The sequence below is a fragment of the Salmo salar genome, chromosome 01 (genome assembly GCF_965601325.2).
Source record: "Salmo salar chromosome 01, fSalSal1, whole genome shotgun sequence".
In the NCBI taxonomy this organism is placed as follows: Eukaryota; Metazoa; Chordata; class Actinopteri; order Salmoniformes; family Salmonidae; genus Salmo; species Salmo salar.
In genome coordinates, this window is record NC_138291.1 from 107,885,520 (window position 1) to 108,029,698 (window position 144,179).

The 144,179-nt window shown below is 45.8% G+C and overlaps 2 protein-coding genes across 3 annotated transcripts; one reads left to right on the forward strand and one right to left on the reverse strand.

Moving 5' to 3' along the window:
* The first annotated feature begins 2,463 nt into the window (after nucleotides 1-2,463).
* LOC106613810 (actin-related protein 2-A) lies at nucleotides 2,464-32,489 on the forward strand. The gene is made up of 9 exons (XM_045714161.2): nucleotides 2,464-2,618; nucleotides 4,042-4,152; nucleotides 7,986-8,201; nucleotides 9,348-9,420; nucleotides 13,569-13,705; nucleotides 15,133-15,282; nucleotides 28,734-28,879; nucleotides 29,692-29,824; nucleotides 30,222-32,489. Exons 1-9 carry the CDS (start codon nucleotides 2,571-2,573, stop codon nucleotides 30,390-30,392), a joined length of 1,185 nt encoding a protein of 394 aa, XP_045570117.1. The 5' UTR covers nucleotides 2,464-2,570; the 3' UTR covers nucleotides 30,393-32,489.
* A 5,060-nt stretch (nucleotides 32,490-37,549) lies between these two features.
* Nucleotides 37,550-104,283, reverse strand: LOC106594327 (sprouty-related, EVH1 domain-containing protein 2). 2 transcript variants are annotated; one of them, XM_082978751.1, is made up of 6 exons: nucleotides 103,731-104,270; nucleotides 57,222-57,417; nucleotides 56,618-56,786; nucleotides 55,953-56,017; nucleotides 46,356-46,523; nucleotides 37,550-42,278 (listed from the first exon to the last, which is right to left on the reverse strand). In XM_082978751.1, the coding sequence occupies exons 1-6, from the start codon at nucleotides 103,754-103,756 to the stop codon at nucleotides 41,451-41,453; spliced, it is 1,452 nt and encodes a 483-aa protein (XP_082834877.1). In that variant the 5' UTR covers nucleotides 103,757-104,270; the 3' UTR covers nucleotides 37,550-41,450. The 2 variants fall into 2 exon arrangements, with proteins under 2 accessions (XP_082834877.1, XP_082834878.1); XM_082978752.1 differs by lacking the exon at nucleotides 46,356-46,523 and having other exon boundaries at nucleotides 103,731-104,283.
* Between the last annotated feature and the right edge of the window lie 39,896 nt (nucleotides 104,284-144,179).

The window sequence follows — 144,179 nt, forward strand, 5'->3', positions numbered from 1 at the left end:
TAGGTTGCATCTAGTGGTAGCAATGGGATCACGTCCAGTGGTCTTACATGGTGTTGGGGAAACATTCTCACTGCACTTGGGGCTATGTGCGCAAGGATATTTCTTAAGAGAGGGAATACTGTAAAATGTATGTAAGTGGTTAGACCGTTGGGCCAGTAACCAAAAGGTTGCTAGATCAAATCCCAGAGCTAACAAGGTAAAAATCTGTAGTTCTGAACAAGGCAGTTAACCCACTGTGCCTAGGCCGTCATTGTCAATAAGAATTTGTTCTTAACTGACTTGTCTAGTTAAATATTCTCCTTTCTTTTTTAAATTCTCCAGCTACATGATCATTTAGTGGGGTTCAACCACAAGGCCTCACAGACACCTTCCCTCTTCTGACAGAGCAATTCACATCTTCTGCACATTTATCACTCCAGTGTTTAATTGCTAAATTGTAATTACTTCGCCACTACGGCCTATTTATTGCCTTACCTCCCTAATCTTACCTCATTTGCACACACATATAGATTTATTTTCCTATTGTATTATTGACTGTACGTTTGTTTATTCCATGTGTAACTCTGCGTTGTTGTTTGTGTCGCACTGCTTTGCTTTATCTTGGCCAAGTCGCAGTTGTAAATGAGAACTTGTTCTCAACTGGCCTACCTGGTTAAATAAAGGTGAAATAAATAATATAAAATAAATACAAGTTCTCAAGCCCACCTGTACAGTACATTGAATGGTATTTTTTTAAAGTAATAATTGTAGGGTCTATGTCAGAGATCAGTGTTTATGTTATTGTTTAGGATTGTGCATTGGCACCAATGTTCCCTCTAAACTGCGCACATGCGCGGACGTGCAGTAGCCCCGAGACTGCCTTGCATCTTCCCAGGACTGGCATGCAGAGTGCAGAGGAAATATCAGCCCACAGAGAGAAGCGCCTGATTGAAGTTCACTCAACTTTCTAGAGTTTTCCCTGTTAACACTATCAACGTTTCCCTTTACTGTGGCAATTGTGATTGAATCAACACAATATTAGCCACTTTCAATGCAACATACTAAAATAAAACAAACTATGGAAGAGATTCTGTTGGAGGCAGAACACATCAGAGTACATGCACATGACAGAGCCGTAATCTACACAGACCATTGTGGCATAGCTAATCACATCTGCAGTAGGCCTATATGCAAATAGACTATTGTCATATATGGATCTGTGCCATTTACTTTGAACTGGACTGTGTTAACAGCTGTCGTCCTGAGTAGATGCGCTTGTTTTGAGATCAAAGAAGGAACTGCATGTAGCCACTTGTGCACGTTTTGTTCATATCCTTTGCTAGTTTGTTAGTTATTAACCCAGATATAGATCATTAGTAGTCAACAATAGGGGAGTGATTACTAGTTAGTGAGTTATTAACCCAGTTATAGATCATTAGTAGTCAACAATAGGGAAGTGATTACTAGTTAGTTAGTGAGTTATTAGTCCAGTTAAAGATCATTAGTAGTCAACAATAGGGGAGTGATTACTAGTTAGTTAGTGAGTTATTAGTCCAGTTAAAGATCATTAGTAGTCAACAATAGGGGAGTGATTACTAGTTAGTTAGTGAGTTATTAGTCCAGTTAAAGATCATTAGTAGTCAACAATAGGGGAGTGATTACTAGTTAGTGAGTTATTAGTCCAGTTATAGATCATTAGTAGTCAACAATAGGGGAGTGATTACTAGTTAGTGAGTTATTAGTCCAGTTATAGATCATTAGTAGTCAACAATAGGGGAGTGATTACTAGTTAGTGAGTTATTAGTCCGGTTATAGATCATTAGTTGTCAACAATAGGAGAGTGATTACTAATTAGTTAGTTATTAGTCCAGTTATAGATCATTAGTAGTCAACAATAGGGGAGTGATTACTAGTTAGTGATTTATTAGTCCAGTTATAGATAATTTGTAGTCAACAATAGGGGAGTGGTTGTTTCCTAAAAGAGCACAAAACATGTACATTTCTAGACATCTCTGAAAAGCAAGTCAAGTAAAGAGCTTTTTTTGTCTTAAAGGGGCAGTGTTGTATTTTGAGACAGGCTTGAATGGGCAGAGGGTAGCATAATTTGTTTGATTCATTCAATAATGGTATGGGAATAATAATGCATTTTATTTTGTTTTGTGGTTTCTTACGTTAAACAACACAACATTTTCAGTTACCTTGTCTGAAGGTCAAGCCCTGCATTTTTTTTCTCAAACGTCTCATGGAATGTAGGCGTTGAACTCGACACATTGGCTGCTGCTGTAGGCTGAATGATAGAATAGCTATTAAAATGTTATGGGATGCATTTTCTCCATCGTTTTTTTTATGGTAGGCCACTCTGGTAGGTCTACATTATGATCAAATAGCCACAGGAGCCTACTTGGCCCCTGGATTTTATACTTATTTTGTTCTGTGGCATTTCTAGGAAGGAAAGAAGGATGAATGCCATCGGAAAGTATTCGAACACCCCGCCCCACCTCCGGAAGATGCCAAGACAGCCAGGGTGGTGACTTCCGTCTTGCTGAAGAAAGTTGTGCTGGGGAGGTTTGCTGGCTCCTGGGTTTTGCAAAATGGATAGCCAGGGAAGGAAAGTGGTGGTTTGTGACAATGGAACCGGGGTAAGTTTATGAGTTGAAAGCTGCATATGCCAGAGTTATATTAATGCTGTATTTTTCCAAGGCAGAATGGCAGGAGAACATTTTTCTCTGAAACAGGAAGTGGATGATGTGTTGCTAGCGCTCTAACGTTAGCTAGTTAAGTCGGTGGGTAACGCTAGGCAGGAATGTCTGTCCGTTTTTACAATTATCTACCGCTGGCTAGCTATGTTGTCATCTTCCAATACATTCAATGAAAATCAATTTCACGGTGCAAAAATGAAATCGGCATGTTAGTTGGGTCAAACGATTTAATAGGTTTGAGTTTTCGTGTTAGCTGGCTAGCTAGTCTAGTTAGGTCGGCTAACTAGCGTTAACTAACTACATTTTCACTCAATGTTGATAGGTTTTGAATGTTTTGTAAATTCACATTTGTTTCTACTTGTCCCTATGCCTCACGTTCTAAAGACAGAATTAGTTAAGCTAGTTAACGTTAACCATAACCCATGCCTGTGTGTTAATAACTAGCTGGCAATACCCGGTAGGATATCTAATATGTTTTTATGGAACGCTATAAAATAGTTGCATCTGGAAAATATCGTCAGGGCTGCGCTCCTCCTGATAACTGTTTCTAGGGATTCTGAGGTCCCTCCGTCATTTAGGACCTAGGTAGTAAAAATTGCTTACAGTAAGTACTCAGATCCTTCAAATCTGGACACACCAAAGGGGTCTCTTAGTGGTTGTTTTTGGACTGGACTTCTGACTCTCAGCAGTTTGAAGCGATGCTGGCATAGTGTGTGTGCAGCTAAAAAGTGCTCACTGTGAAGGGCTGAAGAAATTAGTCAAGCGGAAGTGAGACTAGTTTCTTAACCACAGCTATGATTCCAAGATGCACACACCGCACACATTCACTGTTAGGCTTGAGCTTGTGACCCTTACTCAAGCCTACTGAAGCGAATGTCACAAATGTTATCAGTAATTGCTTTCTGATGCCCGAAGAAGTGTGGACTATTATTTTGCCATAACTTAATCTCTCGTTACTTCTGGGTAACTGAGAGTAGTCATAATAACTAGGCTATTTTGCTTTGGGGAGTCTTTGTCTTTCACGTTTGCCTCATCTCTCCACATCCTCTGCACCCGTGCTCACTCTCTCTTCCTCCTTTTTTAATATTCAAACCAGTCCAATACAAACAATATTTATTGACATGGAAGGAACAGACCAGTGTTCCCTGGCAATATACAGTGTTAATATATATATTTCTGAATATATTATCTCTTTCTTGCTCTCTCTGTATCTTTATTTTTAATCCCCTTCCCCGCAGCAGGCCTTTTGGTAGGCCGACATTGTATATAAGAATTTGTTCTTAACTGACTTGCCTAGTAAAATATTTTAACTCAAGAAAATATATACATATCTTTCACATATCTCTCTCTGTCTCTCTCTCAGTTTGTGAAGTGTGGCTATGCAGGCTCCAACTTCCCAGAGCACATCTTCCCTGCCTTGGTGGGCAGGCCAATCATTCGCTCCACAGCCAAAGTGGGCAACATTGAGATTAAGGTAATACTACTACGCTCCCCTCTCCTGTGCAACACTCCAACGTTGGTTCAAAAGTTACCCCGACACAACAACCCTATTCCTGGACCAAGAAGCATGGACTAGGCTTAATCTAATCTGTCTGTCATACTTGCTCCCTGAGTCTAGTAACACCTATTTTAAAATGACATCCCTTCCTCTCTCTTCGTTTTACTGTCTGACTCTCTACTTTATGCTCCACCTCCATCACCTGTCATCACATGATGAAGTAGAATATTCAGAAGATGGTAAGTGGTGTGAATTCCTGGCTGGTGTGTGCAGGCCCATGCCCTCCCTGGTTGCCTGACAGGGAGAGAGAGTGATGCTGTGTTTTTTTACTACATAACTACTACATTTGGAGTGCCTTTTTTGTTGTTTTCTATGTTTAATTTGTCTCTATTGTCTCTAATTTGTGTTTTATTTGGCTAAATAGTTGGCTAATTATAACATTTTAAGTACTTCTGTGGAGAAATGAATTCCTAATGACTAGGCAGACAGAAATGTAGCGATTTTTAAGAGTCCACTCATTTCACTGTTTTGCTGTTCCTGTTTTTCATCTCAAGTTAGTTTAGCAGAAGGAACTTGAATGCTACATGGCCTGTGTCTCAAATGACATCCTATTCCATATATAGGGTAAGCATACCTATTATGCCCACGTACCCATTAAGCCCACTTCCAGCTTTGGATTCAAATATATAATAAAAAACTAGCTTTATAATAAATTTTTTCCGCTGTTTATGTTTCAGACAATTAATCTGGTTGTCATATCATCATTTTTATTCTTAGCCAATCAGATGTTTTATTATTAAGTTATTGACAGTTGTGTTCCCCTAGTGGCCAATTTCAAAGCGGAAGAAAAACTTTGGTGTTGAGTCAACCCTCAGATAACAAATTGTTCAGACATTTTTTGGTACCTCAGATAAGTGATCATACTTTCATGTAACATTAAGAAATGAATGTGCCTACATGCACATGCAGTGGTGGAAAAAGTACTAAATTGTCATACTTGAGCAAAAGTAAATGTACCATAATAGAAAATGACTCAAGTCACCTAGTAAAATACTACTTGAGTAAATAAATATACTTAAGTATCAAAAGTAAAAGTATAAATCATTTCAAGTCAGTAATGACTATAAACGTTCTACCACAACAAAACATGTTGTTTTGGGGAAGCATATTAGATTGTGAGTTGGGACATATAGATTTTGTACGTGAACTACTTCTAAGACCCATACGTTCAGCTGTTCCCAACTCACTTCACTCGCGCTAGAGGGATGCTGTCCCAGCTGGTGCTAGCTCATGTGCAGATCAAACTGCTGGTGCTAGCTCATGTGCAGATCAAACTGCTGGTGCTAGCTCATGTGCAGATCAAACTGCTGGTACTAGCTCATGTGCAGATCAAACCGCTGGTGCTAGCTCATGTGCAGATCAAACCGCTGGTGCTAGCTCATGTGCAGATCAAACCGCTGGTGCTAGCTCATGTGCAGATCAAACCGCTGGTGCTAGCTCATGTGCAGATCAAACCGCTGGTACTAGCTCATGTGCAGATCAAACCGCTGGTGTTAGCTCATGTGCAGGTCAAACTGCTGGTACTAGCTCATGTGCAGATCAAACCGCTGGTGCTAGCTCATGTGCAGGTCAAACTGCTGGTACTAGCTCATGTGCAGATCAAACTGCTGGTGCTAGCTCATGTGCAGGTCAAACCGCTAGTGCTAGCTCATGTGCAGGTCAAACCGCTGGTGCTAGCTCATGTGCAGGTCGAACCGCTGGTGCTAGCTCATGTGCAGGTCAAACCGCTGGTGCTAGCTCATGTGCAGATCAAACCGCTGCTGCTAGCTCATGTGCAGGTCAAACCGCTGGTGCTAGCTCATGTGCAGGTCAAACCGCTGGTGCTAGCTCATGTGCAGATCAAACTGCTGGTACTAGCTCATGTGCAGATCAAACCGCTGGTGCTAGCTCATGTGCAGATCAAACCGCTGGTGCTAGCTCATGTGCAGATCAAACCGCTGGTGCTAGCTCATGTGCAGGTCAAACCGCTGGTGCTAGCTCATGTGCAGGTCAAACCGCTGGTGCTAGCTCATGTGCAGGTCAAACCGCTGGTGCTAGCTCATGTGCAGGTCAAACCGCTGGTGCTAGCTCATGTGCAGGTCAAACCGCTGGTGCTAGCTCATGTGCAGGTCAAACCGCTGGTGCTAGCTCATGTGCAGGTCAAACCGCTGGAACGGCGATTTAAGGTGTTTACATGTTCTAATAATTTGAAAGATTTCTCATAAAACAGGGTGTTTTAATTAGCATATGCTTACTTTGATTTTGAAACACATGGGGATAGTGTTGATATCCCTAATAATCAATGAACATGAGCATAACTGTCTTTTGTCATCATATAAGTTGATTACAACACAAAAACGACAGTTATGCATATTGTGCATCTAACCCTGGTGCCTTTACCAAGATTAGAGTCCTCTGTACTCTCTCCAAGATGTTTGGAGTGGACAGGTAGTGATTGATGCACAGAGAGAAGAAGAAGATCAGGGTTGAGGGTTATCAGTGATAGAAGACCTACAAGTGGTGGACAAACATGCAAACAAATGAGGGACAAGAAGATCACTATTGGGTGACTACTCGTGCATTTTTGGCTGGGGTCATTGTCATATTGTGATTCTGTTTTATGGTCCCCCACCTGTACCTTTGTAATACAACAGTAGAGAGAGATTTTAAACTACAACAGTAGAGATAGATTTTAAACTGTCTTAAGATATGGTGTAGGAAGACAAGTTGTTATTATTAACAACAATAGCAGTACAGCAAATGTGAATCAGCTTTCAGATAATGAATTGAAAGTTGTGTGTGATGTTGTTTTCATGGCTGTTGATCTGCAGAACAGACAGGATGGAAGCAGCAGGTCTTCATTGAAAACACATGGCACTGCCAGATGGGGGCTCCTTCAGTGCCAAAACACACACTGTATCAACTGTTTCTCTAACCTGGTCCTAGATCTGTTTGTCCCAAACATTGACCATAGCAGTTGGCACAAGTCAAGACATTACAAACAGATCTGGGACCAGGCTACGGTTTCGACACTTATTGTGTCAAGTAGCTTCCGTAGGCACAGTTTTCTAGTCTGCACTGATGACAGTCAGGCTCAGTGTATGCCAGTGAAATAGGAAACATTGTACTGTGTGACTAACACTTGGCTAACCTATCATGTAGTGATTCCCAATGCTGGGTTTGCATGTAACTGCCTGAGCTTTGCTCAAATGAGACTGAATCTGAACTTGACATGCATGCAGATTTTCAGGCAAACCTCCCATTGACGTCAATGAATGATCCATGTAAGTTACTTGCACGTTTCTCAAGTTTAGGATTGTGCCCGTTGTGAAATTCGACAAAAGAGTGCGCTGTTCAGATAAGGAACAGGTTTTAAGAGTGAATGCATGGAAACATGCTGTATTGAAGAATGCATGCTGGGTAATTGCTGACGGATGTGACTGGTCTCTTTTGAGCGCTGCGTATGTGTATCCCATTACTGTGTCTCGTTAGGCCATCATGGAGGCAGTGTTGACATGCCCCTCTGTTACTGCTGGGTCTGGTGAAAGGTGACAGCTTAGTTGTACCAACTGTCTGATTTCTCCAGGGTCGTATTCATAAGGCCCTCCACCGATCGAACCCAAACTATCCCACGGAGAACAACACCTGAACTTGTCCAATAAGAAAAACGCTTGTTTCTGTTTACTGTTGCAAAATGCTTTGTTACGTCGTGTGCTAATGAACACGACCCAGGGGTGTCTATCTGACCTTAAACCCCTTAACGTCTATAGGACCTGATGGTGGGCGACGAGGCCAGCGAGCTGCGCTCCATGCTAGAGGTCAACTACCCCATGGAGAACGGCATCGTGAGGAACTGGGACGACATGAAGCACCTGTGGGACTACACCTTCGGGCCTGAGAAGCTCAACATCGACTCCAGGAACTGCAAGATCCTGCTCACCGAGCCGCCCATGAACCCCACCAAGAACCGAGAGAAGATCATCGAGGTGTGTATGTCGGAGGGGGGTGTGTGGAGCAAGTTGACTCCAAGTGCATAGCACCAGCTAGCTACCACTCTGACCTCATTACCGTATGAGAACTAATGTAGGAACATCTGTGTGAGGGTCAGTGGGTTCATCATTAACAGAGCTCTAAAGCTGTGTGAGGGTCAGTGGGTTCAGCATTAACAGAGCTCTAAAGCTGTGTGAGGGTCAGTGGGTTCAGCATTAACAGGACTCTAAAGCTATGAGAGGGTCAGTGGGTTCAGCATTAACAGAGCTCTAAAGCTGTGAGGGTCGGTGGGTTCATCATTAACAGAGCTCTAAAAGCTGTGAGGGTCAGTGGGTTCAGCATTAACAGAGCTCTAAAGCTGTGAGGGTCAGTGGGTTCAGCATTAACAGGGCTCTAAAGCTGTGTGAGGGTCAGTGGGTTCAGCATTAACAGAGCTCTAAAGCTGTGTGAGGGTCAGTGGGTTCATCATTGACAGGGCTCTAAAGCTGTGTGAGGGTCAGTGGGTTCATCATTAACAGAGCTCTAAAGCTGTGAGGGTCAGTGGGTTCAGCATTAACAGGGCTCTAAAGCTGTGTGAGGGTCAGTGGGTTCATCATTAATAGAGCTCTAAAGCTGTGAGGGTCAGTGGGTTCAGCATTAACAGGGCTCTAAAGCTGTGTGAGGGTCAGTGGATTCAGCATTAAGAGCTCTAAAGCTGTGTGAGGGTCGGTGGGTTCAGCATTAACAGAGCTCTAAAGCTGTGTGAGGGTCGGTGGGTTCAGCATTAACAGGGCTCTAAAGCTGTGTGAGGGTCGGTGGGTTCAGCATTAACAGGGCTCTAAAGCTGTGTGAGGGTCAGTGGATTCAGCATTAAGAGCTCTAAAGCTGTGAGGGTCAGTGGGTTCAGCATTAACAGGGCTCTAAAGCTGTGTGAGGGTCGGTGGGTTCAGCATTAACCGGGCTCTAAAGCTGTGTGAGGGTCGGTGGGTTCAGCATTAACAGGGCTCTAAAGCTGTGTGAGGGTCAGTGGATTCAGCATTAAGAGCTCTAAAGCTGTGAGGGTCAGTGGGTTCAGCATTAACAGGGCTCTAAAGCTGTGTGAGGGTCGGTGGGTTCAGCATTAACAGAGCTCTGTTTTAAAGTTGTCTCTCTGTCTCTGGTAGGTGATGTTTGAGACGTATCAGTTCTCAGGGGTCTACATTGCTATCCAGGCTGTGCTGACGCTCTACGCCCAAGGTACTAGACTAGAGGAACACACAGCCTCTTCAACTCTCTCTGGTTGACTTTAGGCCCCAACTCAACACAGCTTACTCCCTCCCATTCAGGGGGTTTGTGTTAATTATGTTATTGTGTGTGTGTGTGTGTGTGTGTGTGTGTGTGTGTGTGTGTGTGTGTGTGTGTGTGTGTGTGTGTGTGTGTGTGTGTGTGTGTGTGTGTGTGTGTGTGTGTGTGTGCTGACCTCTGTGTGTGTGTGTCTGACCTCTGTGTGTGTGTGTCTGACCTCTGTGTGTGTGTGTCTGACCTCTGTGTGTGTGTGTGTGTCTGACCTCTGTGTGTGTGTGTGTGTGTCTGACCTCTGTGTGTGTGTGTGTGTCTGACCTCTGTGTGTGTGTGTGTGTGTGTGTGTGTGTGTGTGTGTGTCTGACCTCTGTGTGTGTGTGTGTGTCTGACCTCTGTGTGTGTGTGTGTGTCTGACCTCTGTGTGTGTGTGTGTGTCTGACCTGTGTGTGTGTGTCTGACCTCTGTGTGTGTGTCTGACCTCTGTGTGTGTGTCTGACCTCTGTGTGTGTGTGTGTGTGTGTGTGTGTCTGACCTCTGTGTGTGTGTGTGTCTGACCTCTGTGTGTGTGTGTGTGTGTCTGACCTCTGTGTGTGTGTGTCTGACCTCTGTGTGTGTGTGTCTGACCTCTGTGTGTGTGTGTGTGTGTGTCTGACCTCTGTGTGTGTGTGTGTGTGTCTGACCTCTGTGTGTGTGTGTGTGTGTGTGTGTGTCTGACCTCTGTGTGTGTGTGTGTCTGACCTCTGTGTGTGTGTGTGTCTGACCTCTGTGTGTGTGTGTGTCTGACCTCTGTGTGTGTGTGTGTCTGACCTCTGTGTGTGTGTGTGTCTGACCTCTGTGTGTGTCTGTCTGACCTCTGTGTGTGTCTGTCTGACCTGTGTGTGTGTGTCTGACCTGTGTGTGTGTGTGTCTGACCTCTGTGTGTGTGTGTGTCTGACCTCTGTGTGTGTGTGTGTCTGACCTCTGTGTGTGTGTGTGTCTGACCTCTGTGTGTGTGTGTGTCTGACCTCTGTGTGTGTGTGTGTGTGTGTGTGTGTCTGACCTCTGTGTGTGTGTGTGTGTGTCTGACCTCTGTGTGTGTGTGTGTGTGTGTGTGTGTCTGACCTCTGTGTGTGTGTGTGTCTGACCTCTGTGTGTGTGTGTGTCTGACCTCTGTGTGTGTGTGTGTCTGACCTCTGTGTGTGTGTGTGTCTGACCTCTGTGTGTGTGTGTGTCTGACCTCTGTGTGTGTGTGTGTCTGACCTCTGTGTGTGTCTGTCTGACCTCTGTGTGTGTCTGTCTGACCTGTGTGTGTGTGTCTGACCTGTGTGTGTGTGTGTCTGACCTCTGTGTGTGTGTGTGTCTGACCTCTGTGTGTGTGTGTGTCTGACCTCTGTGTGTGTGTGTGTCTGACCTCTGTGTGTGTGTGTGTCTGACCTCTGTGTGTGTGTGTGTGTGTGTGTGTGTCTGACCTCTGTGTGTGTGTGTGTGTGTCTGACCTCTGTGTGTGTGTCTGACCTCTGTGTGTGTGTCTGACCTCTGTGTGTGTGTGTGTGTCTGACCTCTGTGTGTGTGTGTGTGTCTGACCTCTGTGTGTGTGTGTGTGTCTGACCTCTGTGTGTGTGTCTGACCTCTGTGTGTGTGTGTGTCTGACCTCTGTGTGTGTGTGTGTCTGACCTCTGTGTGTGTGTGTCTGACCTGTGTGTGTGTGTGTGTGTGTGTGTGTGTGTGTGTGTGTGTGTCTGACCTCTGTGTGTGTGTCTGACCTCTGTGTGTGTGTGTGTCTGACCTCTGTGTGTGTGTGTGTCTGACCTCTGTGTGTGTGTGTGTGTGTCTGACCTGTGTGTGTGTGTGTGTGTCTGACCTCTGTGTGTGTGTGTGTGTGTCTGACCTCTGTGTGTGTGTGTGTGTGTCTGACCTCTGTGTGTGTGTGTGTGTGTGTCTGACCTCTGTGTGTGTGTGTTTGTGTCTGACCTCTGTGTGTGTGTCTGACCTCTGTGTGTGTGTCTGACCTCTGTGTGTGTGTGTGTGTGTGTGTGTGTGTGTGTGTCTGACCTCTGTGTGTGTGTGTGTGTGTGTGTGTGTGTGTCTGACCTCTGTGTGTGTGTGTCTGACCTCTGTGTGTGTGTGTGTGTCTGACCTCTGTGTGTGTGTGTGTGTCTGACCTCTGTGTGTGTGTGTGTGTCTGACCTCTGTGTGTGTGTGTGTGTCTGACCTCTGTGTGTGGTGTGTGTGTGTGTCTGACCTCTGTGTGTGTGTGTGTGTGTGTCTGACCTCTGTGTGTGTGTGTGTGTGTCTGACCTCTGTGTGTGTGTGTGTCTGACCTCTGTGTGTGTGTGTGTGTGTCTGACCTCTGTGTGTGTGTGTGTGTGTGTCTGACCTCTGTGTGTGTGTGTGTGTGTCTGACCTCTGTGTGTGTGTGTGTCTGACCTCTGTGTGTGTGTGTGTCTGACCTCTGTGTGTGTGTGTGTCTGACCTCTGTGTGTGTGTGTGTGTCTGACCTCTGTGTGTGTGTGTGTGTGTGTGTGTGTGTGTCTGACCTCTGTGTGTGTGTCTGACCTCTGTGTGTTTGTGTGTCTGACCTCTGTGTGTTTGTGTGTCTGACCTCTGTGTGTTTGTGTGTCTGACCTCTGTGCGTGTGTGTGTCTGACCTCTCTGTGTGTGTGTGTGTCTGACCTCTCTGTGTGTGTGTGTCTGACCTCTCTGTGTGTGTGTGTGTCTGACCTCTCTGTGTGTGTGTGTGTCTGACCTCTCTGTGTGTGTGTGTGTCTGACCTCTGTGTGTGTGTGTGTGTGTGTCTGACCTCTGTGTGTGTGTGTGTGTGTGTGTGTGTGTCTGACCTCTGTGTGTGTGTGTGTCTGACCTCTGTGTGTGTGTGTGTGTGTGTGTGTGTCTGACCTCTGTGTGTCTGTGTGTGTGTGTGTGTCTGACCTCTGTGTGTGTGTGTGTGTGTCTGACCTGTGTGTGTGTGTGTCTGACCTGTGTGTGTGTGTGTCTGACCTGTGTGTGTGTGTGTGTGTGTGTGTGTGTCTGACCTGTGTGTGTGTGTGTCTGACCTGTGTGTGTGTGTGTCTGACCTGTGTGTGTGTCTGACCTCTGTGTGTGTGTGTGTGTGTGTGTGTGTGTGTGTGTGTGTGTGTGTGTGTGTGTGTCTGACCTCTGTCTGTGTGTGTGTGTGTCTGACCTCTGTGTGTCTGACCTCTGTGTGTGTGTGTGTCTGACGTGTGTGTGTGTGTGTGTGTGTGTGTGTCTGACCTCTGTGTGTGTGTGTGTCTGACCTCTGTGTGTGTGTGTGTCTGACCTCTGTGTGTGTGTGTGTCTGACCTCTGTGTGTGTGTGTGTCTGACCTCTGTGTGTGTGTGTGTCTGACCTCTGTGTGTGTGTGTGTCTGACCTCTGTGTGTGTGTGTGTCTGACCTCTGTGTGTGTGTGTGTGTCTGACCTGTGTGTGTGTGTCTGACCTGTGTGTGTGTGTGTGTGTGTGTCTGACCTGTGTGTGTGTGTGTGTCTGACCTGTGTGTGTGTGTGTCTGACCTGTGTGTGTGTGTGTGTCTGACCTCTGTGTGTGTGTGTCTGACCTGTGTGCGTGTGTGTGTCTGACCTCTGTGCGTGTGTGTGTGTGTGTGTCTGACCTGTGTGTGTGTGTGTGTCTGACCTGTGTGTGTGTGTGTGTCTGACCTGTGTGTGTGTGTGTGTGTGTGTGTCTGACCTGTGTGTGTGTGTGTGTGTGTGTGTCTGACCTGTGTGTGTGTGTGTGTCTGACCTGTGTGTGTGTGTGTGTCTGACCTGTGTGTGTGTGTGTGTCTGACCTCTGTGTGTGTGTGTCTGACCTGTGTGTGTGTGTGTGTCTGACCTGTGTGTGTGTGTGTCTGACCTGTGTGTGTGTGTGTCTGACCTGTGTGTGTGTGTGTCTGTGTCTGACCTGTGTGTGTGTGTGTGTGTGTGTGTGTGTGTGTCTGACCTCTGTGTGTGTGTGTGTCTGACCTCTGTGTGTGTGTGTCTGACCTCTGTGTGTGTGTGTGTGTGTGTGTCTGACCTCTGTGTGTGTGTGTGTCTGTGTCTGACCTCTGTGTGTGTGTGTGTCTGTGTCTGACCTCTGTGTGTGTGTGTGTGTGTGTCTGACCTCAGGCCTGCTGACAGGTGTTGTGGTGGACTCTGGGGACGGTGTGACACACATCTGTCCGGTGTACGAGGGCTTCAGCTTGCCCCATCTGACACGACGCCTGGACATCGCTGGGAGGGACATAACCCGCTACCTCATTAAGGTACCTCTGACCCCTGGATCTCATACACATTGATTGCCCCCTCATTCACTGTTTTGGTGACATGGAGTACAACTATGGATAGAAGAGAATGAAACGCGGCAGGTTAGGAGAATGAAACGCGGCAGGTTAGGAGAATGAAACGCGGCAGGTTAGGAGAATGAAACACGGCAGGTTAGGAGAATTGGGTTATGTTTGTCCCCGATGCAACTGGACCATGCAGCTTGGTCTGTAGTTGTACTCTATCCAGCTACGGTCCTCATTCACTGTGTTCCAGTTCTCTGTCCTGTGAAAAAGGACCGTTGGACTAGTAACCAGCAGGAAGCCTAGTGGTTAGAGCGTTGGACTAGTAACCAGCGGGTAGCCTAGTGGTTAGAGCGTTGGGCCAGTAACCAGCAGGTAGCCTAGTGGTTAGAGCGTTGGACCAGTAACCAGCAGGTAGCCTAGTGGTTAGAGCGTTGGGCCAGTAACCAGCAGGTAGCCTAGTGGATTAGAGCGTTGGGCCAGTAACCAGCAGGTAGCCTAGTGGATTAGAGTTGGACCAGTAACCAGCAGGTAGCCTAGTGGTTAGCGTTGGGCCAGTAACCAGCAGGTAGCCTAGTGGTTAGAGCGTTGGACCAGTAACCAGCAGGTAGCCTAGTGGTTAGAGAGTTGGGCCAGTAACCAGCAGGTAGCCTAGTGGTTAGAGAGTTGGACCAGTAACCAGCAGGTAGCCTAGTGGTTTAGAGCGTTGGGCCAGTAACCAGCAGGTAGCCTAGTGGTTAGAGCGTTGGGCCAGTAACCAGCAGGTAGCCTAGTGGTTAGAGTGTTGGGCCAGTAACCAGCAGGTAGCCTAGTGGTTTAGAGCGTTGGGCCAGTAACCAGCAGGTAGCCTAGTGGTTAGAGCGTTGGACCAGTAACCAGCAGGTAGCCTAGTGGTTAGAGAGTTGGGCCAGTAACCAGCAGGTAGCCTAGTGGTTAGAGCGTTGGACCAGTAACCAGCAGGTAGCCTAGTGGATTAGAGTGTTGGACCAGTAACCAGCAGGTAGCCTAGTGGATTAGAGTGTTGGACCAGTAACCAGCAGGTAGCCTAGTGGTTAGCGTTGGGCCAGTCACCAGCAGGTAGCCTAGTGGTTAGAGCGTTGTGCCAGTAACCAGCAGGTAGCCTAGTGGTTAGAGCGTTGGGCCAGTAACCGAAAGGTTGCTGGATAGAATCCCCGAGCTAACAGGGTAAAAATCTGTAATTCTGTCCCTGAACAAGGCAGTTAACCCACTGTTCCCCGGGTGCCAAAGACGTGGATGTTGATTAAGGCAGCCCACCGCACCTCTCTGATTCAGAGGGGTTGGGTTAAATGTGGAACACACATTTCAGTTGAAGGCATTCAGTTGTACAACTGACTAGGTTTCCCTAATAAGCACGGTGGAAACACCTCTCTACTTCTCATCTCCAGCTGTTGTTGCTGAGGGGCTATGCGTTCAACCACTCTGCAGACTTTGAGACGGTGCGTATGATGAAGGAGAAGCTGTGCTACGTGGGTTACAACATCGAACAGGAGCAGAAACTGGCTCTGGAGACCACCGTGCTGGTCGAATCCTACCAGGTCAGTACCACTGTCCTACCAGGTCTGTCCTACCAGGTCAGTCCTACCAGGTCAGTAGCACTGTCCTACCAGGTCAGTCCTACCAGATCAGTACCACTGTCCTACCAGGTCAGTCCTACCAGATCAGTACCACTGTCCTACCAGGTCAGTCCTACCAGATCAGTACCACTGTCCTACCAGATCAGTCCTACCAGATCAGTACCACTGTCCTACCAGGTCAGTAACTAACCTCTGCTGGTTGAGTCCTGCACGGTCAGTGTAAATAAACCCCTAGTGACCAATTCACAACTTTTGGACCACATTTTTGGACCGTAAATAACAGTCGAGTATGAATAGCGTTTAGCAGCTTTTTTCGTTGTCTGGAGCTTCAGTCTAAAATAACATATTTATGGTGCATAGAACCCCCCAATGACCCCCAAAGGAAGTCTTTTATCCCCTCAAAAGTAGCACAAAAGGAGAGAATATACCACCACAAGACTCTGAGCAGCTGATGAGTAACAGAATATACCACCACACGACTCTGAGTAGCTGATGAGTAACAGAATATACCACCACACGACTCTGAGTAGCTGATGAGTAACAGAATATACCACCACACGACTCTGAGCAGCTGATGAGTAACAGAATATACCACCACACGACTCTGAGTAGCTGATGAGTAACAGAATATACCACCACACGACTCTGAGTAGCTGATGAGTAACAGAATATACCACCACACGACTCTGAGCAGCTGATGAGTAACAGAATATACCACCACACGACTCTGAGCAGCTGATGAGTAACAGAATATACCACCACACGACTCTGAGCAGCTGATGAGTAACAGAATATACCACCACACCACACGACTCTGAGCAGCTGATGAGTAACAGAATATACCACCACGCGACTGAGTAGCTGATGAGTAACAGAATATACCACCACACCACACGACTCTGAGTAGCTGATGAGTAACAGAATATACCACCACACGACTCTGAGCAGCTGATGAGTAACAGAATATACCACCACACGACTCTGAGCAGCTGAAGAGTAACAGAATATACCACCACACCACACGACTCTGAGCAGCTGATGAGTAACAGAATATACCACCACACCACACGACTCTGAGCAGCTGATGAGTAACAGAATATACCACCACAAGACTCTGAGCAACTGATGAGTAACAGAATATACCACCACACGACTCTGAGTAGCTGATGAGTAACAGAATATACCACCACACGACTCTGAGCAGCTGATGAGTAACAGAATATACCACCACACGACTCTGAGCAGCTGATGAGTAACAGAATATACCACCACACGACTCTGAGCAGCTGATGAGTAACAGAATATACCACCACACCACACGACTCTGAGCAGCTGATGAGTAACAGAATATACCACCACGCGACTGAGTAGCTGATGAGTAACAGAATATACCACCACACCACACGACTCTGAGTAGCTGATGAGTAACAGAATATACCACCACACGACTCTGAGCAGCTGATGAGTAACAGAATATACCACCACACGACTCTGAGCAGCTGAAGAGTAACAGAATATACCACCACACCACACGACTCTGAGCAGCTGATGAGTAACAGAATATACCACCACACCACACGACTCTGAGCAGCTGATGAGTAACAGAATATACCACCACAAGACTCTGAGCAGCTGATGAGTAACAGAATATACCACCACACGACTCTGAGTAGCTGATGAGTAACAGAATATACCACCACACGACTCTGAGCAGCTGATGAGTAACAGAATATACCACCACACGACTCTGAGCAGCTGATGAGTAACAGAATATACCACCACACCACTCAGAGCAGCTGATGAGTAACAGAATATACCACCACACGACTCTGAGTAGCTTATGAGTAACAGAATATACCACCACACCACACGACTCTGAGCAGCTGATGAGTAACAGAATATACCATCACACGACTCTGAGCAGCTGATGAGTAACAGAATATACCACCACACGACTCTGAGCAGCTGATGAGTAACAGAATATACCACCACACCACTCTGAGCAGCTGATGAGTAACAGAATATACCACCACACCACACGACTCTGAGCAGCTGAAGAGTAACAGAATATACCACCACACCACACGACTCTGAGCAGCTGATGAGTAACAGAATATACCACCACACGACTCTGAGCAGCTGATGAGTAACAGAATATACCACCACACCACACGACTCTGAGCAGCTGATGAGTAACAGAATATACCACCACACCACACGACTCTGAGCAGCTGATGAGTAACAGAATATACCACCACACGACTCTGAGCAGCTGATGATTAACAGAATATACCACCACACGACTCTGAGCAGCTGATGAGTAACAGAATATACCACCACACCACACGACTCTGAGCAGCTGATGAGTAACCAAATATACCACCACACCACACGACTCTGAGCAGCTGATGAGTAACAGAATATACCACCACACGACTCTGAGCAGCTTATGAGTAACAGAATATACCACCACACGACTCTGAGCAGCTGATGAGTAACAGAATATACCACCACACGACTCTGAGCAGCTGATGAGTAACAGAATATACCACCACACCACTCAGAGCAGCTGATGAGTAACAGAATATACCACCACACCACTCAGAGCAGCTGATGAGTAACAGAATATACCACCACACGACTCTGAGTAGCTGATGAGTAACAGAATATACCACCACACGACTCTGAGCAGCTGAAGAGTAACAGAATATACCACCACACCACACGACTCTGAGCAGCTGATGAGTAACAGAATATACCACCACACGACTCTGAGCAGCTGATGAGTAACAGAATATACCACCACACCACACGACTCTGAGCAGCTGATGAGTAACAGAATATACCACCACACCACACGACTCTGAGCAGCTGATGAGTAACAGAATATACCACCACACGACTCTGAGCAGCTGATGAGTAACAGAATATACCACCACACGACTCTGAGCAGCTGATGAGTAACAGAATATACCACCACACCACACGACTCTGAGCAGCTGATGAGTAACAGAATATACCACCACAAGACTCTGAGCAGCTGATGAGTAACAGAATATACCACCACACGACTCTGAGTAGCTGATGAGTAACAGAATATACCACCACACGACTCTGAGCAGCTGATGAGTAACAGAATATACCACCACACGACTCTGAGCAGCTGATGAGTAACAGAATATACCACCACACCACTCAGAGCAGCTGATGAGTAACAGAATATACCACCACACGACTCTGAGTAGCTTATGAGTAACAGAATATACCACCACACCACACGACTCTGAGCAGCTGATGAGTAACAGAATATACCATCACACGACTCTGAGCAGCTGATGAGTAACAGAATATACCACCACACGACTCTGAGCAGCTGATGAGTAACAGAATATACCACCACACCACTCTGAGCAGCTGATGAGTAACAGAATATACCACCACACCACACGACTCTGAGCAGCTGAAGAGTAACAGAATATACCACCACACCACACGACTCTGAGCAGCTGATGAGTAACAGAATATACCACCACACGACTCTGAGCAGCTGATGAGTAACAGAATATACCACCACACCACACGACTCTGAGCAGCTGATGAGTAACAGAATATACCACCACACCACACGACTCTGAGCAGCTGATGAGTAACAGAATATACCACCACACGACTCTGAGCAGCTGATGATTAACAGAATATACCACCACACGACTCTGAGCAGCTGATGAGTAACAGAATATACCACCACACCACACGACTCTGAGCAGCTGATAAGTAACCAAATATACCACCACACCACACGACTCTGAGCAGCTGATGAGTAACAGAATATACCACCACACGACTCTGAGTAGCTGATGAGTAACAGAATATACCACCACACGACTCTGAGCAGCTGAAGAGTAACAGAATATACCACCACACCACACGACTCTGAGCAGCTGATGAGTAACAGAATATACCACCACACGACTCTGAGCAGCTGATGAGTAACAGAATATACCACCACACCACACGACTCTGAGCAGCTGATGAGTAACAGAATATACCACCACACCACACGACTCTGAGCAGCTGATGAGTAACAGAATATACCACCACACGACTCTGAGCAGCTGATGAGTAACAGAATATACCACCACACGACTCTGAGCAGCTTATGAGTAACAGAATATACCACCACACCACACGACTCTGAGCAGCTGATGAGTAACAGAATATACCACCACACCACACGACTCTGAGCAGCTGATGAGTAACAGAATATACCACCACACCACTCAGAGCAGCTGATGAGTAACAGAATATACCACCACACCACTCAGAGCAGCTGATGAGTAACAGAATATACCACCACACGACTCTGAGTAGCTGATAAGTAACAGAATATACCACCACACGACTCTGAGCAGCTGATGAGTAACAGAATATATCACCACACGACTCTGAGCAGCTGAAGAGTAACAGAATATACCACCACACCACACGACTCTGAGCAGCTGATGAGTAACAGAATATACCACCACACGACTCTGAGCAGCTGATGAGTAACAGAATATACCACCACACGACTCTGAGTAGCTTATGAGTAACAGAATATACCACCACACGACTCTGAGCAGCTGATGAGTAACAGAATATACCACCACACCACTCTGAGCAGCTGATGAGTAACAGAATATACCACCACACCACACGACTCTGAGCAGCTTATGAGTAAGAGAATATACCACCACACCACACGACTCTGAGCAGCTGATGAGTAACAGAATATACCACCACACGACTCTGAGCAGCTGATGAGTAACAGAATATACCACCACACCACTCTGAGCAGCTGATGAGTAACAGAATATACCACCACACCACACGACTCTGAGCAGCTGATGAGTAAGAGAATATACCACCACACCACACGACTCTGAGCAGCTGATGAGTAACAGAATATACCACCACACGACTCTGAGCAGCTTATGAGTAACAGAATATACCACCACACGACTCTGAGCAGCTGATGAGTAACAGAATATACCACCACACGACTCTGAGCAGCTGATGAGTAACAGAATATACCACCACACCACTCAGAGCAGCTGATGAGTAACAGAATATACCACCACACGACTCTGAGTAGCTTATGAGTAACAGAATATACCACCACACGACTGAGCAGCTGATGAGTAACAGAATATACCACCACACCACTCTGAGCAGCTGATGAGTAACAGAATATACCACCACACCACTCTGAGCAGCTGATGAGTAACAGAATATACCACCACACCACACGACTCTGAGCAGCTGATGAGTAAGAGAATATACCACCACACCACACGACTCTGAGCAGCTGATGAGTAACAGAATATACCACCACACGACTCTGAGCAGCTGATGAGTAACAGAATATACCACCACACCACTCAGAGCAGCTGATGAGTAACAGAATATACCACCACACCACACGACTCTGAGCAGCTGATGAGTAAGAGAATATACCACCACACCACACGACTCTGAGCAGCTGATGAGTAACAGAATATACCACCACACGACTCTGAGCAGCTTATGAGTAACAGAATATACCACCACACGACTCTGAGCAGCTGATGAGTAACAGAATATACCACCACACGACTCTGAGCAGCTGATGAGTAACAGAATATACCACCACACCACTCAGAGCAGCTGATGAGTAACAGAATATACCACCACACGACTCTGAGTAGCTTATGAGTAACAGAATATACCACCACACGACTCTGAGCAGCTGATGAGTAACAGAATATACCACCACACCACTCTGAGCAGCTGATGAGTAACAGAATATACCACCACACCACTCTGAGCAGCTGATGAGTAACAGAATATACCACCACACCACACGACTCTGAGCAGCTGATGAGTAAGAGAATATACCACCACACCACACGACTCTGAGTAGCTGATGAGTAACAGAATATACCACCACACGACTCTGAGTAGCTGATGAGTAACAGAATATACCACCACACCACACGACTCTGAGCAGCTGATGAGTAACAGAATATACCACCACACGACTCTGAGTAGCTGATGAGTAACAGAATATACCACCACACGACTCTGAGTAGCTGATGAGTAACAGAATATACCACCACACCACACGACTCTGAGCAGCTGATGAGTAAGAGAATATACCACCACACCACACGACTCTGAGCAGCTGATGAGTAACAGAATATACCACCACACCACACGACTCTGAGCAGCTGATGAGTAACAGAATATACCACCACACGACTCTGAGTAGCTGATGAGTAACAGAATATACCACCACACCACACGACTCTGAGCAGCTGATGAGTAACAGAATATACCACCACACGACTCTGAGCAGCTGATGAGTAACAGAATATACCACCACACCACACGACTCTGAGCAGCTGATGAGTAACAGAATATACCACCACACGACTCTGAGCAGCTGATGAGTAACAGAATATACCACCACACCACTCAGAGCAGCTGATGAGTAACAGAATATACCACCACATGACTCTGAGTAGCTGATGAGTAACAGAATATACCACCACACGACTCTGAGCAGCTGATGAGTAACAGAATATACCACCACACCACACGACTCTGAGCAGCTGATGAGTAACAGAATATACCACCACACGACTCTGAGCAGCTGATGAGTAACAGAATATACCACCACACGACTCTGAGCAGCTGATGAGTAACAGAATATACCACCACACGACTCTGAGCAGCTGATGAGTAACAGAATATACCACCACACCACACGACTCTGAGCAGCTGATGAGTAACAGAATATACCACCACACCACACGACTCTGAGCAGCTGATGAGTAACAGAATATACCACCACACGACTCTGAGCAGCTTATGAGTAACAGAATATACCACCACACGACTCTGAGCAGCTGATGAGTAACAGAATATACCACCACACGACTCTGAGCAGCTGATGAGTAACAGAATATACCACCACACCACTCAGAGCAGCTGATGAGTAACAGAATATACCACCACACCACTCAGAGCAGCTGATGAGTAACAGAATATACCACCACACGACTCTGAGTAGCTGATAAGTAACAGAATATACCACCACACGACTCTGAGCAGCTGATGAGTAACAGAATATATCACCACACGACTCTGAGCAGCTGAAGAGTTACAGAATATACCACCACACCACACGACTCTGAGCAGCTGATGAGTAACAGAATATACCACCACACGACTCTGAGCAGCTGATGAGTAACAGAATATACCACCACACGACTCTGAGCAGCTTATGAGTAACAGAATATACCACCACACGACTCTGAGCAGCTGATGAGTAACAGAATATACCACCACACCACTCTGAGCAGCTGATGAGTAACAGAATATACCACCACACCACACGACTCTGAGCAGCTGATGAGTAAGAGAATATACCACCACACCACACGACTCTGAGCAGCTGATGAGTAACAGAATATACCACCACACGACTCTGAGCAGCTGATGAGTAACAGAATATACCACCACACCACTCTGAGCAGCTGATGAGTAACAGAATATACCACCACACCACACGACTCTGAGCAGCTGATGAGTAAGAGAATATACCACCACACCACACGACTCTGAGCAGCTGATGAGTAACAGAATATACCACCACACGACTCTGAGCAGCTTATGAGTAACAGAATATACCACCACACGACTCTGAGCAGCTGATGAGTAACAGAATATACCACCACACGACTCTGAGTAGCTTATGAGTAACAGAATATACCACCACACCACTCTGAGCAGCTGATGAGTAACAGAATATACCACCACACCACACGACTCTGAGCAGCTGATGAGTAAGAGAATATACCACCACACCACACGACTCTGAGCAGCTGATGAGTAACAGAATATACCACCACACGACTCTGAGCAGCTTATGAGTAACAGAATATACCACCACACGACTCTGAGCAGCTGATGAGTAACAGAATATACCACCACACGACTCTGAGCAGCTGATGAGTAACAGAATATACCACCACACCACTCAGAGCAGCTGATGAGTAACAGAATATACCACCACACGACTCTGAGTAGCTTATGAGTAACAGAATATACCACCACACGACTCTGAGCAGCTGATGAGTAACAGAATATACCACCACACCACTCTGAGCAGCTGATGAGTAACAGAATATACCACCACACCACACGACTCTGAGCAGCTGATGAGTAAGAGAATATACCACCACACCACACGACTCTGAGTAGCTGATGAGTAACAGAATATACCACCACACGACTCTGAGTAGCTGATGAGTAACAGAATATACCACCACACCACACGACTCTGAGCAGCTGATGAGTAACAGAATATACCACCACACGACTCTTAGTAGCTGATGAGTAACAGAATATACCACCACACGACTCTGAGTAGCTGATGAGTAACAGAATATACCACCACACCACACGACTCTGAGCAGCTGATGAGTAAGAGAATATACCACCACACCACACGACTCTGAGCAGCTGATGAGTAACAGAATATACCACCACACCACACGACTCTGAGCAGCTGATGAGTAAGAGAATATACCACCACACGACTCTGAGCAGCTGATGAGTAACAGAATATACCACCACACCACACGACTCTGAGCAGCTGATGAGTAACAGAATATACCACCACACGACTCTGAGTAGCTGATGAGTAACAGAATATACCACCACACGACTCTGAGTAGCTGATGAGTAACAGAATATACCACCACACCACACGACTCTGAGCAGCTGATGAGTAAGAGAATATACCACCACACCACACGACTCTGAGCAGCTGATGAGTAACAGAATATACCACCACACCACACGACTCTGAGCAGCTGATGAGTAACAGAATATACCACCACACGACTCTGAGTAGCTGATGAGTAACAGAATATACCACCACACCACACGACTCTGAGCAGCTGATGAGTAACAGAATATACCACCACACGACTCTGAGCAGCTGATGAGTAACAGAATATACCACCACACCACACGACTCTGAGCAGCTGATGAGTAACAGAATATACCACCACACGACTCTGAGCAGCTGATGAGTAACAGAATATACCACCACACCACTCAGAGCAGCTGATGAGTAACAGAATATACCACCACATGACTCTGAGTAGCTGATGAGTAACAGAATATACCACCACACGACTCTGAGCAGCTGATGAGTAACAGAATATACCACCACACCACACGACTCTGAGCAGCTGATGAGTAACAGAATATACCACCACACGACTCTGAGCAGCTGATGAGTAACAGAATATACCACCACACGACTCTGAGCAGCTGATGAGTAACAGAATATACCACCACACGACTCTGAGCAGCTGATGAGTAACAGAATATACCACCACACCACACGACTCTGAGCAGCTGATGAGTAACAGAATATACCACCACACCACACGACTCTGAGCAGCTGATGAGTAACAGAATATACCACCACACGACTCTGAGCAGCTTATGAGTAACAGAATATACCACCACACGACTCTGAGCAGCTGATGAGTAACAGAATATACCACCACACGACTCTGAGCAGCTGATGAGTAACAGAATATACCACCACACCACTCAGAGCAGCTGATGAGTAACAGAATATACCACCACACCACTCAGAGCAGCTGATGAGTAACAGAATATACCACCACACGACTCTGAGTAGCTGATAAGTAACAGAATATACCACCACACGACTCTGAGCAGCTGATGAGTAACAGAATATATCACCACACGACTCTGAGCAGCTGAAGAGTTACAGAATATACCACCACACCACACGACTCTGAGCAGCTGATGAGTAACAGAATATACCACCACACGACTCTGAGCAGCTGATGAGTAACAGAATATACCACCACACGACTCTGAGCAGCTTATGAGTAACAGAATATACCACCACACGACTCTGAGCAGCTGATGAGTAACAGAATATACCACCACACCACTCTGAGCAGCTGATGAGTAACAGAATATACCACCACACCACACGACTCTGAGCAGCTGATGAGTAAGAGAATATACCACCACACCACACGACTCTGAGCAGCTGATGAGTAACAGAATATACCACCACACGACTCTGAGCAGCTGATGAGTAACAGAATATACCACCACACCACTCTGAGCAGCTGATGAGTAACAGAATATACCACCACACCACACGACTCTGAGCAGCTGATGAGTAAGAGAATATACCACCACACCACACGACTCTGAGCAGCTGATGAGTAACAGAATATACCACCACACGACTCTGAGCAGCTTATGAGTAACAGAATATACCACCACACGACTCTGAGCAGCTGATGAGTAACAGAATATACCACCACACGACTCTGAGTAGCTTATGAGTAACACAATATACCACCACACCACTCTGAGCAGCTGATGAGTAACAGAATATACCACCACACCACACGACTCTGAGCAGCTGATGAGTAAGAGAATATACCACCACACCACACGACTCTGAGCAGCTGATGAGTAACAGAATATACCACCACACGACTCTGAGCAGCTTATGAGTAACAGAATATACCACCACACGACTCTGAGCAGCTGATGAGTAACAGAATATACCACCACACGACTCTGAGCAGCTGATGAGTAACAGAATATACCACCACACCACTCAGAGCAGCTGATGAGTAACAGAATATACCACCACACGACTCTGAGTAGCTTATGAGTAACAGAATATACCACCACACGACTCTGAGCAGCTGATGAGTAACAGAATATACCACCACACCACTCTGAGCAGCTGATGAGTAACAGAATATACCACCACACCACACGACTCTGAGCAGCTGATGAGTAACAGAATATACCACCACACCACACGACTCTGAGCAGCTGATGAGTAAGAGAATATACCACCACACCACACGACTCTGAGCAGCTGATGAGTAACAGAATATACCACCACACCACACGACTCTGAGCAGCTGATGAGTAAGAGAATATACCACCACACCACACGACTCTGAGCAGCTGATGAGTAACAGAATATACCACCACACCACACGACTCTGAGCAGCTGATGAGTAACAGAATATACCACCACACGACTCTGAGTAGCTGATGAGTAACAGAATATACCACCACACCACACGACTCTGAGCAGCTGATGAGTAACAGAATATACCACCACACCACACGACTCTGAGCAGCTGATGAGTAACAGAATATACCACCACACCACACGACTCTGAGCAGCTGATGAGTAACAGAATATACCACCACACGACTCTGAGCAGCTTATGAGTAACAGAATATACCACCACACGACTCTGAGCAGCTGATGAGTAACAGAATATACCACCACACGACTCTGAGCAGCTGATGAGTAACAGAATATACCACCACACCACTCAGAGCAGCTGATGAGTAACAGAATATACCACCACACGACTCTGAGTAGCTTATGAGTAACAGAATATACCACCACACGACTCTGAGCAGCTGATGAGTAACAGAATATACCACCACACCACTCTGAGCAGCTGATGAGTAACAGAATATACCACCACACCACTCTGAGCAGCTGATGAGTAACAGAATATACCACCACACCACACGACTCTGAGCAGCTGATGAGTAAGAGAATATACCACCACACCACACGACTCTGAGCAGCTGATGAGTAACAGAATATACCACCACACGACTCTGAGCAGCTTATGAGTAACAGAATATACCACCACACGACTCTGAGCAGCTGATGAGTAACAGAATATACCACCACACGACTCTGAGCAGCTGATGAGTAACAGAATATACCACCACACCACTCAGAGCAGCTGATGAGTAACAGAATATACCACCACACGACTCTGAGTAGCTTATGAGTAACAGAATATACCACCACACGACTCTGAGCAGCTGATGAGTAACAGAATATACCACCACACCACTCTGAGCAGCTGATGAGTAACAGAATATACCACCACACCACTCTGAGCAGCTGATGAGTAACAGAATATACCACCACACCACACGACTCTGAGCAGCTGATGAGTAAGAGAATATACCACCACACCACACGACTCTGAGTAGCTGATGAGTAACAGAATATACCACCACACGACTCTGAGTAGCTGATGAGTAACAGAATATACCACCACACCACACGACTCTGAGCAGCTGATGAGTAACAGAATATACCACCACACGACTCTGAGTAGCTGATGAGTAACAGAATATACCACCACACGACTCTGAGTAGCTGATGAGTAACAGAATATACCACCACACCACACGACTCTGAGCAGCTGATGAGTAAGAGAATATACCACCACACCACACGACTCTGAGCAGCTGATGAGTAACAGAATATACCACCACACCACACGACTCTGAGCAGCTGATGAGTAAGAGAATATACCACCACACCACACGACTCTGAGCAGCTGATGAGTAACAGAATATACCACCACACCACACGACTCTGAGCAGCTGATGAGTAACAGAATATACCACCACACGACTCTGAGTAGCTGATGAGTAACAGAATATACCACCACACCACACGACTCTGAGCAGCTGATGAGTAACAGAATATACCACCACACCACACGACTCTGAGCAGCTGATGAGTAACAGAATATACCACCACACCACACGACTCTGAGCAGCTGATGAGTAACAGAATATACCACCACACGACTCTGAGCAGCTGATGAGTAACAGAATATACCACCACACGACTCTGAGCAGCTGATGAGTAACAGAATATACCACCACACGACTCTGAGTAGCTGATGAGTAACAGAATATACCACCACACCACACGAGGCTAAAAACTGGATTGGTCTCTGTATGTTAATGTTGGTGGAGCTTCAGAGGAACCAGGAAGTGCTGAGCAGCTTCCAGAGAGCATGTGGGTGGAATATTCTTCCATGATCTTGCTTTTCTTTCATAAGAAGGGAACGCATTAAAAAACACAAACGCAACTTAAGTGTGTGTGTAGCGTGTGTGTGTAAGACAAGGTCGGTAGTGTGTCTGTGGGGGCGTGCGACATCATATCCTGTGTGGCCACAGGGCGGCGGTGGCTGGGCAGCTCTCTACTTCCTCCCACGGGCTGAGCTGAATAGAGCCTTTACACCCACACACGCTACACACACACACACACACACACACACACACGCTACAAAGACACACACAATGCTTAAAATACAGATGAACACGGTTTACAGTAAATGCACACACACACTCACCACCACAGGTGATCATCAACAAGACACTGTACTACACATTCACCACACGTAAGCCTGAACACCATATCCACACCACCCTCTGACTTTCTATCCCTCCCTCCCTCCCTCCAGCTCCCAGACGGCAGGGTGATCAAGGTGGGAGGGGAGCGTTTCGAGGCTCCAGAGGCTTTGTTCCAGCCCCATCTCATCAACGTAGAGGGAGTAGGGGTGGCAGAGCTGCTCTTCAACACTATCCATGCAGCAGACATCGACACCAGGTAACTAACACACACACACAGACCAACAATATACACAGACACACACAGACCAACAATATACACAGACACACACAGACCAACAATATACACAGACACACACAGACCAACAATATACACAGACACACACAGACCAACAATATGCACAGACACACACAGACCAACAATATGCACAGACACACACAGACCAACAATATACACAGACACACACAGACCAACAATATACACAGACACACACAGACCAACAATACACACAGACACACAGACCGACAATACACACACACACACACACACACAGACGACAATACACACACACACACACACACACACAGACCGACAATACACACACACACACAGAGACCGACAATACACACTACTTTTTTTATCGTCATCCGTTTTAATCTCCCCCTCTCTCTCTCTGCCCCCCCTTCTCTCTGCCCCCCCCCCCCCCCCTTCTCTCTGCCCCCCCTTCTCTCTGCCTCCCCTCTTTTTCTCTGCCTCCCCTCTTTTTCTCTGCCTCCCCCCTTTCTCTCTGCCTCCCCCCCTTTCTCTCTGCCTCCCCCCCACCTTTCTCTCTGCCTCCCCCCCACCTTTCTCTCTGCCTCCCCCCCACCTTTCTCTCTGCCTCCCCCCTTTTCTCTCTGCCTCCCCCCCTTTCTCTCTGCCTCCCCCCCACCTTTCTCTCTGCCTCTCCCCCCTTTCTCTCTGCCTCCCCCCCACCTTTCTCTCTGCCTCCCCCCCACCTTTCTCTCTGCCTCCCCCCCACCTTTCTCTCTGCCTCCCCCCTTTTCTCTCTGCCTCCCCCCATCTCTCAGGTCTGAGTTCTATAAACACATAGTGTTGTCGGGTGGTTCCACCATGTATCCAGGTCTTCCATCTCGACTAGAGAGAGAGCTCAAACAGCTCTACCTGGAACGCGTGCTTAAAGGTGACGTGGACAAACTCTCGGTGAGAACAACTCTTTTAAAATATCTTTGTTTTATTTCACTTTTATTAATAAATGTAAGTCAATAACAGATTGTTATTCGCAATGATGACCTGTCTAAGGGACAACCGGTCCCTAATGGACCTGAAGGGTGGGAGGAAGGATGTATGTTGAAAAGTATTGGGACAGGGCCCACTTCCTCAACATGGTGCAGTGTTGTAGTTAACCCACTAGGTGGAGACAGAAGAAATATCTCTTAAGTAGTCAGCTCATAGTACACAACAGAAGTAGAACATATAATCGCTGCTCTACAAATCACCTTGCATCCTGAATTACTAGGCATTATATGATGATTTATCCATCCTGTGCCAAACTCCTCCCCTCGAACATAATGCTGAATTGCCCCGCCCCCCTCTGTAGAAATTTAAGATCCGCATCGAGGACCCGCCGCGACGTAAGCACATGGTGTTCCTGGGTGGGGCCGTGCTGGCAGACATCATGAAGGACAAAGATAACTTCTGGCTGACCAGGGAGGAGTACCAGGAGAAAGGTGTCAGGGTGCTGGAGAAACTGGGAGTCACTGTCAGATAAAGACCTCCACAATGTTAAAGACCACACACACACACACACACACACACAATCAAACATATAAATATCCATATATTCACACAAACACTGAAGGGTCATCATAGAGAAGTACCTAGAATGGTGAATGTGTAAAACACACAGACACACACGGTTTCCTCCCCCATGGCAGACTAGATCTCTATTTATCCATCTTCCTCCTCTATACAACAGAATCACGGCATCACCGTAGGGAGTGATGACGCCACTCCTCCTGCCCTCCTCCAGCCCTCCTCTCCTCCTGTCTTCTGATGGCCTAGTGTAGTTTAGCTCAGGGTTGGTAGTAGAGTTCACGGTGGATATCAAGTCTCCTGAAGAAAGAAATTCACATTTTCACAACACGGTGAAAGCAATATGATGGAAAGTTAGTCAAGGAGTCTATTTCCACACTATGCTATTTTTTTCAGACTAGTGCAGATCAGGGTTGAGGTCAATTTCAGTTTTGATTTTTTTTTTTTTAAGAAAGTGAAAACAGAATGGTCCCCAACCTTAATGCAGACGAGGAGACGAGGAGAGGAGAACAACGATAGACTATTGAGACCCACCCCTAGAACAGTTAAACCTCTTGTCTCCTTACCAATCACTTCAAACTTCCCTGTCCTCTTCATAAAGGATTCGCTAGAAGCTGTCCCTAATCGCTGATGCAGGGTCAGATGTTATCATAAAGGAGTAGCTAGAAGCTGTCCCTAATTGCTTATGCAGGGTCAGATGTTATCTCATTTCCCAAATGGTTAAAGGGATAGTGTGAGATTTTGGCAATTAAGACTTTTTTTCTACTTACCCAGAGTCAGATGAACTTGTGGACACCAAAACAGGCTGAACTTTCAGGCAGTCTTTTCAAACAGCTCTTACACTAAAAGGGCATTATCATAATTTTAACAATTTCACAGTATTATTCCAACCTCATAGTGTGGAAATGGATATATAAAAAAACTAGTAAATCACTTTTTTTGGACTGCACTGGTCCTTTAAGGTCCGGGTACGGTTAGGGTTGACTGATCCTATATCTGTGGGTATTTAGAGACAACCTACCATAAGCTTTCTAGGACGTCACAATCAGGATGTTTCTGAAACAGGCTTGGCCAGTCCAGTATATACACAGACCATTATTCATTGTGGACTGATCATGTTTTTATATGGTATTTTGTTTTGTATATCATGATTTATTCATTTCTCTTTTTGGGAGGGATGTCTTGATTCTTCTGTTGGATGTATACAGATCCTCTTTACCTTCATTTTTTTTTTTTTACATCATTTTATGTTTTTGTGGTGCACGACCATTTGAAAATGGACTATATGTCATGAAAATTCCTCCTTGTTTTTAATGAAGAATTGATGATGATGATGAGGATAATGAAGATGATTATAAGGGATGTGACCTCTGACCTTAGTGACGGTAGTGGGGTTCAAAGGTCGGGGGTTCAGGAGTGGGGTTGCGTGAGGGTCATGATATTAAAACATGGTTCAATCTGAAAGTTGTACTATTAGGTCTGCTCCAGTCGAGCAGCACACAACAACCAATGGTTATATGCCACGTCATCGACTTCACAGTCGGGTATCAGATTGCTACATCCTATGGTAACTGTTCCCCAGACACAGATTTGTCCTGGACTAAACATTCTCGATGGAGATTTTTCATTGGAATACATTTTGAATCCAGTAGCAGGCTTAATCAGTCCGGTTAACTGGACCTAGATGTGGTTAGCTGATATGTTAAACACCTCTCCAGCCGCTGACGTCTGGCAGGCCGCTGAAGTGTAATCAGCTTGGAACATGTCCTCTGAGACGTAGTAAAAAGCTGCTATTTAAGTTCACTAGTCCGGCTCTCACCATCACAACATCATGTATATTGGAGGCACTTCCCCCCCTCCCCCCAAGCCTAATATAATATTTGTTGTTTTCATAAATGTTCTATCCAGTGCCAAGAGCAGTGATTGTTATCTGGATCTTTCATGTTTTTATTTGACGTTTCTGTCCTGTCTTTTTTGTTTTTATGTTCTTATTGTTCATAGTGTAACTGCCTAACGTCGCTGATTTAAATAAAGTAAAGTGATTTCTAAGGAAGTTTTTGTTGTGTTTCTTCTGAAGGACAACACAGACCGAATGGTTAACAGCAGAGTGACCTTCCCATCTCCTCTGACCACAGAACATCAGACATAATTCACCTTCCCATCTCCTCTGACCACAGAACATCAGATATAATTCACCTTCCCATCTCCTCTGACCACAGAACATCAGACATAATTCTGTTCATTCTCCAAAGGAGAGCGAGAGAAGAGGGTGAGGCATCTATATTATTAAAAAGAAGCCACTTAAGACTTGAGGTGGACCCAGAGATCTCAAAATGGTGTCCAAAGTAGAATGGACAGGAGAGACAGCAGCATTATTACTTCCGTCATACACTGCTCAAAAAAATAAAGGGAACACTTAAACAACACAATGTAACTCCAAGTCAATCACACTTCTGTGAAATCAAACTGTCCACTTAGGACGCAACACTGATTGACAATAAATTTCACATGCTGTTGTGCAAATGGAATAGACAACAGGTGGAAATTATAGGCAATTAGCAAGACACCCCCAATAAAGCAGTGGTTCTGCAGGTGGTAAGCACAGACCACTTCTCATTTCCTATGCTTCCTGGCTGATGTTTTGGTCACTTTTGAATGCTGGCAGTGCTTTCACTCTAGTGGTAGCATGAGACGGAGTCTACAACCCACACAAGTGGCTCAGGTAGTGCAGCTCATCCAGGATGGCACATCAATGCGTGCTGTGGCAAGAAAGTTTGCTGTGTCTGTCAGCGTAGTGTCCAGAGCATGGAGGCGCTACCAGGAGACAGGCCAGTACATCAGGAGATGTGGAGGAGGCCGTAGGAGGGCAACAACCCAGCAGCAGGACCGCTACCTCCGCCTTTGTGCAAGGAGGAGCAGGAGAAGCACTGCCAGAGCCCTGCAAAATGACCTCCAGCAGGCCACAAATGTGCATGTGTCTGCTCAAACGGTCAGAAACAGACTCCATGAGGGTGGTATGAGGGCCCGACGTCCACAGCTGGGGGTTGTGCTTACAGCCCAACACCGTGCAGGACGTTTGGCATTTGCCAGAGAACACCAAGATTGGCAAATTCGCCACTGGCGCCCTGTGCTCTTCACAGATGAAAGCAGGTTCACACTGAGCACATGTGACAGACGTGACAGAGTCTGGAGACGCCGTGGAGAACGTTCTGCTGCCTGCAACATCCTCCAGCATGACCGGTTTGGCGGTGGGTCAGTCATGGTGTGGGGTGGCATTTCTTTGGGGGGCCGAACAGCCCTCCATGTGCTCGCCAGAGGTAGCCTGACTGCCATTAGGTACCGAGATGAGATCCTCAGACCCCTTGTGAGACCATATGCTGGTGCGGTTGGCCCTGGGTTCCTCCTAATGCAAGACAATGCTAGACCTCATGTGGCTGGAGTGTGTCAGCAGTTCCTGCAAGAGGAAGGCATTGATGCTATGGACTGGCCCGCCCGTTCCCCAGACCTGAATCCAATTGAGCACATCTGGGACATCATGTCTCGCTCCATCCACCAACGCCACGTTGTACCACAGACTGTCCAGGAGTTGGCGGATGCTTTAGTCCAGGTCTGGGAGGAGATCCCTCAGGAGACCATCCGCCACCTCATCAGGAGCATGCCCAGGCGTTGTAGGGAGGTCATACAGGCACGTGGAGGCACACACTCTACTGAGCCTCTTTTTGACTTGTTTTAAGGACATTACATCAAAGTTGGATCAGCCTGTAGTGTGGTTTTCCACTTTAATTTTGAGTGTGACTCCAAATCCAGACCTCCATGGGTTGATAAATTGGATTTCCATTGATTATTTTTGTGTGATTTTGTTGTCAGCACATTCAACTATGTAAATAAAAAAGTATTTAATAAGATTATTTCTTTCATTCAGATCTAGGATGTGTTGTTTAAGTGTTCCCTTTATTTTTTTGAGCAGTATATATGGGTTTATAGGTCACCCCCGTGGTAATTACAACACACACCGGCCCCAGGGGGGTTAGCTGCCGGAGGAAGGAAGGAAGCAATTTGTAGTCCATAAACAAAGTAGCACTTAGGAAAAAAGATTAAAGGGAGAGAAGAGGGGAGGAACTGAGCCCAGAGCAGAGGAACTGAATAGGAGGAGGGCCGTGTTCTCGAGGATCAAAACCCTAATGTGACTGACTGATCTACAAATAATAATGAAGTAGATATTTATGATGCTGTGGTTCTGTGTAGATCAGTCAGCCTGTAATGTTGAACAAGCCTGAGGAAATGTAAACGTGGTTAAACTAACCGGTTACACCACCAGAGGAAAAGGCTGTATCTTCTGGTCTGAAATACAGATCTCACACCTCCTGACTGACACTCCTGGGCTGTGTTCATTAGGCATCACATGGAAGAAAACAGCCTGAAGTTGTCCAATAAGAAACGTTTGTTTTTCATATTCTGTTGTGATGTTTTGCTATGATGTGCCATAATGAATATGACCCCGATCTCAGTCCCCCTGACTGTCCTCTCTGTTGACCTTTCTCTCTTGTCTGGGTACTGTTCAGTATGCACGAAACTGAAGAAAACCCTACAGGCTACTCTCGGAGTGAATAGTTTTCAGGACAATGATTTGGCTCAATTTGAGACAAGGGTTTATAGTCCCAAAGCTATCTCCATTGGGCGCGTTCGATGCGGATCACTTTTGTCAAGTGCCTTTCAAAGTTATGGCGATAAGAATTGTCTCACTTGCTCCTACATGTCGACCGCATGAAGTTTCTGCAGTTGCTCTTCAACTTCATCCTGCAGCCATCGCCTGCCTGCATGGTGGGAGGCTCTAATGTCAACCAATCAATAGGGTGTTTTTGTTTGACCCACTCGAATGTGACCAAAGACATGACAAACACTTCCCTTGAATCAATCATATTTCAGAGATACTTACTTTGATGTGGGCCTGGGACAGGCAGGTTCTGCCCATGTTACTTTGATGTGGGCCTGGGACAGGCAGGTTCTGCCCATGTTACTTAGACGTGGGCCTGGGACAGGCAGGTTCTTCCCATGTTACTTAGATGTGGGCTTGGGACTTGCATGTTCTGTCCATGTTACTTTGATGTGGGCCTGGGACAGGCAGGTTCTGCCCATGTTACTTAGATGTGGGCTTGGGACAGGCATGTTCTGTCCATGTTACTTTGATGTGGGCTTGGGACAGGCAGGTTCTGCCCATGTTACTTTGATGTGGGCCTGGGACAGGCAGGTTCTTCCCATGTTACTTTGATGTGGGCTTGGGCCAGGCAGGTTCTGCCCATGTTACTTTGATGTGGGCTTGGGACAGGCAGGTTCTGCCCATGTTACTTAGATGTGGGCTTGGGACAGGCATGTTCTGTCCATGTTACTTTGATGTGGGCTTGGGCCAGGCAGGTTCTGCCCATGTTAATTTGACGTGGGCCTGGGACAGGCAGGTTCTGCCCATGTTACTTTGATGTGGGCTTGGGACAGGCTGGTTCTGCCCATGTTACTTTGATGTGGGCTTGGGACAGGCAGGTTCTGCCCATGTTAATTTGACGTGGGCCTGGGACAGGCTGGTTCTGCCCATGTTACTTTGATGTGGGCCTGGGACAGGCAGGTTCTTCCCATGTTACTTTGATGTGGGCTTGGGACAGGCAGGTTCTGCCCATGTTAATTTGACGTGGGCCTGGGACAGGCTGGTTCTGCCCATGTTACTTTGATGTGGGCCTGGGACAGGCAGGTTCTGCCCATGTTACTTTGATGTGGGCTTGGGACAGGCAGGTTCTGCCCATGTTACTTTGATGTGGGCTTGGGACAGGCATGTTCTGTCCATGTTACTTTGATGTGGGCCTGGGACAGGCAGGTTCTGCCCATGTTACTTTGATGTGGGCTTGGGACAGGCTGGTTCTGCCCATGTTACTTTGATGTGGGCTTGGGACAGGCAGGTTCTGCCCATGTTAATTTGACGTGGGCCTGGGACAGGCTGGTTCTGCCCATGTTACATTAATGATGGAGAAACACTTTTTGAATGCTGTAGTGTACAGAAGAAAACGCTTGGTTTTATTTAGCTGGTTTCCCCAGTAGTCCCACTGTAGTACATCCCAGACATCATGACAGCAGGATGGTTTCACTGGTTCCTCTCCTTTTATTGGAGGTAGAAAGTAAAGGCACGACTGATTCATTTGTCACATACCAGGCAGGTGTTGAAAGCGTTCCACAGGGATGCTGGCCCATGTTGACTCCAATGCTTCCCACAGTTGTTAAGTTGGCTGGAGGACCATTCTTGATACACACGGGAGGAGACAGGTTAAAGAAGGATTTTTAAACCTTGAGACATGGATTGTGTATGTGTGCCATTCAGAGGGTGACAAAATATGTAAGTGCCTTTGAACAGGCTATGGTAGTATGTGCCAGGCACTCCGGTTTGTGTCAAGAACTGCAACACTGCTGGGTTTTTCACGCTCAACAGTTTCCCGTGTGTATCCAGAATGGTCATCCACCCAAAGGACATCCAGCCAACTTAACAACTGTGGGAAGCATTGGAGTCAACATAGACCAGCATCCCTGTGGAACGCTTTAGACATTTTGTGGAGGCCATTCCCCAACGAACTGAGGCTGTTCTGAGGGCAAAAGGGGTGCAACTAAATATTAGGAAGGTGTTCCTAATGTTTTGTACACTGTACGTGTGTGTATATACTTCTTCCCCAGAAGTAAAAATACTTATCATAAAAAAATAACAATCTAATCATTACAATGGTGGATTAATTCATTACAATTTCTTTTTTTAAATACATTTCTGAGGAGATAGATGAATGCTATGCTTTCAGGCAATGAAAGCGTGTGTTGGATGGTAAACACGGCTGTGGGACTGTTTTACCAGTCACAGAGACAGACTGAAGCTTCTGGTTTAGCTTTCACCACAGAGTGAAGGCGAACAGACACACCACTCTTAACCCAGGACTGATGAAATACTTCAGGAGTGGAGAAGACTAACCTCGTCCCCAGACTTTCTGTATTGGCTAACGAAGTTTGACGCGATGGTACACCAGACTCTTGGCATTTGGGCGGAAGTGTATGGGAACGAGATTACACACAGACTGACAACACATCCCATAGAATCAGATGATTAACTTTATAATATGCTCATACAAGCTTCTACCAAGTTTAAGGCATTATACTGGTCGGTGTTACCCATGATGAAGGAGTACTATATGTCTGGAGTGGAGTAGTGACAGTCATTCCATAGAAAGTAAATGAACATGTAGTGCCTGTAACACTTCTATAAAGGTGCATACATGCTTATAACAAGTTATAAGGCATTATACCAGTTGGCTTTTACGTAATGTGTTACCAAACAACCTTCCCCATTAGAAGCTTTCAGACAACAACAGATGGGTCAAATGACATTCTACAGCAACATGGAAGCTTTCAGACAACAACAGATGGATCAAATGACATTCTACAGCAACATGGAAGCTTTCAGACAACAACAGATGGGCCAAACGATATTCTACAGCAAGATGACTTCTGTTAAGTAACATGGTATGGAACAACACATTCATTCAACCATCTAGGTTTGACAGGAGCATTGAAATTGACATGACAATGCACCATTATATTTCTATGGATTCTAAACATTATATTTCTATGGAACAAACTGACACGTTAGCTGACAGGGTTGTATTCATTAGGTCATGCAACTGAAAACGTTTTTAATATGGAAAAAATGATAATGAGTGTTTCTTATTGGAGTCCAGGTAGTCTCTTTCCGTTGCAGTCAGTTGTTCTTCCATTCGCTGCCTAGTGAATGCTTCTACCTTGTGTAGAATAGACTGGCCTCTGGGACAGAATCATGTCCACTCATCTCATTTCTAATCACAAACATTTTGTCAGAACATCGCCCCCTCTTGAACGGACCCCAGTCCTCTTATAATTAGTGTTGGGCTTTAACATTGTGGATAGAGTGCTGGGAGTGGATAGCTGCAGTGTCAATCATACGAGAAAAGGTCTGTGACAGGTGAGAAGGGGGCGGGACAAAGGTGAAACTGCTTCTTATAGGTCCTCAGTGAGAGTACACAATGCTGATAAGCTACTAATAATAATAATAATCTATCATTGACTCATTCTCTCAATAGAAAAGTCCTATTGAGTTTAAGTTCCTTTCTCATATATCAAAAACATATACAGTTGATTTCCTGCAGGTACATTTCAACTTTAAAACGGTATAAAATGTTAATAACACCCATGTCTCAAAGTAGTGCTTCCCAAACATCTACGATTGTCAGACGTTTTCAAACCTCAAGTGGTGAGATAAATCCCAAACTGACACACCTCAGATTTGACATAATCTTTTAAAAGGCGAATGATGCATCCCAAATGGCAGCCTATTCAGTTTATAGTGCACTACTTTTGACCAGGGCCCTATGAGAATAGGGTGCCATTTGGGACTCATTCTAAATGTGTTGCTGGCTTTAGAGAAGGTATCTAGGCACTGTCTATCTATTTCCTACCAACTGGCATGTCTGTCTGTCCACCCTGTGGTATCTAGACACTATCTCCTACCAACTGGCATGTCTGTCTGTCCACCCTGCCGCCCGTGGTATCTAGACACTATCTCCTACAAACTGGCATGTCTGTCTGTCCACCCTGCCGCCCTGTGGTATCTAGACACTATCTCCTACCAACTGGCATGTCTGTCTGTCCACCCTGCCGCCCTGTGGTATCTAGACACTATCTCCTACCAACTGGCATGTCTGTCTGTCCACCCTGCCTCCCTGTGGTATCTAGACACTATCTCCTACCAACTGGCCTGTCTGTCTGTCCACCCTGCCACCCTGTGGTATCTAGACACTATCTCCTACCAACTGGCCTGTCTGTCTGTCCACCCTGCCACCCTGTGGTATCTAGACACTATCTCCTACCAACTGGCCTGTCTGTCTGTCCGCCCTGCCACCCTGTGGTATCTAGACACTATCTCCTACCAACTGGCATGTCTGTCTGTCCGCCCTGCCGCCCTGTGGTATCTAGACACTATCTCCTACCAACTGGCATGTCTGTCTGTCCACCCTGCCACCCTGCCACCCTGTGGTATCTAGACACTATCTCCTACCAACTGGCATGTCTGTCTGTCCGCCCTGCCGCCCTGTGGTATCTAGACACTATCTCCTACCAACTGGCATGTCTGTCTGTCCACCCTGCCGCCCTGTGGTATCTAGACACTATCTCCTTACAACTGGCATGTCTGTCTGTCCACCCTGCCGCCCTGTGGTATCTAGACACTATCTCCTACCAACTGGCATGTCTGTCTGTCCACCCTGCCGCCCTGTGGTATCTAGACACTATCTCCTTACAACTGGCATGTCTGTCTGTCCACCCTGCCGCCCTGTGGTATCTAGACACTATCTCCTACCAACTGGCATGTCTGTCTGTCCACCCTGCCGCCCTGTGGTATCTAGACACTATCTCCTACCAACTGGCCTGTCTGTCTGTCCACCCTGCCGCCCTGTGGTATCTAGACACTATCTCCTACCAACTGGCCTGTCTGTCTGTCCACCCTGCCGCCCTGTGGTATCTAGACACTATCTCCTACCAACTGGCCTGTCTGTCTGTCCACCCTGCCGCCCTGTGGTATCTAGACACTATCTCCTACCAACTGGCATGTCTGTCTGTCCACCCTGATGCCCCGTAGCTGGTGGGGCAATTCAGAGAGAAAATAAATACAATTAAAAATTATCTTTGGTGTCAAAACTCGATGTGTCCCTGTTGATTCTCACTGGAGAGCTTAAAGTTGAACCTCTGTGTAGTAGGCTCTACACCAACTTCCTGGACACAACTGAAACATAGTGCTGGACTAAGAAGCTATTTCAATATGGATTCTCCATTGAGTATGCTTTTAAGTCCAGGACTAGACTTAATCTGTGTGAAGGTTTCCTGGTTGATTTTAGGGTCCAACTCAAACCTTATAAATGATGATATTGCAGTTTATGTAAAGATGGTGTAAATGAAATGTACTGGTGTAGTAAAGAGGTTACATTTGTTACTAACACCAAAGGAGGCTTTAATCAACACACACACACACACACGCACGCGCGCACACACACGCACATACACACGCATGCGCACACATGCACATACATACACACACACATGCATGCGCACATACATACATGCACGTGCGCGCCCACACACACACACACACACACACACACACACACACACACACACACACACACACACACACACACACACACACACACACACACACACACACACACACACACACACACACACACTACTACAGCAGCTTTAGGCTTATCTCCTAGATGTTGCTCTGTTTTAAGGACTTGGGACAGAAGGCCAGTTTAGTTTAGAGGGGGCTGGGATCGGCCCTGGCGGCATATAAACTATCTAAACAAGACCTGGGTTCAAATACTTTTTGAAATCATTTCAAAGATTTAAATCGGTGCTTGATTGAGCTTGCCTGGATTAATGAACCAATAGAAGTCTAAACACTGCAAACCCCGCCCATCTGGCACTTCGGGCCGGCTAGAACAAACACTGAAATGATTTTATAAAATGTAAAATACTATATGAACCCAGGTCTAATATCAAACAGACTCTCCTAGCAAACAACCACACAGGACAACAACATACGCAAACTAACAATTCAAGTTGTTCAACACCAAGTCAGTGTAAAAAGTAGGAAGTACCTGGTTGTATGTGATACATGACATATTAGTCAGCTATAAAAAAAGAGTCCCTCCTCAAACAGGAATGGAGGGAACAAGACTGTCATGTGGAAAGAGGAGAGAGAGAACGACAGTACACAAGAAGGAGCTTATCAATCTTTAAGCCATTTCAAAATGGCAGCCACAACACGCCAACGTTTCGGCTGTATATACACGTCCGTCTGTAGAGAAACAAAACCACAAAACCAAAATGAGGCATAGGGCCGCTCTTCTTCTTCCCCTCCTTCCCCTCTCCCCACCATGTGTTTTTGGGGGTTGTGTAAGGTTTATGTCATTGAGGCTTCATGCCTGCCCCCGCAGACCCCGCACGCCACCCCGGCCCGGTGGCAGGCGTGAAGGGGCGGGTACAGGCAGAGACACGGCGCCACTAGGGACAACCCCAGCAGAGCTGCCCAGCGCGTGCCCAGCCTCCCCTCGCCACCCCCCTCACAGGAGCAGGGGTCCGAGTAGTCCCCCTCCGGGTCAGACATGCAGTGGTACAGCAGTGTGTCGGCCAGCCACATGCAGCTGACCCGCCGGACGCACGCCCTGATCGGGTCCGGTGCATCCTGGCAGCGCCCCCGTCGGTTGTTACCGCGGTAGAACGTTTCACCACAGTATTGGCACTGCAGGCTCTCACCAACCCCGCCCTCCTCAGACTTCTTGTCCTGTCCATCAGACGAGCCAGGGAGGAGGGGCTGGGGCTGGGTAGAGACCACGCCCCCACCGAAGCCCTGCTCCCCTGGACGGCGGTGTTGCGAACCCAAGCCGGCGTAGTGGTGCCTCTTGGGTAAAGGTCTGAAGGTAGGTTTGGGGTCGGAGGAATCTAACGTTGTGGATACCAGGGGATAACTATAGTGGTGTTTGTGGGGCTCGCTCTTAGCGAAGTGGACATAGGACTCAGAGTCGTCCGGCGGGCGGATGTATTTGTGGCGCACGGTGGCGTGGCGGTAGTCCTCATAGCCCGTGAGCCAGGAGCGTTCTAGTTGGTCCACACGGCGTTCCGAGCGGGAGGAGGATTCCGAGGGGAGCTCCCAGGAACGTTCCCGAGGGTTGATCCTGATGATATCCTCGTCGTCATGGAAGGTGACGTGGTGAGGGATGCGGGGCAGAGGCTGCAGGGAGGAGAGAGAGAGAGAGAGAGAGAGAAAGAGAGAGAGAGAGAGGGGGGAGAGGGGGAGAGAGAGAGGGGAGAGAGAGAGAGAGAGGGGAGAGGGGAGAGAGAGAGAGAGAGAGAGAGGGGAGAGAGAGAGAGAGAGAGAGAGAGAGAGAGAGAGAGAGAGAGAGAGAGAGAGAGAGAGAGAGAGAGAGAGAGAGAGAGAGAGAGAGAGAGGGAAGAGGGGAGAGGGAGAGGAAGAGAGAGAGAAAGAGAGAGGAGAGGGCGAGAGGGAGAGAGAGAGAGAGAAAGAGAGAGAGAGAGGGGAGAGGGGGATGAATAAATGCCTAGAATTGAACAAATGTCATTGGACAACACGTTGGAGATACAGACGCGGTGTAAATGATGCTGTGTAACTTCCATATTGATACTTCCACCGTGTACATTTTACTACACAGTATTTTAATATGCATTACTACTAGTAATATGCAGTGTTGAAGTGGTAAAAAATGAGGTGGGTAAAACGCTGACTGCTGTTCGCAGTGAGTAAAGTAACGCTCCCTATACTTTTAATGCATTTTCCCGTAAAAAAGTGGGTTCGACCCTCAAGCAAAATAAAATGGGTGTGTAAACGGCGTTTACATGCGTTTACCCTCCACAACACCACTGGTAATATACAGTAACTAGTATATTCAGACCATAGAGATGGAAAGAGGTCTCATCTTTGTATCTGTGCCATTTTGGCGTCTGTGACAGCATGTTTGAGGAAATCTCAATTTTAAAGAGTCCTGGATCAAATCTTGTGTGGCGTTCATTTATTGTGGCCACTAGATGGCGGTGATATAGCTTAAAGCCATTGACAAACCATGGTAACCAATTTGAAGAAGACTGCTCCGATCTTTGGCTTATCGCTCCCAATCCGTAGGATTCACCACCTAGTTGACCACTTTAAAATGGTGAAAGCCCTCAATGGCAATGTCCATGCTAAATCGAGTTATGTCCAAGTTGAGTCCTCTAACCAGCTCTATGATTCAGACACAAATCACATTTGTCACATGCACTGAATACAACAGGTGTAGACCTTACCGTGAAACTTACTTACAAGCCCTTAACCAACAACGCAGAGTAAGAAAAATGTGAAATACATTTTACTGTCAAAAAAGTAACAGTAAAATAACAATAACGGGGCTATATACAGGGGGTACAGGTTAGTCGAGGTAGTTGAGGTAATATGTACATGTAGGTAGGGGTAAAGAGACTGTGCATAGATAATAAACAGAGAATCAGCAGTGTAAAAAAAAAAAAGAAGGTCAACGCAAATATTCCGGGTGGCCATTTGATTACCTGTTCAGTAGTCTAATGGTTTGGGGGTAGAACAAAATACACCATGACAGCGCAACACAAGGGGTGGAACAGTGGCAATGGTACCCACAGGACAAACAGAATAATATTAGTCTGAGGAGAGATTAAATAGCATTAATACAACAAAAATTCAAACACTCCTTTGGTTTGGGGGTAGAACCTGTTCAGTAGCCTAATGGTTTGGGGGTAGAACCTGTTCAGTAGTCTAATGGTTTGGGGGTAGAACCTGTTCAGTAGTCTAATGGTTTGGGGGTAGAACCTGTTCAGTAGTCTAATGGTTTGGGGGTAGAACCTGTTCAGTAGTCTAATGGTTTGGGGGTAGAACCTGTTCAGTAGTCTAATGGTTTGGGGGTAGAACCTGTTAAGTAGTCTAATGATTTGGGGGTAGAACCTGTTCAGTAGTCTAATGGTTTGGGGGTAGAACCTGTTCAGTAGTCTAATGGTTTGGGGGTAGAACCTGTTCAGTAGTCTAATGGTTTGGGGGTAGAAGCTGTTTACCAGTCTAATGGTTTGGGGGTAGAAGCTGTTCATAAGTCTAAAGGTTTGGGGGTAGAACCTGTTCAGTAGTCTAATGGTTTGGGGGTAGAACCTGTTCAGTAGTCTAATGGTTTGGGGGTAGAACCTGTTCAGTAGTCTAATGGTTTGGGGGTAGAACCTGTTCAGTAGTCTAATGGTTTGGGGGTAGAACCTGTTCAGTAGTCTAATGGTTTGGGGGTAGAACCTGTTCAGTAGTCTAATGGTTTGGGGGTAGAAGCTGTTTACCAGTCTAATGGTTTGGGGGTAGAAGCTGTTCATCAGTCTAAAGGTTTGGGGGTAGAACCTGTTCAGTAGTCTAATGGTTTGGGGGTAGAACCTGTTCAGTAGTCTAATGGTTTGGGGGTAGAACCTGTTCAGTAGTCTAATGGTTTGGGGGTAGAACCTGTTCAGTAGTCTAATGGTTTGGGGGTAGAAGCTGTTTAGCAGTCTAATGGTTTGGGGGTAGAACCTGTTCAGTAGTCTAATGGTTTGGGGGTAGAACCTGTTCAGTAGTCTAATGGTTTGGGTGTAGAACCTGTTCAGTAGTCTAATGGTTTGGGGGTAGAACCTGTTCATCAGTCTAATGGTTTGGGGGTAGAACCTTTTCAGTATTCTAATGGTTTGGGTGTAGAACCTGTTCAGTAGTCTAATGGTTTGGGGGTAGAACCTGTTCAGTAGTCTAATGGTTTGGGGGTAGAAGCTGTTCAGCAGTCTAATGGTTTGGGTGTAGAACCTGTTCAGTAGTCTAATGGTTTGGGGGTAGAACCTGTTCAGTAGTCTAATGGTTTGGGGGTAGAACCTGTTCAGTAGTCTAATGGTTTGGGGGTAGAAGCTGTTTACCAGTCTAATGGTTTGGGGGTAGAAGCTGTTCAGTAGTCTAATGGTTTGGGGGTAGAAGCTGTTCAGCAGTCTAATGGTTTGGGGGTAGAAGCTGTTCAGCAGTCTAATGGTTTGGGGGTAGAACCTGTTCAGTAGTCTAATGGTTTGGGGGTAAAAGCTGTTCAGGTACCTTTTAGTCCCAGACTTGGTGCTCCGGTACCGTTTGCCTTGCAGTAGCAGAGAGAACAGTCTATGACTTGGGTGGCTGGAGTCTTGACAATTTTTTAGGGCCTTCCTCTGACACAGCCTGGTATAGAGGTCCTGGATGGCAGGAAGCTTGGCCCCAGTGATGTACTGGGCCGTACGCACTACCGTCTGTAGCGCCTTGCGGTCGGAGGCCGAGCAGTTGCCATACCAGGCAGTGATGCAACCGGCCAGGATGCTCTCGATGTTGCAGCTATAGAACTTTTTGAGGATCTGAGGACCCATACCAAATCTTTTCAGTCTCCTGAGGGGAAATAGGTTTTGTCGTGCCCTCTTCACGACTGTCTTGGTGTGTTTGGACCATGTTAGTTTGTTGGTGATGTGGACACCAAGGATCTTGAAGCTCTCAACCTGCTCCACTAAAGCCACGTCGATGTGAATAGGGGCGTGCTCAGCCCGCCTTTTCCTGTAGTCCACGATCAGCTCCTTCATCTTGTTCACGTTGAGGGAGAGGTTATTGTCCTGGCACCACCCTGCCAGTTCTCTGACCTCTCCATAGGCTGTGTCATCGTTGTCGGTGATCAGGCCTACCACTGTCGTGTCTTCTGCAAACTTAATGATGGTGTTGGAGTCGTGTTTTGGCCACGTAGTCGTGGGTGAACAGGGAGTACAGGAGAGAACTGAGCACGCACCCCTGGGGGGCTCCAGTGTTTAGGATCAGCGTGGGAGATGTGTTGCTACCTACCCTCACCACCTGGGGGCGGCTCGTCAGGAAGTCCAGGATCCAGTTGCAGAGGGAGGTGTTTAGTCACAGGGTCCTTAGCTTAGTGATGAGCTTTGAGGGCTCTATGGTGTTGAGCTGTAGTCAATTAACAGCATTTTCACATAGGTGTTCCTTTTGTCCAGCTGGGAAAGAGCAGTGTGGAGTGCAACCGAGATTGCATCATCTGTGGATCGGTTGGGGTGGTATGCCAATTGGAGTGGCTCTAGGGTTTCTGGGATAATGGTGTTGATGTGAGTCATGACCAGCTTTTCAAAGCACTTGTCGGTAGTCATTTAGACATGTTACCATGGCGTTCTTGGGCACAGGGACTATGGTGGTCTGCTTGAAACATGTTGGTATTACAGACTGGGTCAGGGAGACACATCCAGTGTCAACATCATCCCATCCCTTACTCTCCTCCCATTGGCTTACCAGATCTAGGAAGTAGTGGTCTGACAACCTATAGGGTTCGTGGAGGTCATTTCCCAGGATGCAGTTGTTGTGTAGGTGGGATGAGTCAGCGAGGGGGGAGGAGTCCAGTGGCTGCAGACAGGGCTCCAGTCTCTTGGAGGAGGAGTTAGATGAGCTGTCTGTGGCATTCTGATTGGACAAAAGACAAAACCAGAAGCGTCAGTAAAGCTCTGATTGGACAAGCAGTTGTCGGTGGGCAGGTTTGGTTTGAGCAAATTGTCTATATTGTTGTTTGAGTTGTTTCACTGGCCATCAGTCACCCAAAAATGTCTCTCTCTTTGATTCTGTTCCTCTATGGCCTCTCTTTACACAGATCTACCTCTGCTGTTCCAGGACCGGCTTCAGTGCATTTCTCTCTCCAAATCTCCCCTCTCTGCTTCCCCCCACTGTCTCTGCTTCCCCCCACTGTCTCTGCTTCCCCCCACTCTACCCTCTCTGCCCCCCCTCTGCTTCCCCCCCTCTGCTTCCCCCCACTCTACCCTCTCTGCCCCCCCCTCTGCTTCCCCCTCACTCTACCCTCTCTGCCCCCCCCCCTCTGCTTCCCCCCACTCTCCCCTCTCTGCTTCCCCCCACTGTCTCTGCTTCCCCCCCACTCTACCCTCTCTTCCCCCCCTCTGCTTCCTCCCCACTCTATCCTCTCTTCCCCCCCTCTGCTTCCTCCCCACTCTATCCTCTCTTTCCCCCCTCTGCTTCCTCCCCACTCTATCCTCTCTTCCCCCCCTCTGCTTCCTCCCCACTCTATCCTCTCTTCCCCCCCTCTGCTTCCTCTCCACTCTATCCTCTCTTCCCCCTCTGCTTCCTCCCCACTCTATCCTCTCTTCCCCCCCTCTGCTTCCTCCCCACTCTATCCTCTCTTCCCCCCCTCTGCTTCCTCCCCACTCTATCCTCTCTTCCCCCCCTCTGCTTCCTCCCCACTCTATCCTCTCTTCCCCCCCTCTGCTTCCTCCCCACTCTATCCTCTCTTCCCCCCCTCTGCTTCCTCCCCACTCTATCCTCTCTTCCCCCTCTGCTTCCTCCCCACTCTATCCTCTCTTCCCCCCCTCTGCTTCCTCCCCACTCTATCCTCTCTTCCCCCCCTCTGCTTCCTCCCCACTCTATCCTCTCTTCCCCCCCTCTGCTTCCTCCCCACTCTATCCTCTCTTCCCCCCCTCTGCTTCCCCCCACTCTACCCTCTCTGCTTCCCCCCACTGTCTCTGCTTCCCCCTCACTCTACCCTCTCTGCCCCCCCCCTCTGCTTCCCCCCACTCTCCCCTCTCTGCTTCCCCCCACTGTCTCTGCTTCCTCCCCACTCTATCCTCTCTTCCCCCCCTCTGCTTCCTCCCCACTCTATCCTCTCTTCCCCCCCTCTGCTTCCTCCCCACTCTACCCTCTCTTCCCCCCCTCTGCTTCCTCCCCACTCTACCCTCTCTTCCCCCCCTCTGCTTCCCCCCACTCTACCCTCTCTGCCCCCCACCCTCTCTGCTACCCCCTCTTTGCTTCCCCCCACTCTACCCTCTCTGCCCCCCCCCCCCCCCTCTGCTTCCCCCCACCCACAATCAACACCACAAACTTTTTTCTCAACGTAATGTTTTATAAAACCGTCAACAATTATATTTTAAAAAAACTTAGTATAGTATTTTATTTAACATTTTATTACTGTTTCAATATTGTAATCACATAATATGGCTTTCCTTTTGATTAGATATGGTGAAATGAGGTGCTGCTGAAAAGCGTTAGACTCTACAGACAGCGCAGGCATGCTGACCCACACCACAAAGCAGCCCACCTATAAGAAAAACACCAGACTTACTGAAAGGATTTAGAGAGTCAGAAAAGGAGAGTGCAGGATCTCACAGAAAGAGAAGAAAGACAGGAGTGGAAGGAAATGGCAGATCAGACAGGCAAAACACAGAGATTGAGAGCAGGAACCACAGTGTTGATCCCCATCCACTCCAGACAGTGAACCCAGTACTGCAATTAAGACAATGTGTCTGTAGGAAGACTAAGTCAAATTACAAAATGACTTATTGGTTTCTTTACCATGTATGCAGTCTATGGACAAGGTATGACAGCGAGCCATGCTTTGGTTTACCTGGCCATTGTTTCAGCTGCTAATTATTTTGCATTTGTGGCACAAAACCAAAGCATTGATTGCTGTCATACCTTGTCCATAGACTGCTTACACGGTAAGGAAACCAATATGTCATTTCGTAATTCAGATGAACTATCCTTTTTAAGTAGGCCTAGACAATGTTTGTCACATGGCACGAGAATTTATTTGTACTGTTATATATATATATATATATATATATACTGATATATACGTATTTTTGTGGCGTGACAGAGTAGGATTTCATGTTTGTATTATGTTGCATCTTACACTGGAAATCAAATACAATTATATATTATATATCTGTTGTGTTATGAAAGACACATTTTAGTCTTAATCTTTGACCAATAATCCTCCTTTTAATGTTCATATTAAATCTACCCATCTTATGAAATCTGAAATGATTTGTAATTAAAAATATTACTAATAAATTGATAAAATTTGTTTGAAATAATCTTGTGTTTGTCATTGGTTTCACATTGTGTCACTGGTGTTACATTACATCACTGGTGTTACTGTATGGGATATTGGTGTTCTGGCATCAGAGTTGCCCAATTTAATTGAATAGGATTTTTGTATTTGTTGCTACATTCATTAGAAAACATTTTAAGGATATGATCATTACATTTTGATGATTCAACCTCAATTATTTCTAATGTTACAAACAACAAAACAATAGTATAAATGGGAAAATGTTAGACAATAGAACTGTAACTGTTTAAAGTCAATTATTACTATTCCAAACACGTTCTTAGTTTTATCATTAACCTGTTCTGTCTATGATTATATAAAGACTGAAATGACATTCTAGAAAGCCTGAATTATTATCTAAAATATAGGTAAAACCAACGACCAAAAGGCAGCACCAGCATTTCTTTATGTAATGTAGTAAAAATATAAAAATGTGTTAAGCTGTCATTTAGGTTGATTTAGAATGTTAAGGGGTTAACTATTATCTGACTATAAGTTTTGACTTAAATGTATTTTTTTTGCAATTTGTATAAGTTGGCTGTTCAAAAAGCCACCATTTTCATAGAATGACCCTCCCCAACTCTGCTTCCCCCTCTATGCATCCCTCCCCTCTTCCCTCCCCCCTACCCTCTCTGCTTCCCTCCCCTCTACCCTCTCTGTTTCCCTCCCCCCTACCCTCTCTGCTTCCCTCCCCTCTCTGTTTCCCTTCCCCTACCCTCTCTGCTTCCCTCCCCTCTATCCTCTCTGCTTCCCTCCCCTCTCTGTTTCCCTCTCCCCTACCCTCTCTGCTTCCCTCCCCTCTCTGCATCCCTCCCCTCTACCCTCTCTGTTTCCCTCACCCCTACCCTCTCTGCTTCCCTCCCCTCTCTGCTTCCCTCCCCTCTACCCTCTCTGTTTCCCTCCCCTCTACCCTCTCTGCTTCCCCCCCTGTTTCCCTCCCCCTACCCTCTCTGCTTCCCTCCCCTCTCTGCTTCCCTCCCCTCTACCCTCTCTGCTTCCCTCTCCCCTACCCTCTCTGCTTCCCTCCCCTCTATCCTCTCTGCTTCCCTCCCCACTCTGTTTCCCTCTCCCCTACCCTCTCTGCTTCCCTCCCCTCTCTGCTTCCCTCCCCTCTACCCTCTCTGTTTCCCTCCCCCTACCCTCTCTGCTTCCCTCCCCTCTCTGTTTCCCTCCTCCCTACCCTCTCGGCTTCCCTCCCCTCTCTGCTTCCCTCCCCTCTACCTTCTCTGCTTCCCTCCCACCTACCCACTCTGCTTCCCTCCCCTCTACCCTCTCTGCTTCCCTCCCACCTACCCTCTCTGCTTCCCTCCCACCTACCCTCTCTGCTTCCCTCCCCTATCTGCTTCCCTCCCCTCTACCCTCTCTGTTTCCCTCCCCCCTACCCTCTCTGCTTCCCTCCCCTCTCTGCTTCCCTCCCCTCTCTGCTTCCCTCCCCACTACCCTCTCTGTTTCCCTCCCCTCTACCCTCTCTGCTTCCCTCCTATCTACCCTCTCTGTTTCCCTCCCCTCTACCCTCTCTGCTTTCCTCCCCTCTCTGTTTCCCTCCCCCTACCCTCTCTGCTTCCCTCCCCTCTCTGTTTCCCTCCCCCCTACCCTCTCGGCTTCCCTCCCCTCTCTGCTTCCCTCCCCTCTACCTTCTCTGCTTCCCTCCCACCTACCCACTCTGCTTCCCTCCCCTCTACCCTCTCTGCTTCCCTCCCCTCTACCCTCTCTGCTTCCCTCCCACCTACCCTCTCTGCTTCCCTCCCCTCTCTGCTTCCCTCCCCTCTACCCTCTCTGCTTCCCTCCCTCCCACCTACCCTCTCTCTCTCCAGGTCTACTTCCAGTCTGTTTGAGTAGCATTATCCTGGCCCCTTTCCTCTCAGGCTTTGGTCTAAGTCAAATCTTGGCCAGACACGAAACACACCAGGCCGGCGGCTAGCCGACCAGCAGCCAGCTGACTCTACACATTGTGTGTGTCTGTGTGACTCCACATTGCTGAGCGCCCAGACAGATATTTTGGACAGGCAGGCAGGGGGACAGCCTCTGGGGGCATTGCAGGCAGCAGAGTACTAGCTGACAGGCTGGGCATGATTTTTGCTGTCTGTGTTCCAAATGGTGCCCTATTCCCTATATAGTGCACTACTTTAGACAAGAGCCCTATTCCCTATATAGTGCACTACTTTAGACCAGGACCCTATTCCCTATATAATGCACTACTTTAGACGAGGACCCTATTCCCTATATAGTGCACTACTTTTAACCAGGACTCCTAGGAAATAGGGTGTTATTTAGGACGCAAAGGCACTCCCTCTGACCTATCTTTTTGTCTGTCTGTCGCTGCACACACACCGGCAGGCCAGGGGGAAGTGTGTGTGAGAGCCACTTTATTTAGCTTTTTCAATCGGTTTCTCCCCCCCCATTGATTTGCTTTATGGGGCCCAGTGTTAGACTAAACTTAATCCCTCCCTCCCTCCCTCCCTCCCTCCCTCCCTGGCCAGCGTTGAGATCTACCCACAGAGTGGACTGTAATGTTGGTTGGTTGTTACAAAGCCCTTCAGAATGGCTGGCCAAAAATAACACCACCCCCAACCCAAACCCCCTGTACCCCCCCTCCTCCCCTCTCTCTCTGGGGCTGCAAGCGGGTGGATCTGAGGGTACTCCTGTCTGTCAATCAGTTCTGGCTACCCCTGCCACCAGCTCTGGGTCATAGTCATTAGTGCACATCGTAGGAAAACATTTTTTACAACAGAAAACAAAAAAACAAGTGTTTCTTATTGGCCAAGTTGAGGTAGTCCCTCCCCGTTTCGGTGTGTTTTCTTCCATTTGGTGTGTAGTGAATACAACCCTGGTCTCATTACTGCTGTCATTCACACTACACAGACCACCTCTCCTCTGTTTCTACTGCAGCCCACGACACACAGAGACACACACAGAGACACTACACAGACCACCTCTCCTCTGTTTCTACTGCAGCCCACGACACACAGAGACACACACAGACCACCTCTCCTCTGTTTCTACTGCAGCCCACGACACACAGAGAGAGAGAGGATGTTGTGGAGAGAAGAGGGGGAAGGGGAGGTGAAAGAGGAAGACAGCAGCTAAATGTCTCAAAACTAGAAGAATGGCAGCAAAATACACCTCTCTCTCTCTGTCCTCTGTCTTCTCTCTCTCTCAACAAAAATAGTGTCCGCTCAGCGAGAGGCAGGGGAGGGGAGTTGGGTTAAGTATAGGCTAGCCCATGAGGAATAATTGAGGAAGAATGTGCTTCCTAGCCCTGTCCCCCCCTACCCCTCCCCCCTTCTCTTGTGTGTGTGTGTGTGTGTGTGTGTGTGTGTGTGTGTGTGTGTGTGTGTGTGTGTGTGTGTGTGTGTGTGTGTGTGTGTGTCTACACAGGGTAGTAAATCCAGAGCATTATTTCCTGTCTGACACGCCACCACCCACCTCGCACCACACCGGGCCACTGCTGCTAACTTTAGGAGAGGTGGTCAACAGGAGCCTCAGCCTGTGCAGAGGTGTGTGTGTGTGTGTGTGTGTGTGTGTGTGTGTGTGTGTGTGTGTGTGTGTGTGTGTGTGTGTGTGTGTGTGTGTGTGTGAACTCAGACCATTCATCTAGCTCTAACAGACAGTTGAAGTCAAGATGAGCCACTTCCTCTACACCCCCATCCACCCTTCTCTCTCTCTGACTGCTGCTAAATCACAGTGTCACAAAGCTTAGATGCAGCTGCCAACGTTAGTTCGATTGTGGTGGTGGTGAGTGGTGGGGGGAGGTGGGGGGAGGTGGTGGTAACAGGAAGTGACCTTTTGACCCTGCCTGCTGCTCCCAGTGTCACGCTACAGGATGGTGTAGGAAACACACACACACCACAGACCTGTAATAGCGGGCGTAGTGGGTAGCAGTGAGCGGTAGACATGCAACAGGGATGCCTTTATGAGTGACCTATGATAGATAAGGGCTTTGGGCTGGGCTTATGTAATGAAATGATGGTCATCACCATAGCCATATCTCTGACAGTTAAAACATCTAAATGAGACAGGTCGTGTTTACGGTGAACACGTCATCTCTGACAGTTAAAACATCTAAATGAGACAGGTCGTGTTTACGGTGAACACGTCATCTCTGACAGTTAAAACATCTAAATGAGACAGGTCGTGTTTACGGTGAACACGTCATCTCTGACAGTTAAAACATCTAAATGAGACAGGTCGTGTTTACGGTGAACACGTCATCTCTGACAGTTAAAACATCTAAATGAGACAGGTCGTGTTTACGGTGAACACGTCACCTCTGACAGTTAAAACATCTAAATGAGACAGGTCGTGTTTACGGTGAACACGTCATCTCTGACAGTTAAAACATCTAAATGAGACAGGTCGTGTTTACGGTGAACACGTCATCTCTGACAGTTAAAACATCTAAATGAGACAGGTCGTGTTTACGGTGAACACGTCACCTCTGACAGTTAAAACATCTAAATGAGACAGGTCGTGTTTACGGTGAACACGTCACCTCTGACAGTTAAAACATCTAAATGAGACAGGTCGTGTTTACGGTGAACACGTCATCTCTGACAGTTAAAACATCTAAATGAGACAGGTCGTGTTTACGGTGAACACGTCACCTCTGACAGTTAAAACATCTAAATGAGACAGGTCGTGTTTACGGTGAACACGTCACCTCTGACAGTTAAAACATCTAAATGAGACAGGTCGTGTTTACGGTGAACACGTCATCTCTGACAGTTAAAACATCTAAATGAGACAGGTCGTGTTTACGGTGAACACGTCATCTCTGACAGTTAAAACATCTAAATGAGACAGGTCGTGTTTACGGTGAACACGTCACCTCTGACAGTTAAAACATCTAAATGAGACAGGTCGTGTTTACGGTGAACACGTCACCTCTGACAGTTAAAACATCTAAATGAGACAGGTCGTGTTTACGGTGAACACGTCACCTCTGACAGTTAAAACATCTAAATGAGACAGGTCGTGTTTACGGTGAACACGTCACCTCTGACAGTTAAAACATCTAAATGAGACAGGTCGTGTTTACGGTGAACACGTCATCTCTGACAGTTAAAACATCTAAATGAGACAGGTCGTGTTTACGGTGAACACGTCATCTCTGACAGTTAAAACATCTAAATGAGACAGGTCGTGTTTACGGTGAACACGTCACCTCTGACAGTTAAAACATCTAAATGAGACAGGTCGTGTTTACGGTGAACACGTCACCTCTGACAGTTAAAACATCTAAATGAGACAGGTCGTGTTTACGGTGAACACGTCACCTCTGACAGTTAAAACATCTAAATGAGACAGGTCGTGTTTACGGTGAACACGTCACCTCTGACAGTTAAAACATCTAAATGAGACAGGTCGTGTTTACGGTGAACACGTCATCTCTGACAGTTAAAACATCTAAATGAGACAGGTCGTGTTTACGGTGAACACGTCATCTCTGACAGTTAAAACATCTAAATGAGACAGGTCGTGTTTACGGTGAACACGTCATCTCTGACAGTTAAAACATCTAAATGAGACAGGTCGTGTTTACGGTGAACACGTCACCTCTGACAGTTAAAACATCTAAATGAGACAGGTCGTGTTTACGGTGAACACGTCACCTCTGACAGTTAAAACATCTAAATGAGACAGGTCGTGCTTACGGTGAACACGTCACCTCTGACAGTTAAAACATCTAAATGAGACAGGTCGTGTTTACGGTGAACACGTCACCTCTGACAGTTAAAACATCTAAATGAGACAGGTCGTGTTTACGGTGAACACGTCACCTCTGACAGTTAAAACATCTAAATGAGACAGGTCGTGTTTACGGTGAACACGTCATCTCTGACAGTTAAAACATCTAAATGAGACAGGTCGTGTTTACGGTGAACACGTCATCTCTGACAGTTAAAACATCTAAATGAGACAGGTCGTGTTTACGGTGAACACGTCATCTCTGACAGTTAAAACATCTAAATGAGACAGGTCGTGCTTACGGTGAACACGTCACCTCTGACAGTTAAAACATCTAAATGAGACAGGTCGTGTTTACGGTGAACACGTCACCTCTGACAGTTAAAACATCTAAATGAGACAGGTCGTGTTTACGGTGAACACGTCATCTCTGACAGTTAAAACATCTAAATGAGACAGGTCGTGTTTACGGTGAACACGTCATCTCTGACAGTTAAAACATCTAAATGAGACAGGTCGTGTTTACGGTGAACACGTCATCTCTGACAGTTAAAACATCTAAATGAGACAGGTCGTGTTTACGGTGAACACGTCATCTCTGACAGTTAAAACATCTAAATGAGACAGGTCGTGTTTACGGTGAACACGTCACCTCTGACAGTTAAAACATCTAAATGAGACAGGTCGTGTTTACGGTGAACACGTCATCTCTGACAGTTAAAACATCTAAATGAGACAGGTCGTGTTTACGGTGAACACGTCACCTCTGACAGTTAAAACATCTAAATGAGACAGGTCGTGTTTACGGTGAACACGTCATCTCTGACAGTTAAAACATCTAAATGAGACAGGTCGTGTTTACGGTGAACACGTCATCTCTGACAGTTAAAACATCTAAATGAGACAGGTCGTGTTTACGGTGAACACGTCACCTCTGACAGTTAAAACATCTAAATGAGACAGGTCGTGTTTACGGTGAACACGTCATCTCTGACAGTTAAAACATCTAAATGAGACAGGTCGTGTTTACGGTGAACACGTCATCTCTGACAGTTAAAACATCTAAATGAGACAGGTCGTGTTTACGGTGAACACGTCATCTCTGACAGTTAAAACATCTAAATGAGACAGGTCGTGTTTACGGTGAACACGTCACCTCTGACAGTTAAAACATCTAAATGAGACAGGTCGTGTTTACGGTGAACACGTCATCTCTGACAGTTAAAACATCTAAATGAGACAGGTCGTGTTTACGGGGAACACGTCATCTCTGACAGTTAAAACATCTAAATGAGACAGGTCGTGCTTACGGTGAACACGTCATCGTCGCCCAGTTCAGCCTCATTCTGGAGTGTTGAGGAGGACGTCGTGGAGCCTACGGGGAGCAAAGAGTGGCAAAATGAACTATCTCAGGTTGTGCACTATTTTCAGGTATGGACTTTCCAATCGCATTGTTACACCTTAATTCATAATAATCATTTGACGCATGATTATATTTGTCATATTTCACACATGTACAAATGTATATTAGGGGCGGCAGGTAGCCTAGTGGTTAGAGAGTTGGACTTGTAACCGAAAGGTTGCAAGATCGAATCCCCAAGCTGACAAGGTAAAAATCTGTTATTCTGCCCCTGAACAAGGCAGTTAACCCACTGTTCCTAGGCCGTCATTGTAAATAATATTTTTTTCTTAACTGACTTGCCTGGTTAAATAAAGGTTAAATCAAAAACATTAATATACGTGTGTGAATTGGAGATGTGTCGTTTGCATGTTCCAACTCCCCCTGAGATCTCCTCAGAGATTGGAGTCACGGCCAGAGTCACCATTGTCCAGTACCCCTGGAGCCCAGTACCCCTGGAGCAATTATGGTTAAGTGCCTTGCTCAAGGGCACAACGGCAGATTTTACCATCGTAGCACCTAGCATGCTACTCCTTTAAAAAGGCCCATATAAGACCATTCCAGAGTTTCCCCTACCTTCTGTCATGTCCTCCATGGCTTTCCGTACGCCCCTGTCGAAGGCCCGGGCATCAGCAGGCCTCTGGAACGTCAGGCCACACCTCCTGTCCTCCACCATCCAATGGTGGAAGGTGGGCGTGGCCTTGGTGTACACAAGGTTCTTCCTCAGAGCACACTCCAGGATCACCTGCGTAATCACACAACAGACACGTCATTCAATCAATCAATCAATCAACCAACCTATTAATCAATCATCATGATAATTGGTTAGCAGTGTTGTATTGTAGACCAACTTCAGTCGACACGAGACCAGAACAATGAGTCCAATTTAACACTATATTGTACTGTACTAGTTGTCATAGTGACAGCATGTAGACTACAGAAGACTAGACTATAATGTACTGTACTAGTTGTCATAGTGACAGCATGTTGACTACAGAAGACTTTGTAATAAAACCTATTTTGGACATTTGTGACCCCTTATTGCTATTATGGAGCTGTTAGGTGTGTGTTTGGTGTGTGTTTGGTGTGTGTTTGGTGTGTGTTTGGTGTGTTTGGTGTGTGTTTGTGTGTCTGATGCTCACATGAGTCTCTGTCTTTATTTTTTCTTAGACCTGCCCACCTGTTTGTCCCGTAGCCGTTCTCCATGGATGAGGAAGTGGGAGCGACCCAGGGGGGCGAGCCCCAGCCCCAGCTCGGGGGGCAGGACCCTGCAGACTCCCACCCTGCTCAGAGCCCCCCCGTCCTGGGCCAACCAGCCTCCACTGGAATCATCCCTCACCATCACCACGGCTTTTACACACACGATGTAGCTGTCACTGGAGAGGGAGGGAGAGGGACGATCAACAGCATTATTCATCATCACATTTCCTTGAGGTTAACAATTTTATGCTCCTGGATTCGCACTCTGGTGATGATAGACTGATCGAAGGTGTATTTCACATTGCAGCCGACTCTTAAGGCAAGTTGAGCCTGAGGGATCTAAATCACCTTCCATCAAATACAACTAATCAATAGTACTAGGGTTGTAAATACAACTAATCAATAGTACTAGGGTTGTAAATACAACTAATCAATAGTACTAGGGTTCTAAATACAACTAATCAATAGTACTAGGGATCTAAATACAACTAATCAATAGTACTAGGGTTGTAAATACAACTAATCAATAGTACTAGGGTTCTAAATACAACTAATCAATAGTACTAGGGATCTAAATACAACTAATCAATAGTACTAGGGTTCTAAATACAACTAATCAATAGTACTAGGGTTCTAAATACAACTAATCAATAGTACTAGGGATCTAAATACAACTAATCAATAGTACTAGGGTTCTAAATACAACTAATCAATAGTACTAGGGTTGTAAATACAACTAATCAATAGTACTAGGGTTGTAAATACAACTAATCAATAGTACTAGGGTTGTAAATACAACTAATCAATAGTACTAGGGTTCTAAATACAACTAATCAATAGTACTAGGGATCTAAATACAACTAATCAATAGTACTAGGGTTCTAAATACAACTAATCAATAGTACTAGGGTTCTAAATACAACTAATCAATAGTACTAGGGTTGTAAATACAACTAATCAATAGTACTAGGGTTCTAAATACAACTAATCAATAGTACTAGGGTTGTAAATACAACTAATCAATAGTACTAGGGTTGTAAATACAACTAATCAATAGTACTAGGGTTGTAAATACAACTAATCAATAGTACTAGGGTTCTAAATACAACTAATCAATAGTACTAGGGTTCTAAATACAACTAATCAATAGTACTAGGGTTGTAAATACAACTAATCAATAGTACTAGGGTTCTAAATACAACTATTCAATAGTACTAGGGTTCTAAATACAACTAATCAATAGTACTAGGGATCTAAATACAACTAATCAATAGTACTAGGGTTCTAAATACAACTAATCAATAGTACTAGGGATCCAAATACAACTAATCAATAGTACTAGGGTTCTAAATACAACTAATCAATAGTACTAGGGTTGTAAATACAACTAATCAATAGTACTAGGGTTGTAAATACAACTAATCAATAGTACTAGGGTTCTAAATACAACTAATCAATAGTACTAGGGTTGTAAATACAACTAATCAATAGTACTAGGGTTGTAAATACAACTAATCAATAGTACTAGGGATCTAAATACAACTAATAAATAGTACTAGGGTTGTAAATACAACTAATCAATAGTACTAGGGTTCTAAATACAACTAATCAATAGTACTAGGGTTCTAAATACAACTAATCAATAGTACTAGGGTTCTAAATACAACTAATCAATAGTACTAGGGTTGTAAATACAACTAATCAATAGTACTAGGGTTCTAAATACAACTAATCAATAGTACTAGTATATCAGTCTGTCAGTCAGGATTCACCCACACATCACAGTTTGATACACTCCAACACGGACACTGACTTCTCAAGTGAGATATTGCTGCCTGAGAAACATCCCCATAATATTCAGTAACGCACAAAATGCATGAGAGAGAGAGACGGACTTCACTGACAGAGAGAGACTTCATTGGGAGAAAGAGAGAGAGAGACTTCATTGAGAGAAAGAGAGAGAGAGACTTCATTGAGAATGAGAGACTTCATTGAGAGGGAGAAAGAGACTTCATTGATATATATATATATATACTTCATTGAGAGAGAGAGAGACTTCATTTAGAGAGAAAGAGACTTCATTGAGAGAAAGAGAGATAGAGACTTCATTGAGAATGAGAGACTTCATTGAGAGGGATAAAGAGATTTCATTGATATATATATATATACTTCATTGAGAGAGAGAGAGACTTCATTTAGAGAGAAAGAGACTTCATTGAGAGAAAGAGACTTCATTGAGAGAAAGAGACTTAATTGAGAGAAAGAGACTTAATTGAGAGAAAGAGACTTCATTGAGAGAAAGAGACTTCATTGAGAGAAAGAGACTTAATTGAGAGAAAGAGACTTAATTGAGAGAAAGAGACTTCATTGAGAGAAAGAGACTTAATTGAGAGAAAGAGACTTAATTGAGAGAAAGAGACTTCATTGAGATAGACTTCATTGAGAGAGAGAGACTTCATTGAGATAGACTTCATTGAGAGAGAGAGATATAGACTTCATTGAGAGAGAGAGATAGACTTCATTGAGAGAGAGAGAGAGAGAGAGAGAGAGAGATAGACTTCATTTAGAGAGAAAGAGAGACTTAATTGAGAGAGAAAGAGACTTTATTGAGAGAAAGAGAGACTTCATTGAGCGAGATAGACTTCATTGATAAACAGAGAGACTTCATTGAGAGATAGAGACTTCATTGAGAGAGAGATAGACTTCATTACGAAAGAGAGAGACTTCATTGAGAGAGAGACTTCATTGAGAAAGAGACTTCATTGAGAGAAAGAGAGAGAGACTCCATTGAGAGAGAGATAGACTTCATTGAGAGAAAGAGAGAGACTTCATTGAGAGAGAGACTTCATTGAGAAAGAGACGTCATTGAGAGAAAGAGAGAGACTCCGTTGAGATAGAGAGAAAGAGACTTCATTGAGAGAAAGAGAGAGACTTCATTGAGATAGAGAGAGAAAGAGACTCCATTGAGAGAGAGATAGACTTAATTGAGAGAAAGAGACTTCATTGAGATAGAGAGATAGACTTCATTAACACTTGACCATTAACTTCCCAACCTCAGCCTCCTCTGGAACTGTTTGTCTCATATAATGATCTCTGAACCAGGGATTGGAAGGGACACACACAGGTGGCTAAACTTGTTCACCAGCTCCTACACACACACACTCACACACTACCAGAGCAAGAGACAGACAGACAGAGACAGACAAACAGAGACAGACAAACAAAGACAGACAAACCGAGACAGACAAAGAGACAGACAAACAAAGACAGACAAACAGAGACAGACAAACAGAGACAGACAAACAGAGACAGACAAACAGAGACAGACAAACAGAGACAGAAACAGACAGACAGACAGACAGACAGACAGACAGACAGACAGACAGACAGACAGACAGACAGACAGACAGACAGACAGACAGACAGACAGACAGACAGACAGACAGACAGACAGACAGACAGACAGTGTTACGTCCAGCTTTGTGGTCAATGTGACCATGCAGGCAGCTCTGCTCCAATACTGTCTGCTTTTCTAGGAGAGCTCAGAATCCACAGACATACATCCCACTAGTAGGTTGGATTGAGTCTGCCTGTCACACACACACACACACACACACACACACACACACACACACACACACACACACACACACACACACACACACACACACACACACACACACACACACACACACACACACACACACACACACACACACACACACTGCATGAGTCATCAGCAGACAGCTTCTCTGCCTTCAGTCTGCATACAGCCACCAGACTACTGTAAATATATGACAGGCGTATGTATTTTTGTTGAAACTGGCCAAAGACAAACATGGAGAGGAACTCTCATCCATAATGACATAAGACTGTCTAGCTGGTCTGTCTCACTCTGATGATGATAGACTGTAGACCTGGTATGAACAGAGAGGAACTCTCATCCATAATGACATAAGACTGTCAGGCTGGTCTGTCTCACTCTGATGATGATAGACTGTAGACCTGGTATGAACAGAGAGGAACTCTCATCCATAATGACATAAGACTGTCTAGCTGGTCTGTCTCACTTTGATGATGATAGACTGTAGACCTGGTATGAACAGAGAGGAACTCTCATCCATAATGACATAAGACTGTCTAGCTGGTCTGTCTCACTCTGATGATGATAGACTGTAGACCTGGTATGAACAGAGAGGAACTCATATGAGGGGGTAGTAACATATCCACACTGTGACAACAGCTGGGTGAAACACAGCAGACAGACAGACAGACAAACCCTATAATCTGAGGTCAGGCCACAACACAGACCTACTGCACCGGGCAAGGGAGGGGTGTGCACATAAACACATACCATAACCACACACTGGAGAGAGAGCGCACGCACACACACACACACACACACACACACACACACACACACACACACACACACACACACACACACACACACACACACACACACACACACACACACACACACACACACACACACACACACACACACAGGACAGCTACGAACTTCTGCCTATCCTGTCTTCTTCCAAACCCTCGTCGTGGTCACACCCCATCAAACACACAGGACATTAAAAGAGAGAGACATATAGTCTGTCTGTCTGAGTGGCATCCATCCTTCCACCACTCCTTCCTAGCAGACTGTATGATGGGATTCTAATCTGTTACCAGGGTCAGCTTCAGGCAGACTGTATGATGTGATTCTAATCTGTTACCAGGGCCTGCTTCAGGTAGACTGTATGATGGGATTCTAATCTGTTACCAAGGCCTGCTTCAGGTAGACTGTATGATGGGATTCTAATCTGTTACCAGGGCCTGCTTCAGGTAGACTGTATGATGGGATTCTAATCTGTTACCAAGGCCTGCTTCAGGTAGACTGTATGATGGGATTCTAATCTGTTACCAGGGCCTGCTTCAGGTAGACTGTATGATGGGATTCTAATCTGTTACCAAGGCCTGCTTCAGGTAGACTGTATGATGGGATTCTAATCTGTTACCTTGGCCTGCTTCAGGCAGACTGTATGATGGGATTCTAATCTGTTACCAGGGCCTGCTTCAGGTAGACTGTATAATGGGATTCTAATCTGTTACCTAGGCCTGCTTCAGGTAGACTGTATGATGGGATTCTAATCTGTTACCAGGGCCTGCTTCAGGTAAACTGTATGATGGGATTCTAATCTGTTACCTGGGCCTGCTTCAGGTAGACTGTATGATGGGATTCTAATCTGTTACCAAGGCCTGCTTCAGGTAGACTGAATGATGGGATTCTAATCTGTTACCAGGGCCTGCTTCAGGTAGACTGTATGATGGGATTCTAATCTGTTACCAGGGCCTGCTTCAAGTAGACTGTTTGATGGGATTCTAATCTGTTACCAGGGCCTGCTTCAGGTAGACTGTATGATGGGATTCTAATCTGTTACCAAGGCCTGCTTCAGGTAGACTGTATGATGGGATTCTAATCTGTTACCAGGGCCTGCTTCAGGTAGACTGTATGATGGGATTCTAATCTGTTACCTGTACCTGCTTCAGGTAGACTGTATGATGGGATTCTAATCTGTTACCAAGGCCTGCTACAGGTAGACTGTGTGTGATGGGATTCTAATCTGTTACCAGGGCCTGCTTTAGGTAGACTGTGTGATGGGATTCTAATCTGTTACCACAGCTTCAGGTAGACTGTATGATGGGATTCTAATCTGTTACCAGGGCTTGCCTCAGGTAGACTGTATGATGGTATTCTAATCTGTTAACAAGGCCTGCTTCAGGTAGACTGAATGATGGGATTCTAATCTGTTACCAGGGCCTGCTTCAGGTAGACTGTATGATGGGATTCTAATCTGTTACCAAGGCCTGCTTCAGGTAGACTGTATGATGGGATTCTAATCTGTTACCTAGGCCTGCTTCAGGCAGACTGTATGATGGGATTCTAATCTGTTACCAAGGCCTGCTTCAGGTAGACTGTGTGTGATGGGATTCTAATCTGTTACCAGGGCCTGCTTCAGGTAGACTGTGTGATGGGATTCTAATCTGTTACCAGGGCCTGCTTCAGGTAGACTGTATGATGGGATTCTAATCTGTTACCAAGGCCTGCTTCAGGTAGACTGTATGATGGGATTCTAATCTGTTACCAGGGCCTGCTTCAGGTAGACTGTATGATGGGATTCTAATCTGTTACCAGGGCCTGCTTCAGGTAGACTGTATGATGGGAATCTAATCTGTTACCTAGGCCTGCTTCAGGTAGACTGTATGATGGGATTCTAATCTGTTACCAAGGCCTGCTTCAGGTAGACTGTGTGTGATGGGATTCTAATCTGTTACCAAGGCCTGCTTCAGGTAGACTGTATGATGGGATTCTAATCTGTTACCAGGGCCTGCTTCAGGTAGACTGTGTGATGGGATTCTAATCTGTTACCTGGGCCTGCTTCAGGTAGACTGTGTGTGATGGGATTCTAATCTGTTACCAGGGCCTGCTTCAGGTAGACTGTGTGATGGGATTCTAATCTGTTACCAGGGCCTGCTTCAGGTAGACTGTGTGATGGATTCTAATCTGTTACCTGGGCCTGCTTCAGGTAGACTGTATGATGGGATTCTAATCTGTTACCTGGGCCTGCTTCAGGTAGACTGTATGATGGGATTCTAATCTGTTACCTGGGCCTGCTTCAGGTAGACTGTATGATGGGATTCTAATCTGTTACCAGGGTCTGCTTCAGGTAGACTGTATAATGGGATTCTAATCTGTTACCAAGGCCTGCTTCAGGTAGACTGTATGATGGGATTCTAATCTGTTACCAGGGCCTGCTTCAGGTAGACTGAATGATGGGATTCTAATCTGTTACCAAGGCCTGCTTCAGGTAGACTGTGTGTGATGGGATTCTAATCTGTTACCAGGGCCTGCTTCAGGTAGACTGTATGATGGGATTCTAATCTGTTACCAGGGCCTGCTTCAAGTAGACTGTTTGATGGGATTCTAATCTGTTACCAGGGCCTGCTTAAGGTAGACTGTATGATGGGATTATAATCTGTTACCAAGGCCTGCTTCAGGTAGACTGTATGATGGGATTCTAATCTGTTACCAGGGCCTGCTTCAGGTAGACTGTATGATGGGATTCTAATCTGTTACCTGTGCCTGCTTCAGGTAGACTGTATGATGGGATTCTAATCTGTTACCAAGGCCTGCTACAGGTAGACTTTGTGTGATGGGATTCTAATCTGTTACCAGGGCCTGCTTCAGGTAGACTGTGTGATGGGATTCTAATCTGTTACCAGGGCCTGCTTCAGGTAGACTGTATGATGGGATTCTAATCTGTTACCAGGGCCTGCTTCATGTAGACTGTATGATGGTATTCTAATCTGTTAACAAGGCCTGCTTCAGGTAGACTGTATGATGGGATTCTAATCTGTTACCAGGGCCTGCTTCAGGTAGACTGTATGATGGGAATCTAATCTGTTACCTAGGCCTGCTTCAGGTAGACTGTATGATGGGATTCTAATCTGTTACCAAGGCCTGCTTCAGGTAGACTGTGTGTGATGGGATTCTAATCTGTTACCAAGGCCTGCTTCAGGTAGACTGTATGATGGGATTCTAATCTGTTACCAGGGCCTGCTTCAGGTAGACTGTGTGATGGGATTCTAATCTGTTACCTGGGCCTGCTTCAGGTAGACTGTGTGTGATGGGATTCTAATCTGTTACCAGGGCCTGCTTCAGGTAGACTGTGTGATGGGATTCTAATCTGTTACCAGGGCCTGCTTCAGGTAGACTGTGTGATGGGATTCTAATCTGTTACCTGGGCCTGCTTCGGGTAGACCGTATGATGGGATTCTAATCTGTTACCTGGGCCTGCTTCAGGTAGACTGTATGATGGGATTCTAATCTGTTACCTGGGCCTGCTTCAGGTAGACTGTATGATGGGATTCTAATCTGTTACCAAGGCCTGCTTCAGGTAGACTGAATGATGGGATTCTAATCTGTTACCAAGGCCTGCTTCAGGTAGACTGTGTGTGATGGGATTCTAATCTGTTACCAGGGCCTGCTTCAGGTAGACTGTATGATGGGATTCTAATCTGTTACCAGGGCCTGCTTCAAGTAGACTGTTTGATGGGATTCTAATCTGTTACCAGGGCCTGCTTAAGGTAGACTGTATGATGGGATTATAATCTGTTACCAAGGCCTGCTTCAGGTAGACTGTATGATGGGATTCTAATCTGTTACCAGGGCCTGCTTCAGGTAGACTGTATGATGGGATTCTAATCTGTTACCAGGGCCTGCTTCAGGTAGACTGTATGATGGGATTCTAATCTGTTACCTGTGCCTGCTTCAGGTAGACTGTATGATGGGATTCTAATCTGTTACCAAGGCCTGCTACAGGTAGACTGTGTGTGATGGGATTCTAATCTGTTACCAGGGCCTGCTTCAGGTAGACTGTGTGATGGGATTCTAATCTGTTACCAGGGCCTGCTTCAGGTAGACAGTATGATGGGATTCTAATCTGTTACCAGGGCCTGCTTCAGGTAGACTGTATGATGGTATTCTAATCTGTTAACAAGGCCTGCTTCAGGTAGACTGAATGATGGGATTCTAATCTGTTACCAGGGCCTGCTTCAGGTAGACTGTATGATGGGATTCTAATCTGTTACCAAGGCCTGCTTCAGGTAGACTGTATGATGGTATTCTAATCTGTTACCAAGGCCTGCTTCAGGTAGACTGTATGATGGGATTCTAATATGTTACCAAGGCCTGCTTCAGGTAGACTGTATGATGGGATTCTAATCTGTTACCTAGGCCTGCATCAGGTAGACTGTATGATGGGATTCTAATCTGTTACCAATGCCTGCTTCAGGTAGACTGTATAATAGAATTCTAATCTGTTACCTAGGCCTGCTTCAGGTAGACTGTATGATGGGATTCTAATCTGTTTCCAGGTCCTGCTTCAGGTAGACTGTATGATGGGATTCTAATCTGTTACCTGGGCCTGCTTCAGGTAGACTGTATGATGGGATTCTAATCTGTTACCAAGGCCTGCTTCAGGTAGACTGTTTGATGGGATTCTAATCTGTTACCAAGGCCTGCTTCAGGTAGACTGTGTGTGATGGGATTCTAATCTGTTACCAGGGCCTGCTTCAGGTAGACTGTGTGATGGGATTCTAATCTGTTACCAGGGCCTGCTTCAGGTAGACTGTATGATGGGATTCTAATCTGTTACTAGGGCCTGCTTCAGGTAGACTGTATGATGGGATTCTAATCTGTTACCAGGGCCTGCTTCAGGTAGACTGAATGATGGGATTCTAATCTGTTACCAGGGCCTGCTTCAGGTAGACTGTATGATGGGATTCTAATCTGTTACCAATGCCTGCTTCAGGTAGACTGTATAATAGAATTCTAATCTGTTACCTAGGCCTGCTTCAGGTAGACTGTATGATGGGATTCTAATCTGTTTCCAGGTCCTGCTTCAGGTAGACTGTATGATGGGATTCTAATCTGTTACCAGGGCCTGCTTCAGGTAGACTGTGTGATGGGATTCTAATCTGTTACCTGGGCCTGCTTCGGGTAGACCGTATGATGGGATTCTAATCTGTTACCTGGGCCTGCTTCAGGTAGACTGTATGATGGGATTCTAATCTGTTACCTGGGCCTGCTTCAGGTAGACTGTATGATGGGATTCTAATCTGTTACCAAGGCCTGCTTCAGGTAGACTGAATGATGGGATTCTAATCTGTTACCAAGGCCTGCTTCAGGTAGACTGTGTGTGATGGGATTCTAATCTGTTACCAGGGCCTGCTTCAGGTAGACTGTATGATGGGATTCTAATCTGTTACCAGGGCCTGCTTCAAGTAGACTGTTTGATGGGATTCTAATCTGTTACCAGGGCCTGCTTAAGGTAGACTGTATGATGGGATTATAATCTGTTACCAAGGCCTGCTTCAGGTAGACTGTATGATGGGATTCTAATCTGTTACCAGGGCCTGCTTCAGGTAGACTGTATGATGGGATTCTAATCTGTTACCAGGGCCTGCTTCAGGTAGACTGTATGATGGGATTCTAATCTGTTACCTGTGCCTGCTTCAGGTAGACTGTATGATGGGATTCTAATGTGTTACCAAGGCCTGCTACAGGTAGACTGTGTGTGATGGGATTCTAATCTGTTACCAGGGCCTGCTTCAGGTAGACTGTGTGATGGGATTCTAATCTGTTACCAGGGCCTGCTTCAGGTAGACAGTATGATGGGATTCTAAACTGTTACCAGGGCCTGCTTCAGGTAGACTGTATGATGGTATTCTAATCTGTTAACAAGGCCTGCTTCAGGTAGACTGAATGATGGGATTCTAATCTGTTACCAGGGCCTGCTTCAGGTAGACTGTATGATGGGATTCTAATCTGTTACCAAGGCCTGCTTCAGGTAGACTGTATGATGGGATTCTAATCTGTTACCTAGGCATGCTTCAGGCAGACTGTGTGATGGGATTCTAATATGTTACCAGGGCCTGCTTCAGGTAGACTGTATGATGGGATTCTAATGTGTTACCAGGGACTGCTTCAGGTAGACTGTATGATGGTATTCTAATCTGTTACCAAGGCCTGCTTCAGGTAGACTGTATGATGGGATTCTAATATGTTACCAAGGCCTGCTTCAGGTAGACTGTATGATGGGATTCTAATCTGTTACCTAGGCCTGCATCAGGTAGACTGTATGATGGGATTCTAATCTGTTACCAATGCCTGCTTCAGGTAGACTGTATAATAGAATTCTAATCTGTTACCTAGGCCTGCTTCAGGTAGACTGTATGATGGGATTCTAATCTGTTTCCAGGTCCTGCTTCAGGTAGACTGTATGATGGGATTCTAATCTGTTACCTGGGCCTGCTTCAGGTAGACTGTATGATGGGATTCTAATCTGTTACCAAGGCCTGCTTCAGGTAGACTGTTTGATGGGATTCTAATCTGTTACCAAGGCCTGCTTCAGGTAGACTGTGTGTGATGGGATTCTAATCTGTTACCAGGGCCTGCTTCAGGTAGACTGTGTGATGGGATTCTAATCTGTTACCAGGGCCTGCTTCAGGTAGACTGTATGATGGGATTCTAATCTGTTACTAGGGCCTGCTTCAGGTAGACTGTATGATGGGATTCTAATCTGTTACCAGGGCCTGCTTCAGGTAGACTGAATGATGGGATTCTAATCTGTTACCAGGGCCTGCTTCAGTTAGACTGTATGATGGGATTCTAATCTGTTACCAGGGCCTGCTTCAGGTAGACTGTATAATGGGATTCTAATCTGTTACCAAGGCCTGCTTCAGGTAGACTGTATGATGGGATTCTAATCTGTTACCAGGGCCTGCTTCAGGTAGACTGTATGATGGGATTCTAATCTGTTACCTGGGCCTGCTTCAGGTAGACTGTATGATGGGATTCTAATCTGTTACCAAGGCCTGCTTCAGGTAGACTGAATGATGGGATTCTAATCTGTTACCAAGGCCTGCTTCAGGTAGACTGTGTGTGATGGGATTCTAATCTGTTACCAGGGCCTGCTTCAGGTAGACTGTATGATGGGATTCTAATCTGTTACCAGGGCCTGCTTCAAGTAGACTGTTTGATGGGATTCTAATCTGTTACCAGGGCCTGCTTAAAGTAGACTGTATGATGGGATTATAATCTGTTACCAAGGCCTGCTTCAGGTAGACTGTATGATGGGATTCTAATCTGTTACCAGGGCCTGCTTCAGGTAGACTGTATGATGGGATTCTAATCTGTTACCTGTGCCTGCTTCAGGTAGACTGTATGATGGGATTCTAATCTGTTACCAAGGCCTGCTACAGGTAGACTGTGTGTGATGGGATTCTAATCTGTTACCAGGGCCTGCTTCAGGTAGACTGTGTGATGGGATTCTAATCTGTTACCAGGGCCTGCTTCAGGTAGACTGTATGATGGGATTCTAATCTGTTACCAGGGCCTGCTTCAGGTAGACTGTATGATGGTATTCTAATCTGTTAACAAGGCCTGCTTCAGGTAGACTGAATGATGGGATTCTAATCTGTTACCAGGGCCTGCTTCAGGTAGACTGTATGATGGGATTCTAATCTGTTACCAAGGCCTGCTTCAGGTAGACTGTATGATGGGATTCTAATCTGTTACCTAGGCATGCTTCAGGCAGACTGTGTGATGGGATTCTAATCTGTTACCAGGGCCTGCTTCAGGTAGACTGTATGATGGGATTCTAATCTGTTACCAGGGCCTGCTTCAAGTAGACTGTTTGATGGGATTCTAATCTGTTACCAGGGCCTGCTTCAGGTAGACTGTGTGATGGATTCTAATCTGTTACCTGGGCCTGCTTCAGGTAGACTGTATGATGGGATTCAAATCTGTTACCTGGGCCTGCTTCTATTAGACCGTATGATGGGATTCTAATCTGTTACCTGGGCCTGCTTCAGGTAGACTGTATGATGGGATTCTAATCTGTTACCTGGGCCTGCTTCAGTTAGACTGTATGATGGGATTCTAATCTGTTACCAGGGCCTGCTTCAGGTAGACTGTATAATGGGATTCTAATCTGTTACCAAGGCCTGCTTCAGGTAGACTGTATGATGGGATTCTAATCTGTTACCAGGGCCTGCTTCAGGTAGACTGTATGATGGGATTCTAATCTGTTACCTGGGCCTGCTTCAGGTAGACTGTATGATGGGATTCTAATCTGTTACCAAGGCCTGCTTCAGGTAGACTGAATGATGGGATTCTAATCTGTTACCAAGGCCTGCTTCAGGTAGACTGTGTGTGATGGGATTCTAATCTGTTACCAGGGCCTGCTTCAGGTAGACTGTATGATGGGATTCTAATCTGTTACCAGGGCCTGCTTCAAGTAGACTGTTTGATGGGATTCTAATCTGTTACCAGGGCCTGCTTAAAGTAGACTGTATGATGGGATTATAATCTGTTACCAAGGCCTGCTTCAGGTAGACTGTATGATGGGATTCTAATCTGTTACCAGGGCCTGCTTCAGGTAGACTGTATGATGGGATTCTAATCTGTTACCTGTGCCTGCTTCAGGTAGACTGTATGATGGGATTCTAATCTGTTACCAAGGCCTGCTACAGGTAGACTGTGTGTGATGGGATTCTAATCTGTTACCAGGGCCTGCTTCAGGTAGACTGTGTGATGGGATTCTAATCTGTTACCAGGGCCTGCTTCAGGTAGACAGTATGATGGGATTCTAATCTGTTACCAGGGCCTGCTTCAGGTAGACTGTATGATGGTATTCTAATCTGTTAACAAGGCCTGCTTCAGGTAGACTGAATGATGGGATTCTAATCTGTTACCAGGGCCTGCTTCAGGTAGACTGTATGATGGGATTCTAATCTGTTACCAAGGCCTGCTTCAGGTAGACTGTATGATGGGATTCTAATCTGTTACCTAGGCATGCTTCAGGCAGACTGTGTGATGGGATTCTAATCTGTTACCAGGGCCTGCTTCAGGTAGACTGTATGATGGGATTCTAATCTGTTACCAGGGCTTGCTTCAAGTAGACTGTTTGATGGGATTCTAATCTGTTACCAGGGCCTGCTTAAGGTAGACTGTATGATGGGATTATAATCTGTTACCAAGGCCTGCTTCAGGTAGACTGTATGATGGGATTCTAATCTGTTACCAGGGCCTGCTTCAGGTAGACTGTATGATGGGATTCTAATCTGTTACCTGTGCGTGCTTCAGGTAGACTGTATGATGGGATTCTAATCTGTTACCAAGGCCTGCTACAGGTAGACTGTGTGTGATGGGATTCTAATCTGTTACCAGGGCCTGCTTCAGGTAGACTGTGTGATGGGATTCTAATCTGTTACCAGGTCCTGCTTCAGGTAGACAGTATGATGGGATTCTAATCTGTTACCAGGGCCTGCTTCAGGTAGACTGTATGATGGTATTCTAATCTGTTAACAAGGCCTGCTTCAGGTAGACTGAATGATGGGATTCTAATCTGTTACCAGGGCCTGCTTCAGGTAGACTGTATGATGGGATTCTAATCTGTTACCAAGGCCTGCTTCAGGTAGACTGTATGATGGGATTCTAATCTGTTACCTAGGCATGCTTCAGGCAGACTGTGTGATGGGATTCTAATATGTTACCAGGGCCTGCTTCAGGTAGACTGTATGATGGGATTCTAATCTGTTACCAGGGACTGCTTCAGGTAGACTGTATGATGGTATTCTAATCTGTTACCAAGGCCTGCTTCAGGTAGACTGTATGATGGGATTCTAATCTGTTACCAAGGCCTGCTTCAGGTAGACTGTATGATGGGATTCTAATCTGTTACCTAGGCCTGCTTCAGGTAGACTGTATGATGGGATTCTAATCTGTTACCAATGCCTGCTTCAGGTAGACTGTATAATAGAATTTTAATCTGTTACCTAGGCCTGCTTCAGGTAGACTGTATGATGGGATTCTAATCTGTTTCCAGGTCCTGCTTCAGGTAGACTGTATGATGGGATTCTAATCTGTTACCTGGGCCTGTTCAGGTAGACTGTATGATGGGATTCTAATCTGTTACCAAGGCCTGCTTCAGGTAGACTGTTTGATGGGATTCTAATCTGTTACCAAGGCCTGCTTCAGGTAGACTGTGTGTGATGGGATTCTAATCTGTTACCAGGGCCTGCTTCAGGTAGACTGTGTGATGGGATTCTAATCTGTTACCAGGGCCTGCTTCAGGTAGACTGTATGATGGGATTCTAATCTGTTACTAGGGCCTGCTTCAGGTAGACTGTATGATGGGATTCTAATCTGTTACCAGGGCCTGCTTCAGGTAGACTGAATGATGGGATTCTAATCTGTTACCAGGGCCTGCTTCAGGTAGACTGTATGATGGGATTCTAATCTGTTACCAATGCCTGCTTCAGGTAGACTGTATAATAGAATTCTAATCTGTTACCTAGGCCTGCTTCAGGTAGACTGTATGATGGGATTCTAATCTGTTTCCAGGTCCTGCTTCAGGTAGACTGTATGATGGGATTCTAATCTGTTACCTGGGCCTGATTCAGGTAGACTGTATGATGGGATTCTAATCTGTTACCAAGGCCTGCTTCAGGTAGACTGTTTGATGGGATTCTAATCTGTTACCAAGGCCTGCTTCAGGTAGACTGTGTGTGATGGGATTCTAATCTGTTACCAGGGCCTGCTTTAGGTAGACTGTGTGATGGGATTCTAATCTGTTACCAGGGCCTGCTTCAGGTAGACTGTATGATGGGATTCTAATCTGTTACCAGGGCCTGCCTCAGGTAGACTGTATGATGGTATTCTAATCTGTTAACAAGGCCTGCTTCAGGTAGACTGAATGATGGGATTCTAATCTGTTACCAGGGCCTGCTTCAGGTAGACTGTATGATGGGATTCTAATCTGTTACCAAGGCCTGCTTCAGGTAGACTGTATGATGGGATTCTAATCTGTTACCTAGGCCTGCTTCAGGCAGACTGTATGATGGGATTCTAATCTGTTACCAAGGCCTGCTTCAGGTAGACTGTGTGTGATGGGATTCTAATCTGTTACCAGGGCCTGCTTCAGGTAGACTGTGTGATGGGATTCTAATCTGTTACCAGGGCGTGCTCCAGGTAGACTGTATGATTGGATTCTAATCTGTTACCAAGGCCTGCTTCAGGTAGACTGTATGATGGGATTCTAATCTGTTACCAGGGCCTGCTTCAGGTAGACTGTATGATGGGATTCAAATCTGTTACCAGGGCCTGCTTCAGGTAGACTGTATGATGGGAATCTAATCTGTTACCTAGGCCTGCTTCAGGTAGACTGTATGATGGGATTCTAATCTGTTACCAAGGCCTGCTTCAGGTAGACTGTGTGTGATGGGATTCTAATCTGTTACCAGGGCCTGCTTCAGGTAGACTGTGTGATGGGATTCTAATCTGTTACCTGGGCCTGCTTCAGGTAGACTGTGTGTGATGGGATTCTAATCTGTTACCTGGGCCTGCTTCTATTAGACCGTATGATGGGATTCTAATCTGTTACCTGGGCCTGCTTCAGGTAGCCTGTATGATGGGATTCTAATCTGTTACCTGGGCCTGCTTCAGTTAGACTGTATGATGGGATTCTAATCTGTTACCAGGGCCTGCTTCAGGTAGACTGTATAATGGGATTCTAATCTGTTACCAAGGCCTGCTTCAGGTAGACTGTATGATGGGATTCTAATCTGTTACCAGGGCCTGCTTCAGGTAGACTGTATGATGGGATTCTAATCTGTTACCTGGGCCTGCTTCAGGTAGACTGTATGATGGGATTCTAATCTGTTACCAAGGCCTGCTTCAGGTAGACTGAATGATGGGATTCTAATCTGTTACCAAGGCCTGCTTCAGGTAGACTGTGTGTGATGGGATTCTAATCTGTTACCAGGGCCTGCTTCAGGTAGACTGTATGATGGGATTCTAATCTGTTACCAGGGCCTGCTTCAAGTAGACTGTTTGATGGGATTCTAATCTGTTACCAGGGCCTGCTTAAAGTAGACTGTATGATGGGATTATAATCTGTTACCAAGGCCTGCTTCAGGTAGACTGTATGATGGGATTCTAATCTGTTACCAGGGCCTGCTTCAGGTAGACTGTATGATGGGATTCTAATCTGTTACCTATGCCTGCTTCAGGTAGACTGTATGATGGGATTCTAATCTGTTACCAAGGCCTGCTACAGGTAGACTGTGTGTGATGGGATTCTAATCTGTTACCAGGGCCTGCTTCAGGTAGACTGTGTGATGGGATTCTAATCTGTTACCAGGGCCTGCTTCAGGTAGACTGTATGATGGGATTCTAATCTGTTACCTAGGCCTGCTTCAGGTAGACTGTATGATGGGATTCTAATCTGTTACCAAGGCCTGCTTCAGGTAGACTGTGTGTGATGGGATTCTAATCTGTTACCAGGGCCTGCTTCAGGTAGACTGTGTGATGGGATTCTAATCTGTTACCTGGGCCTGCTTCAGGTAGACTGTGTGTGATGGGATTCTAATCTGTTACCAGGGCCTGCTTCAGGTAGACTGTGTGATGGGATTCTAATCTGTTACCAGGGCCTGCTTCAGGTAGACTGTGTGATGGATTCTAATCTGTTACCTGGGCCTGAATCAGGTAGACTGTATGATGGGATTCTAATCTGTTACCTGGGCCTGCTTCTATTAGACCGTATGATGGGATTCTAATCTGTTACCTGGGCCTGCTTCAGGTAGCCTGTATGATGGGATTCTAATCTGTTACCTGGGCCTGCTTCAGTTAGACTGTATGATGGGATTCTAATCTGTTACCAGGGCCTGCTTCAGGTAGACTGTATAATGGGATTCTAATCTGTTACCAAGGCCTGCTTCAGGTAGACTGTATGATGGGATTCTAATCTGTTACCAGGGCCTGCTTCAGGTAGACTGTATGATGGGATTCTAATCTGTTACCTGGGCCTGCTTCAGGTAGACTGTATGATGGGATTCTAATCTGTTACCAAGGCCTGCTTCAGGTAGACTGAATGATGGGATTCTAATCTGTTACCAAGGCCTGCTTCAGGTAGACTGTGTGTGATGGGATTCTAATCTGTTACCAGGGCCTGCTTCAGGTAGACTGTATGATGGGATTCTAATCTGTTACCAGGGCCTGCTTCAAGTAGACTGTTTGATGGGATTCTAATCTGTTACCAGGGCCTGCTTAAAGTAGACTGTATGATGGGATTATAATCTGTTACCAAGGCCTGCTTCAGGTAGACTGTATGATGGGATTCTAATCTGTTACCAGGGCCTGCTTCAGGTAGACTGTATGATGGGATTCTAATCTGTTACCTGTGCCTGCTTCAGGTAGACTGTATGATGGGATTCTAATCTGTTACCAAGGCCTGCTACAGGTAGACTGTGTGTGATGGGATTCTAATCTGTTACCAGGGCCTGCTTCAGGTAGACTGTGTGATGGCATTCTAATCTGTTACCAGGGCCTGCTTCAGGTAGACTGTATGATGGGATTCTAATCTGTTACCAGGGCCTGCTTCAGGTAGACTGTATGATGGTATTCTAATCTGTTAACAAGGCCTGCTTCAGGTAGACTGAATGATGGGATTCTAATCTGTTACCAGGGCCTGCTTCAGGTAGACTGTATGATGGGATTCTAATCTGTTACCAAGGCCTGCTTCAGGTAGACTGTATGATGGGATTCTAATCTGTTACCTAGGCATGCTTCAGGCAGACTGTGTGATGGGATTCTAATCTGTTACCAGGGCCTGCTTCAGGTAGACTGTATGATGGGATTCTAATCTGTTACCAGGGACTGCTTCAGGTAGACTGTATGTTGGTATTCTAATCTGTTACCAAGGCCTGCTTCAGGTAGACTGTATGATGGGATTCTAATCTGTTACCAAGGCCTGCTTCAGGTAGACTGTATGATGGGATTCTAATCTGTTACCTAGGCCTGCTTCAGGTAGACTGTATGATGGGATTCTAATCTGTTACAAATGCCTGCTTCAGGTAGACTGTATAATAGAATTCTAATCTGTTACCTAGGCATGCTTCAGGTAGACTGTATGATGGGATTCTAATCTGTTTCCAGGTCCTGCTTCAGGTAGACTGTATGATGGGATTCTAATCTGTTACCTGGGCCTGCTTCAGGTAGACTGTATGATGGGATTCTAATCTGTTACCAAGGCCTGCTTCAGGTAGACTGTTTGATGGGATTCTAATCTGTTACCAAGGCCTGCTTCAGGTAGACTGTGTGTGATGGGATTCTAATCTGTTACCAGGGCCTGCTTCAGGTAGACTGTGTGATGGGATTCTAATCTGTTACCAGGGCCTGCTTCAGGTAGACTGTATGATGGGATTCTAATCTGTTACTAGGGCCTGCTTCAGGTAGACTGTATGATGGGATTCTAATCTGTTACCAGGGCCTGCTTCAGGTAGACTGTATGATGGGATTCTAATCTGTTACCAATGCCTGCTTCAGGTAGACTGTATAATAGAATTCTAATCTGTTACCTAGGCCTGCTTCAGGTAGACTGTATGATGGGATTCTAATCTGTTTCCAGGTCCTGCTTCAGGTAGACTGTATGATGGGATTCTAATCTGTTACCTGGGCCTGCTTCAGGTAGACTGTATGATGGGATTCTAATCTGTTACCAAGGCCTACTTCAGGTAGACTGTTTGATGGGATTCTAATCTGTTACCAAGGCCTGCTTCAGGTAGACTGTGTGTGATGGGATTCTAATCTGTTACCAGGGCCTGCTTTAGGTAGACTGTGTGATGGGATTCTAATCTGTTACCAGGGCCTGCTTCAGGTAGACTGTGTGATGGGATTCTAATCTGTTACCAGGGCGTGCTTCAGGTAGACTGTATGATTGGATTCTAATCTGTTACCAAGGCCTGCTTCAGGTAGACTGTATGATGGGATTCTAATCTGTTACCAGGGCCTGCTTCAGGTAGACTGTATGATGGGATTCTAATCTGTTACCACGGCCTGCTTCAGGTAGACTGTATGATGGGAATCTAATCTGTTACCTAGGCCTGCTTCAGGTAGACTGTATGATGGGATTCTAATCTGTTACCAAGGCCTGCTTCAGGTAGACTGTGTGTGATGGGATTCTAATCTGTTACCAAGGCCTGCTTCAGGTAGACTGTATGATGGGATTCTAATCTGTTACCAGGGACTGCTTCAGGTAGACTGTGTGATGGGATTCTAATCTGTTACCTGGGCCTGCTTCAGGTAGACTGTGTGTGATGGGATTCTAATCTGTTACCAGGGCCTGCTTCAGGTAGACTGTGTGATGGGATTCTAATCTGTTACCAGGGCCTGCTTCAGGTAGACTGTGTGATCGATTCTAATCTGTTACCTGGGCCTGCTTCAGGTAGACTGTATGATGGGATTCTAATCTGTTACCTGGGCCTGCTTCGGGTAGACCGTATGATGGGATTCTAATCTGTTACCTGGGCCTGCTTCAGGTAGACTGTATGATGGGATTCTAATCTGTTACCTGGGCCTGCTTCAGGTAGACTGTATGATGGGATTCTAATCTGTTACCAGGGCCTGCTTCAGGTAGACTGTATAATGGGATTCTAATCTGTTACCAAGGCCTGCTTCAGGTAGACTGTATGATGGGATTCTAATCTGTTACCAGGGCCTGCTTCAGGTAGACTGTATGATGGGATTCTAATCTGTTACCTGGGCCTGCTTCAGGTAGACTGTATGATGGGATTCTAATCTGTTACCAAGGCCTGCTTCAGGTAGACTGAATGATGGGATTCTAATCTGTTACCAAGGCCTGCTTCAGGTAGACTGTGTGTGATGGGATTCTAATCTGTTACCAGGGCCTGCTTCAGGTAGACTGTATGATGGGATTCTAATCTGTTACCAGGGCCTGCTTCAAGTAGACTGTTTGATGGGATTCTAATCTGTTACCAGGGCCTGTTTAAGGTAGACTGTATGATGGGATTATAATCTGTTACCAAGGCCTGCTTCAGGTAGACTGTATGATGGGATTCTAATCTGTTACCAGGGCCTGCTTCAGGTAGACTGTATGATGGGATTCTAATCTGTTACTTGTGCCTGCTTCAGGTAGACTGTATGATGGGATTCTAATCTGTTACCAAGGCCTGCTACAGGTAGACTGTGTGTGATGGGATTCTAATCTGTTACCAGGGCCTGCTTCAGGTAGACTGTGTGATGGGATTCTAATCTGTTACCAGGGCCTGCTTCAGGTAGACTGTATGATGGGATTCTAATCTGTTACCAGGGCCTGCTTCAGGTAGACTGTATGATGGTATTCTAATCTGTTAACAAGGCCTGCTTCAGGTAGACTGAATGATGGGATTCTAATCTGTTACCAGGGCCTGCTTCAGGTAGACTGTATGATGGGATTCTAATCTGTTACCAAGGCCTGCTTCAGGTAGACTGTATGATGGGATTCTAATCTGTTACCTAGGCATGCTTCAGGCAGACTGTGTGATGGGATTCTAATCTGTTACCAGGGCCTGCTTCAGGTAGACTGTATGATGGGATTCTAATCTGTTACCAGGGACTGCTTCAGGTAGACTGTATGATGGTATTCTAATCTGTTACCAAGGCCTGCTTCAGGTAGACTGTATGATGGGATTCTAATCTGTTACCAAGGCCTGCTTCAGGTAGACTGTATGATGGGATTCTAATCTGTTACCTAGGCCTGCTTCAGGTAGACTGTATGATGGGATTCTAATCTGTTACCAATGCCTGCTTCAGGTAGACTGTATAATAGAATTCTAATCTGTTACCTAGGCCTGCTTCAGGTAGACTGTATGATGGGATTCTAATCTGTTTCCAGGTCCTGCTTCAGGTAGACTGTATGATGGGATTCTAATCTGTTACCTGGGCCTGCTTCAGGTAGACTGTATGATGGGATTCTAATCTGTTACCAAGGCCTGCTTCAGGTAGACTGTTTGATGGGATTCTAATCTGTTACCAAGGCCTGCTTCAGGTAGACTGTGTGTGATGGGATTCTAATCTGTTACCAGGGCCTGCTTCAGGTAGACTGTGTGATTGGATTCTAATCTGTTACCAGGGCCTGCTTCAGGTAGACTGTATGATGGGATTCTAATCTGTTACTAGGGCCTGCTTCAGGTAGACTGTATGATGGGATTCTAATCTGTTACCAGGGCCTGCTTCAGGTAGACTGTATGATGGGATTCTAATCTGTTACCAAGGCCTGCTTCAGGTAGACTGTATGATGGGATTCTAATCTGTTACCTAGGCCTGCTTCATGCAGACTGTATGATGGGATTCTAATCTGTTACCTGTGCCTGCTTCAGGTAGACTGTATGAATGGATTCTAATCTGTTACCAAGGCCTGCTTCAGGTAGACTGTGTGTGATGGGATTCTAATCTGTTACCAGGGCCTGCTTCAGGTAGACTGTGTGATGGGATTCTAATCTGTTACCAGGGCCTGCTTCAGGTAGACTGTATGATGGGATTCTAATCTGTTACCAGGGCCTGCTTCAGGTAGACTGTATGATGGGATTCTAATCTGTTACCAGGGCCTGCTTCAGGTAGACTGTGTGATGGGATTCTAATCTGTTACCAGGGCCTGCTTCAGGTAGACTGTATGATGGGATTCTAATCTGTTACCTAGGCCAGCTTTAGGTAGACTGTATGATGGGATTCTAATCTGTTACCTAGGCCTGCTTCAGGTAGACTGTGTGTGATGGGATTCTAATCTGTTACCAGGGCCTGCTTCAGGTAGACTGTATGATAAGATTCTAATCTGTTACCAAGGCCTGCTTCAGGTAGACTGTGTGTGTTGGGATTCTAATCTGTTACCTGGGTCTGCTTCAGGTAGACTGTGTGTGATGGGATTCTAATCTGTTACCTAGGCCTGCTTCAGGTAGACTGTATGATGGGATTCTAATCTGTTACCTGGACCTGCTTCAGGTAGACTGTGTGTGATGGGATTCTAATTTGTTACCTGGGCCTGCTTCAGGTAGACTTTATGATGGGATTCTAATCTGTTACCAGGGCCTGCTTCAGGTAGACTGTATGATGGGATTCTAATCTGGTACCTAGGCCTGCTTCAGGTCGACTGTGTATGATGGGATTCTAATATTTTACCTGGACCTGCTTCAGGTAGACTGTATGATGGGATTCTAATTTGTTACCTGGGCCTGCTACAGGTAGACTGTATGATGGGATTATAATCTGTTACCAAGTCCTGCTTCAGGTAGACTGTATGATGGGATTCTAATCTGTTACCAGGGCCTGCTTCAGGTAGACTGTATGATGGGATTCTAATCTGTTACCAGGGCCTGCTTCAGGTAGACTGTATGATGGGAATCTAATCTGTTACCTAGGCCTGCTTCAGGTAGACTGTATGATGGGATTCTAATCTGTTACCAGGGCCTGCTTCAGGTAGACTGTGTGATGGGATTCTAATCTGTTACCTGGGCCTGCTTCAGGTAGACTGTGTGTGATGGGATTCTAATCTGTTACCAGGGCCTGCTTCAGGTAGACTGTGTGATGGGATTCTAATCTGTTACCAGGGCCTGCTTCAGGTAGACTGTGTGATGGATTCTAATCTGTTACCTGGGCCTGCTTCAGGTAGACTGTATGATGGGATTCTAATCTGTTACCTAGGCCTGCTTCAGGTAGACTGTATGATGGGATTCTAATCTGTTACCTGGGCCTGCTTCAGGTAGACCGTATGATGGGATTCTAATCTGTTACCTAGGCCTGCTTCAGGTAGACTGTATAATAGAATTCTAATCTGTTACCTAGTCCTGCTTCAGGTAGACTGTATGATGGGATTCTAATCTGTTTCCAGGTCCTGCTTCAGGTAGACTGTATGATGGTATTCTAATCTGTTACCAAGGCCTGCTTCAGGTAGACTGTATGATGGGATTCTAATCTGTTACCACGGCCTGCTTCAGGTAGACTGTATGATGGGAATCTAATCTGTTACCTAGGCCTGCTTCAGGTAGACTGTATGATGGGATTCTAATCTGTTACCAAGGCCTGCTTCAGGTAGACTGTGTGTGATGGGATTCTAATCTGTTACCAAGGCCTGCTTCAGGTAGACTGTATGATGGGATTCTAATCTGTTACCAGGGACTGCATCAGGTAGACTGTGTGATGGGATTCTAATCTGTTACCTGGGCCTGCTTCAGGTAGACTGTGTGTGATGGGATTCTAATCTGTTACCAGGGCCTGCTTCAGGTAGACTGTGTGATGGGATTCTAATCTGTTACCAGGGCCTGCTTCAGGTAGACTGTGTGATGGATTCTAATCTGTTACCTGGGCCTGCTTCAGGTAGACTGTATGATGGGATTCTAATCTGTTACCTGGGCCTGCTTCGGGTAGACCGTATGATGGGATTCTAATCTGTTACCTGGGCCTGCTTCAGGTAGACTGTATGATGGGATTCTAATCTGTTACCTGGGCCTGCTTCAGGTAGACTGTATGATGGGATTCTAATCTGTTACCAGGGCCTGCTTCAGGTAGACTGTATAATGGGATTCTAATCTGTTACCAAGGCCTGCTTCAGGTAGACTGTATGATGGGATTCTAATCTGTTACCAGGGCCTGCTTCAGGTAGACTGTATGATGGGATTCTAATCTGTTACCTGGGCCTGCTTCAGGTAGACTGTATGATGGGATTCTAATCTGTTACCAAGGCCTGCTTCAGGTAGACTGAATGATGGGATTCTAATCTGTTACCAAGGCCTGCTTCAGGTAGACTGTGTGTGATGGGATTCTAATCTGTTACCAGGGCCTGCTTCAGGTAGACTGTATGATGGGATTCTAATCTGTTACCAGGGCCTGCTTCAAGTAGACTGTTTGATGGGATTCTAATCTGTTACCAGGGCCTGTTTAAGGTAGACTGTATGATGGGATTATAATCTGTTACCAAGGCCTGCTTCAGGTAGACTGTATGATGGGATTCTAATCTGTTACCAGGGCCTGCTTCAGGTAGACTGTATGATGGGATTCTAATCTGTTACCTGTGCCTGCTTCAGGTAGACTGTATGATGGGATTCTAATCTGTTACCAAGGCCTGCTACAGGTAGACTGTGTGTGATGGGATTCTAATCTGTTACCAGGGCCTGCTTCAGGTAGACTGTGTGATGGGATTCTAATCTGTTACCAGGGCCTGCTTCAGGTAGACTGTATGATGGGATTCTAATCTGTTACCAGGGCCTGCTTCAGGTAGACTGTATGATGGTATTCTAATCTGTTAACAAGGCCTGCTTCAGGTAGACTGAATGATGGGATTCTAATCTGTTACCAGGGCCTGCTTCAGGTAGACTGTATGATGGGATTCTAATCTGTTACCAAGGCCTGCTTCAGGTAGACTGTATGATGGGATTCTAATCTGTTACCTAGGCATGCTTCAGGCAGACTGTGTGATGGGATTCTAATCTGTTACCAGGGCCTGCTTCAGGTAGACTGTATGATGGGATTCTAATCTGTTACCAGGGACTGCTTCAGGTAGACTGTATGATGGTATTCTAATCTGTTACCAAGGCCTGCTTCAGGTAGACTGTATGATGGGATTCTAATCTGTTACCAAGGCCTGCTTCAGGTAGACTGTATGATGGGATTCTAATCTGTTACCTAGGCCTGCTTCAGGTAGACTGTATGATGGGATTCTAATCTGTTACCAATGCCTGCTTCAGGTAGACTGTACAATAGAATTCTAATCTGTTACCTAGGCCTGCTTCAGGTAGACTGTATGATGGGATTCTAATCTGTTTCCAGGTCCTGCTTCAGGTAGACTGTATGATGGGATTCTAATCTGTTACCTAGGCCTGCTTCAGGTAGACTGTGTGTGATGGGATTCTAATCTGTTACCAGGGCCTGCTTCAGGTAGACTGTATGATAAGATTCTAATCTGTTACCAAGGCCTGCTTCAGGTAGACTGTGTGTGTTGGGATTCTAATCTGTTACCTGGGTCTGCTTCAGGTAGACTGTGTGTGATGGGATTCTAATCTGTTACCTAGGCCTGCTTCAGGTAGACTGTATGATGGGATTCTAATCTGTTACCTGGACCTGCTTCAGGTAGACTGTGTGTGATGGGATTCTAATTTGTTACCAGGGACTGCTTCAGGTAGACTGTATGATGGTATTCTAATCTGTTACCAAGGCCTGCTTCAGGTAGACTGTATGATGGGATTCTAATCTGTTACCAAGGCCTGCTTCAAGTAGACTGTATGATGGGATTCTAATCTGTTACCTAGGCCTGCTTCAGGTAGACTGTATGATGGGATTCTAATCTGTTACCAATGCCTGCTTCAGGTAGACTGTACAATAGAATTCTAATCTGTTACCTAGGCCTGCTTCAGGTAGACTGTATGATGGGATTCTAATCTGTTTCCAGGTCCTGCTTCAGGTAGACTGTATGATGGGATTCTAATCTGTTACCTAGGCCTGCTTCAGGTAGACTGTGTGTGATGGGATTCTAATCTGTTACCAGGGCCTGCTTCAGGTAGACTGTATGATAAGATTCTAATCTGTTACCAAGGCCTGCTTCAGGTAGACTGTGTGTGTTGGGATTCTAATCTGTTACCTGGGTCTGCTTCAGGTAGACTGTGTGTGATGGGATTCTAATCTGTTACCTAGGCCTGCTTCAGGTAGACTGTATGATGGGATTCTAATCTGTTACCTGGACCTGCTTCAGGTAGACTGTGTGTGATGGGATTCTAATTTGTTACCTGGGCCTGCTTCAGGTAGACTTTATGATGGGATTCTAATCTGTTACCAGGGCCTGCTTCAGGTAGACTGTATGATGGGATTCTAATCTGGTACCTAGGCCTGCTTCAGGTCGACTGTGTATGATGGGATTCTAATATTTTACCTGGACCTGCTTCAGGTAGACTGTATGATGGGATTCTAATTTGTTACCTGGGCCTGCTACAGGTAGACTGTATGATGGGATTATAATCTGTTACCAAGTCCTGCTTCAGGTAGACTGTATGATGGGATTCTAATCTGTTACCAGGGCCTGCTTCAGGTAGACTGTATGATGGGATTCTAATCTGTTACCAGGGCCTGCTTCAGGTAGACTGTATGATGGGAATCTAATCTGTTACCTAGGCCTGCTTCAGGTAGACTGTATGATGGGATTCTAATCTGTTACCAGGGCCTGCTTCAGGTAGACTGTGTGATGGGATTCTAATCTGTTACCTGGGCCTGCTTCAGGTAGACTGTGTGTGATGGGATTCTAATCTGTTACCAGGGCCTGCTTCAGGTAGACTGTGTGATGGGATTCTAATCTGTTACCAGGGCCTGCTTCAGGTAGACTGTGTGATGGATTCTAATCTGTTACCTGGGCCTGCTTCAGGTAGACTGTATGATGGGATTCTAATCTGTTACCTAGGCCTGCTTCAGGTAGACTGTATGATGGGATTCTAATCTGTTACCTGGGCCTGCTTCAGGTAGACCGTATGATGGGATTCTAATCTGTTACCTAGGCCTGCTTCAGGTAGACTGTATAATAGAATTCTAATCTGTTACCTAGTCCTGCTTCAGGTAGACTGTATGATGGGATTCTAATCTGTTTCCAGGTCCTGCTTCAGGTAGACTGTATGATGGTATTCTAATCTGTTACCAAGGCCTGCTTCAGGTAGACTGTATGATGGGATTCTAATCTGTTACCACGGCCTGCTTCAGGTAGACTGTATGATGGGAATCTAATCTGTTACCTAGGCCTGCTTCAGGTAGACTGTATGATGGGATTCTAATCTGTTACCAAGGCCTGCTTCAGGTAGACTGTGTGTGATGGGATTCTAATCTGTTACCAAGGCCTGCTTCAGGTAGACTGTATGATGGGATTCTAATCTGTTACCAGGGACTGCATCAGGTAGACTGTGTGATGGGATTCTAATCTGTTACCTGGGCCTGCTTCAGGTAGACTGTGTGTGATGGGATTCTAATCTGTTACCAGGGCCTGCTTCAGGTAGACTGTGTGATGGGATTCTAATCTGTTACCAGGGCCTGCTTCAGGTAGACTGTGTGATGGATTCTAATCTGTTACCTGGGCCTGCTTCAGGTAGACTGTATGATGGGATTCTAATCTGTTACCTGGGCCTGCTTCGGGTAGACCGTATGATGGGATTCTAATCTGTTACCTGGGCCTGCTTCAGGTAGACTGTATGATGGGATTCTAATCTGTTACCTGGGCCTGCTTCAGGTAGACTGTATGATGGGATTCTAATCTGTTACCAGGGCCTGCTTCAGGTAGACTGTATAATGGGATTCTAATCTGTTACCAAGGCCTGCTTCAGGTAGACTGTATGATGGGATTCTAATCTGTTACCAGGGCCTGCTTCAGGTAGACTGTATGATGGGATTCTAATCTGTTACCTGGGCCTGCTTCAGGTAGACTGTATGATGGGATTCTAATCTGTTACCAAGGCCTGCTTCAGGTAGACTGAATGATGGGATTCTAATCTGTTACCAAGGCCTGCTTCAGGTAGACTGTGTGTGATGGGATTCTAATCTGTTACCAGGGCCTGCTTCAGGTAGACTGTATGATGGGATTCTAATCTGTTACCAGGGCCTGCTTCAAGTAGACTGTTTGATGGGATTCTAATCTGTTACCAGGGCCTGTTTAAGGTAGACTGTATGATGGGATTATAATCTGTTACCAAGGCCTGCTTCAGGTAGACTGTATGATGGGATTCTAATCTGTTACCAGGGCCTGCTTCAGGTAGACTGTATGATGGGATTCTAATCTGTTACCTGTGCCTGCTTCAGGTAGACTGTATGATGGGATTCTAATCTGTTACCAAGGCCTGCTACAGGTAGACTGTGTGTGATGGGATTCTAATCTGTTACCAGGGCCTGCTTCAGGTAGACTGTGTGATGGGATTCTAATCTGTTACCAGGGCCTGCTTCAGGTAGACTGTATGATGGGATTCTAATCTGTTACCAGGGCCTGCTTCAGGTAGACTGTATGATGGTATTCTAATCTGTTAACAAGGCCTGCTTCAGGTAGACTGAATGATGGGATTCTAATCTGTTACCAGGGCCTGCTTCAGGTAGACTGTATGATGGGATTCTAATCTGTTACCAAGGCCTGCTTCAGGTAGACTGTATGATGGGATTCTAATCTGTTACCTAGGCATGCTTCAGGCAGACTGTGTGATGGGATTCTAATCTGTTACCAGGGCCTGCTTCAGGTAGACTGTATGATGGGATTCTAATCTGTTACCAGGGACTGCTTCAGGTAGACTGTATGATGGTATTCTAATCTGTTACCAAGGCCTGCTTCAGGTAGACTGTATGATGGGATTCTAATCTGTTACCAAGGCCTGCTTCAGGTAGACTGTATGATGGGATTCTAATCTGTTACCTAGGCCTGCTTCAGGTAGACTGTATGATGGGATTCTAATCTGTTACCAATGCCTGCTTCAGGTAGACTGTACAATAGAATTCTAATCTGTTACCTAGGCCTGCTTCAGGTAGACTGTATGATGGGATTCTAATCTGTTTCCAGGTCCTGCTTCAGGTAGACTGTATGATGGGATTCTAATCTGTTACCTGGGCCTGCTTCAGGTAGACTGTATGATGGGATTCTAATCTGTTACCAAGGCCTGCTTCAGGTAGACTGTTTGATGGGATTCTAATCTGTTACCAAGGCCTGCTTCAGGTAGACTGTGTGTGATGGGATTCTAATCTGTTACCAGGGCCTGCTTCAGGTAGACTGTGTGATGGGATTCTAATCTGTTACCAGGGCCTGCTTCAGGTAGACTGTATGATGGGATTCTAATCTGTTACTAGGGCCTGCTTCAGGTAGACTGTATGATGGGATTCTAATCTGTTACCAGGGCCTGCTTCAGGTAGACTGTATGATGGGATTCTAATCTGTTACCAAGGCCTGCTTCAGGTAGACTGTATGATGGGATTCTAATCTGTTACCTAGGCCTGCTTCATGCAGACTGTATGATGGGATTCTAATCTGTTACCTGTGCCTGCTTCAGGTAGACTGTATGAATGGATTCTAATCTGTTACCAAGGCCTGCTTCAGGTAGACTGTGTGTGATGGGATTCTAATCTGTTACCAGGGCCTGCTTCAGGTAGACTGTGTGATGGGATTCTAATCTGTTACCAGGGCCTGCTTCAGGTAGACTGTATGATGGGATTCTAATCTGTTACCAGGGCCTGCTTCAGGTAGACTGTATGATGGGATTCTAATCTGTTACCAGGGCCTGCTTCAGGTAGACTGTGTGATGGGATTCTAATCTGTTACCAGGGCCTGCTTCAGGTAGACTGTATGATGGGATTCTAATCTGTTACCTAGGCCAGCTTTAGGTAGACTGTATGATGGGATTCTAATCTGTTACCAGGGCCTGCTTCAGGTAGACTGTATGATAAGATTCTAATCTGTTACCAAGGCCTGCTTCAGGTAGACTGTGTGTGTTGGGATTCTAATCTGTTACCTGGGTCTGCTTCAGGTAGACTGTGTGTGATGGGATTCTAATCTGTTACCTAGGCCTGCTTCAGGTAGACTGTATGATGGGATTCTAATCTGTTACCTGGACCTGCTTCAGGTAGACTGTGTGTGATGGGATTCTAATTTGTTACCTGGGCCTGCTTCAGGTAGACTTTATGATGGGATTCTAATCTGTTACCAGGGCCTGCTTCAGGTAGACTGTATGATGGGATTCTAATCTGGTACCTAGGCCTGCTTCAGGTCGACTGTGTATGATGGGATTCTAATATTTTACCTGGACCTGCTTCAGGTAGACTGTATGATGGGATTCTAATTTGTTACTTGGGCCTGCTACAGGTAGACTGTATGATGGGATTATAATCTGTTACCAAGGCCTGCTTCAGGTAGACTGTATGATGGGATTCTAATCTGTTACCAGGGCCTGCTTCAGGTAGACTGTATGATGGGATTCTAATCTGTTACCAGGGCCTGCTTCAGGTAGACTGTATGATGGGAATCTAATCTGTTACCTAGGCCTGCTTCAGGTAGACTGTATGATGGGATTCTAATCTGTTACCAAGGCCTGCTTCAGGTAGACTGTTTGATGGGATTCTAATCTGTTACCAAGGCCTGCTTCAGGTAGACTGTGTGTGATGGGATTCTAATCTGTTACCAGGGCCTGCTTCAGGTAGACTGTGTGATGGGATTCTAATCTGTTACCAGGGCCTGCTTCAGGTAGACTGTATGATGGGATTCTAATCTGTTACTAGGGCCTGCTTCAGGTAGACTGTATGATGGGATTCTAATCTGTTACCAGGGCCTGCTTCAGGTAGACTGTATGATGGGATTCTAATCTGTTACCAAGGCCTGCTTCAGGTAGACTGTATGATGGGATTCTAATCTGTTTCCTAGGCCTGCTTCATGCAGACTGTATGATGGGATTCTAATCTGTTACCTGTGCCTGCTTCAGGTAGACTGTATGAATGGATTCTAATCTGTTACCAAGGCCTGCTTCACGTAGACTGTGTGTGATGGGATTCTAATCTGTTACCAGGGCCTGCTTCAGGTAGACTGTGTGATGGGATTCTAATCTGTTACCAGGGCCTGCTTCAGGTAGACTGTATGATGGGATTCTAATCTGTTACCAGGGCCTGCTTCAGGTAGACTGTATGATGGGATTCTAATCTGTTACCAGGGCCTGCTTCAGGTAGACTGTGTGATGGGATTCTAATCTGTTACCAGGGCCTGCTTCAGGTAGACTGTATGATGGGATTCTAATCTGTTACCTAGGCCAGCTTTAGGTAGACTGTATGATGGGATTCTAATCTGTTACCAGGGCCTGCTTCAGGTAGACTGTATGATAAGATTCTAATCTGTTACCAAGGCCTGCTTCAGGTAGACTGTGTGTGTTGGGATTCTAATCTGTTACCTGGGTCTGCTTCAGGTAGACTGTGTGTGATGGGATTCTAATCTGTTACCTAGGCCTGCTTCAGGTAGACTGTATGATGGGATTCTAATCTGTTACCTGGACCTGCTTCAGGTAGACTGTGTGTGATGGGATTCTAATTTGTTACCTGGGCCTGCTTCAGGTAGACTTTATGATGGGATTCTAATCTGTTACCAGGGCCTGCTTCAGGTAGACTGTATGATGGGATTCTAATCTGGTACCTAGGCCTGCTTCAGGTCGACTGTGTATGATGGGATTCTAATATTTTACCTGGACCTGCTTCAGGTAGACTGTATGATGGGATTCTAATTTGTTACCTGGGCCTGCTACAGGTAGACTGTATGATGGGATTATAATCTGTTACCAAGGCCTGCTTCAGGTAGACTGTATGATGGGATTCTAATCTGTTACCAGGGCCTGCTTCAGGTAGACTGTATGATGGGATTCTAATCTGTTACCAGGGCCTGCTTCAGGTAGACTGTATGATGGGAATCTAATCTGTTACCTAGGCCTGCTTCAGGTAGACTGTATGATGGGATTCTAATCTGTTACCAAGGCCTGCTTCAGGTAGACTGTTTGATGGGATTCTAATCTGTTACCAAGGCCTGCTTCAGGTAGACTGTGTGTGATGGGATTCTAATCTGTTACCAGGGCCTGCTTCAGGTAGACTGTGTGATGGGATTCTAATCTGTTACCAGGGCCTGCTTCAGGTAGACTGTATGATGGGATTCTAATCTGTTACTAGGGCCTGCTTCAGGTAGACTGTATGATGGGATTCTAATCTGTTACCAGGGCCTGCTTCAGGTAGACTGTATGATGGGATTCTAATCTGTTACCAAGGCCTGCTTCAGGTAGACTGTATGATGGGATTCTAATCTGTTACCTAGGCCTGCTTCATGCAGACTGTATGATGGGATTCTAATCTGTTACCTGTGCCTGCTTCAGGTAGACTGTATGAATGGATTCTAATCTGTTACCAAGGCCTGCTTCACGTAGACTGTGTGTGATGGGATTCTAATCTGTTACCAGGGCCTGCTTCAGGTAGACTGTGTGATGGGATTCTAATCTGTTACCAGGGCCTGCTTCAGGTAGACTGTATGATGGGATTCTAATCTGTTACCAGGGCCTGCTTCAGGTAGACTGTATGATGGGATTCTAATCTGTTACCAGGGCCTGCTTCAGGTAGACTGTGTGATGGGATTCTAATCTGTTACCAGGGCCTGCTTCAGGTAGACTGTATGATGGGATTCTAATCTGTTACCTAGGCCAGCTTTAGGTAGACTGTATGATGGGATTCTAATCTGTTACCTAGGCCTGCTTCAGGTAGACTGTGTGTGATGGGATTCTAATCTGTTACCAGGGCCTGCTTCAGGTAGACTGTATGATAAGATTCTAATCTGTTACCAAGGCCTGCTTCAGGTAGACTGTGTGTGTTGGGATTCTAATCTGTTACCTGGGTCTGCTTCAGGTAGACTGTGTGTGATGGGATTCTAATCTGTTACCTAGGCCTGCTTCAGGTAGACTGTATGATGGGATTCTAATCTGTTACCTGGACCTGCTTCAGGTAGACTGTGTGTGATGGGATTCTAATTTGTTACCTGGGCCTGCTTCAGGTAGACTTTATGATGGGATTCTAATCTGTTACCAGGGCCTGCTTCAGGTAGACTGTATGATGGGATTCTAATCTGGTACCTAGGCCTGCTTCAGGTCGACTGTGTATGATGGGATTCTAATATTTTACCTGGACCTGCTTCAGGTAGACTGTATGATGGGATTCTAATTTGTTACCTGGGCCTGCTACAGGTAGACTGTATGATGGGATTATAATCTGTTACCAAGGCCTGCTTCAGGTAGACTGTATGATGGGATTCTAATCTGTTACCAGGGCCTGCTTCAGGTAGACTGTATGATGGGATTCTAATCTGTTACCAGGGCCTGCTTCAGGTAGACTGTATGATGGGAATCTAATCTGTTACCTAGGCCTGCTTCAGGTAGACTGTATGATGGGATTCTAATCTGTTACCAAGGCCTGCTTCAGGTAGACTGTTTGATGGGATTGTAATCTGTTACCAAGGCCTGCTTCAGGTAGACTGTGTGTGATGGGATTCTAATCTGTTACCAGGGCCTGCTTCAGGTAGACTGTGTGATGGGATTCTAATCTGTTACCAGGGCCTGCTTCAGGTAGACTGTATGATGGGATTCTAATCTGTTACTAGGGCCTGCTTCAGGTAGACTGTATGATGGGATTCTAATCTGTTACCAGGGCCTGCTTCAGGTAGACTGTATGATGGGATTCTAATCTGTTACCAAGGCCTGCTTCAGGTAGACTGTATGATGGGATTCTAATCTGTTACCTAGGCCTGCTTCATGCAGACTGTATGATGGGATTCTAATCTGTTACCTGTGCCTGCTTCAGGTAGACTGTATGAATGGATTCTAATCTGTTACCAAGGCCTGCTTCACGTAGACTGTGTGTGATGGGATTCTAATCTGTTACCAGGGCCTGCTTCAGGTAGACTGTGTGATGGGATTCTAATCTGTTACCAGGGCCTGCTTCAGGTAGACTGTATGATGGGATTCTAATCTGTTACCAGGGCCTGCTTCAGGTAGACTGTATGATGGGATTCTAATCTGTTACCAGGGCCTGCTTCAGGTAGACTGTGTGATGGGATTCTAATCTGTTACCAGGGCCTGCTTCAGGTAGACTGTATGATGGGATTCTAATCTGTTACCTAGGCCAGCTTTAGGTAGACTGTATGATGGGATTCTAATCTGTTACCTAGGCCTGCTTCAGGTAGACTGTGTGTGATGGGATTCTAATCTGTTACCAGGGCCTGCTTCAGGTAGACTGTATGATAAGATTCTAATCTGTTACCAAGGCCTGCTTCAGGTAGACTGTGTGTGTTGGGATTCTAATCTGTTACCTGGGTCTGCTTCAGGTAGACTGTGTGTGATGGGATTCTAATCTGTTACCTAGGCCTGCTTCAGGTAGACTGTATGATGGGATTCTAATCTGTTACCTGGACCTGCTTCAGGTAGACTGTGTGTGATGGGATTCTAATTTGTTACCTGGGCCTGCTTCAGGTAGACTTTATGATGGGATTCTAATCTGTTACCAGGGCCTGCTTCAGGTAGACTGTATGATGGGATTCTAATCTGGTACCTAGGCCTGCTTCAGGTCGACTGTGTATGATGGGATTCTAATATTTTACCTGGACCTGCTTCAGGTAGACTGTATGATGGGATTCTAATTTGTTACCTGGGCCTGCTACAGGTAGACTGTATGATGGGATTATAATCTGTTACCAAGGCCTGCTTCAGGTAGACTGTATGATGGGATTCTAATCTGTTACCAGGGCCTGCTTCAGGTAGACTGTATGATGGGATTCTAATCTGTTACCAGGGCCTGCTTCAGGTAGACTGTATGATGGGAATCTAATCTGTTACCTAGGCCTGCTTCAGGTAGACTGTATGATGGGATTCTAATCTGTTACCAGGGCCTGCTTCAGGTAGACTGTATGATGGGATTCTAATCTGTTACCTGGGCCTGCTTCAGGTAGACTGTGTGTGATGGGATTCTAATCTGTTACCAGGGCCTGCTTCAGGTAGACTGTGTGATGGGATTCTAATCTGTTACCAGGGCCTGCTTCAGGTAGACTGTGTGATGGATTCTAATCTGTTACCTGGGCCTGCTTCAGGTAGACTGTATGATGGGATTCTAATCTGTTACCTAAGCCTGCTTCAGGTAGACTGTATGATGGGATTCTAATCTGTTACCTGGGCCTGCTTCAGGTAGACCGTATGATGGGATTCTAATCTGTTACCTAGGCCTGCTTCAGGTAGACTGTATGATGGGATTCTAATCTGTTACCTGGGCCTGCTTCAGGTAGACTGCATGAAGGGAATCTAATCTGTTACCTGGGCCTGCTTCAGGTAGACTGTATGATGGGATTCTAATCTGTTACCTGGGCCTGCTTCAGGTAGACTGTATGATGGGATTCTAATCTGTTACCTAGGCCTGCTTCAGGTAGACTGTGTGTGATGGGATTCTAATCTGTTACCTGGGCCTGCTTCTTTTCATTTGCTCTAGTTGCCTCCCCCTTGCAGACCTGAAGGGCAGACCCATTCTGTGTGATAGAGATAGAGTCAGTGAGGCCAGCTGCAGACCTGAAGGGCAGACCCATTCTGTGTGATAGAGGCAGTGAGGCCAGCTGCAGACCTGAAGGGCAGACCCATTCTGTGTGATAGAGATAGAGGCAGTGAGGCCAGCTGCAGACCTGAAGGGCAGACCCATTCTGTGTGATAGAGATAGAGGCAGTGAGGCCAGTTGCAGACCTGAAGGGCAGACCCATTCTGTGTGATAGAGGCAGTGAGGCCAGTTGGAGACCTGAAGGGCAGACCCATTCTGTGTGATAGAGATAGAGGCAGTGAGGCCAGCTGCAGACCTGAAGGGCAGACCCATTCTGTGTGATAGAGATAGAGGCAGTGAGGCCAGTTGCAGACCTGAAGTGCAGACCCATTCTGTGTGATAGAGATAGAGGAAGTGAGGCCAGCTGCAGACCTGAAGGGCAGACCCATTCTGTGTGATAGAGATAGAGGCAGTGAGGCCAGTTGCAGACCTGAAGTGCAGACCCATTCTGTGTGATAGAGATAGAGGCAGTGAGGCCAGCTGCAGACCTGAAGGGCAGACCCATTCTGTGTGATAGAGATAGAGGCAGTGAGGCCAGTTGCAGACCTGAAGTGCAGACCCATTCTGTGTGATAGAGGCAGTGAGGCCAGTTGCTGCACCATGGGAACTGGTAGACTACCTACAGACAGACTGGGGTCAGTTATGGACATATAGGTTGGCTGATCTACTCATATTCCTAGTTTGCATATGATATACAATAGCCTTATCATGACAGGCGAATTATAGGAAGACCCATTCTAGTCATATTGATCATTCTAATTATAGGAAGACCCATTCTAGTCATATTGATCATTCTAATTATAGGAAGAACCATTCTAGTCATATTGATCATTTTAATTATAGGAAGACCCATTCTAGTCATATTGATCATTCTGATTATAGGAAGACCCATTCTAGTCATATTGATCATTCTGATTATAGGAAGAACCATTCTAGTCATATTGATCATTCTAATTATAGGAAGACCCATTCTAGGTTGGCTGATCTACTCATATTCCTAGTTTGCATATGATATACAATAGCCGTATCATGACAGGCGAATTATAGGAAGACCCATTCTAGTCATATTGATCATTCTAATTATAGGAAGACCCATTCTAGTCATATTGATCATTCTAATTATAGGAAGAACCATTCTAGTCATATTGATCATTCTAATTATAGGAAGAACTATTCTAGTCATATTGATCATTCTAATTATAGGAAGAACCATTCTAGTCATATTGATCATTCTAATTATAGGAAGAACTATTCTAGTCATATTGATCATTCTAATTATAGGAAGAACTATTCTAGTCATATTGATCATTCTGATTATAGGAAGAACCATTCTAGTCATATTGATCATTCTAATTATAGGAAGAACTATTCTAGTCATATTGATCATTCTAATTATAGGAAGAACTATTCTAGTCATATCAGGGCCCCAAACAATGGCTTTTCATTGTATTTCTGTAAGGTTCTCTATCAGGGCCCCAAACAATGGATTTTCATTGTATTTCTGTAAGGTTCTCTATCAGGGCCCCAAACAATGGATTTTCATTGTATTTATGTAAGGTTCTCTATCAGGGCCCCAAACAATGGATTTTCATTGTATTTCTGTAAGGTTCTCTATCAGGGCCCCAAACAATGGATTTTCATTGTATTTCTGTAAGGTTCTTTATCAGGGCCCCATACGATGGATTTTCATTGTTTTACTATTACTGATAATGGAAGTTAGCTGTTTTGCAAGCCGACAGTGCTTTATGGCTAAAAGGCAGTATGTGTGTATGTATAAAAGTATGTAAACTGATCATTTGTTCCAAATTCCAATACTTCCATATTATATTTAGCATCTCATTTGCCTTATAATCCCACCGAGGGCTCTGAAGTGTAAAATGGGGGTGCTGGGGCAATTCTATCTAATGTCAATGTGTGCATAGTTTTTCAAATATAGCCTATCCTATTGGTTTGATTGAGGTTTGGGTAACCTCAGGCCCTAGATCTGTCCTGACTGCCTTGGGAAATGTTGCTCACCCTAAGTGACTCGCCTGCAAAGTGTTCTATTCACTTTCTACAGGGATAATGGTGTGAATGGCAGTTTTTATCCAGGCCTGCTGTGTTGACATGCGTCGTGACATCTATTCTATGTAAAGGGCCCTGAACTATCATTTCAATTACGGGTCCTCATGTTTGTTCTTGTCATGGATGTATTTTCCATACGGGTTCTCATGTTTGTTCTTGTCATGGATTTATTTTCCATACGGGTTCTCATGTTTGTTCTTGTCATGGATTTATTTTCCATACGGGTTCTCATGTTTGTTCTTGTCATGGATTTATTTTCCATACGGGTTCTCATGTTTGTTCTTGTCATGGATTTATTTTCCATACGAGTTCTCATGTTTGTTCTTGTCATGGATGTATTTTCCATACGGGTTCTCATGTTTGTTCTTGTCATGGATTTATTTTCCATACGGGTTCTCATGTTTGTTCTTGTCATGGATTTATTTTCCTTACGGGTTCTCATGTTTGTTCTTGTCATGGATTTATTTTCCATACGGGTCCTCATGTTTGTTCTTGTCATGGATGTATTTTCCATACGGGTTCTCATGTTTGTTCTTGTCATGGATTTATTTTCCATACGGGTTCTCATGTTTGTTCTTGTCATGGATTTATTTTCCATACGGGTTCTCATGTTTGTTCTTGTCATGGATTTATTTTCCATACGGGTTCTCATGTTTGTTCTTGTCATGGATTTATTTTCCTTACGGGTTCTCATGTTTGTTCTTGTCATGGATTTATTTTCCATACGGGTCCTCATGTTTGTTCTTGTCATGGATGTATTTTCCATACGGGTTCTCATGTTTGTTCTTGTCATGGATTTATTTTCCATATGGGTCCTCATGTTTGTTCTTGTCATGGATTTATTTTCCATACGGGTCCTCATGTTTGTTCTTGTCATGGATGTATTTTCCATACGGGTTCTCATGTTTGTTCTTGTCATGGATTTATTTTCCATACGGGTTCTCATGTTTGTTCTTGTCATGGATTTATTTTCCATACGGGTTCTCATGTTTGTTCTTGTCATGGATGTATTTTCCATACGGGTTCTCATGTTTGTTCTTGTCATGGATTTATTTTCCATACAGGTTCTCATGTTTGTTCTTGTCATGGATTTATTTTCCATACGGGTTCTCATGTTTGTTCTTGTCATGGATTTATTTTCCTTACGGGTTCTCATGTTTGTTCTTGTCATGGATTTATTTTCCATACGGGTCCTCATGTTTGTTCTTGTCATGGATGTATTTTCCATACGGGTCCTCATGTTTGTTCTTGTCATGGATTTATTTTCCATATGGGTCCTCATGTTTGTTCTTGTCATGGATTTATTTTCCATACGGGTTCTCATGTTTGTTCTTGTCATGGATTTATTTTCCATACGGGTCCTCATGTTTGTTCTTGTCATGGATTTATTTTCCATACAGGTCCTCATGTTTGTTCTTGTCATGGATTTATTTTCTATACGGGTCCTCATGTTTGTTCTTGTCATGGATTTATTTTCCATACGGGTCCTCATGTTTGTTCTTGTCATGGATTTATTTTCCATACGGGTCCTCATGTTTGTTCTTGTCATCGATTTGCTCAACTCCTGCGTCCTCGCTCCTGAGTCCTCTCTTGTATCCTTTTGAAAGGTCAAAGGTAATCGAGGAGAGGGGAAGTGGATGAAAATGCTCCTTTATGAAATTAGACTCTCCTCCACTTGTGTGTCATTATACAAATGAAGTTTACAGGGGTGGAATAAATGTATAAAGTGATAAAAGCAAATGAAGTTAATTGTGCAAGACATTTTGTAGATAAAACGATAAGTAGCATAGTGTTTTTAAAATGTTGGCATGCTTTTCTCCTCTGACGAAACAACAGCTGAATCAAAGGGGGCGTGACAAATTTCAAAACTCTTCCGTGAAGGACTCCGGTAGGATACACATGACTATCCTCAATGAAAGGTGGCTATTGAGGACGGGAGGACTCTCTTCCGTTCGCCAACTAACTCAATTGATATCTCCTCCACCACTCGGCCACTTATCGGTTTCCGGGTCACGGAGGAGCGAGGACAAAGGGTGGAGGATGGACTTATGCCCAAATGAGAAAAGGCCAGAGAGGGCAGGGAGTCACCTTGGTAACGTCAGCTTCCGTCCGTAAATAAGATAACAGGGAAAAACACTTTTTCCAAATGGGAATTTAGTGAGGGTTGTTGATGTCACACAGCTGGCAGGGAAGGGCGGACATAGAATGACTGAAAGCTGGGGCTTGTTCACATGGAGGTACTATGTCATAGAACGATCAGATAGAAATACATCATATAGAACAAACATATTCTGTGTCATATGGAATGGGATTATATAGAGCAGTTCTGTCCTGCTGGCTCAGACTAGAAGAACTTTAGGGGGTTGGAAGCTTGGTTTGCTATTGACTGGGATTATCTTTTAGCTTTTGCACTTATCTGACCGCTCTCACGTGTGTGTGACACACAGTCCAGTTATTACCTCTGTACAGGTGAAGAAAGACCGTGTCTGCCTGGACATGTGAGGGTTGTCAATAACTACAGCTGACAGTTATTGGATGCAACTTTCCCACGGGAGCCTGGAGTGTCAATAATCTCCAATGAACTCACCTCACCTCATCCAAGACCAATGGTAACTCGGACTCTCTCTTGTTCTCATTCTCGCTCTCCCCATCTGGCTCTCACTCTCTCTCTCTTTCTGTGACTGAGTGAGTGACAGACAGTGAGTGACAGAGACTGAGTGAGTGTAGCAGTTGAATCAATGCTTGGTGGTCAGCTCTGGGTTACATTGCAGAGCAGCGACCTTAGCTGAATGTCATTGGGCATCACAGTCAAATACTGAAACACTGACAGTGTACATGTCAGTAACCTGGAGATCAATACATCTTCCACTAATGTCTCTGTCCTCTCTGTGTGAGTGTGTATGTCTCTGTCCTCTCTGTGTGAGTGTGTATGTATGTCTCTGTCCTCTCTGTGTGAGTGTGTATGTCTCTGTCCTCTCTGTGTGAGTGTGTATGTCTCTGTCCTCTCTGTGTGAGTGTGTATGTCTCTGTCCTCTCTGTGTGAGTGTGTATGTATGTCTCTGTCCTCTCTGTGTGAGTGTATGTATGTCTCTGTCCTCTCTGTGTGAGTGTATGTATGTCTCTGTCCTCTCTGTGTGAGTGTGTATGTCTCTGTCCTCTCTGTGTGAGTGTGTATGTATGTCTCTGTCCTCTCTGTGTGTATGTATGTATGTCTCTGTCCTCTCTGTGTGAGTGTGTATGTATGTCTCTGTCCTCTCTGTGTGAGTGTATGTATGTCTCTGTCCTCTCTGTGTGAGTGTATGTATGTCTCTGTCCTCTCTGTGTGAGTGTATGTATGTCTCTGTCCTCTCTCTGTGAGTGTGTATGTCTCTGTCCTCTCTGTGTGAGTGTGTATGTCTCTGTCCTCTCTGTGTGAGTGTATGTATGTCTCTGTCCTCTCTGTGTGAGTGTATGTATGTCTCTGTCCTCTCTGTGTGAGTGTATGTATGTCTCTGTCCTCTCTGTGTGAGTGTGTATGTATGTCTCTGTCCTCTCTGTGTGAGTGTGTATGTATGTCTCTGTCCTCTCTGTGTGAGTGTGTATGTCTCTGTCCTCTCTGTGTGAGTGTGTATGTCTCTGTCCTCTCTGTGTGAGTGTGTATGTATGTCTCTGTCCTCTCTGTGTGAGTGTGTATGTAGGTCTCTGTCCTCTCTGTGTGAGTGTGTGTGTATGTCTCTGTCCTCTCTGTGTGAGTGTGTATGTATGTTTCTGTCCTCTCTGTGTGAGTGTGTATGTATGTCTCTGTCCTCTCTGTGTGAGTGTGTATGTCTCTGTCCTCTCTGTGTGAGTGTGTATGTCTCTGTCCTCTCTGTGTGAGTGTGTATGTATGTTTCTGTCCTCTCTGTGTGAGTGTATGTATGTTTCTGTCCTTTCTGTGTGAGTGTGTATGTTTCTGTCCTCTCTGTGTGAGTGTGTATGTCTCTGTCCTCTCTGTGTGAGTGTATGTATGTCTCTGTCCTCTCTGTGTGAGTGTGTATGTCTCTGTCCTCTCTGTGTGAGTGTGTATGTCTCTGTCCTCTCTGTGTGAGTGTGTATGTATGTTACTGTCCTCTCTGTGTGAGTGTGTATGTATGTCTCTGTCCTCTCTGTGTGAGTGTGTGTGTATGTCTCTGTCCTCTCTGTGTGAGTGTGTATGTATGTTTCTGTCCTCTCTGTGTGAGTGTATGTATGTCTCTGTCCTCTCTGTGTGAGTGTGTATGTCTCTGTCCTCTCTGTGTGAGTGTGTATGTCTCTGTCCTCTCTGTGTGAGTGTGTATGTATGTCTCTGTCCTCTCTGTGTGAGTGTGTATGTATGTCTCTGTCCTCTCTGTGTGAGTGTGTATGTATGTTTCTGTCCTCTCTGTGTGAGTGTATGTATGTCTCTGTCCTCTCTGTGTGAGTGTGTATGTATGTCTCTGTCCTCTCGGTGGTGTGAGCCGCCCCTGTGTGAGGTGTATGTCTCTGTCCTCTCTGTGTGAGGTGTTGTATGTCTCTGTCCTCTCTGTGTGAGTGTGTATGTCTCTGTCCTCTCTGTGTGAGTGTGTATGTCTCTGTCCTCTCTGTGTGAGTGTGTATGTCTCTGTCCTCTCTGTGTGAGTGTGTATGTCTCTGTCCTCTCTGTGTGAGTGTGTATGTATGTTACTGTCCTCTCTGTGTGAGTGTGTATGTATGTCTCTGTCCTCTCTGTGTGAGTGTGTGTGTATGTCTCTGTCCTCTCTGTGTGAGTGTGTATGTATGTTTCTGTCCTCTCTGTGTGAGTGTATGTATGTCTCTGTCCTCTCTGTGTGAGTGTGTATGTCTCTGTCCTCTCTGTGTGAGTGTGTATGTCTCTGTCCTCTCTGTGTGAGTGTGTATGTATGTCTCTGTCCTCTCTGTGTGAGTGTGTATGTATGTCTCTGTCCTCTCTGTGTGAGTGTGTATGTATGTTTCTGTCCTCTCTGTGTGAGTGTATGTATGTCTCTGTCCTCTCTGTGTGAGTGTGTATGTATGTCTCTGTCCTCTCTGTGTGAGTGTGTATGTATGTCTCTGTCCTCTCTGTGTGAGTGTGTATGTCTCTGTCCTCTCTGTGTGAGTGTGTATGTATGTCTCTGTCCTCTCTGTGTGAGTGTGTATGTATGTCTCTGTCCTCTCTGTGTGAGTGTGTATGTCTCTGTCCTCTCTGTGTGAGTGTGTATGTATGTCTCTGTCCTCTCTGTGTGAGTGTGTATGTGTGTCAATGAGAGAAAGTCAACAGAGGACTCATTATATATTTGGATCCTCCTGCAGACAATGAGTGCAGTTACATGCACACAATAATGTGATTATTGTGTATAGTCAGATTAATATAGTAGTTTGATTAAAACGTTTACATGCTTTGCAAGAAGAGCGATTTGCGTAATAATCCTGTTTACATGAACACATCTGAAACCAGGCTGCCTGATGTCACTCTGATAAACGCACACAATTGCCAATCAAATCAAATCAAATCAAAGTTTATTTGTCACGTGCGCTGAATACAACAGGTGTAGACCCTACAGTGAAATGTTGAATACAACAGGTGTAGACCCTACAGTGAAATGTTGAATACAACAGGTGTAAACCTTACAGTGAAATGTTGAATACAACAGGTGTAGACCCTACAGTGAAATGTTGAATACAACAGGTGTAGTAGACCTTACAGTGAAATGCTGAATACAACAGGTGTAGTAGACCTTACAGTGAAATGTTGAATACAACAGGTGTAGACCCTACAGTGAAATGCTGAATACAACAGGTGTAGACCCTACAGTGAAATGCTGAATACAACAGGTGTAGACCCTACAGTGAAATGCTTACTTACAGGCTCTAACCAATAGTGCAAAAAAGGTATTAGGTGAACAATAGGTAAGTAAAGAAATAAAACAACAGTAAAATGACAGGCTATATACAGTAGCGAGGCTACATACAGTAGTGAGGCTACATACAGACACCGGTTAGTCAGGCTGATTGAGGTAGTATGTACATGTAGATATGGTTAATGTGACTATGCATATATGATGAACAGAGAGTAGCAGTAGCGTAAAAGAGGGGTTGGCGGGTGGCGGGACACAATGCAGATAGCCCAGATAGCCTGGTTAGCCAATGTAAATGTTCTACCCTAGCCACCATGTACTTTTTGGGAAGCATATTTGATTCTGAGTTCTATAGGTTTGTGAAAACTACTTCTAAAGATCCATACATTGTTGTTTTGAACTAACTTCACTCGTGCTAAAGAGGGAGGTTCGCTTGGCTGGTGCTAGAACATGCACAGATCATATGCGCCGATTAATGTGTTTACGTGTCCTAATCATTTGTCAAATTGTTCAGAAAACAGGCTGTTTTAATCGCCGTATGCTGACTTTGATTTTGACCTTTAATCCGATTGCTGTAATAGGATCAGATAACTTTTGACAAACTGGGCCCTGAGCATTTGGCCTGGCCTGCTGTGTGTAAGGACAACACTTTCTTGTCTTTATTGTTTGGTAGCAGCTCTAATGGCCCTCATGTCAAGGCAGCAAGGCCCCTGGCTGTAGCTATGCACGGTGAATGGGACGCGCTGAAGGTTACAGCTTTTATGAATGGGCGAGCATCACACGACTGCCCCGCAGACTTCCCCTCCTGTGCCCTTCGCCCTTCCAACAGCTATCTGGATCTGCATGACTGACATTCTGCAAAGCCTGTCTCTGCTTTCAAAGCAATAGGCTACGCCTACCTATGATTCAGCATGCACACGCAGTATTATAAAGGTGAATAGCCTATTGGATATTGCCAATAAAGGACAATGTAAATTGATGCCATTAATAATAGGCTCGAAATAAACCAAAATAGGACTTGCCAACAAGAAAGATCTTGCCTACAAATAGAAATTACAAGTAGGCCAATACATCAAACATTATGTTATATGTTAGTCTACTAGAAAACTAACTGAACTGCATAGCCTAAACCAGTGGTTCTCTCTCAGTGTGTGTGTGTGTGTGTGTGTTTTTAAGGAACTCAGTCAGGCTTTCATCTTACTCTTGAATGTTGTAAAAGCAGAATGCACAAGGTGAAACCAGTTTTCCTCTTGTCATGTCAGTCATTGCAGACCTTAGAGAGCCATTTAGCTAGGTTTTTAGCCCAAATATCACATGAATACACAGACTTGCCAAAATATATAGAACTGCAAGACATTTTGTTTTAAAACTTCTAAATGTTCTATACAAAAAAATTCAATTCAATACAACTCATGCCAAAATGTGTAGCTTGACCTGCACAATTTTCTCTCCACCAACAAGAAGGTTGTGAACACTTTGTATCATGAATGTTCCCCAATGCTGGAAGGGGAGACTGAGTGACAAAGTTTGGGAATCCCTGGCCCAAACCACATTAAAACGATCCCAAGACAAAACTTAGAAAGCTACATGCCAAGACTATTGAAGAGCCTCTGTTTACATTTCAAATGCTTTCGATTTGAGCAAGATAAAGGAAGGCACGGCACAATGATTCAGACTTTATGAATAGCCTGGGGTTGGCACAGGCTACAAAGAAACTGGAATAACGATCCAACGTTAGAATAATGACACGCAATAATGTCCCGCAATTCTACGCGTCCATAGATTTAAAAAAACGGGTTGATGTTGTCAGGTAATCTTTGCTAGACAAGCCCTGTCGTCCTCGATTGGTGTTTTTATGAATGAAACGTGCTCCCGGGAAGACTTCTTCCCCTAGTCACAGTTTGAAGCGAACATACTTTCAAACGATGGCCTAAACACAAATAAGCAAACGAATAGCTACAAAGAGACAAAAGTCGACAGTCTCTGTTCCATCAGTAGATATAATGTAACTTGTTTGGAACTTGGTTACACGTTAAAAGGCCCTACTGCTAATCTCTTCACAACATGTTTCCGATCCACCCACGCTGCAACCAGCACCCCCTTTAACGCTTATGTAAATGAGAGCGATTGTAAAAAGAGATGGTGGATGGGGCATATCGGATATCTCATATCCTCCTTCCGAAAAGACTTCCCCCAGCCACAGCTTCAACAAACAAACACACAACGGTGGCCTAAACGAATGTTGCATAGGCTACGAGACAATATCAACGGCAAAGTAACGACAACCGACAGGCTCTGTTCCATCCGTGGACAGAATAACTTTTAGAGCGCTACAGTTTGGAACTTGGTTCCATTTTAAAAGGCCCTACTGCTGATTTCTTTACAACATGTTTCCGATCCACCCACCGACGCTGCAACCGCCACCCCACCTTCCCCCTCCTCTCCCTCCGCAAGACAGAATCAGTAGACTAGAACAAGGCGGGGGCCCTAACCCCCCCCTAGTCCTCTTCTGCTTTCACTGTCAATATATAGCCTAAACCCCATGCAACAGACCATTTTCAAACTTTGTAAAAAGCCCATTTTTTTTAACTGAAACGAAACAGATCCACACGGCATTCGTTTCCAACAAATAAAATGTAACTTAGTTGAGCATTTCTCAAAGGGAAATATATATTTTGGAGTCCATATTTACTAGCCTAGGATGTGTGGTTCCAATTTGACAATCGCTCCATCTGTTGCAGGCTGCCTGGCCAGCCAGGTTAACGTTAGTACAACGCAATTTCCTACTAGCCCGGGTCCAAAATCTGTGCCATGTGATATTATGGGCACATTTTCTACTAGCCCGGTCTAAAAAGTAACCTACTTGCCTCCGGCTATCTTAATTTTGAACTGTTGTTTGAAATACTCAAAATGTTCAACTCTGCCGGATAATCATAGCTTAGTCCAGACCTACTGTGTCATATAGCCCTTTTATTGTATTCTTGTTTGATTTGCTTTCAACGCTTTGCGATTCTTTCTGCCTAATGAAAAGCGCTAATGAAGTTTATTACATTGCTATTATAATACTTACTCGTTTGGGTGTGTTTCTTCTATCATTTTCTCGTTTCAACTGAAATAATAATATCCCAATGCGGGTGCATACTTTTTGCTCGTCATTTTTCTCAACCCCTGTCCTCAGTCCTTCCCGGTCTATTCCGCACAGAAGCCTATCTTTCCGCTGCCTTTGTGTGAATACACACCGCTCTTTGCTTCAGTCTTAGACTACAGTAGGTCTCTCTCTCTGCTGTCCTTTTCTTGTCAAGACAACCAGTTGCTTGTGTAAAATAAATACTCTCCGAAAGCTTATAATCCTTAGGTTAATACGGTGAAGTAAAAAATGTGCCTCCTAAATTCTGGGGGCCCGGTTTTCGACGGCCCGTTCAGCGTTGCTGAATGGGCACTGGCGTTACCGAGGGGTGGCCCCGCTAGAGCCCCATCGCTCGCTACTCCATGTTGGATTGTGCAGGCACCCCTACGTCACTGCCGACACCGGCGAAGGGAGATGCCGCGTTCAAAACAACTGGGAACTGGGAACTCGGAAAGCTCCGACTTTAGTACGTCCAAGACTTCTGGAATTCCACCTCGGCCTTTTTCTGGAGCTCCGACTTTCCAAACTGAAGATCACTGAAGTCATGATTTGACCTCATATTTTCCAAGTTCACAGTTGTCATGAAAGCACCAGAACAGAGTGTCCTCACTAGTCACCACAAACAAAACGTCATAAACCCAGCCTATTTCTACAATGTATCTTCTTAAAATGTCATTTTAAACCTAACCTTAACACACTGCTAAACTTATGACTAACATTCATCTTAAATTAATACTGAAAAGTAAATGTTCGTTTTCATGAATTATTATGATATAGCAGAATTTAGATGATATTTTGACTTTGTGGCTGTGGTAACTAGTGGAAACACAGAGAGTGACGTCACGTTCAAAATTACTGGGAACTCAGAACTCTCCAACTTCCGACTTCAGTGCGTTGAAAACAACTGGGAACGAAGGAAAAAAACGAGCTCCGACTGGGAAAAAATCATTTTGAACGGTCATCCAACTCTTAATTGTAAGTCTGTGTGCGTCATTTCAGACAAACAGCGAAGGAAAGAGAATGTTTGGCGTTGCGTCTCGTGGGTAATGATAGAAGAGAAGCATGGAGAGGCCAGAGAAAGCAGGACTTGTAAATTGGGCTAAGGAACAGAAGGTAGTCACCAAGTGACTACCTCATGAAGCTGGTTGAGAGAATGCCAAGAGTGTGCAAAGCTGTCATCAAGGCAAAGGATGGATATTTGAAGAATCTCAAATATAAAGTATATTTTGATTTGTTTAACAATTTCTTTGGTTACTACATGATTCCATATGTGTTATTTCATAGTGTTGATATCTTCACTATTATTTTACAATGCAGAAAATAGTAAAAATAAAGAAAAACACTTGAATGAGTAGGTGTTCTACAACTCTTGACCGGTAGTGTATAGATATTTGATGAAACATTGACTTTGGCCTTTACTGCTACAGCCCACAGAAACATACTGAATAACACATTCATAAACAGCAAAAAAAAGTAACAAAAATAAATAATAAGGAAACAAGTTATGAAGTGTCTGTCCTGTATCTCAGATATATAAGAAAACTTAGGGGATAAAAATATGTGTGGCGCATTTGACCCAGATTTGACACCCTCACACATTTTTACGAATGCACCATTGAGAGCATCCTGTCAGGCTGTATCACCGCCTGGTACACAGCCTCAGGGCTCTCCAGAGGGTGGTGCGGTTAGCCCAACACATCACTGGGAGCACACTGCCTGCCCTTCAGGACATCTACAACACCCGGCGTCACAGGAAGGCCAAGAAGATCATCAAGGACCTCAGCCACCCGAGCCACGGCCTGTTCACCCCACTACCACCCAGAAAGCGAGGTCAGTACAGTTGCATCAAAGCTTGGATTGAGAGTTTGAAAAACAGCTTCTATCTCAAGCCCATCAGACTGTTACATTGCCATCACTAACTGGCCTCCACCCAGTAACTGCCCTGAACTTAGTCACTGTCACTAGCCGGGTACCACCCGGTTACTCATCCCTGCACCTTAGAGGCTGCTGCCCTTTGAACATAGACATGAAACACTGGTCACTTTAATAATGTTTACATACTGTTTTACCCACTTAATATGTGTATATGCTGTATTCTAGTCAAGGCCATCCCATTCAAGAGGCCCACAATGGAAATAAGTCCCAGACTTGATTGTGTGTTATCCGACATGATTTAAAAATGGAAATAAGTCCCAGACTTTATTGTGCGTTATCCTCCAGGATTTAACAATGGAAATAAGTCCCAGACTTTATTGTGCGTTATCCTCCAGGATTTAACAATGGAAATAAGTCCCAGACTTTATTGTGCGTTATCCTCCAGGATTTAACAATGGAAATAAGTCCCAGACTTTATTGTGCGTTATCCTCCAGGATTTAACAATGGAAATAAGTCCCAGACTGTATTGTGTGTTATCCTCCATGATTTAACAATGGAAATAAGTCTAGGACTTTATTGTGTGTTTTCCTCCATGATTTAACTCATGTGCATGTAATGCTTTTTCAAGTTTTAAGTGTGCTTGTTTTTTTTAAATGGTCGAATTAATAAACTAAACTATTTAACTATTGCTGTACATATATCCACATACTGTTCTTCAGATATACTACATATTCTATCCACATACTGTTCTTCAGGTATACTACATATTCTATCCACATACTGTTCTTTAGATATACTACATATTCTATCCATATACTGTTCTTCAGATATACTACATATTCTATCCATATACTGTTCTTCAGATATACTACATATTCTATCCACATACTGTTCTTCAGATATACTACATATTCTATCCACATACTGTTCTTCAGATATACTACATATTCTATCCACATACTGTTCTTCAGATATACTACATATTCTATCCACATACCGTTCTTCAGATATACTACATATTCTATCCACATACTGTCCATAATGTCTATACATATATATATTAAAGTAAAGTACAGATACCCCAAAACTACTTAAGTAGTACCTTAAAATATTTTTACTTAAGTACTTTACACCACTGCACAATTGACACACAGTTTTTCCACCAATACTACACATTCCTTTGTCCAATGTTCTCCTGCTCACTTCTCACATGTCGGGAATCTCCCTCCGACACACTGCTGCAACATGACCATAAGCTTGGCGTCTGAAACGAACGCTCTCATTGGATAACTGACATATCCTAACATGACTTCATCAGGTAAAGACTACTTCAAAACTCTCCATCATTCTATCAGCAGACAGTACTCTGACTGATGTGGAGCTACTGTTCTCCATCATTCTATCAGCAGACAGCAATCTGACTGATGTGGAGCTACTGTTCTCCATCATTCTATCAGCAGACAGCACTCTGATGTGGAGCTACTGTTCTCCATCATTCTATCAGCAGACAGCACTCTGACTGATGTGGAGCTACTGTTCTCCATCATTCTATCAGCAGACAGCGCTCTGACTGATGTGGAGCTACTGTTCTCCATCATTCTATCAGCAGACAGCACTCTGACTGATGTGTAGCTACTGTTCTCCATCATTCTATCAGCAGACAGCGCTCTGACTGATGTGGAGCTACTGTTCTCCATCATTCAATCAGCAGACAGCACTCTGACTGATGTGGAGCTACTGTTCTCCATCATTCTATCAGCAGACAGCTCTCTGACTGATGTGTAGCTACTGTTCTCCATCATTCTATCAGCAGACAGCACTCTGACTGATGTGGAGCTACTGTTCTCCATCATTCTATCAGCAGACAGCGCTCTGATGTTGAGCTACTGTTCTCCATCATTCTATCAGCAGACAGCGCTCTGACTGATGTGGAGCTACTGTTCTCCATCATTCTATCAGCAGACAGCGCTCTGACTGATGTGGAGCTACTGTTCTCCATCATTCTATCAGCAGACAGCGCTCTGACTGATGTGGAGCTACTGTTCTCCATCATTCAATCAGCAGACAGCGCTCTGACTGATGTGGAGCTACTGTTCTCCATCATTCTATCAGCAAACAGCACTCTGACTGATGTGGAGCTGCTGTTCTCCATCATTCTATCAGCAGACAGCATTCTGACTGATGTGGAGCTACTGTTCTCCATCTTTCTATCAGCAGACAGCGCTCTGACTGATGTGGAGCTACTGTTCTCCATCAATCTATCAGCAGACAGCGCTCTGACTGATGTGGAGCTTCTGTTCTCCATCATTCTATCAGCAGACAGCACTCTGACTGATGTGGAGCTACTGTTCTCCATCATTCTATCAGCAGACAGCACTCTGACTGATGTGGAGCTACTGTTCTCCATCATTCTATCAGCAGACAGCACTCTGACTGATGTGGAGCTACTGTTCTCCATCATTCAATCAGCAGACAGTGCTCTGATGTGGAGCTACTGTTCTCCATCATTCTCTCAGCAGACAGCACTCAGACTGATGTGTAGCTACGGTTCTCCATCATTCTATCAGCAGATAGTGCTCTGACTGATATGGAGCTACTGTTCTCCATCATTCTATCAGCAGACAGCACTCTGACTGATGTGGAGCTACTGTTCTCCATCATTCTATCAGCAGACAGCACACTGACTGATGTGGAGCTACTGTTCTCCATCATTCTATCAGCAGACAGCACTCTGACTGATGTGGAGCTACTGTTCTCCATCATTCTATCAGCAGACAGCACTCTGATGTGGAGCTACTGTTCTCCATCATTCTATCAGCAGACAGCACTCTGACTGATGTGGAGCTACTGTTCTCCATCATTCTATCAGCAGACAGTACTCTGACTGATGTGGAGCTACTGTTCTCCATCATTCTATCAGCAGACAGCACTCTGACTGATGTGGAGGTACTGTTCTCCATCATTCTATCAGCAGACAGTTCTCTCACTGATGTGGAGCTACTGTTCTCCATCATTCTATCAGCAAACAGCACTCTGACCTATGTGGAGCTACTGTTCTCCATCATTCTATCAGCAGACAGCACTCTGACTGATGTGGAGCTACTGTTCTCCATCATTCTATCAGCAGACAGCGCTCTGACTGATGTGGAGCTACTGTTCTCCATCATTCTATCAGCAGACAGCACTCTGACTGATGTGTAGCTACTGTTCTCCATCATTCTATCAGCAGACAGCGCTCTGACTGATGTGGAGCTACTGTTCTCCATCATTCAATCAGCAGACAGCACTCTGACTGATGTGGAGCTACTGTTCTCCATCATTCTATCAGCAGACAGCTCTCTGACTGATGTGTAGCTACTGTTCTCCATCATTCTATCAGCAAACAGCACTCTGACTGATGTGGAGCTACTGTTCTCCATCATTCTATCAGCAGACAGCGCTCTGATGTTGAGCTACTGTTCTCCATCATTCTATCAGCAGACAGCGCTCTGACTGATGTGGAGCTACTGTTCTCCATCATTCTATCAGCAGACAGCGCTCTGACTGATGTGGAGCTACTGTTCTCCATCATTCTATCAGCAGACAGCGCTCTGACTGATGTGGAGCTACTGTTCTCCATCATTCAATCAGCAGACAGCGCTCTGACTGATGTGGAGCTACTGTTCTCCATCATTCTATCAGCAAACAGCACTCTGACTGATGTGGAGCTGCTGTTCTCCATCATTCTATCAGCAGACAGCATTCTGACTGATGTGGAGCTACTGTTCTCCATCTTTCTATCAGCAGACAGCGCTCTGACTGATGTGGAGCTACTGTTCTCCATCAATCTATCAGCAGACAGCGCTCTGACTGATGTGGAGCTTCTGTTCTCCATCATTCTATCAGCAGACAGCACTCTGACTGATGTGGAGCTACTGTTCTCCATCATTCTATCAGCAGACAGCACTCTGACTGATGTGGAGCTACTGTTCTCCATCATTCTATCAGCAGACAGCACTCTGACTGATGTGGAGCTACTGTTCTCCATCATTCAATCAGCAGACAGCGCTCTGATGTGGAGCTACTGTTCTCCATCATTCTCTCAGCAGACAGCACTCAGACTGATGTGTAGCTACGGTTCTCCATCATTCTATCAGCAGATAGTGCTCTGACTGATATGGAGCTACTGTTCTCCATCATTCTATCAGCAGACAGCACTCTGACTGATGTGGAGCTACTGTTCTCCATCATTCTATCAGCAGACAGCACACTGACTGATGTGGAGCTACTGTTCTCCATCATTCTATCAGCAGACAGCACTCTGACTGATGTGGAGCTACTGTTCTCCATCATTCTATCAGCAGACAGCACTCTGATGTGGAGCTACTGTTCTCCATCATTCTATCAGCAGACAGCACTCTGACTGATGTGGAGCTACTGTTCTCCATCATTCTATCAGCAGACAGTACTCTGACTGATGTGGAGCTACTGTTCTCCATCATTCTATCAGCAGACAGCACTCTGACTGATGTGGAGGTACTGTTCTCCATCATTCTATCAGCAGACAGTTCTCTCACTGATGTGGAGCTACTGTTCTCCATCATTCTATCAGCAAACAGCACTATGACCTATGTGGAGCTACTGTTCTCCATCATTCTATCAGCAGACAGCACTCTGACTGATGTGGAGCTACTGTTCTCCATCATTCTATCAGCAGACAGCACTCTGACTGATGTGGAGCTACTGTTCTCCATCATTCTATCAGCAGACAGCGCTCTGATGTGGAGCTACTGTTCTCCATCATTCTATCAGCAGACAGCACTCTGACTGATGTGGAGCTACTGTTCTCCATCATTCTATCAGCAAACAGCACTCTGACTGATGTGGAGCTACTGTTCTCCATCATTCAATCAGCAGACAGCGCTCTGATGTGGAGCTACTGTTCTCCATCATTCTCTCAGCAGACAGCACTCTGACTGATGTGTAGCTACGGTTCTCCATCATTCTATCAGCAGACAGCACTCTGACTGATGTGGAGCTACTGTTCTCCATCATTCTATCAGCAGACAGCACTCTGACTGAGGTGGAGCTACTGTTCTCCATCATTCTATCAGCAGACAGCACTCTGACTGATGTGGAGCTTCTGTTCTCCATCATTCTATCAGCAGACAGCACTCTGACTGATGTGGAGCTACTGTTCTCCATCATTCTATCAGCAGACAGCACTCTGACTGATGTGGAGCTACTGTTCTCCATCATTCTATCAGCAGACAGCACTCTGATGTGAAGCTACTGTTCTCCATCATTCTATCAGCAGACTGCACTCTGACTGATGTGTAGCTACGGTTCTCCATCATTCTATCAACAGACAGCGCTCTGACTGATGTGGAGCTACTGTTCTCCATCATTCTATCAGCAGACAGCACTCTGACTGATGTGGAGCTACTGTTCTCCATCATTCTATCAGCAGACAGCACTCTGACTGATGTGGAGCTACTGTTCTCCATCATTCTATCAACAGACAGCGCTCTGACTGATGTGGAGCTACTGTTCTCCATCATTTTATCAGCAGACAGCGCTCTGAATGATGTGGAGCTACTGTTCTCCATCATTCTATCAGCAGACAGCACTCTGACTGATGTGGAGGTACTGTTCTCCATCATTCTATCAGCAGACAGTGCTCTCACTGATGTGGAGCTACTGTTCTCCATCATTCTATCAGCAAACAGCACTCTGACCTATGTGGAGCTACTGTTCTCCATCATTCTATCAGCAGACAGCGCTCTGACTGATGTGGAGCTACTGTTCTCCATCATTCAATCAGCAGACAGCACTCTGACTGATGTGGAGCTACTGTTCTCCATCATTCTATCAGCAGACAGCACTCTGACTGATGTGGAGCTACTGTTCTCCATCATTCTATCAGCAGACAGCACTCTGACTGATGTGGAGCTACTGTTCTCCATCATTCTATCAGCATACAGCGCTTTGACTGATGTGGAGTTACTGTTCTCCATCATTCTATCAGCAGACAGCTCTCTGACTGATGTGTAGCTACTGTTCTCCATCATTCTATCAGCAGACAGCACTCTGACTGATGTGGAGCTACTGTTCTCCATCATTCTATCAGCAGACAGCGCTCTGATGTTGAGCTACTGTTCTCCATCATTCTATCAGCAGACAGCGCTCTGACTGATGTGGAGCTACTGTTCTCCATCATTCTATCAGCAGACAGCGCTCTGACTGATGTGGAGCTACTGTTCTCCATCATTCTATCAGCAAACAGCACTCTGACTGATGTGGAGCTGCAGTTCTCCATCATTCTATCAGCAGACAGCATTCTGACTGATGTGGAGCTACTGTTCTCCATCTTTCTATCAGCAGACAGCGCTCTGACTGATGTGGAGCTACTGTTCTCCATCAATCTATCAGCAGACAGCGCTCTGACTGATGTGGAGCTTCTGTTCTCCATCATTCTATCAGCAGACAGCACTCTGACTGATGTGGAGCTACTGTTCTCCATCATTCTATCAGCAGACAGCACTCTGACTGATGTGGAGCTACTGTTCTCCATCATTCTATCAGCAGACAGCACTCTGACTGATGTGGAGCTACTGTTCTCCATCATTCTATCAGCAGACAGCACTCTGACTGATGTGGAGCTACTGTTCTCCATCATTCTCTCAGCAGACAGCACTCTGACTGATGTGTAGCTACGGTTCTCCATCATTCTATCAGCAGATAGTGCTCTGACTGATATGGAGCTACTGTTCTCCATCATTCTATCAGCGGACAGCACTCAGACTGATGTGGAGCTACTGTTCTCCATCATTCTATCAGCAGACAGCACTCTGACTGATGTGGAGCTACTGTTCTCCATCATTCTATCAGCAGACAGCACTCTGACTGATGTGGAGCTACTGTTCTCCATCATTCTATCAGCAGACAGCACTCTGATGTGGAGCTACTGTTCTCCATCATTCTATCAGCAGACAGCACTCTGACTGATGTGGAGCTACTGTTCTCCATCATTCTATCAGCAGACAGTACTCTGACTGATGTGGAGCTACTGTTCTCCATCATTCTATCAGCAGACAGCACTCTGACTGATGTGGAGGTACTGTTCTCCATCATTCTATCAGCAGACAGTTCTCTCACTGATGTGGAGCTACTGTTCTCCATCATTCTATCAGCAAACAGCACTCTGACCTATGTGGAGCTACTGTTCTCCATCATTCTATCAGCAGACAGCACTCTGACTGATGTGGAGCTACTGTTCTCCATCATTCTATCAGCAGACAGCACTCTGACTGATGTGGAGCTACTGTTCTCCATCATTCTATCAGCAGACAGCGCTCTGATGTGGAGCTACTGTTCTCCATCATTCTATCAGCAGACAGCACTCTGACTGATGTGGAGCTACTGTTCTCCATCATTCTATCAGCAAACAGCACTCTGACTGATGTGGAGCTACTGTTCTCCATCATTCAATCAGCAGACAGCGCTCTGATGTGGAGCTACTGTTCTCCATCATTCTCTCAGCAGACAGCACTCTGACTGATGTGTAGCTACGGTTCTCCATCATTCTATCAGCAGATAGTGCTCTGACTGATATGGAGCTACTGTTCTCCATCATTCTATCAGCAGACAGCACTCAGACTGATGTGGAGCTACTGTTCTCCATCATTCTATCAGCAGACAGCACTCTGACTGATGTGGAGCTACTGTTCTCCATCATTCTATCAGCAGACAGCACTCTGACTGATGTGGAGCTACTGTTCTCCATCATTCTATCAGCAGACAGCACTCTGACTGATGTGGAGCTACTGTTCTACATCATTCTATCAGCAGACAGCACTCTGACTGATGTGGAGCTTCTGTTCTCCATCATTCTATCAGCAGACAGCACTCTGACTGATGTGGAGCTACTGTTCTCCATCATTCTATCAGCAGACAGCACTCTGACTGATGTGGAGCTACTGTTCTCCATCATTCTATCAGCAGACAGCACTCTGATGTGAAGCTACTGTTCTCCATCATTCTATCAGCAGACTGCACTCTGACTGATGTGTAGCTACGGTTCTCCATCATTCTATCAACAGACAGCGCTCTGACTGATGTGGAGCTACTGTTCTCCATCATTTTATCAGCAGACAGCGCTCTGACTGATGTGGAGCTACTGTTCTCCATCATTCTATCAGCAGACAGCACTCTGACTGATGTGGAGCTACTGTTCTCCATCATTCTATCAACAGACAGCGCTCTGACTGATGTGGAGCTACTGTTCTCCATCATTTTATCAGCAGACAGCGCTCTGACTGATGTGGAGCTACTGTTCTCCATCATTCTATCAGCAGACAGCACTCTGACTGATGTGGAGGTACTGTTCTCCATCATTCTATCAGCAGACAGTGCTCTCACTGATGTGGAGCTACTGTTCTCCATCATTCTATCAGCAGACAGCACCCTGACTGATGTGGAGCTACTGTTCTCCATCATTCTATCAGCAGACAGTACTCTGACTGATGTGGAGCTACTGTTCTCCATCATTCTATCAGCAGACAGCACTCTGACTGATGTGGAGGTACTGTTCTCCATCATTCTATCAGCAGACAGTGCTCTCACTGATGTGGAGCTACTGTTCTCCATCATTCTATCAGCAAACAGCACTCTGACCTATGTGGAGCTACTGTTCTCCATCATTCTATCAGCAGACAGCACTCTGACTGATGTGGAGCTACTGTTCTCCATCATTCTATCAGCAGACAGCGCTCTGACTGATGTGGAGCTACTGTTCTCCATCATTCTATCAGCAGACAGCGCTCTGATGTGGAGCTACTGTTCTCCATCATTCTATCAGCAGACAGCACTCTGACTGATGTGGAGCTACTGTTCTCCATCATTCTATCAGCAAACAGCACTCTGACTGATGTGGAGCTACTGTTCTCCATCATTCAATCAGCAGACAGCGCTCTGATGTGGAGCTACTGTTCTCCATCATTCTATCAGCAGACAGCACTCTGACTGATGTGGAGCTACTGTTCTCCATCATTATATCAGCAGACAGCACTCTGACTGATGTGGAGCTACTGTTCTCCATCATTCTATCAGCAGACAGCACTCTGACTGATGTGGAGCTTCTGTTCTCCATCATTCTATCAGCAGACAGCACTCTGACTGATGTGGAGCTACTGTTCTCCATCATTCTATCAGCAGACAGCACTCTGACTGATGTGGAGCTACTGTTCTCCATCATTCTATCAGCAGACAGCACTCTGATGTGAAGCTACTGTTCTCCATCATTCTATCAGCAGACTGCACTCTGACTGATGTGTAGCTACGGTTCTCCATCATTCTATCAGCAGACAGCGCTCTGACTGATGAGGAGCTACTGTTCTCCATCATTCTATCAGCAGACAGCACTCTGACTGATGTGGAGCTACTGTTCTCCATCATTTTATCAACAAACAGCGCTCTGACTGATGTGGAGCTACTGTTCTCCATCATTTTATCAGCAGACAGCGCTCTGACTGATGTGGAGCTACTGTTCTCCATCATTCTATCAGCAGACAGCACTCTGACTGATGTGGAGGTACTGTTCTCCATCATTCTATCAGCAGACAGTGCTCTCACTGATGTGGAGCTACTGTTCTCCATCATTCTATCAGCAGACAGCACCCTGACTGATGTGGAGCTACTGTTCTCCATCATTCTATCAGCAGACAGTACTCTGACTGATGTGGAGCTACTGTTCTCCATCATTCTATCAGCAGACAGCACTCTGACTGATGTGGAGGTACTGTTCTCCATCATTCTATCAGCAGACAGTGCTCTCACTGATGTGGAGCTACTGTTCTCCATCATTCTATCAGCAAACAGCACTCTGACCTATGTGGAGCTACTGTTCTCCATCATTCTATCAGCAGACAGCACTCTGACTGATGTGGAGCTACTGTTCTCCATCATTCTATCAGCAGACAGCGCTCTGACTGATGTGGAGCTACTGTTCTCCATCATTCTATCAGCAGACAGCGCTCTGATGTGGAGCTACTGTTCTCCATCATTCTATCAGCAGACAGCACTCTGACTGATGTGGAGCTACTGTTCTCCATCATTCTATCAGCAAACAGCACTCTGACTGATGTGGAGCTACTGTTCTCCATCATTCAATCAGCAGACAGCGCTCTGATGTGGAGCTACTGTTCTCCATCATTCTCTCAGCAGACAGCACTCTGACTGATGTGTAGCTACGGTTCTCCATCATTCTATCAGCAGATAGTGCTCTGACTGATATGGAGCTACTGTTCTCCATCATTCTATCAGCAGACAGCACTCTGACTGATGTGGAGGTACTGTTCTCCATCATTCTATCAGCAGACAGTGCTCTCACTGATGTGGAGCTACTGTTCTCCATCATTCTATCAGCAGACAGCACCCTGACTGATGTGGAGCTACTGTTCTCCATCATTCTATCAGCAGACAGTACTCTGACTGATGTGGAGCTACTGTTCTCCATCATTCTATCAGCAGACAGCACTCTGACTGATGTGGAGGTACTGTTCTCCATCATTCTATCAGCAGACAGTGCTCTCACTGATGTGGAGCTACTGTTCTCCATCATTCTATCAGCAAACAGCACTCTGACCTATGTGGAGCTACTGTTCTCCATCATTCTATCAGCAGACAGCACTCTGACTGATGTGGAGCTACTGTTCTCCATCATTCTATCAGCAGACAGCGCTCTGACTGATGTGGAGCTACTGTTCTCCATCATTCTATCAGCAGACAGCGCTCTGATGTGGAGCTACTGTTCTCCATCATTCTATCAGCAGACAGCACTCTGACTGATGTGGAGCTACTGTTCTCCATCATTCTATCAGCAAACAGCACTCTGAGTGATGTGGAGCTACTGTTCTCCATCATTCAATCAGCAGACAGCGCTCTGATGTGGAGCTACTGTTCTCCATCATTCTCTCAGCAGACAGCACTCTGACTGATGTGTAGCTACGGTTCTCCATCATTCTATCAGCAGATAGTGCTCTGACTGATATGGAGCTACTGTTCTCCATCATTCTATCAGCAGACACCACTCTGACTGATGTGGAGCTACTGTTCTCCATCATTCTATCAGCAGACAGCACTCTGACTGATGTGGAGCTACTGTTCTCCATCATTCTATCAGCAGACAGCACTCTGACTGATGTGGAGCTTCTGTTCTCCATCATTCTATCAGCAGACAGCACTCTGACTGATGTGGAGCTACTGTTCTCCATCATTCTATCAGCAGACAGCACTCTGACTGATGTGGAGCTACTGTTCTCCATCATTCTATCAGCAGACAGCACTCTGATGTGAAGCTACTGTTCTCCATCATTCTATCAGCAGACTGCACTCTGACTGATGTGTAGCTACGGTTCTCCATCATTCTATCAACAGACAGCGCTCTGACTGATGTGGAGCTACTGTTCTCCATCATTCTATCAGCAGACAGCGCTCTGACTGATGTGGAGCTACTGTTCTCCATCATTCTATCAGCAGACAGCACTCTGACTGATGTGGAGCTACTGTTCTCCATCATTCTATCAACAGACAGCGCTCTGACTGATGTGGAGCTACTGTTCTCCATCATTCTATCAGCAGACAGTACTCTGACTGATGTGGAGCTACTGTTCTCCATCATTCTATCAGCAGACAGCACTCTGACTGATGTGGAGGTACTGTTCTCCATCATTCTATCAGCAGACAGTGCTCTCACTGATGTGGAGCTACTGTTCTCCATCATTCTATCAGCAAACAGCACTCTGACCTATGTGGAGCTACTGTTCTCCATCATTCTATCAGCAGACAGCACTCTGACTGATGTGGAGCTACTGTTCTCCATCATTCTATCAGCAGACAGCACTCTGACTGATGTGGAGCTTCTGTTCTCCATCATTCTATCAGCAGACAGCACTCTGACTGATGTGGAGCTACTGTTCTCCATCATTCTATCAGCAGACAGCACTCTGACTGATGTGGAGCTACTGTTCTCCATCATTCTATCAGCAGACAGCACTCTGATGTGAAGCTACTGTTCTCCATCATTCTATCAGCAGACTGCACTCTGACTGATGTGTAGCTACGGTTCTCCATCATTCTATCAACAGACAGCGCTCTGACTGATGTGGAGCTACTGTTCTCCATCATTCTATCAGCAGACAGCGCTCTGACTGATGTGGAGCTACTGTTCTCCATCATTCTATCAGCAGACAGCACTTGACTGATGTGGAGGTACTGTTCTCCATCATTCTATCAGCAGACAGTGCTCTCACTGATGTGGAGCTACTGTTCTCCATCATTCTATCAGCAGACAGCACCCTGACTGATGTGGAGCTACTGTTCTCCATCATTCTATCAGCAGACAGTACTCTGACTGATGTGGAGCTACTGTTCTCCATCATTCTATCAGCAGACAGCACTCTGACTGATGTGGAGGTACTGTTCTCCATCATTCTATCAGCAGACAGTGCACTCACTGATGTGGAGCTACTGTTCTCCATCATTCTATCAGCAAACAGCACTCTGACCTATGTGGAGCTACTGTTCTCCATCATTCTATCAGCAGACAGCACTCTGACTGATGTGGAGCTACTGTTCTCCATCATTCTATCAGCAGACAGCGCTCTGACTGATGTGGAGCTACTGTTCTCCATCATTCTATCTGCAGACAGCGCTCTGATGTGGAGCTACTGTTCTCCATCATTCTATCAGCAGACAGCACTCTGACTGATGTGGAGCTACTGTTCTCCATCATTCTATCAGCAAACAGCACTCTGACTGATGTGGAGCTACTGTTCTCCATCATTCAATCAGCAGACAGCGCTCTGATGTGGAGCTACTGTTCTCCATCATTCTCTCAGCAGACAGCACTCTGACTGATGTGTAGCTACGGTTCTCCATCATTCTATCAGCAGATAGTGCTCTGACTGATATGGAGCTACTGTTCTCCATCATTCTATCAGCAGACAGCACTCTGACTGATGTGGAGGTACTGTTCTCCATCATTCTATCAGCAGACAGTGCTCTCACTGATGTGGAGCTACTGTTCTCCATCATTCTATCAGCAGACAGCACCCTGACTGATGTGGAGCTACTGTTCTCCATCAATCTATCAGCAGACAGTACTCTGACTGATGTGGAGCTACTGTTCTCCATCATTCTATCAGCAGACAGTGCTCTCACTGATGTGGAGCTACTGTTCTCCATCATTCTATCAGCAAACAGCACTCTGACCTATGTGGAGCTACTGTTCTCCATCATTCTATCAGCAGACAGCACTCTGACTGATGTGGAGCTACTGTTCTCCATCATTCTATCAGCAGACAGCGCTCTGACTGATGTGGAGCTACTGTTCTCCATCATTCTATCAGCAGACAGCGCTCTGATGTGGAGCTACTGTTCTCCATCATTCTATCAGCAGACAGCACTCTGACTGATGTGGAGCTACTGTTCTCCATCATTCAATCAGCAGACAGCGCTCTGATGTGGAGCTACTGTTCTCCATCATTCTCTCAGCAGACAGCACTCTGACTGATGTGTAGCTACGGTTCTCCATCATTCTATCAGCAGATAGTGCTCTGACTGATATGGAGCTACTGTTCTCCATCATTCTATCAGCAGACACCACTCTGACTGATGTGGAGCTACTGTTCTCCATCATTCTATCAGCAGACAGCACTCTGACTGATGTGGAGCTACTGTTCTCCATCATTCTATCAGCAGACAGCACTCTGACTGATGTGGAGCTTCTGTTCTCCATCATTCTATCAGCAGACAGCACTCTGACTGATGTGGAGCTACTGTTCTCCATCATTCTATCAGCAGACAGCACTCTGACTGATGTGGAGCTACTGTTCTCCATCATTCTATCAGCAGACAGCACTCTGATGTGAAGCTACTGTTCTCCATCATTCTATCAGCAGACTGCACTCTGACTGATGTGTAGCTACGGTTCTCCATCATTCTATCAACAGACAGCGCTCTGACTGATGTGGAGCTACTGTTCTCCATCATTCTATCAGCAGACAGCGCTCTGACTGATGTGGAGCTACTGTTCTCCATCATTCTATCAGCAGACAGCACTCTGACTGATGTGGAGCTACTGTTCTCCATCATTCTATCAACAGACAGCGCTCTGACTGATGTGGTGCTACTGTTCTCCATCATTCTATCAGCAGACAGTACTCTGACTGATGTGGAGCTACTGTTCTCCATCATTCTATCAGCAGACAGCACTCTGACTGATGTGGAGGTACTGTTCTCCATCATTCTATCAGCAGACAGTGCTCTCACTGATGTGGAGCTACTGTTCTCCATCATTCTATCAGCAAACAGCACTCTGACCTATGTGGAGCTACTGTTCTCCATCATTCTATCAGCAGACAGCACTCTGACTGATGTGGAGCTACTGTTCTCCATCATTCTATCAGCAGACAGCACTCTGACTGATGTGGAGCTTCTGTTCTCCATCATTCTATCAGCAGACAGCACTCTGACTGATGTGGAGCTACTGTTCTCCATCATTCTATCAGCAGACAGCACTCTGACTGATGTGGAGCTACTGTTCTCCATCATTCTATCAGCAGACAGCACTCTGACTGATGTGGAGCTACTGTTCTCCATCATTCTATCAGCAGACAGCGCTCTGACTGATGTGGAGCTACTGTTCTCCATCATTCTATCAGCAGACAGCGCTCTGATGTGGAGCTACTGTTCTCCATCATTCTCTCAGCAGACAGCACTCTGACTGATGTGTAGCTACGGTTCTCCATCATTCTATCAGCAGATAGTGCTCTGACTGATATGGAGCTACTGTTCTCCATCATTCTATCAGCAGACACCACTCTGACTGATGTGGAGCTACTGTTCTCCATCATTCTATCAGCAGACAGCACTCTGACTGATGTGGAGCTACTGTTCTCCATCATTCTATCAGCAGACAGCACTCTGACTGATGTGGAGCTTCTGTTCTCCATCATTCTATCAGCAGACAGCACTCTGACTGATGTGGAGCTACTGTTCTCCATCATTCTATCAGCAGACAGCACTCTGACTGATGTGGAGCTACTGTTCTCCATCATTCTATCAGCAGACAGCACTCTGATGTGAAGCTACTGTTCTCCATCATTCTATCAGCAGACTGCACTCTGACTGATGTGTAGCTACGGTTCTCCATCATTCTATCAACAGACAGCGCTCTGACTGATGTGGAGCTACTGTTCTCCATCATTCTATCAGCAGACAGCGCTCTGACTGATGTGGAGCTACTGTTCTCCATCATTCTATCAGCAGACAGCACTCTGACTGATGTGGAGCTACTGTTCTCCATCATTCTATCAACAGACAGCGCTCTGACTGATGTGGAGCTACTGTTCTCCATCATTCTATCAGCAGACAGTACTCTGACTGATGTGGAGCTACTGTTCTCCATCATTCTATCAGCAGACAGCACTCTGACTGATGTGGAGGTACTGTTCTCCATCATTCTATCAGCAGACAGTGCTCTCACTGATGTGGAGCTACTGTTCTCCATCATTCTATCAGCAAACAGCACTCTGACCTATGTGGAGCTACTGTTCTCCATCATTCTATCAGCAGACAGCACTCTGACTGATGTGGAGCTACTGTTCTCCATCATTCTATCAGCAGACAGCACTCTGACTGATGTGGAGCTTCTGTTCTCCATCATTCTATCAGCAGACAGCACTCTGACTGATGTGGAGCTACTGTTCTCCATCATTCTATCAGCAGACAGCACTCTGACTGATGTGGAGCTACTGTTCTCCATCATTCTATCAGCAGACAGCACTCTGATGTGAAGCTACTGTTCTCCATCATTCTATCAGCAGACTGCACTCTGACTGATGTGTAGCTACGGTTCTCCATCATTCTATCAACAGACAGCGCTCTGACTGATGTGGAGCTACTGTTCTCCATCATTCTATCAGCAGACAGCGCTCTGACTGATGTGGAGCTACTGTTCTCCATCATTCTATCAGCAGACAGCACTTGACTGATGTGGAGGTACTGTTCTCCATCATTCTATCAGCAGACAGTGCTCTCACTGATGTGGAGCTACTGTTCTCCATCATTCTATCAGCAGACAGCACCCTGACTGATGTGGAGCTACTGTTCTCCATCATTCTATCAGCAGACAGTACTCTGACTGATGTGGAGCTACTGTTCTCCATCATTCTATCAGCAGACAGCACTCTGACTGATGTGGAGGTACTGTTCTCCATCATTCTATCAGCAGACAGTGCACTCACTGATGTGGAGCTACTGTTCTCCATCATTCTATCAGCAAACAGCACTCTGACCTATGTGGAGCTACTGTTCTCCATCATTCTATCAGCAGACAGCACTCTGACTGATGTGGAGCTACTGTTCTCCATCATTCTATCAGCAGACAGCGCTCTGACTGATGTGGAGCTACTGTTCTCCATCATTCTATCAGCAGACAGCGCTCTGATGTGGAGCTACTGTTCTCCATCATTCTATCAGCAGACAGCACTCTGACTGATGTGGAGCTACTGTTCTCCATCATTCTATCAGCAAACAGCACTCTGACTGATGTGGAGCTACTGTTCTCCATCATTCAATCAGCAGACAGCGCTCTGATGTGGAGCTACTGTTCTCCATCATTCTCTCAGCAGACAGCACTCTGACTGATGTGTAGCTACGGTTCTCCATCATTCTATCAGCAGATAGTGCTCTGACTGATATGGAGCTACTGTTCTCCATCATTCTATCAGCAGACAGCACTCTGACTGATGTGGAGGTACTGTTCTCCATCATTCTATCAGCAGACAGTGCTCTCACTGATGTGGAGCTACTGTTCTCCATCATTCTATCAGCAGACAGCACCCTGACTGATGTGGAGCTACTGTTCTCCATCAATCTATCAGCAGACAGTACTCTGACTGATGTGGAGCTACTGTTCTCCATCATTCTATCAGCAGACAGCACTCTGACTGATGTGGAGGTACTGTTCTCCATCATTCTATCAGCAGACAGTGCTCTCACTGATGTGGAGCTACTGTTCTCCATCATTCTATCAGCAAACAGCACTCTGACCTATGTGGAGCTACTGTTCTCCATCATTCTATCAGCAGACAGCACTCTGACTGATGTGGAGCTACTGTTCTCCATCATTCTATCAGCAGACAGCGCTCTGACTGATGTGGAGCTACTGTTCTCCATCATTCTATCAGCAGACAGCGCTCTGATGTGGAGCTACTGTTCTCCATCATTCTATCAGCAGACAGCACTCTGACTGATGTGGAGCTACTGTTCTCCATCATTCAATCAGCAGACAGCGCTCTGATGTGGAGCTACTGTTCTCCATCATTCTCTCAGCAGACAGCACTCTGACTGATGTGTAGCTACGGTTCTCCATCATTCTATCAGCAGATAGTGCTCTGACTGATATGGAGCTACTGTTCTCCATCATTCTATCAGCAGACACCACTCTGACTGATGTGGAGCTACTGTTCTCCATCATTCTATCAGCAGACAGCACTCTGACTGATGTGGAGCTACTGTTCTCCATCATTCTATCAGCAGACAGCACTCTGACTGATGTGGAGCTTCTGTTCTCCATCATTCTATCAGCAGACAGCACTCTGACTGATGTGGAGCTACTGTTCTCCATCATTCTATCAGCAGACAGCACTCTGACTGATGTGGAGCTACTGTTCTCCATCATTCTATCAGCAGACAGCACTCTGATGTGAAGCTACTGTTCTCCATCATTCTATCAGCAGACTGCACTCTGACTGATGTGGAGCTACTGTTCTCCATCATTCTATCAACAGACAGCGCTCTGACTGATGTGGTGCTACTGTTCTCCATCATTCTATCAGCAGACAGTACTCTGACTGATGTGGAGCTACTGTTCTCCATCATTCTATCAGCAGACAGCACTCTGACTGATGTGGAGGTACTGTTCTCCATCATTCTATCAGCAGACAGTGCTCTCACTGATGTGGAGCTACTGTTCTCCATCATTCTATCAGCAAACAGCACTCTGACCTATGTGGAGCTACTGTTCTCCATCATTCTATCAGCAGACAGCACTCTGACTGATGTGGAGCTACTGTTCTCCATCATTCTACCAGCAGACAGTGCTCTCACTGATGTGGAGCTTCTGTTCTCCATCATTCTATCAGCAGACAGCACTCTGACTGATGTGGAGCTACTGTTCTCCATCATTCTATCAGCAGACAGCACTCTGACTGATGTGGAGCTACTGTTCTCCATCATTCTATCAGCAGACAGCACTCTGATGTGAAGCTACTGTTCTCCATCATTCTATCAGCAGACAGCACTCTGACTGATGTGGAGGTACTGTTCTCCATCATTCTATCAGCAGACAGTGCTCTCACTGATGTGGAGCTACTGTTCTCCATCATTCTATCAGCAAACAGCACTCTGACCTATGTGGAGCTACTGTTCTCCATCATTCTATCAGCAGACAGCACTCTGACTGATGTGGAGCTACTGTTCTCCATCATTCTATCAGCAGACAGCGCTCTGACTGATGTGGAGCTACTGTTCTCCATCATTCTATCAGCAGACAGCGCTCTGATGTGGAGCTACTGTTCTCCATCATTCTATCAGCAGACAGCACTCTGACTGATGTGGAGCTACTGTTCTCCATCATTCAATCAGCAGACAGCGCTCTGATGTGGAGCTACTGTTCTCCATCATTCTCTCAGCAGACAGCACTCTGACTGATGTGTAGCTACGGTTCTCCATCATTCTATCAGCAGATAGTGCTCTGACTGATATGGAGCTACTGTTCTCCATCATTCTATCAGCAGACACCACTCTGACTGATGTGGAGCTACTGTTCTCCATCATTCTATCAGCAGACAGCACTCTGACTGATGTGGAGCTACTGTTCTCCATCATTCTATCAGCAGACAGCACTCTGACTGATGTGGAGCTTCTGTTCTCCATCATTCTATCAGCAGACAGCACTCTGACTGATGTGGAGCTACTGTTCTCCATCATTCTATCAGCAGACAGCACTCTGACTGATGTGGAGCTACTGTTCTCCATCATTCTATCAGCAGACAGCACTCTGATGTGAAGCTACTGTTCTCCATCATTCTATCAGCAGACTGCACTCTGACTGATGTGGAGCTACTGTTCTCCATCATTCTATCAACAGACAGCGCTCTGACTGATGTGGTGCTACTGTTCTCCATCATTCTATCAGCAGACAGTACTCTGACTGATGTGGAGCTACTGTTCTCCATCATTCTATCAGCAGACAGCACTCTGACTGATGTGGAGGTACTGTTCTCCATCATTCTATCAGCAGACAGTGCTCTCACTGATGTGGAGCTACTGTTCTCCATCATTCTATCAGCAAACAGCACTCTGACCTATGTGGAGCTACTGTTCTCCATCATTCTATCAGCAGACAGCACTCTGACTGATGTGGAGCTACTGTTCTCCATCATTCTATCAGCAGACAGTGCTCTCACTGATGTGGAGCTTCTGTTCTCCATCATTCTATCAGCAGACAGCACTCTGACTGATGTGGAGCTACTGTTCTCCATCATTCTATCAGCAGACAGCACTCTGACTGATGTGGAGCTACTGTTCTCCATCATTCTATCAGCAGACAGCACTCTGATGTGAAGCTACTGTTCTCCATCATTCTATCAGCAGACTGCACTCTGACTGATGTGTAGCTACGGTTCTCCATCATTCTATCAACAGACAGCGCTCTGACTGATGTGGAGCTACTGTTCTCCATCATTCTATCAGCAGACAGCGCTCTGACTGATGTGGAGCTACTGTTCTCCATCATTCTATCAGCAGACAGCACTTGACTGATGTGGAGGTACTGTTCTCCATCATTCTATCAGCAGACAGTGCTCTCACTGATGTGGAGCTACTGTTCTCCATCATTCTATCAGCAGACAGCACCCTGACTGATGTGGAGCTAATGTTCTCCATCATTCTATCAGCAGACAGTACTCTGACTGATGTGGAGCTACTGTTCTCCATCATTCTATCAGCAGACAGCACTCTGACTGATGTGGAGGTACTGTTCTCCATCATTCTATCAGCAGACAGTGCACTCACTGATGTGGAGCTACTGTTCTCCATCATTCTATCAGCAAACAGCACTCTGACCTATGTGGAGCTACTGTTCTCCATCATTCTATCAGCAGACAGCACTCTGACTGATGTGGAGCTACTGTTCTCCATCACTCTATCAGCAGACAGCGCTCTGACTGATGTGGAGCTTCTGTTCTCCATCATTCTATCAGCAGACAGCACTCTGACTGATGTGGAGCTACTGTTCTCCATCATTCTATCAGCAGACAGCACTCTGACTGATGTGGAGCTACTGTTCTCCATCATTCTATCAGCAGACAGCACTCTGACTGATGTGGAGCTACTGTTCTAAATCATTCAATCAGCAGACAGCGCTCTGATGTGGAGCTACTGTTCTCCATCATTCTCTCAGCAGACAGCACTCAGACTGATGTGTAGCTACGGTTCTCCATCATTCTATCAGCAGATAGTGCTCTGACTGATATGGAGCTACTGTTCTCCATCATTCTATCAGCAGACAGCACTCAGACTGATGTGGAGCTACTGTTCTCCATCATTCTATCAGCAGACAGCACACTGACTGATGTGGAGCTACTGTTCTCCATCATTCTATCAGCAGACAGCACTCTGACTGATGTGGAGCTACTGTTCTCCATCATTCTATCAGCAGACAGCACTCTGATGTGGAGCTACTGTTCTCCATCATTCTATCAGCAGACAGCACTCTGACTGATGTGGAGCTACTGTTCTCCATCATTCTATCAGCAGACAGTACTCTGACTGATGTGGAGCTACTGTTCTCCATCATTCTATCAGCAGACAGCACTCTGACTGATGTGGAGGTACTGTTCTCCATCATTCTATCAGCAGACAGTTCTCTCACTGATGTGGAGCTACTGTTCTCCATCATTCTATCAGCAAACAGCACTCTGACCTATGTGGAGCTACTGTTCTCCATCATTCTATCAGCAGACAGCACTCTGACTGATGTGGAGCTACTGTTCTCCATCATTCTATCAGCAGACAGCACTCTGACTGATGTGGAGGTACTGTTCTCCATCATTCTATCAGCAGACAGTTCTCTCACTGATGTGGAGCTACTGTTCTCCATCATTCTATCAGCAAACAGCACTCTGACCTATGTGGAGCTACTGTTCTCCATCATTCTATCAGCAGACAGCACTCTGACTGATGTGGAGCTACTGTTCTCCATCATTCTATCAGCAGACAGCACTCTGACTGATGTGGAGCTACTGTTCTCCATCATTCTATCAGCAGACAGCGCTCTGATGTGGAGCTACTGTTCTCCATCATTCTATCAGCAGACAGCACTCTGACTGATGTGGAGCTACTGTTCTCCATCATTCTATCAGCAAACAGCACTCTGACTGATGTGGAGCTACTGTTCTCCATCATTCAATCAGCAGACAGCGCTCTGATGTGGAGCTACTGTTCTCCATCATTCTCTCAGCAGACAGCACTCTGACTGATGTGTAGCTACGGTTCTCCATCATTCTATCAGCAGACAGCACTCTGACTGATGTGGAGCTACTGTTCTCCATCATTCTATCAGCAGACAGCACTCTGACTGATGTGGAGCTACTGTTCTCCATCACTCTATCAGCAGACAGCGCTCTGACTGATGTGGAGCTTCTGTTCTCCATCATTCTATCAGCAGACAGCACTCTGACTGATGTGGAGCTACTGTTCTCCATCATTCTATCAGCAGACAGCACTCTGACTGATGTGGAGCTACTGTTCTCCATCATTCTATCAGCAGACAGCACTCTGACTGATGTGGAGCTACTGTTCTCCATCATTCAATCAGCAGACAGTGCTCTGATGTGGAGCTACTGTTCTCCATCATTCTCTCAGCAGACAGCACTCAGACTGATGTGTAGCTACGGTTCTCCATCATTCTATCAGCAGATAGTGCTCTGACTGATATGGAGCTACTGTTCTCCATCATTCTATCAGCAGACAGCACTCAGACTGATGTGGAGCTACTGTTCTCCATCATTCTATCAGCAGACAGCACACTGACTGATGTGGAGCTACTGTTCTCCATCATTCTATCAGCAGACAGCACTCTGACTGATGTGGAGCTACTGTTCTCCATCATTCTATCAGCAGACAGCACTCTGATGTGGAGCTACTGTTCTCCATCATTCTATCAGCAGACAGCACTCTGACTGATGTGGAGCTACTGTTCTCCATCATTCTATCAGCAGACAGTACTCTGACTGATGTGGAGCTACTGTTCTCCATCATTCTATCAGCAGACAGCACTCTGACTGATGTGGAGGTACTGTTCTCCATCATTCTATCAGCAGACAGTTCTCTCACTGATGTGGAGCTACTGTTCTCCATCATTCTATCAGCAAACAGCACTCTGACCTATGTGGAGCTACTGTTCTCCATCATTCTATCAGCAGACAGCACTCTGACTGATGTGGAGCTACTGTTCTCCATCATTCTATCAGCAGACAGCACTCTGACTGATGTGGAGGTACTGTTCTCCATCATTCTATCAGCAGACAGTTCTCTCACTGATGTGGAGCTACTGTTCTCCATCATTCTATCAGCAAACAGCACTCTGACCTATGTGGAGCTACTGTTCTCCATCATTCTATCAGCAGACAGCACTCTGACTGATGTGGAGCTACTGTTCTCCATCATTCTATCAGCAGACAGCACTCTGACTGATGTGGAGCTACTGTTCTCCATCATTCTATCAGCAGACAGCGCTCTGATGTGGAGCTACTGTTCTCCATCATTCTATCAGCAGACAGCACTCTGACTGATGTGGAGCTACTGTTCTCCATCATTCTATCAGCAAACAGCACTCTGACTGATGTGGAGCTACTGTTCTCCATCATTCAATCAGCAGACAGCGCTCTGATGTGGAGCTACTGTTCTCCATCATTCTCTCAGCAGACAGCACTCTGACTGATGTGTAGCTACGGTTCTCCATCATTCTATCAGCAGACAGCACTCTGACTGATGTGGAGCTACTGTTCTCCATCATTCTATCAGCAGACAGCACTCTGACTGATGTGGAGCTACTGTTCTCCATCATTCTATCAGCAGACAGCACTCTGACTGATGTGGAGCTACTGTTCTCCATCATTCTATCAGCAGACAGCACTCTGACTGATGTGGAGCTTCTGTTCTCCATCATTCTATCAGCAGACAGCACTCTGACTGATGTGGAGCTACTGTTCTCCATCATTCTATCAGCAGACAGCACTCTGACTGATGTGGAGCTACTGTTCTCCATCATTCTATCAGCAGACAGCACTCTGATGTGAAGCTACTGTTCTCCATCATTCTATCAGCAGACTGCACTCTGACTGATGTGTAGCTACGGTTCTCCATCATTCGATCAACAGACAGCGCTCTGACTGATGTGGAGCTACTGTTCTCCATCATTCTATCAGCAGACAGCGCTCTGACTGATGTGGAGCTACTGTTCTCCATCATTCTATCAGCAGACAGCACTCTGACTGATGTGGAGCTACTGTTCTCCATCATTCTATCAACAGACAGCGCTCTGACTGATGTGGAGCTACTGTTCTCCATCATTTTATCAGCAGACAGCGCTCTGAATGATGTGGAGCTACTGTTCTCCATCATTCTATCAGCAGACAGCACTCTGACTGATGTGGAGGTACTGTTCTCCATCATTCTATCAGCAGACAGTGCTCTCACTGATGTGGAGCTACTGTTCTCCATCATTCTATCAGCAAACAGCACTCTGACCTATGTGGAGCTACTGTTCTCCATCATTCTATCAGCAGACAGCGCTCTGACTGATGTGGAGCTACTGTTCTCCATCATTCAATCAGCAGACAGCACTCTGACTGATGTGGAGCTACTGTTCTCCATCATTCTATCAGCAGACAGCACACTGATGTGGAGCTACTGTTCTCCATCATTCTATCAGCAGACAGCGCTCTGACTGATGTGGAGCTACTGTTCTCCATCATTCTATCAGCAGACAGCGCTCTGACTGATGTGGAGCTACTGTTCTCCATCATTCTATCAGCAAACAGCACTCTGACTGATGTGGAGCTGCAGTTCTCCATCATTCTATCAGCAGACAGCATTCTGACTGATGTGGAGCTACTGTTCTCCATCTTTCTATCAGCAGACAGCACTCTGACTGATGTGGAGCTACTGTTCTCCATCATTCTATCAGCAGACAGCACTCTGACTGATGTGGAGCTTCTGTTCTCCATCATTCTATCAGCAGACAGCACTCTGACTGATGTGGAGCTACTGTTCTCCATCATTCTATCAGCAGACAGCACTCTGACTGATGTGGAGCTACTGTTCTCCATCATTCTATCAGCAGACAGCACTCTGATGTGAAGCTACTGTTCTCCATCATTCTATCAGCAGACTGCACTCTGACTGATGTGTAGCTACGGTTCTCCATCATTCTATCAACAGACAGCGCTCTGACTGATGTGGAGCTACTGTTCTCCATCATTCTATCAGCAGACAGCGCTCTGACTGATGTGGAGCTACTGTTCTCCATCATTCTATCAGCAGACAGCACTTGACTGATGTGGAGGTACTGTTCTCCATCATTCTATCAGCAGACAGTGCTCTCACTGATGTGGAGCTACTGTTCTCCATCATTCTATCAGCAGACAGCACCCTGACTGATGTGGAGCTACTGTTCTCCATCATTCTATCAGCAGACAGTACTCTGACTGATGTGGAGCTACTGTTCTCCATCATTCTATCAGCAGACAGCACTCTGACTGATGTGGAGGTACTGTTCTCCATCATTCTATCAGCAGACAGTGCACTCACTGATGTGGAGCTACTGTTCTCCATCATTCTATCAGCAAACAGCACTCTGACCTATGTGGAGCTACTGTTCTCCATCATTCTATCAGCAGACAGCACTCTGACTGATGTGGAGCTACTGTTCTCCATCATTCTATCAGCAGACAGCACTCTGACTGATGTGGAGCTACTGTTCTCCATCATTCAATCAGCAGACAGCGCTCTGATGTGGAGCTACTGTTCTCCATCATTCTCTCAGCAGACAGCACTCAGACTGATGTGTAGCTACGGTTCTCCATCATTCTATCAGCAGATAGTGCTCTGACTGATATGGAGCTACTGTTCTCCATCATTCTATCAGCAGACAGCACTCAGACTGATGTGGAGCTACTGTTCTCCATCATTCTATCAGCAGACAGCACACTGACTGATGTGGAGCTACTGTTCTCCATCATTCTATCAGCAGACAGCACTCTGACTGATGTGGAGCTACTGTTCTCCATCATTCTATCAGCAGACAGCACTCTGATGTGGAGCTACTGTTCTCCATCATTCTATCAGCAGACAGCACTCTGACTGATGTGGAGCTACTGTTCTCCATCATTCTATCAGCAGACAGTACTCTGACTGATGTGGAGCTACTGTTCTCCATCATTCTATCAGCAGACAGCACTCTGACTGATGTGGAGGTACTGTTCTCCATCATTCTATCAGCAGACAGTTCTCTCACTGATGTGGAGCTACTGTTCTCCATCATTCTATCAGCAAACAGCACTCTGACCTATGTGGAGCTACTGTTCTCCATCATTCTATCAGCAGACAGCACTCTGACTGATGTGGAGCTACTGTTCTCCATCATTCTATCAGCAGACAGCACTCTGACTGATGTGGAGCTACTGTTCTCCATCATTCTATCAGCAGACAGCGCTCTGATGTGGAGCTACTGTTCTCCATCATTCTATCAGCAGACAGCACTCTGACTGATGTGGAGCTACTGTTCTCCATCATTCTATCAGCAAAAAGCACTCTGACTGATGTGGAGCTACTGTTCTCCATCATTCAATCAGCAGACAGCGCTCTGATGTGGAGCTACTGTTCTCCATCATTCTCTCAGCAGACAGCACTCTGACTGATGTGTAGCTACGGTTCTCCATCATTCTATCAGCAAACAGCACTCTGACTGATGTGGAGCTACTGTTCTCCATCATTCTATCAGCAGACAGCACTCTGACTGATGTGGAGCTACTGTTCTCCATCATTCTATCAGCAGACAGCACTCTGACTGATGTGGAGCTACTGTTCTCCATCATTCTATCAGCAGACAGCACTCTGACTGATGTGGAGCTTCTGTTCTCCATCATTCTATCAGCAGACAGCACTCTGACTGATGTGGAGCTACTGTTCTCCATCATTCTATCAGCAGACAGCACTCTGACTGATGTGGAGCTACTGTTCTCCATCATTCTATCAGCAGACAGCACTCTGATGTGAAGCTACTGTTCTCCATCATTCTATCAGCAGACTGCACTCTGACTGATGTGTAGCTACGGTTCTCCATCATTCTATCAACAGACAGCGCTCTGACTGATGTGGAGCTACTGTTCTCCATCATTCTATCAGCAGACAGCGCTCTGACTGATGTGGAGCTACTGTTCTCCATCATTCTATCAGCAGACAGCACTCTGACTGATGTGGAGCTACTGTTCTCCATCATTCTATCAACAGACAGCGCTCTGACTGATGTGGAGCTACTGTTCTCCATCATTTTATCAGCAGACAGCGCTCTGAATGATGTGGAGCTACTGTTCTCCATCATTCTATCAGCAGACAGCACTCTGACTGATGTGGAGGTACTGTTCTCCATCATTCTATCAGCAGACAGTGCTCTCACTGATGTGGAGCTACTGTTCTCCATCATTCTATCAGCAAACAGCACTCTGACCTATGTGGAGCTACTGTTCTCCATCATTCTATCAGCAGACAGCGCTCTGACTGATGTGGAGCTACTGTTCTCCATCATTCAATCAGCAGACAGCACTCTGACTGATGTGGAGCTACTGTTCTCCATCATTCTATCAGCAGACAGCACACTGATGTGGAGCTACTGTTCTCCATCATTCTATCAGCAGACAGCGCTCTGACTGATGTGGAGCTACTGTTCTCCATCATTCTATCAGCAGACAGCGCTCTGACTGATGTGGAGCTACTGTTCTCCATCATTCTATCAGCAAACAGCACTCTGACTGATGTGGAGCTGCAGTTCTCCATCATTCTATCAGCAGACAGCATTCTGACTGATGTGGAGCTACTGTTCTCCATCTTTCTATCAGCAGACAGCGCTCTGACTGATGTGGAGCTACTGTTCTCCATCAATCTATCAGCAGACAGCGCTCTGACTGATGTGGAGCTTCTGTTCTCCATCATTCTATCAGCAGACAGCACTCTGACTGATGTGGAGCTACTGTTCTCCATCATTCTATCAGCAAACAGCACTCTGACTGATGTGGAGCTACTGTTCTCCATCATTCAATCAGCAGACAGCGCTCTGATGTGGAGCTACTGTTCTCCATCATTCTCTCAGCAGACAGCACTCTGACTGATGTGTAGCTACGGTTCTCCATCGTTCTATCAGCAGACAGCACTCTGACTGATGTGGAGCTACTGTTCTCCATCATTCTATCAGCAGACAGCACTCTGACTGATGTGGAGCTACTGTTCTCCATCATTCTATCAGCAGACAGCACTCTGACTGATGTGGAGCTACTGTTCTCCATCATTCTATCAGCAGACAGCACTCTGACTGATGTGGAGCTTCTGTTCTCCATCATTCTATCAGCAGACAGCACTCTGACTGATGTGGAGCTACTGTTCTCCATCATTCTATCAGCAGACAGCACTCTGACTGATGTGGAGCTACTGTTCTCCATCATTCTATCAGCAGACAGCACTCTGATGTGAAGCTACTGTTCTCCATCATTCTATCAGCAGACTGCACTCTGACTGATGTGTAGCTACGGTTCTCCATCATTCTATCAACAGACAGCGCTCTGACTGATGTGGAGCTACTGTTCTAAATCATTCTATCAGCAGACAGCGCTCTGACTGATGTGGAGCTACTGTTCTCCATCATTCTATCAGCAGACAGCACTCTGACTGATGTGGAGCTACTGTTCTCCATCATTCTATCAACAGACAGCGCTCTGACTGATGTGGAGCTACTGTTCTCCATCATTTTATCAGCAGACAGCGCTCTGAATGATGTGGAGCTACTGTTCTCCATCATTCTATCAGCAGACAGCACTCTGACTGATGTGGAGGTACTGTTCTCCATCATTCTATCAGCAGACAGTGCTCTCACTGATGTGGAGCTACTGTTCTCCATCATTCTATCAGCAAACAGCACTCTGACCTATGTGGAGCTACTGTTCTCCATCATTCTATCAGCAGACAGCGGTCTGACTGATGTGGAGCTACTGTTCTCCATCATTCAATCAGCAGACAGCACTCTGACTGATGTGGAGCTACTGTTCTCCATCATTCTATCAGCAGACAGCACACTGATGTGGAGCTACTGTTCTCCATCATTCTATCAGCAGACAGCACTCTGACTGATGTGGAGCTACTGTTCTCCATCATTCTATCAGCATACAGCGCTTTGACTGATGTGGAGTTACTGTTCTCCATCATTCTATCAGCAGACAGCTCTCTGACTGATGTGTAGCTACTGTTCTCCATCATTCTATCAGCAGACAGCACTCTGACTGATGTGGAGCTACTGTTCTCCATCATTCTATCAGCAGACAGCGCTCTGATGTTGAGCTACTGTTCTCCATCATTCTATCAGCAGACAGCGCTCTGACTGATGTGGAGCTACTGTTCTCCATCATTCTATCAGCAGACAGCGCTCTGACTGATGTGGAGCTACTGTTCTCCATCATTCTATCAGCAAACAGCACTCTGACTGATGTGGAGCTGCAGTTCTCCATCATTCTATCAGCAGAAAGCATTCTGACTGATGTGGAGCTACTGTTCTCCATCTTTCTATCAGCAGACAGCGCTCTGACTGATGTGGAGCTACTGTTCTCCATCAATCTATCAGCAGACAGCGCTCTGACTGATGTGGAGCTTCTGTTCTCCATCATTCTATCAGCAGACAGCACTCTGACTGATGTGGAGCTACTGTTCTCCATCATTCTATCAGCAGACAGCACTCTGACTGATGTGGAGCTACTGTTCTCCATCATTCTATCAGCAGACAGCACTCTGACTGATGTGGAGCTACTGTTCTCCATCATTCTATCAGCAGACAGCACTCTGACTGATGTGGAGCTACTGTTCTCCATCATTCTCTCAGCAGACAGCACTCTGACTGATGTGTAGCTACGGTTCTCCATCATTCTATCAGCAGATAGTGCTCTGACTGATATGGAGCTACTGTTCTCCATCATTCTATCAGCAGACAGCACTCAGACTGATGTGGAGCTACTGTTCTCCATCATTCTATCAGCAGACAGCACTCTGACTGATGTGGAGCTACTGTTCTCCATCATTCTATCAGCAGACAGCACTCTGACTGATGTGGAGCTACTGTTCTCCATCATTCTATCAGCAGACAGCACTCTGACTGATGTGGAGCTACTGTTCTCCATCATTCTATCAGCAGACAGCACTCTGACTGATGTGGAGCTACTGTTCTCCATCATTCTATCAGCAGACAGTACTCTGACTGATGTGGAGCTACTGTTCTCCATCATTCTATCAGCAGACAGCACTCTGACTGATGTGGAGGTACTGTTCTCCATCATTCTATCAGCAGACAGTTCTCTCACTGATGTGGAGCTACTGTTCTCCATCATTCTATCAGCAAACAGCACTCTGACCTATGTGGAGCTACTGTTCTCCATCATTCTATCAGCAGACAGCACTCTGACTGATGTGGAGCTACTGTTCTCCATCATTCTATCAGCAGACAGCGCTCTGATGTGGAGCTACTGTTCTCCATCATTCTATCAGCAGACAGCACTCTGACTGATGTGGAGCTACTGTTCTCCATCATTCTATCAGCAGACAGCACTCTGACTGATGTGGAGCTACTGTTCTCCATCATTCTATCAGCATACAGCGCTTTGACTGATGTGGAGTTACTGTTCTCCATCATTCTATCAGCAGACAGCTCTCTGACTGATGTGTAGCTACTGTTCTCCATCATTCTATCAGCAGACAGCACTCTGACTGATGTGGAGCTACTGTTCTCCATCATTCTATCAGCAGACAGCGCTCTGATGTTGAGCTACTGTTCTCCATCATTCTATCAGCAGACAGCGCTCTGACTGATGTGGAGCTACTGTTCTCCATCATTCTATCAGCAGACAGCGCTCTGACTGATGTGGAGCTACTGTTCTCCATCATTCTATCAGCAAACAGCACTCTGACTGATGTGGAGCTGCAGTTCTCCATCATTCTATCAGCAGAAAGCATTCTGACTGATGTGGAGCTACTGTTCTCCATCTTTCTATCAGCAGACAGCGCTCTGACTGATGTGGAGCTACTGTTCTCCATCAATCTATCAGCAGACAGCGCTCTGACTGATGTGGAGCTTCTGTTCTCCATCATTCTATCAGCAGACAGCACTCTGACTGATGTGGAGCTACTGTTCTCCATCATTCTATCAGCAGACAGCACTCTGACTGATGTGGAGCTACTGTTCTCCATCATTCTATCAGCAGACAGCACTCTGACTGATGTGGAGCTACTGTTCTCCATCATTCTATCAGCAGACAGCACTCTGACTGATGTGGAGCTACTGTTCTCCATCATTCTCTCAGCAGACAGCACTCTGACTGATGTGTAGCTACGGTTCTCCATCATTCTATCAGCAGATAGTGCTCTGACTGATATGGAGCTACTGTTCTCCATCATTCTATCAGCAGACAGCACTCAGACTGATGTGGAGCTACTGTTCTCCATCATTCTATCAGCAGACAGCACTCTGACTGATGTGGAGCTACTGTTCTCCATCATTCTATCAGCAGACAGCACTCTGACTGATGTGGAGCTACTGTTCTCCATCATTCTATCAGCAGACAGCACTCTGACTGATGTGGAGCTACTGTTCTCCATCATTCTATCAGCAGACAGCACTCTGACTGATGTGGAGCTACTGTTCTCCATCATTCTATCAGCAGACAGTACTCTGACTGATGTGGAGCTACTGTTCTCCATCATTCTATCAGCAGACAGCACTCTGACTGATGTGGAGGTACTGTTCTCCATCATTCTATCAGCAGACAGTTCTCTCACTGATGTGGAGCTACTGTTCTCCATCATTCTATCAGCAAACAGCACTCTGACCTATGTGGAGCTACTGTTCTCCATCATTCTATCAGCAGACAGCACTCTGACTGATGTGGAGCTACTGTTCTCCATCATTCTATCAGCAGACAGCGCTCTGATGTGGAGCTACTGTTCTCCATCATTCTATCAGCAGACAGCACTCTGACTGATGTGGAGCTACTGTTCTCCATCATTCTATCAGCAAACAGCACTCTGACTGATGTGGAGCTACTGTTCTCCATCATTCAATCAGCAGACAGCGCTCTGATGTGGAGGTACTGTTCTCCATCATTCTCTCAGCAGACAGCACTCTGACTGATGTGTAGCTACGGTTCTCCATCATTCTATCAGCAGATAGTGCTCTGACTGATATGGAGCTACTGTTCTCCATCATTCTATCAGCAGACAGCACTCAGACTGATGTGGAGCTACTGTTCTCCATCATTCTATCAGCAGACAGCACTCTGACTGATGTGGAGCTACTGTTCTCCATCATTCTATCAGCAGACAGCACACTGACTGATGTGGAGCTACTGTTCTCCATCATTCTATCAGCAGACAGCACTCTGACTGATGTGGAGCTACTGTTCTCCATCATTCTATCAGCAGACAGCACTCTGACTGATGTGGAGCTTCTGTTCTCCATCATTCTATCAGCAGACAGCACTCTGACTGATGTGGAGCTACTGTTCTCCATCATTCTATCAGCAGACAGCACTCTGACTGATGTGGAGCTACTGTTCTCCATCATTCTATCAGCAGACAGCACTCTGATGTGAAGCTACTGTTCTCCATCATTCTATCAGCAGACTGCACTCTGACTGATGTGTAGCTACGGTTCTCCATCATTCTATCAACAGACAGCGCTCTGACTGATGTGGAGCTACTGTTCTCCATCATTCTATCAGCAGACAGCGCTCTGACTGATGTGGAGCTACTGTTCTCCATCATTCTATCAGCAGACAGCACTCTGACTGATGTGGAGCTACTGTTCTCCATCATTCTATCAACAGACAGCGCTCTGACTGATGTGGAGCTACTGTTCTCCATCATTTTATCAGCAGACAGCGCTCTGACTGATGTGGAGCTACTGTTCTCCATCATTCTATCAGCAGACAGCACTCTGACTGATGTGGAGGTACTGTTCTCCATCATTCTATCAGCAGACAGTGCTCTCACTGATGTGGAGCTACTGTTCTCCATCATTCTATCAGCAGACAGCACCCTGACTGATGTGGAGCTACTGTTCTCCATCATTCTATCAGCAGACAGTACTCTGACTGATGTGGAGCTACTGTTCTCCATCATTCTATCAGCAGACAGCACTCTGACTGATGTGGAGGTACTGTTCTCCATCATTCTATCAGCAGACAGTGCTCTCACTGATGTGGAGCTACTGTTCTCCATCATTCTATCAGCAAACAGCACTCTGACCTATGTGGAGCTACTGTTCTCCATCATTCTATCAGCAGACAGCACTCTGACTGATGTGGAGCTACTGTTCTCCATCACTCTATCAGCAGACAGCACTCTGACTGATGTGGAGCTACTGTTCTCCATCATTCTATCAGCAGACAGCGCTCTGACTGATGTGGAGCTACTGTTCTCCATCATTCTATCAGCAGACAGCGCTCTGATGTGGAGCTACTGTTCTCCATCATTCTATCAGCAGACAGCACTCTGACTGATGTGGAGCTACTGTTCTCCATCATTCTATCAGCAAACAGCACTCTGACTGATGTGGAGCTACTGTTCTCCATCATTCAATCAGCAGACAGCGCTCTGATGTGGAGCTACTGTTCTCCATCATTCTCTCAGCAGACAGCACTCTGACTGATGTGTAGCTACGGTTCTCCATCATTCTATCAGCAGATAGTGCTCTGACTGATATGGAGCTACTGTTCTCCATCATTCTATCAGCAGACAGCACTCAGACTGATGTGGAGCTACTGTTCTCCATCATTCTATCAGCAGACAGCACTCTGACTGATGTGGAGCTACTGTTCTCCATCATTCTATCAGCAGACAGCACTCTGACTGATGTGGAGCTACTGTTCTCCATCATTCTATCAGCAGACAGCACTCTGACTGATGTGGAGCTACTGTTCTCCATCATTCTATCAGCAGACAGCACTCTGACTGATGTGGAGCTACTGTTCTCCATCATTCTATCAGCAGACAGTACTCTGACTGATGTGGAGCTACTGTTCTCCATCATTCTATCAGCAGACAGCACTCTGACTGATGTGGAGGTACTGTTCTCCATCATTCTATCAGCAGACAGTTCTCTCACTGATGTGGAGCTACTGTTCTCCATCATTCTATCAGCAAACAGCACTCTGACCTATGTGGAGCTACTGTTCTCCATCATTCTATCAGCAGACAGCACTCTGACTGATGTGGAGCTACTGTTCTCCATCATTCTATCAGCAGACAGCACTCTGACTGATGTGGAGCTACTGTTCTCCATCATTCTATCAGCAGACAGCGCTCTGATGTGGAGCTACTGTTCTCCATCATTCTATCAGCAGACAGCACTCTGACTGATGTGGAGCTACTGTTCTCCATCATTCTATCAGCAAACAGCACTCTGACTGATGTGGAGCTACTGTTCTCCATCATTCAATCAGCAGACAGCGCTCTGATGTGGAGGTACTGTTCTCCATCATTCTCTCAGCAGACAGCACTCTGACTGATGTGTAGCTACGGTTCTCCATCATTCTATCAGCAGATAGTGCTCTGACTGATATGGAGCTACTGTTCTCCATCATTCTATCAGCAGACAGCACTCAGACTGATGTGGAGCTACTGTTCTCCATCATTCTATCAGCAGACAGCACTCTGACTGATGTGGAGCTACTGTTCTCCATCATTCTATCAGCAGACAGCACTCTGACTGATGTGGAGCTACTGTTCTCCATCATTCTATCAGCAGACAGCACTCTGACTGATGTGGAGCTACTGTTCTCCATCATTCTATCAGCAGACAGCACTCTGACTGATGTGGAGCTTCTGTTCTCCATCATTCTATCAGCAGACAGCACTCTGACTGATGTGGAGCTACTGTTCTCCATCATTCTATCAGCAGACAGCACTCTGACTGATGTGGAGCTACTGTTCTCCATCATTCTATCAGCAGACAGCACTCTGATGTGAAGCTACTGTTCTCCATCATTCTATCAGCAGACTGCACTCTGACTGATGTGTAGCTACGGTTCTCCATCATTCTATCAACAGACAGCGCTCTGACTGATGTGGAGCTACTGTTCTCCATCATTCTATCAGCAGACAGCGCTCTGACTGATGTGGAGCTACTGTTCTCCATCATTCTATCAGCAGACAGCACTCTGACTGATGTGGAGCTACTGTTCTCCATCATTCTATCAACAGACAGCGCTCTGACTGATGTGGAGCTACTGTTCTCCATCATTTTATCAGCAGACAGCGCTCTGACTGATGTGGAGCTACTGTTCTCCATCATTCTATCAGCAGACAGCACTCTGACTGATGTGGAGGTACTGTTCTCCATCATTCTATCAGCAGACAGTACTCTGACTGATGTGGAGCTACTGTTCTCCATCATTCTATCAGCAGACAGCACTCTGACTGATGTGGAGGTACTGTTCTCCATCATTCTATCAGCAGACAGTTCTCTCACTGATGTGGAGCTACTGTTCTCCATCATTCTATCAGCAAACAGCACTCTGACCTATGTGGAGCTACTGTTCTCCATCATTCTATCAGCAGACAGCACTCTGACTGATGTGGAGCTACTGTTCTCCATCATTCTATCAGCAGACAGCGCTCTGATGTGGAGCTACTGTTCTCCATCATTCTATCAGCAGACAGCACTCTGACTGATGTGGAGCTACTGTTCTCCATCATTCTATCAGCAAACAGCACTCTGACTGATGTGGAGCTACTGTTCTCCATCATTCAATCAGCAGACAGCGCTCTGATGTGGAGGTACTGTTCTCCATCATTCTCTCAGCAGACAGCACTCTGACTGATGTGTAGCTACGGTTCTCCATCATTCTATCAGCAGATAGTGCTCTGACTGATATGGAGCTACTGTTCGCCATCATTCTATCAGCAGACAGCACTCAGACTGATGTGGAGCTACTGTTCTCCATCATTCTATCAGCAGACAGCACTCTGACTGATGTGGAGCTACTGTTCTCCATCATTCTATCAGCAGACAGCACACTGACTGATGTGGAGCTACTGTTCTCCATCATTCTATCAGCAGACAGCACTCTGACTGATGTGGAGCTACTGTTCTCCATCATTCTATCAGCAGACAGCACTCTGACTGATGTGGAGCTTCTGTTCTCCATCATTCTATCAGCAGACAGCACTCTGACTGATGTGGAGCTACTGTTCTCCATCATTCTATCAGCAGACAGCACTCTGACTGATGTGGAGCTACTGTTCTCCATCATTCTATCAGCAGACAGCACTCTGATGTGAAGCTACTGTTCTCCATCATTCTATCAGCAGACTGCACTCTGACTGATGTGTAGCTACGGTTCTCCATCATTCTATCAACAGACAGCGCTCTGACTGATGTGGAGCTACTGTTCTCCATCATTCTATCAGCAGACAGCGCTCTGACTGATGTGGAGCTACTGTTCTCCATCATTCTATCAGCAGACAGCACTCTGACTGATGTGGAGCTACTGTTCTCCATCATTCTATCAACAGACAGCGCTCTGACTGATGTGGAGCTACTGTTCTCCATCATTTTATCAGCAGACAGCGCTCTGACTGATGTGGAGCTACTGTTCTCCATCATTCTATCAGCAGACAGCACTCTGACTGATGTGGAGGTACTGTTCTCCATCATTCTATCAGCAGACAGTGCTCTCACTGATGTGGAGCTACTGTTCTCCATCATTCTATCAGCAGACAGCACCCTGACTGATGTGGAGCTACTGTTCTCCATCATTCTATCAGCAGACAGTACTCTGACTGATGTGGAGCTACTGTTCTCCATCATTCTATCAGCAGACAGCACTCTGACTGATGTGGAGGTACTGTTCTCCATCATTCTATCAGCAGACAGTGCTCTCACTGATGTGGAGCTACTGTTCTCCATCATTCTATCAGCAAACAGCACTCTGACCTATGTGGAGCTACTGTTCTCCATCATTCTATCAGCAGACAGCACTCTGACTGATGTGGAGCTACTGTTCTCCATCACTCTATCAGCAGACAGCACTCTGACTGATGTGGAGCTACTGTTCTCCATCATTCTATCAGCAGACAGCGCTCTGACTGATGTGGAGCTACTGTTCTCCATCATTCTATCAGCAGACAGCGCTCTGATGTGGAGCTACTGTTCTCCATCATTCTATCAGCAGACAGCACTCTGACTGATGTGGAGCTACTGTTCTCCATCATTCTATCAGCAAACAGCACTCTGACTGATGTGGAGCTACTGTTCTCCATCATTCAATCAGCAGACAGCGCTCTGATGTGGAGCTACTGTTCTCCATCATTCTCTCAGCAGACAGCACTCTGACTGATGTGTAGCTACGGTTCTCCATCATTCTATCAGCAGATAGTGCTCTGACTGATATGGAGCTACTGTTCTCCATCATTCTATCAGCAGACAGCACTCAGACTGATGTGGAGCTACTGTTCTCCATCATTCTATCAGCAGACAGCACTCTGACTGATGTGGAGCTACTGTTCTCCATCATTCTATCAGCAGACAGCACTCTGACTGATGTGGAGCTACTGTTCTCCATCATTCTATCAGCAGACAGCACTCTGACTGATGTGGAGCTACTGTTCTCCATCATTCTATCAGCAGACAGCACTCTGACTGATGTGGAGCTACTGTTCTCCATCATTCTATCAGCAGACAGTACTCTGACTGATGTGGAGCTACTGTTCTCCATCATTCTATCAGCAGACAGCACTCTGACTGATGTGGAGGTACTGTTCTCCATCATTCTATCAGCAGACAGTTCTCTCACTGATGTGGAGCTACTGTTCTCCATCATTCTATCAGCAAACAGCACTTTGACCTATGTGGAGCTACTGTTCTCCATCATTCTATCAGCAGACAGCACTCTGACTGATGTGGAGCTACTGTCCTCCATCATTCTATCAGCAGACAGCACTCTGACTGATGTGGAGCTACTGTTCTCCATCATTCTATCAGCAGACAGCGCTCTGATGTGGAGCTACTGTTCTCCATCATTCTATCAGCAGACAGCACTCTGACTGATGTGGAGCTACTGTTCTCCATCATTCTATCAGCAAACAGCACTCTGACTGATGTGGAGCTACTGTTCTCCATCATTCAATCAGCAGACAGCGCTCTGATGTGGAGGTACTGTTCTCCATCATTCTCTCAGCAGACAGCACTCTGACTGATGTGTAGCTACGGTTCTCCATCATTCTATCAGCAGATAGTGCTCTGACTGATATGGAGCTACTGTTCTCCATCATTCTATCAGCAGACAGCACTCAGACTGATGTGGAGCTACTGTTCTCCATCATTCTATCAGCAGACAGCACTCTGACTGATGTGGAGCTACTGTTCTCCATCATTCTATCAGCAGACAGCACTCTGACTGATGTGGAGCTACTGTTCTCCATCATTCTATCAGCAGACAGCACTCTGACTGATGTGGAGCTACTGTTCTCCATCATTCTATCAGCAGACAGCACTCTGACTGATGTGGAGCTTCTGTTCTCCATCATTCTATCAGCAGACAGCACTCTGACTGATGTGGAGCTACTGTTCTCCATCATTCTATCAGCAGACAGCACTCTGACTGATGTGGAGCTACTGTTCTCCATCATTCTATCAGCAGACAGCACTCTGATGTGAAGGTACTGTTCTCCATCATTCTATCAGCAGACTGCACTCTGACTGATGTGTAGCTACGGTTCTCCATCATTCTATCAACAGACAGCGCTCTGACTGATGTGGAGCTACTGTTCTCCATCATTCTATCAGCAGACAGCGCTCTGACTGATGTGGAGCTACTGTTCTCCATCATTCTATCAGCAGACAGCACTCTGACTGATGTGGAGCTACTGTTCTCCATCATTCTATCAACAGACAGCGCTCTGACTGATGTGGAGCTACTGTTCTCCATCATTTTATCAGCAGACAGCGCTCTGACTGATGTGGAGCTACTGTTCTCCATCATTCTATCAGCAGACAGCACTCTGACTGATGTGGAGGTACTGTTCTCCATCATTCTATCAGCAGACAGTACTCTGACTGATGTGGAGCTACTGTTCTCCATCATTCTATCAGCAGA

Coding starts and splice junctions, on each gene's coding strand:
- LOC106594327 (XM_082978751.1), bottom strand. CDS start 103,756: ATGATAGAAGAAACACACCCAAACGA. Junction 56,018..56,617: donor CATGGAGGACATGACAGAAG/GTAGGGGAAACT, acceptor TGCTCCCCGTAG/GCTCCACGACGTCCTCCTCA. Junction 42,279..46,355: donor ACCACTACTTCCTAGATCTG/GTAAGCCAATGG, acceptor TCCTCCCTGCAG/CCTCTGCCCCGCATCCCTCA.
- LOC106613810 (XM_045714161.2), top strand. CDS start 2,571: ATGGATAGCCAGGGAAGGAAAGTGGTGGTTTGTGACAATGGAACCGGG. Junction 2,619..4,041: donor TTTGTGACAATGGAACCGGG/GTAAGTTTATGA, acceptor TCTCTCTCTCAG/TTTGTGAAGTGTGGCTATGC. Junction 4,153..7,985: donor TGGGCAACATTGAGATTAAG/GTAATACTACTA, acceptor TAACGTCTATAG/GACCTGATGGTGGGCGACGA.